We start from the raw sequence: 121,896 nt of genomic DNA, 5'->3' as shown, positions 1-121,896 counted from the left end.
ACTTCAGAGGGATTTGCTGTTATTCTGATAATTGTTTTTAGGTATTTGTATTTCACCTTTATTACGGAACTCTCAAAGAAATGGGGGTACAATGCGTAACTGTGGGCATCATCATTGTCACAACAATATTGTTTCTGACAGTTTCCGTGCAAGCCAGATAGGCTTGTGCTTCACGTTTCCATTGCCTATATAAATGTAATAGATCGTTTGTTGTTATTTCTCTTAAACGAACATAATTCTCTGTACGTAATTATTCTATTTGGTCATTTAGGCTATAATGATTCGATTTTTGCATTTATGTCAATGTCTTTTCATGGAATACCAGTGTACATGTAAAAATACAGTCGTCATAAGAGGCACCAATGAAACAAAAGATCCTATTCCACCAGCACGCTCCAGTCGAGGGTTTATAGCTCCTCCCTGTGTGTAGCGGGTGACAGCTGGGATCGCTGTGCACTAGTAAGAAGGCTTCATCTCCAAATAGGATGACCAGCAGCTTTTGTTAGGGGACTGAGTTCGGTTGCCACGAATGGTTCGGGAACGCTCCATTGTTAATTCTTGAACGCCAGGTTGGTCCTGCTCAGCTTTCTCAAATGAGTTTTTAAAACCGCTGGGTTTCAAGTGAATTTCCGATGGATATTCCGATTTGAAGAGGTGCGTAGCCTACAAGAGCGGCATGTAACAAAAAAGCCCAAGAGGTTTAGAAAAGTAGCGTTCGCATAGTTTTTTTTATCTCTCGAAATGAACACTGTCTGAACTGCTTTTTGAGCATTCGTTTTAATGGATTAAAGGACGAGCAATACATTTACCCCAAGGCATATCCATTCATGAGCTGAAGGTATTGTATTATGATTTTTAACCTTGGATGTGCATAATAGTAGCCTATTTCCATAGAGCCTATAAACTATAGCCTGTTTTCCAAATCACTGTAGGCTATTACAAGTGCACAACGCGTGTATAACAAGGTAGTCTAGGTCACTTCAGTAACTTTATGAAATATCTGTCTGTTGCAGTTAATCAATAACCATTCATTGGGAAAGTGTAGGATTATCTCGTAAAGATAATATGTATTTTGGCAATTTAAATATAGAATGTTTGTGCGTAAATAAGCATTTACACGTAGCCTATTATCCAAGCTGTCACGGGTCCATTCAATATCATTTGGAAGAATTTCGACGTGCCTGTAAAGCTTCAGAAATTATAGATTATTATTGACAACTCTCCGACAATTTTCCCCAGGTGGTGAAATCGTCTATAATTACAACGCCCCTCAATTATGGAGACAAACTCTCCCTTGCTTTTACTGTGCTGTGAACTTAGGCTAGCAGGACTCAACATTATAGTCTACTTAAATCATCTGAGCTCTCCTTCGTTGTTGGGCTCTCCATGGCTGCGCAATGAGATACAATTGTCATGTGTGAGAAGACAGACGGGCATTTAGATTGTCAGTGTTGGCTAAACGAATATCACCTGTGTCTTTTCAAGTGGAAAATAAGGTATTTTATCGCAGCAGGTTATTTCAATGTATTGGCCTTTATCATTCTTCAACACATCATACATTATTTATTGATGTGGATTTAAATATACAGTAGCTATTTCATAAATGTATTTTCACTTTTATTTTTCCACAATTGGGTCCAACTGATTTCTGACTGACATTTCTTTAACTGATGTACTGTAGATGGTTGTAGTTACACCACTTGTCTCTCTGTCTCTCTCTGCCTTTCTCTGCCTTTCTCCTCTCTCTCTCTCTCACACACACGCACGCGCACGCACACGCACACACACACACACACACACACACACACACACACACACACACACACACACACACACACACACACACACACACATAGAGAGAGATTAGTAGTGAAGCGTTGTCCACACAGGGTGTGTTTAGTGACTACAGGATTAAGGGCCATTTCAGGGATGGTCATTGTTGTAATTCCTCCATTCGGCATCAAATATGTGTTACATGTATGTAATGTATTTCCTTTAGAAAGAGATAAAACTGGTATGAGCAGCCATATATACTGGATGCTGAGTTTACCCATTATCTTTTACTAGGTGGGCAGGGAGGCCGCATGCAACATGCTAACACCTCAGCTCTCTCAGCCAGTTTGAATATGTCTGGGGTTGCTGTATTTACAATGGGAATCTAGTCAAGGATAAGGGATGTTTCTCAATATGTTGAAACCTCCCATTTCCTGTGTGTTTATAACAACACAATGCTAACACATTTCCTGTGTGTTTATATAAATGCTAACACATTTCCTGTGTGTTTATAACAACACAAATGCTAAATGGCTGTGATATTTTGGGGGAATTATTTGTAAGATGGGATGGTCTTGTAAAAACATTGATAGGAAAAAGAATAGTCTATGATCCATTATTTCATGAAATCACTGGAAAAAACAATTGATGCGTTCCCATTCTCGGCACTTCCGCATGGATATATAGTGTAACAGTAAAGTTGAGATGAGATACTGTAGAGGATATGTACTATGGGTATCTCTGTGAGATATACACTACAGCATTCTTACGGTGATGGGCAATAGTCCTGGAGCCATTTTGAAACACCTGCCATGATACATTGTTTACAAGACATACTCTGAAAGCAGATCATCCTGCCATTGATGTATGTGTACATGTGTGTCTGCCACTGTGTGGCTGAGTACATTTGGAGAAAGCATTGTTTTTTCTTCAAAGCAGACAAGAGGAGAAACCAAAACACCAGCATGCATTGTGGCGCCTCTATTTGGAGCAATGCTCTGTGGGACATTTGATCTGCAGCTTCCCAACAATAGCAATGAGGTTGGCATTGTGTGTGACTGATGTGGATTTGTCACACTTGTGTGCTTGGATCCGCTGTGCAGGGGTGTAGGTTGGTATTTACATTTGTCAGTCAAGGACAGATAGACGTGCTTGGTCTTGAATAATTGATCAATGGCATGCCTATGTGTAATGAATTGAACTCAATTACTCAAAGCGAGGCCTTGTTAATCATTGTGTTCTAATTTAGTGACAATACTATAGGTCCAACAGAGTTGTCTATTTCTGCATCTTTTATGATTGTATGTTTTATTAATGTGCAGCCAGTGTATTTTTTGTTGTTTAAACAATTTGTGTATGAGAGCATCATTAAAATCCTCACACTCGTCAACATGTGATTTATTTATGATTAACCCTTTATTTATTTATTATTTTTATTGCAGTTCTCTTTATACTTTAATCATTTAAAATTAGGCTTTCATCGCATTTTAGATGGGCTACCATAGTAGTCCACAGATAGCAAAATAATATACATTTTAATACCATAATCCTTTGGGGAAATTATATCCCATGTAGCCCATATTTAACTAGGCAAGTCAGTTAAGAACAAAATCTTATTTACAATGGTGGCCTATCCCGGAAGACGCTGGGCAATAGGACAGCGCACAATGAAAGCCGGAAGTGATTCAGTCTGGATTCGAACCAGGAACTGTAGTGACACCTCTTGCACTGAGATGCAGTGCCTTAGATCACTGTGCCACTCAGGGGTCCAGTGGCAGGATATAGGCTAAGTTTCAATGTGACATGAACTGTCTTTCACTGTAGCAACTTTCACCTTCTTGCCAAATGGAAAATTATTATTTTTTGTGTGTCTGTGGGGATATTTTCCAATAACTCTATTTCCATGAGCAGCTCTTTGTGTGCCTCCTACTGATAGAAAATGTTAAACACCTTGCATCCTCCATCCACCCCCACAATAGAATGATGTCAAGCTCAGATGAAATAAATAGCATGCTGGTGTTCAGAAGCTGCATGACATTCAGAGAAAGTTTTTTTTCACACACATTATTCCTCATATTGCAAATAACATGACATTGGCATCATATTTAGTGGTAAACCTCCACTCAAAGGTGAAATAGCAAAACCCATCCCATAGTATCAAACACTTGACCATTGCTCTGACAATAATATATTCAGTGAAATCCAACCCCCCCCCCCCCCTAGAATCTCAATGCACTATTTATTTTTCTTGAAGTAATAGGCCTTGTAAAATTCCCTTGCCTTAGGCTTGTTAAATTAACATAATGGAGGTCCTTATTAGTGTCAGAGTAGCCAAGGATGTACAGTATGGAGCTGATTTTTGACAGAACCTCTTAAGCCAATGGCTGAATTGGCAGAGTGCCTTTTGACATGCTCACTGTTGCTCTTAAGCAATACTTTGTTCATAGAAATGAACACAATTAAATTGTGATTGGCAATCCTAGCTGGAGAGTTGATGTAGCCGACCTGCCTGTGTTTCATAGATGTTATCAGAGATGATCCACCTCTCTGGGATATGTGTTTGCAAACACAGTATAAACTGGCTGAGATAGACAAGTGTTGATAAAGCACCTAATCTGATGCCAGACAACACAGTTTATAGTATGTACAGTTGAAGACGGAAGTTTACATACACCTTAACATTTAAACTCATTTTTTCATAATCCTGACATTTAATCCTTTTAAATATTCCCTGTCTTTGGTCAGTTAGGATCAACACTTTATTTTAGGAATGTGAAATGTCAGAATAACAGTAGAGAGAAAGATTTCTTTCTTTCATCACATTCACAGTGGGTCAGAAGTTTACATACACTCAATTAGTATTTGGTAGCATTGCCTTTAAATTGTTTAACTTGGGTCAAACGTTTCGGGTAGCCTTCTACAATCTTCCCACAATAAGTTTGGTCAAATTTGGCCCATTCGTCTTCACAGAGCTGGTGTAACTGAGGCTGGTTTGTAGGCCTCCTTGCTAACACACGCTTTTTCAGTTCAGCCCACAAATTTTCTATGGGATTGAGGTCAGGGCTTTGTTGTCCTTAAGCCATTTTGCCACAACTTTGGAAGTATGTTTGGGATCATTGTCCATTTGGAAGACCCATTTGTGACCAAGCTTTAACTGATGTCTTGAGATGTTGCTTCAATATATCCACACATACTTTTCCTATATCTTGCTGTTGTTCTGGGATTGATTTGCACTTTTCCTACCAAAGTACGTTCATCTCTAGGAGACAGAAAGCGTCTCCTTCCTGAGCGGTATGATGGCTGCGTGGTCCCATGGTGTTTATACTTGCGTACTATTGTTTGTACAGAATAACGTGGTATCTTCAGACATTTGGAAATTGCTCCCAAGGATGAACCAGACCTGTGGCTGTCTACAATTTGTTTTCTGAGGTCTTGGCATATTTATTTTGATTTTCCCATGATGTCACGCAAAGAGGCACTGAGTTTGAAGGTAGGCCTACAGATACACCTCCAATTGACTCAAATTATGTCAATTTGCCTATTAAAAGCTTCTAAAGCCATGACATAATTTTGGGGAATTTTCCAAGCTGTTTAAAGGCAGTCAACTTAGTGTATGTAAACTTCTGACCCACTGGAATTGTGATACAGTGAATTATAAGTGAAATAATCTGTCTGTAAACAATTGTTGGAAAAATTACTCTTGTCATGCACAAAGTAGATGTCCTAACTGACTTGCCAAAACTATAGATAGCTAATAAGAAATGTGTGGAGTGGTTGAAAAATGACTTTTAATGACTCCAACCTAAGTGTATGTAAACTTCCGACTTCAACTGTAAATAGTTACATTTGTACTGTACTTATACAGGTGAGTGACCATGATTCACAAACGGCACTTGCTGTGAACACTCATTATGAACAACGGTGGCTTCCGGTTGTGTTTAGCTCATTGGGTGCTCATGAGGTATGCATCGATGCTTGCATAGGACTACATGGATGCTCTACAGCAGCTTGTCCTGGGAGAGTTCCATGACACTGTGTTGATGGGGTGCTTGTTGTGTGCTTTGCAGGCCCTCCTTCCACCTTCTGTGCCTCGGTGTGTGGCAGTGTATCACAGAGAGGAGTGTGCATCTATCCCCCTCCCATCTATCCCCCTCCCATCTCGATTGGCACTGCATTTCTCATTTATTAATCATTGAGGCTGCTCTCTTATTCGGTTGCCATAGTTTCAAGGCCTGATACGGTGTTGGGGTGCCCAGAGAAGGCCAGGAGAGATTTCAGGGCAGCACTCGGATCAGCACTCTCCATGGGTGTCTGCTTGAAAAGGCTAAATGGTTTCCACTTTCATCTCACAGCGGTGCGCTCCCTCTATAGAAAGAGGAAGAAAATGTAAGGAGGCGTTCACAGGAGGCCCTATCCCTGGAATCATGTGTCTTTCACTGAAGAGGCTGATGCTACTGTATGTTTACTGGCGACAATATGGGTCTTATTGTCCTCCTGGGTTTGCAATGGGTGATCTCAGAGATATAATTGGCCTCCCTTATTACACAGAATGTGTTTGGAGAGATTCATTTTGTTGTCTGGTTTAAGAAAACAAACCATAGAGAATTTGTAGAAGATTGCATCACTCTCCACCAAGAAAGATATCAGTATGTTGAGGCTACCCGTGTGTTGAGCATTTGTTTTTCATTCCTCTAAGATGGTCTTTCTTGGCCGTGTTGTACCTCCCAAATGAGTCTGTAATCTATGTTTACTCTTGTAATGGTTTAATGTAGCCATATTGTTGCTGTATCATATTAAACTTTGCCTGTGGTATTTTCAGGGGAGCTGGTGGGCAAAGCCCTCTAATCATGGGACTTTCTTCTTGGCCTTTCATGTGGGCCACATTAAGAAGAAAGAACCTTGTCATTGTTAGTGCCATTGGGATGTAATCCAAGCCTGGGTGATTTAGACACTGCAATTCTCTCATCTGGGTGACCTTTCTGGAGGGAATCCTACCATGGGGTTATAATGGAGAATTGGCCTGTTTGCTCAATTTACCCATGCATACGTTTTATGACATTAAAGTGATATGATTGTAGACTCAGTGACATAATTTTTTTAGGTGCAGGTGACTGGCGAGGGTGCAGGGCTTGTGGACTATTGTCTGTCTGTTATTTATGTGGGGAAATGCACTGTGTAAAGTGCTATGTGAGGGATGCTGCTCTGAGGCAAGGTCTATCTCGAAAGTACACCCGTGGTTAGTAAGTGTTATTTAATAGAGCAAATGTCATTTGTAATGCCCACCCAAGTCATGTAACCTTTCAGACGATGACAGATTATTTGCAATTTATTTGATTATTTGCAATTTCCACATTCCTTATTTTACCTATAAGAAAGCAATCTCATCAATTGATGGCTTTTACACGTTAGTTTATTTAAAGATAAATCAAATTGACATATATTTTTCATTAGCTCTAAGTAAGGGATGTTACAACAGACATACAAGAAAGAAGGATCAGTCACAGTTGCTGGCTACAAATTTAAAAAACGAGAGTCTTTTTCCATTTCTGAATCCAATCAGGACAAGAAAGTGAACAATAATAATACCTCTGTGTGTACATTTATGACATACCTAATGAACAAATTACAGTCAATGTTGCGTGGTCGTGTGGCTGGTAGGAGACGCACACGACCACAGGGCCCCCAGTGTTTCAGCACTCCTGCCTATCCATCAGCTCAGGTGGACCGGTGGGCTGGGAACACTTATCATCACTCTCATAAAGGCCACACAATGTCCCCCTTGCTCACATTTCACTCAACCCTGATTAAATGTATGGCAGCGGATGCTGCATTGTTCCATGCATAGTGATGTGTTCATTATCTAAATGCTCATCTTATTAGGCAAGCAGCACAAGGTTAGTGTGTGCAGGCGGAGGAATACGCTGTTATTATGAGGCATGTTGCTGTGATTGAGCTGTACATTTTATTGAGAAGTGCACAAACAGTATTCACAACACTGTTGACGACTACCATACTTTTACTATGCATTTCAGATGAATGTTGAATGCTCTGGCTGCACTAGCCATTTGATGTGTTTAAATGGTAGTATTTCGATCAACGTCACTTGTTTACATCCTGTGTACAACCATCAACTTGGCTCTTTATTGATTATGCTGCTAAGGTAATTGAACACTTGATTATTTCATTGCGATTGGAGACCGTATTAAGATGCATGGCCCTGTTCTCAGGCGCAGCAGTCGCTGAGAATATGGTTTGACTTCACAAATGCAGGTTTTTCATGAATCTTGTTCTGGAGGCAGCTCTGCAGAACGGTCACTAGCTGGCACAGTCACAAAGTCATAAAATCTGATTTAAACCTAACCTTAACCCTAACCTTAACCGCACTGCTAACCCTGATGCCTAACCCTAACTTTAAATTAAATTAAATTAATTAATTACCTAAAAGCACATTTTTATTGCCATGAATTTTTACAATTTAGCCAATTTTGACATTGCAGTTGGCCTAAGGATAAATCACTCAGTTCTGCCTCCAGGACAAGACTCGTGACAATAAGCATCAGTACGCTTCACAAACAGTCTGAGAATCTGTTACAGCATCCTCCCATTTGTTTTCTTCCGCGTGCCATTTTTTTATGAGTTCAAACAGGTTCCTCAACGACTGTCCATTTTAAGTAGGTAGTTAATTATGAAAAATTACCATCAGCAATTCATTAGTCACCCCCTCTTAGGTTTCGGTTGGCTCCCCTGTCAGTCGGTTAGTGCACGTGAGCTAATGCAAGGTAACCAGAGAGGAAGGGAGGAGACAATCTACAGGCAACACAGCACAGCTCCTGTTCATCATCTGACCTACATAAGAGAAGGATCCTCTGGTACTGTTGTTTCTGGAACAGTATTTCTTTCTAACTGACTTTGATCTCCACTCCTCTCAGGGTGATGCTGTGTGGATTTATTTCCCTCTGTAGGCCCATTGAGATGCAGCATTACTACCTGCGTCCATACTGGTCCTATGTCCACCCTGCATGGTGTATGTAGACACTATCTAAAGCAAACACTATTTAATGTGGCCTCGGTAGATAAGATGGGTCATTGCTGTTAAATGGTGGCGCCGTTGTGTAATCACTCAATTCTCACACTAACAGGTGAATGGCTTAATGTGGCCTTGTGTTTTACAGGCTGGCTGCTCCTGACTGTGTCAGGAGCTGTAGAAAAGGTTATGTTGTTGAATCAGGGTTTCAGTTTCAATATATTGTTTGTGCAAGAATGACTATAGAAGTAATTAGCCAATGATTGGTGTAAGAGTCACTTCATGACATTCGATGAAAGCGGAGATCAATTGAGTCAGTGATTTCAACACATTTTTCAAAAAATCATCTGCTTAACAACTACCTCAAGAACTACCTCAGGAAAATCAGAACTCATGGTAGTGCCAACTACAGTATCTCTTAGGGATGGCTGTGATTGTTCCAGAGTAACAGACAACCAGAATGAAATACCCAAGGACCCCATATTTCTCAGCTCCACCATGAGTGTAGTAATAAGGCGTGATTTTTCTATCCAAAGTGCTCATTGCTTTCCCTTAAGGCAATGTCGACAGTTATTACTGCATCACGGTAATTTCCATGGCTATAATGCTGGACTAATTGATAGAGTAAATACTACAGCTGCATCGCTCTAAAATATTTCCTGAATGGAAGTATGAATGGAGTGTGGCTCTATTCTTTCCCCACTGTACAATTCCCCACACAGTTTTAGTTCCTAATTCTTCACGCCACCATATTGAAATTGAAGAGAGGTTGCGGTTGGAGGAATATTGATTTTAGCCAATCGAATGTTAGCAGAATCTTGGGTGTTATTTATAGCCATTAGTAATGATTATTTATTCACGTGGATGCATTGTATTACATCTTGGAGGTTATTGAGCGGACACAGAGATACTAATCAATGAAAGCATTAATACTCCTGTTTGTCCTGTACTCTCAAACAACTGCCTCCTCCCTCCCCCAGAGTCAAAAGTTTTGACAAAGAACTCATGTTGTTCAAATGGGCCAATGTGTTTTGTCATCGTCATGTGGGTTGGACATAAGAACGGCCTTGCCCTAGTTGCCAATAAGATTGGCAAGAAGAAATCGGCCCAAGAGGAGGTTATTATTCAGAAGGCATGAGTCGAGAAAAAAGGGCCTAACATAGAATAATTAAGGTGGAGTCACATTTTACTTGAAAACATTCGCAAACTACCCGGGGAATAGATATACTGTACTTGTGTCTTCGTATTGGATAACATGGATATAGAACTGAATCCTCAGTCTCTAGAGTTGGGCCCTGATGTTTGACTAGATACCAGAGAATGCTAGTGATAACATAAGCCTTTTATGGCATTGTGACGGTTGAAACTCAAGATGGCAAACCCAGTTATAAAACAGTTGTTGTGGCTGTTTTGCTTTAAGTGCCCTTTGGGTGGGTTATGGCATGGTCTGGGTATGTGAGCCACTCTGGTGTCTAATGGGCAGGGCATGGCGTATAAAGTATCTGTTGGACATATACTGTGGGTCAGATATCCTAGTGGTCAGATGAGTGGCTGTTCCTGTGGAAGACAGAGTGATTAGGTTTCCTTCGTGTTGTTGGGGTCCGATGTCTGCTAGAACTCCTCAATCGGTGCCATGTTTGACAATCACATGTATGCGGTATATGAAATGGTGTATCCTACATGTGATATGATGAACAATGGAACTAAAACTTGATTAAAGTTCTCAATTTCAGGTTATGTTTCCACCCACCCCATAGGTGAGAATGTAAACTAGAAGTTGATCATAATAACCTATTCACCAACCCCCCTCCCAAACAAAAAACAGATCAAATGAATAGATAAGACAAATAGGCCCATGTTGTCTATAGGGTCAACAACATGATATTTCCTGTGTTCAGGATATGGATGCTGTTGGATGTGGTGGATTATTGTGTTAGAGGATTGATATGATAGAGAATCAGAACAGGGTGGTGGTATTGCATTCACCTTTACATTCTCAAGTGTGGATAAGGAATGGCATCGTTACGTAAAGAGATCTCCATGATTATGCCTGGCCTCTCAGTGCACAGTATGGTAGGTAGTTCTTTGGGTGTGTGTGTGTGTGTGTGTGTGTGTGTGTGTGTGTGTGTGTGTGTGTGTGTGTGTGTGTGTGTGTGTGTGTGTGTGCCCCCTGTGAACCAACAGTGCTTGCATCCTGTGCATACAGCAGCAGGGCACACAAGCGCTCATTGTACACTTCAAATAGCAGTGCTTGAGTACAGACAGTTTTGTCCCAGTGGAGATCTGTCAAGGTTATACGTTATTCCACAGTTTTCATATGGTAATCATTTCTGGACTTTTCAAATGGAGTTGTTTTAATGAAAGTAGTCGTTCATTGTATGCTCCTTAATGGAATGTGACAGCCTGTACTGTTTAGGTGGCTTAATTGGCCCTCCGTAGAGATTGAAGGGTAGAAAGGTGAAAGGAAGAGGAGCCTTCCTTATAACACAGCCAACACGCTTCACTGGCATTTCTAGTTAGTATAAAACCCATTGTTTTATTGGCAAACACAGAACAATAGACAGATGCCCTGAACTTCCCTCTTTTAATGAGGACATTGTCAAGAACTATCATCATTATAATGACATTTCTGTTGATTTCCTATTTACTGTATACAGTAGCCATTACAATGACGGGGTTGAGGAATATTTCTGAATTAGTTGTTTTTTTTGCCAGTTACAAATGTGTGTCTGTGTGCTTCATCCAGTGAGACATCAGCTGTTTATGTGAGGTTTTCGAATCATTGTTATTAAGTCTTATTTTCCTGGAACCGAGAACACTGATTGACCCCGGTAGGTTTTTGTTTATGACACCAAGTCCTAAGTGGATGTGGTTATTGTCGTTGCATGTGTATGCCAGATTAAAGCTATCTTGGCTGCAGAGACCAAGTTAAAAGGCGAGGTGCAAGGCCACAGTAAGCGAGACCTTCCCAGACCTTGCTGAATAGAAAGGTTTTCCTTTATTTGACTTAGTGGCACCAAATCTCTGTAGCTATTTTAAAGTGATGCTCTGGAACTTTTGTTTAATTTCAACCAGTAGTTTTGGAATTGGTCCCCGTTTTTTAGTGTACTACATCATTCAATTGTGAACTATGTCATCCATTTCGTATGTTACCTCCTGCAAATGTACATTTTCTGGGCAATTTGATTAATATGTTATGAATCCAATTCGTACAATACTGTATGTTACAAATGTGTTGTGCTTAAGATCTCCGACTTCGTTTTTAAGGCACCCTGAACTTCCCATGCTGTGGGAACATTGAGGCATTGATCTATTGCAGCCCGCTCTGACTGTGGCGATCGACAAAGTGGTGGCTTCACCTTCATATTTCAGGTCAATATGAAAGTACATCATGGGAAAAACTTTTAAATTACACCCTTAACCAGGAGTGAAAGTGGATTTAATTTCTTACCGGTACGGGATACCCAAGTTTGAGCACACATTTGTTTTTAATACTACATAACGTACACGGTAGCCTACTCTGCTGACACTGACAAACAGATCAATAAAAACGATGTTGTCCATATAATTGGTCTTCGAAAAGGGCACACAAAAAATAAAATACGACGTCTATCTAACCTGGAGGAGGAAAGTATTATCCAAAAACAAAGAAAAGTGACACTGACCCAATAATAAAGTCTGCATATGCACACTCATCAGAATATGGCCAATGTTCTCCGCTGGTGCCAGTAAGATAGGCTACTGTTTGCTCAATTAAGATTGGAGTCTTTTCATTGTTATCTCTTTAAAGCAATAGCCAATTGCTTACCAAACAGTTTTTTTCCCCCAGTTGTATTTTGAAATATTGCGATATGCCTGGCTGGGTCTCTCTGCTTTTCACTGACAGTCGCAACTCAACAATCATCTATTTGGTGTTTGCAGCGCGTGCTGCCCAAATTGCGGGCCCTTTCCGACAGTAGGCTATGCGATTTTAAAACAATCCACAGCTTTATTTTTAAGAAGTTAGTGATCCTCTGTGCCGAATCATGCTTTCTGATGTAGTGGCCTATTTTGAATAATTGTATTTATTTATTGTATATACGGGAGTAAGCTAATTAGGATATCTCATTTTGGCAATTTAGTTCAAATTACTTTAGGGAAAGCTTAGCTTCCCCTAGCCTTATGGACACGCCACCTCCCCTCCCACCTCCCCCAGTCATGATGTTTTCATCTGATTGTCAAACAATCACTTAACAAAGGCGCTCCTTTAGGCTACCCGTCCACTCACAAAATCATTTCAGCATCCAAACCACAACAGTGCACTGTGCACCCGCATTTTGATTAAAGGAAAGAGACATCTGTTAACAAACACCAACGTGTATTGTAATTATATTATGTGATTGTCATTAGGCTTACACTTGTAGCCTGAGTTGATGCATGCATGTTGTCCACTTGCGCCTCGATCTCGGTCTTGTCATCTCCGCCTTGTCCGTGAGCATCTCCGCCACTCATCTCTGCCTTGACAAAATGTAAGTGTTTTTCTCAAACCACAATGCAATTTTGAGAGTATACCACTCGGTGTCCAGTCAATTCGCAAATGTTTCATATGGCTGACATAGAGAAATATTAAATAATGGTCTAATAGCCTATAGTTTATTGGGCGTGTTGTATTAATTATGATAGGCTCACGTTTTACTGGCGTACCCCCACTATTTATTTTGCCGGGACGCCATTACGGACCGTACCGCCTTACTTTCACCCCTGCCCTTAACTTCACGCAGCCCTGTCAACCTTTTCACTCAAGAACTCGCTAATCTCCACATGAGAAGATCATGTTGAGTTAGGCACTCTGAATCTGCATAACTCCTTTGGCTTATATTGTTGCAAAATTCAGTTCGGTATTTCTCTGGCGTGTTGACTAAAAGAAGGATAAAATTCTCACTGACTGACCAGTGGTGCATTAAATAGCCTGCCTGAGCACGTTTCGGACCGAAATGCACCGTGTAGGTTACTCATGTTTATTAGAGAAACAAAACAAACGAACTATACAAGAATAACTAATAAATACAAAACAACAAACGGAACGTGAAACCTATTACAGCCTGACTGGTTTTATAAAAAATAATTTATTATCATCAGTACCATTCATTCTTTACAAATCATAATTTACATACATACACAAAAAGATATTTTTAATTAAACTAATTAAATGAAACTAAACATAAACCCCAAACAAAACCTCAGGGGAGCATCTTCCCTCCCCGTCACCCTACAAAACACCTTTCCCTATCTCCCGTCCCTAATCTAACCTCTTACAAATCTAAATGACACCCAGCCCTAAACCCCCTTCCACCTCTCCCGAGCAGCATGCTGCCCCCACTTCCTCTCCTCCCTCTTCATCCTCCCCTCAAATCTCCTTCCACTCTCCTCACTATCCCTTCCACCCCCCAATCTCTCCCTGTCTTCACCATGTTCTGCCTGGCTTCCCACAGCCCCCGTTTAAAGAGACTCATGAGAAGCCAGAGCAGAAACCTGTCCCTATCCGTCCCTCTCACTCTCCCTACACCCCTCTCTAACCTGGCCCACGTCAATACAAAATCCCCCTTTACCAAACCTAACAACACCCGTGCCCTAGCCCATACTACTCCGGCAAAGGCACAGTCCCAAAAGACATGACGCACAGTCTCCTCCCTGCCACAAGAGGATCTTGGACAGGTGGGGGATTGCACTAAACTAAACCGGTACAAGATGGAACGTACCGGCAAACGCTATGAAGGCTCAACCAATTCAGGTCCTTGAGCCTGTTGTCCAGACCCCGCACCTGCACTCCCTCCCAGACCGCTTCCGAGATACCTACTACAGGCGCCCGACTCTCTGCCTTTCTGGCCTCCTCGTACAAGTGCCTATGATCTAAACCTACTCGGGCAACTTCAACCTCAGGGTGCGCACGCAGCCACTTGGCCGCATGACCAAAGTGCCACGGCAGCTGTTCCGCCCGAGGACCCGTGTTAGACCACACCATTATGCTTCTCGCCTGATACGAGAAAAACACCCGCAGGAAGTAACCGGACGGGTGTATCACTGGCTGAGCAAGCTCCGTTAACAAGAAAGAAACAAAAATTGTGTCCAGCTTGAGGGGGAAATGTGGTACCCCCCTACCTCCCTCCCTGATGGGACAGATCATACGTGCCCTGGCGACCCACTCATACCTGCCACTCCACATAAACTGAAACACAAGCTTCACTAGAGGCCTTCTCAGACAAACCGGCAATGGGTAGATGTATGCCAAATACAAAAGCGACGGCAACACATCCACCTTTAGGACCAGGACCTTGCCCATAAAAGACAAAAACCTAGCTTTCCACATTGCTAGCTTCCTCTGTACCACTGCAATACACATGTTCCAGTTTAGCGTCGCAGAGCCGGAGGTCTCAAAATGGACCCCGAGAATCCTCAGGGCCCCCTTACAGAGAGATAACCCCCAGGCACATCCGTTCTACCGCGCCATCTTCCGAAAAACTTGACGGAAGACTTTGCATGATTCAGAACTGCTCCCGACGCCGAGTGAAATCCCCAAAGATGGCAAGGGACCTTGTCAGGCACGAGTCCTTGCACAACAACAAGGAAGTGTCGTCGGCGTACTGCGTCATCTTAACACGCAGTCCACCACTTCCAGGGATCAGCAGACCTTCCACCCCTGTGTCTGCCCTAATGGCAGCCCCCAGAGGCTCCATGTACAGAACGAAGAGGAGAGCCGAGAGTGGGCACCCCTGCCTGACCCCAGACGAGAGGTCAAAAACGTCACCCAAGTGACTATTTACACTAACTCGGCACCCCGCTCCGACATATAATGTACGAATCCATCCTATAAACTTCTCCCCAAATCCTAATCGACCTAACACTCTGAATAAAAAGGATCTATTCACGCGATCAAAGGCTTTCGCCTGATCTAGCGCTGCTACCATAAAAGGCAGTCCTCTATCTTCAACCCAAGCGATGGAGTCCCTGATTAACTGTAGGTTCCATCTAATAGAGCGGCCCTCTACCCCGCACGTCTGATCCTCATGAACGACGTAGGGAAGGGCTGTGCGCAACCGGTCTGCTAAAACCTTTGCAAGTAGCTTGTAATCTACACACAGCATGGTCAACGGCCGCCAGTTGCCAAGGTCAGTTACTTCCCCCTTCTTATATAAAAGTGACAGCACACCAACAGCCATTGATCCCCCGGGACCCCGTCTCAAGGATGGCCTTCAAGACTTCGAGGACCACTGGTCCAAGTATACCCCAAAACTTGAGATAAAACTCAGCCGGCAGCCCATCCATCCCAGGCACCTTCCCTTTTCCCATCCTCCTAAGAGCGCTCTCAACCTCTTCTAGTGAAATCTGGGCCTCCATCACTTCTCTAATGTCCTCCGGCAACCGCCTGGACAAGTGTTCTAAAAACACATTTCCCTGCTCTACATCTATTTCCTTTCCTTAAATAAACCTTGGAAATGATCAGTTGTCACCCTGACCATATCCTCTGGTTCTCTAACTATACTACCATTTTCTTCCCTAACACCAAGCATTACCTTCCTACTCTGTCTTGCCCTAACCGACTTAAAGAACATAGCAGAACAAGTCTCATTATGTTCTAGAAAGCCGCTATGCGCACGCTCCAGGAAAACTCGAGCCTTCCGCTCCTGCAACTCCCTGAGCTGCGCCTTTAGGGTTGAGGATCTCTCCCAGTCAAACGACCCGCCGAGGTTGCCTGCCTCGTATTCGAGATCAATTAACCTTTGGATACGATCCACCTCCCTCCTCTCCTCCCTTTTTTTCCTCTTGCAATACCCTATTATAAAAGCCCTAATCCTCACCTTAACTAATTCCCACCACTCTAACACCCCTCGCACATGGACCGGAGACCCTCAAGCCTCCTAAAGAAAACATAAAACCCGTCAACAAAAGCCTGCTCCTCCAGCACGTCCCGATCTAGCTTCCAGTACCCCTTACCAAAGAGGCAGACCGACGACCCCACCTGCAGGAGCACCCCGTCGTGATCCGAAAAGAAAACAGGCAACAGCCGCCCAGACAACTTTCCCAAAGACCTGGGTACAAAAATATAATCGAGCCTCCGCTCAACCCCCTGGAGTTACGCCATGTAGGACCGTCCATTTTCGGAGTAGTGTGCATACCACCATCTACCAGACCATGGCAAGCCATTAGCCTAGCAATGGCGCCTGCACTGTTATCCCCCTCTTCCTAAATCTGTATTAAAATCCCCCCTATCACTAATTTCCTATTTGTAACACACAGGGGCGTCAGACAGTCCACCATCTCCTTCCTGTCTGCCACCCCCTGTGGCCCATACACCACCACTAATCTAAATTTACACTCCCTTATCGTGACATCCACCCCTATAACTCTCCCCTGCATTACAACAAAGGAATCTTCTACTTTTACCTCCCTGTGTCCACACAAAATCCCTACCCCAGATGAGTGCACCCCCTACACCCCAAACCGACTCTCCCTTGTCCCACTCCCTCTTAAATCTACTAACATCCCCTCCATCCCTCAGGTGAACCTCCTGTAAAAAACAAAAATCAAAACCCACACCCTCCAAATAACTAAAAACCGCCCTCCTCTTAACAACATCTCTTAAAACCCCTTACATTTAAACTAACAAAAGTAAAATTAGACTCCATGAAGAAAATAAAATACAACATGTAATATACTCAAATACTAAACCCAGACAGAAAAAAAAAAAAAAACAGGAGACTCACCCGATGCTCCCCTGCTCCATATCTACCGGTGAGAACACCATCTGTAATCCCGACATCCCCCCTCTTCCTCCATCACACCATCCCAGGATGCAGGAATAGTGTTTGGCTTCGGGGTACCCTGCACCCTGGGTCTACCCCCACAATCCTCCCCCTCCCCAGTGTTGCAGCTGGTTTGGAAGAAAATTGGGGAGGCTGAGTCCCCAAACAAAAAACCCCCCACCTCCTCCTGTACCCAGTCCTGAGTCTTGTTAGGTGTGTCACCACCCAAATGAAGTTGAGAGTCTTGGGAAACCAGCAGCAACCCAGAGGTTTCTCCCACCCCCATTACTCTCTTGGCCATCCCCACCCCCTCACTGTCGGCCAATCGCACCCTCCTCTTCATTCTCTTCTTTGGTGATGGCGGCAGTGGAGAGATACCACCCCCTCCCCCGCCAGCTCCTCCACCATACCCCTCATCTCTTCCACCATGTCACTTTCCCCCAGTCCACTTGCTCTTCCACCGTCTTCTTCTCTAACATTCCTCCCTCACTTTCTTCTCTCTCATTCTCCTCCACTCGGTTACCTTCTTCCACCGCTTTTCCTGGTTCTCCTACTCTCGTGCCTTCCGTTTCCTTCTCTCTTCCATCCACCGCTTCTTGCTCCTCCTCCTTCCTTGTAGCCTTCCCCTCTGGACTTGTAGTCTTATCATGAGGCATGTTTCCTTCCCCTCCTCTTCTTCCCCCATCCCCAGCTCCTGCCCCCCCCCAGCCGCAGACGCATATGACCTCTGACGGGCCGGGCACTCGCGCCACAGGTGTGCTGACGAGCCACACCCATGGCATGTCTTAGGCTTGTCACAATCCCTCGCCTCGTGATCCTCAGATCCACAAAATCTGCATTTTCTCATGCTGCACGAGGCAAAAATGTGTCCATAGGCCATACAGCGCCTGCAAAATGGGGGCTGACGTGCATAAAACAAAGTCCCCCTGTCAGCCCCAAGGGAGAACATAGCAGGAGGATGAAGGTATCCACCATGTCCCTTTGGGTCCTCCCTGAGGAGGGCCTGGAAACCTCTCCTCCCATTCCAAAACCCAAGGGAGTCTTTGAGGTGCCTAGCTGAGGAAACGTTATCCATGTATCTCCCCAGAAAAGCCCTCACCTCTTCATCCTTAACGTAAGGGTTATACATGTTAACAGTCACAACCCTAAAGTTATTCTTCGCCAGACTTGATATTTCGTAGTGGCACATCGGCCTCTCTCCTCCCACTGCTCTTGCCCTTCTAAGGATATCATCATGCTTTTCTTCAGAATATAGCGCGACGTCGTATGCTCCCTCCAACGAGTTGCCTTGGAAACAAAACACGTCCTTCACCGTCAGCTTTAGAATCCCCATCAATATAATTCTTCCAAAAGATTCTCGTCCTAACGGCTCCAACTCCTTTTCCTTCCAAGCAAAACGAATCGTGTTAGCCAGCCCAATCCCAGGGATCGACCGTGATGATGTATTTAGCACCATCTCCGCAAGGAGAATGGCGCTCGTTCTTTTCTCTTCCGATACAAGAAAAAACGAAAATCCAAAAGTGACCGCAACTGTCCGGTGAAAACTAGCACAGAGACAGGAACAATCACCCACGAAATGCAAAGCGAAAACCAGGCTACCTAAATACGGTTCCCAATCAGAGACAACAAGAATCACCTGCCTCTGATTGAGAACCGCCTCAGGCAGCCAAACCTATTAAACACACACACCCCTAATCAGCTACAATCCCAAATACTACAAACCCCGATACGAAAATACAATACATAATAAACCCATGTCACACCCTGGTCTGACTAACTAATAAACTAAAACACAAAATACTAAGACCAAGGCGTGACAGCACGGTTGATTATGAATAACAAAACTGTATGTGTGTCACTCACCATGAAGATAATTCTTTTTCACCAAGTGTTTTTGCATCGCTGAGATTTAAAAGGGAGAGGAGAACGTTTTTGTAATGACTTTTGCCAATGTTTATTTTCCTCAGAGTGGTGCACACAGGTCTAGAGTGTGGTATAGTTTGGGATGATGTTACTGGTGTGAGTTAGTACCAGCGACAGTTCCACAGTGGGAAGCCAGCTCTGGTGGGGAGAACTCATGTCCAGATTTGGCCTACATTCCAGACACTCAGTGGTCCGTCTGAATTCTATGGCCTGAGGTGAAAGAACCGGGGGAAGGAATCGAGGTTAGTCCTGGGGTCAGTTTGTATGTGGCTGTGGGTGTGTGTGCATATGCCTGTGTAGAGGTAATTTATTCAAGATATATGTACCAAAAATTAAAGGATAAGCCTGTGGTGCTGTCGGTATTGCTGTTGTGGATATCCAGGTGTATTGAAGCAATTCTCTGAAGTATGATGGAGAGCAAATTAGCTATTTTGGATGTTGTAGGAGGACTGTTTGGAAAATCTACAAATGAAGTTGCTGCATTGTAATTAAAGGATGTCTAAAATGTACAATACTATTAGGATGGATGTGGCACCACAGCAAATATGGTTGTAGGTTGAATTCAGAGTAATGACTACTAAAACCTTCTCTTTCTCTGAAAAGGTTTGGCCATAAACGCTGTCAACACATTTGATTCTATGGCTTGTCCATCTGCAGGTTACGTCACCAGCATGCTGCCTTGTTTATTTAGATAATGGATGTTAAGCACTGTTGTTGTTAGCGTCACTTGGTGATTGATGGGGAAAAATCCAACTCAACTGACCTGGAAAGCCAGCATGCACTGCTGTTTACCTTGTGAGACATACCGAGACAAACAAGGTATTGAATTTCATAACAACGTGTAACTGTGGTATCCAGACGTACAGTATACTGATTTAAAAAAATAGAAGCATTACACTGCACTGTTAACAGTTAAGGCTTCATAGGCATAACTGAGGTTATATGCATGGACTGTTTGGAGGTCCCTCTATTCATTGGTCATGTCCCCCCCCCCCATAGTGGTTGGCTAATTGGTCGTCCCGGCTAGATCCTTTTTGTCCTGGGCTCTTAAAAAGGTGTGTGGATGGAGTTATAGAAGGCACACATGGGAGAAGAGGGAAGCAGAGTTCCTATACAAAGCTGTGCTGGGAAGAGCTGAGCCGAAGGGGGTCTCACCGGTTTGGGGGAACAGATCCTGCCAGTTGTTGGCCTCCACAAGTTAGCCTTGACCCACATAGCCACCCATGTGTGAGACGTTTCTTTATAGAGCTCCTCTCACTTGAAACATTGAAATATGGGTGTTCCTGAATCTCCCTGCTTGTTTTCTCCACTGGGACCGAGAGGAGGCCCCATGTGGGCTGACATTGTTCCCCCCGACCCAAGGACAATAAGCCAGTTGGCTCTGCCAAGCAGAAGAGTGCTTCAATGTCTTCAGCTGCGCTAGGATACAGGGAGAGGTCGTTATTGCTCCTGAATCATGGAATCATAGACGTTAGTGGGTCTTTAACATACTCCATGTTGATTACGCTGGTAGAAGAATTATATGTTTTTTGAGGATAATGTATTCTGTGTAATTAGCACCTGGCCTCTAAAAGCACATTCAGAGACATTACACTGGCTGTGTAAGGGCTGCAAAGCTATGTGATTCAAGAAGGGATATGCTGAATGAGAAAATGGCTAATTTCTCTACTGTTGATTTTATTGTCTCTTAGGCTTTTTACCCATTTAGGAGTCAGTGCTTTATTTGTGTGAAGAAGCCAATGACCTAATCTTGATACTTTATCTTAAAGGCATAAAGACTATGAATCAGTGAATTGTGAGCGATGAGTAGGTCTTGGATCATTATAATTTTCCCCCTTTCCATTTGGCCATGATTAGTGTTCCACCTGTACGGTCTGAGAACATATAATTGAAGTAAGTCAAGTGATTGTGATGATAACTTAGGCAACATATAACCCCTCACCCGTTTTACCACCAATAAACCACACACACACACACAGAGGGTTGGGTAGGTTACTTTCTAAATGTAATCAGTTACAGTTAGTAGTTATCTTTTTGGATTACTCTGATTACTTTCAGTTACTTTGAAATGACTTTCCCCTTAAGATGCATTAGGAGAAGACAAAAAATGTACATTACCAATTGAACAACATCTATTGAAGCATAAATCAATGTTAGAGTTTACATAGCTGGCCATAAATGGATGTTGTATTTGACTTTATGGGTTATGTGGGATTCTTCTGACCCATTGCTTTCTACCTCAATACAGAATATAATAATAATAGTCTATATCTTTACATTAAAAAACAAAGTCTGTGTAACGGGTTTCTTCCAACTCCTACTCTGACGAAGAGGTGGAACAAGGATCGGACCAAAATGCAACGTGTTTCGTTCGATACATCTTTAATGATGAAGAACAAATACAAAACAACAAACGTCGAAAACCGAAACAGCCCTGACTGGTGCAACAAACACAGAGACAGGAACAATCACCCACAAACACACAGTGAACCCCAGGCTACCTAAATATGGTTCCCAATCAGAGACAACGATAATCACCTGACTCTGATTGAGAACCGCCTCAGGCAGCCATAGACTAATCTATACACCCCACACAACCCCAAGACGAAACACACTACAAATAAACCCATGTCACACCCTGGCCTGATTCAATAAATGAAGATAACATAATAAATATAGACCAGGGCGTGACAAACCCCCCCCCCCCTAAGGTGCGGACTCCAGGACGCACATCAAAACAATAGGGAGGGTCCGGGTGGGCGTCTGTCCATGGTGGCGGCTCCGGCTCGGGACGTGGAACCCACTCTATGAATGTCTTAGTCCCCCCTCCTCGCGTCCTAGGATTGTCCACCCTCGCCGCCGACCATGGCCTAGTAGTCCTCACCCAGAACCCCACTGGACTGAGGGGCAGCTCGGGACAGAGGGGCAGCTCGGGACAGAGGGGCAGCTCGGGACAGAGAGGCAGCTCGGGACAGAGAGGCAGCTCGGGACAGAGGGGCAGCTCGGGACAGAGGGGCAGCTCGGGACAGAGGAAGCCCAGCACTGAGAGGAAGCCCAGCCAGGTAGTTGAATCCGGCAGATTCTGGCTGGCTGGCAGTTCTGGCAGATCCTGGCTGACTGGCGGATCTGGAAGAGTCTGGTTGACTAGCGGATCTGGAAGAGTCTGGTTGACTGGCAGATCTGGAAGAGTCTGGTTGACTGGCAGATCTGGAAGAGTCTGGTTGACTGGAAGAGTCTGGCTGACTGGCAGATCTGGAAGAGTCTGGCTGACTGGCAGATCAGGAAGAGTCTGGCTGACTGGCGGATCCTGGCAGACTGACGGCTCTGGCTGCTCCACGCTGACTGGCGGCTCTGGCTGCTTCACGCTGACTGGCGGCTCTGGCTGCTCCATGCTGACTGGCGGCTCTGGCTGCTCCATGCTGACTGGCGGCTCTGGCTGCTCCATGCTGACTGGCGGCTCTGGCTGCTCCATGCTGACTGGCGGCTCTGGCTGCTCCATGCTGACTGGCCGCTCTGGCTGCTCCATGCAGATGGACGGCTCTGGCGGCTTCTTGCAGACTGACAGCTCTGACTGCTCCATGCAGACTAACAGCTCTGGCAGCTCCATGCAGACTAACAGCTCTGGCAGCTCCTTGCAGACTGGCAGCTCCTTGCAGACTGGCAGCTCCTTGCAGACTGGCATCTCTGGCTGCTCCAAGCAGACTGACAGCTCTGGCTGCTCCATGCAGACTGACAGCTCTGGCTGCTCCATGCAGACTGACAGCTCTGGCTGCTCCATGCAGACTGGCAGCTCTGGCTGCGCTAAACGGGCAGGAGACTCCGGCATCGCTGTAGAAGTGAAAGGCTGTGGCAGCGCTAAACATGCGGGAGGCTCCAGCAGCACAGGAGAGGAGGAAGGCTCCGGCAGCGCTGGAGAGGCGAGGCGCACAGTAGGTCTGATGCGTGGTGCTGGCACTGGCGGTACTGGGGACACGCACAGGAAGCCTGGTGTGGGGAGCTGCCACCGGAGGGCTGGGGTGTGGAGGTGGTACTGGGTAGACCGGACCATGCAGGTGCACTGGAGCTCTTGAGCACCGAGCCTGCCCAACCTTACCTGGTTGAATACTCCCGGTCGCTCTGCCAGTGCGGCATGGTGGAATAGCCCGCACTGGGTTATGCAGGCGAAACGGGGATACCGAGCGTAAGGCTGGTGCCATGTAAGCTGGCCCAAGGAGACGCACTGGGGACCAGATGCGTAGAGCCGGCTTCATGGCATTTAGCTCGACGCTCAATCTAGCCCGGCCGATACGCGGAGCTGGAATAGAACGCACCGGGCTATGCACCCGCACTGGAGACACCGTGCGCACCACAGCATAACACGGTGCCTGCCCGGTCTCTCTAGCCCCCCGGTAAGCACAGGGAGTTTGCGCAGGTCTCCTACCTGGCGTAGCCATACTCCCTGTTAGCCACCCCCCAAGAAATTTTTGGGGCTGACTCTCGGGCTTCCAACCGCGTCGCCGAACTGCCTCTTCATACCAGCGCCTCTCCGCTATCACCGCCTCCAGTTCTTCCTTGGGACGGCGAAATTCTCCAGGCTGTGCCCAGGGTCCTTTTCCGTCCAATATCTCCTCCCAAGTCCAGAAGTCCTGTGATCGCTGTTGCTGCCTTTGTTGCTTCTCCTGTGGCTCCTGCCTGTTGACACATTGCTTGGTCCGTTTGTGGTGGGTGATTCTGTAACGGGTTTCTTCCAACTCCTCCTCTGACGAAGAGGTGGAACAAGGATCGGACCAAAATGCAACGTGTTTCGTTCGATACATCTTTAATGATGAAGAACAAATACAAAACAACAAACGTCGAAAACCGAAACAGCCCTGACTGGTGCAACAAACACAGAGACAGGAACAATCACCCACAAACACACAGTGAAACCCAGGCTACCTAAATATGGTTCCCAATCAGAGACAACGATAATCACCCGACTCTGACTGAGAACCGCCTCAGGCAGCCATAGACCAATCTGTACACCCCACACAACCCCAAGACGAAACACACTACAAATAAGCCCATGTCACACCCTGGCCTGACTCAACAAATGAAGATAACATAATTAATATAGACCAGGGCGTGACAGTCTGTCAGATTTCCAGTGATATTGAAATATAAATTAGCCAAATTGTTTTACCTGAGCATAACCCAAAAACTAAGGATTTATTAGCCTACTCTGTTGATTATGATTCTGTTTTCATGAAGGACTGATTGCTTCGTGTTGAAAAATAAATTCTGCTCTCATGGAATGGCATACTTTGAGCACTATGGGGAAAGTGCTATTTAGATGTGAAAAATGAATGCCATATGATCCATTTGCTATAGGCCTATTGTTTATGTATTTATTGGTGACACTGAAATCTTGACAATTTGCAGATGTTTAAGTCTATCAAAAGTGTGTGAGTTTGCGCATGTGTCCATTAGGCCTATGGATTTAAAAAATAATAATCATCACAAATTAGAACGAGCAATAAAAGCCCCACTCAGGGGTCTTCTTAAATGAAACTTGTTTTTGACAGTATGGAGCACAATACCACAGAGTTTAGAAGGGAGGAACTGTTGCAAGAGCAAATTTTTTGCTTACTGCCCACCGGTCGCAAAAACAGTGATTGAAAGGCAGCTTTAACTTCCCCAATTCCACCATTATTGGGTTAAAATACACCTATACATTCATGAACAGCCATCCACAACAACCACAAATAGCTAAATGAGAGAGCAGTAGTGTGATTCACATCATTGGGCTCAATAATAAGTGATATAAAATAAAGGTAAATAAATAAAATATCCGTATGGCCAGTAGGCCACACCACTGGTGTCATCCTAACCTCCAAGCGTTTATTCAAATTGGATGTATAATCTTTGGATGTCGACAGCAGTCGCACCATTGGAAGACATTGCTTGGACTGTAGCCTACAAAAGCCTATTCTTGCTCTTTTCCCGTGATCCATCAAAACACATTTGGTGTGTCATCATAGTAGTCTCTGATTGTGGTCAGACTGCAGATTCTTGTCAGCTGCCATGTCTTTGGGGTGACAGTGAAGATCCAACCATTTTCAACGGAGAGTAGTTGGGTACCACTTTTACAGCATAGAAGCTTAGAAGGACCTTTAAAATCTTTTTACAATGGAGATTAAAGACAGCGGTAGGGTACTACTCTTACAGCATAGAAGCTTAGAAGGTCCTTCAAAAGCGTTTTGCTTTGAAAAATATGTTCCTCACATTGGTTTTCAGTTTTTTTTAAATAGGGGGGGGTATAAAAACAGGCTTGCAGCTAACACTTTTTTTTTTATCTAGGATGATGGGGCTCTAGTTTTCTTTTCCCAAAACACACTCATATATAGCACACATATTCAAACACACGCGAGTTTGTACACACGCGACACACACGCACACACACACACACACACACACACACACACACACACACACACACACACACACACACACACACACACACACACACACACACACACACACACACACACACACGCACTAGCATGGAATCAAAAGCTCAGAATTAAGCTGTGTGTATGCTGCTTCCCCTTCACTGAAGCCCATTTTGTGGGAGGAAACCACATGAAACAGCCTGAGCCCTCCCACTCCCACTCAGCAGCCATTAAAGGATTAGACAACTTTACTGGATCTTATAATCAGTGATGAAATGCCCAACAAAATGCATTTTGATATCTCAACAAGAAGCCAGAGCCATATGCAGGTCATTACAGACTCTCAAAGCCAGCTGTTGTTTCTAGACCTGACTGAAACTCAAGCATAAATTTAAAGTAATTACCATGTCAGAGATCAAAACTGGTCTGACACCACTTTTTCAATTACTCAGAAAGGTTGTTAAAATGCAAATTCAACTAAATGGCTAAACCCCCTGAGAGGGATATAGTTTCTAACATTTCCTTATCTCGTCTTTAAGGGTGAGGGCTGCAGACTAGAGGAATTGACTGTGCTATTCCTTTTTACCCTGTATGAAAGCTGGCTGAGCTTCAGAATCTTGTAATTACAAGGCTGGTACTGGAAATGTCCTTCCCCACACAATTTAGTGAAGATTCCGGAGTCTGCCCTTTTTGTGGAGAAGGAGCCATCTGAGATGTATTGTATAAAATGATATAATGTTATTCTTAAAGATGAATGCTGTATTCTTATAATCTACCTCTTTATGGATAACCAGCACAGCTCTCTCTGTTTATTTAAAAGTTTGTTTTCAATGTTCTAGTATTTGATTTATATTGATTATGTCTTGTAATGTCTATGAATTATGCACCTTTCTCTATGTCTCTTGGCAAATTGATATTACGTAATGATGTTATTTTGCCTTGAGCACTTACTCAGACATGCTATACAAGTTAGTCAGTGCTATTTCTCCAGCCTTAACACCCAGGTGTTTGACTCCACAACAAGATGCCCTCAGATATTGCCACCACAGTGGCACCGCAGTGACAGTGACATCATCACTCATGGACAGATCCTGGAAAGGTTCACTGGCAGGGCTAATCAGGGCTACTGTATATCCTGGCAGGAGAAAGCCAACTTGGAATCAAGCAGGGAGGCGGGGGAGGTGGGAGAGGGAGGAACGCAATGCTGACTGGAGCAGGGAATGCTCTGAGGTCATGCCATAGGGGCCAATCCCGTGGGGCCCACCCTGAATCCAATGGCAGCTATCCTCACCACTCTGGGGGGAATGCCAGATAGCTGGGTCCTGGAGACTCCACAAGCCTTGCACAATGAATGGCTGTATATTAGCTTCCCTCTCTCCCTCTGTCTCACCAGTCACCACAGCCTCGAAGGGCATGACGGGGGTAGTATAACTCTCAGGGAGTTCTTGTGTCATGTAGAAGAGTGTAGCAGGATGTAAGGAATCTGTCCCCTCAATAGGGAGTTTAGAAGGGTTTTATTTACAGTTTAGAAAGTAAAGGTTTGGTTAACACTTTCTATGAGCCTCCTGTGTATAATGCATTATGAATACGTTTATTTTGTCTTCTATCACAGACACTATCCTCCTTTAATCTGAGTGAATGACAGCATATGCACAACGCTGCATGTCCTTGTGTTAATTGAACTCAGACTTTGCTGGCATTTATTTGCACTTCCAAGCTTCCATGTTTCAGTGTCTCTCCTTTGTGTTACGTTAAGTAAACATGAGTGTATATCCCATGTGTCCTGTCCCCCTTCTTCTCTCGTTCATTCATGCCATTGGAGCAGTATAATGAGTTGTAATCAGCAGCAGCCCTGCTGGCCGTATTTCATTACACTTTTGGCATGGTTGTGCGGGCGTTTTTATTGCAGCGCCGAGCTGCTCTCAATGAGCTTATGGCAGACCTTGATTAGATGGAGAGATTGCCGAGCAGCGATGGACGTCACCTTTTTTTAAATAGTTAATCTGTTCCCAAAAGGACAATGACTCCTTTAACCCCCCTCCTCACCGCCCCCATCTTCCCCTGGCCTGGAGTAGCTCATGGCTGAGGCACGCCGTGGATTAAACTCTGTTATCCACTCCCCTTCTGCCTCATATCACACATAGGGAATACTGTTGCCATTTATTTTGATAGAGCCATCTTATAGGGCCAAAAGCAATAACCATATGTTCCAAAGCAGTCCAAGACAGGAGTACTTCTCCCCCATAGCTACTTTCTCTGAGCCACCACACGATGCAATTAGAATGCACAATGTTCCACGGGCGATTTTACAGCGGCATCATTTCAGAGGCCTGTAGGAATTAAATGTTTAAGATCGCTGCCCTGAATGAATTCGTATATAAAACAGACAAATATCAACTAGAGAGTAGCAGAGTGTTAGTTCTAAATGGAAAATGTTAATTCATTCAGGCATTATGGAGGTGGCTTAATCTTGTACAGTTGAATAGAGAGGAGCTACTTTGATTTGTAGTGCTGGGGGGAGGGGGAGGGGGGTCTGTTCCCACCAGATAGAGCCGTATCTTGCAGCCTCTAGAGTAAAGCTTTCACTAATCCCCTCAATGAGCCACTCCAAGGAGGATTCACCTGAAATTCTCGATACTGAAATGTGGCCCTGCATTGTTTAACAATTTCATGCAGTAATATTGATTTCTCCCCCCAATTTCTCAATTTCTCCCTTATTTTTATTTGTCAGGCCCACTTTCTTTCAACAGTACTTTCTTGAATAGGAAAGTAATCCCTAGATTCTTTGTACTTATTAATGTTGTATACTGTCCTACAGTGAATAAAATGGCCTTAACGCAGTCATAATATTTGCATAGTACAGGAATAATGTGTTTCTAAAGCTGACACCTTTTAATAAAATAAGTCATGTTGACGTATGTACCACTATGCAAATACCACACTATTATTGCTGTGTATTCAAAGGCCCAGGAAATAATAAGTCGCCTGGTAACTTCAGAAGAGTACTCCAAGCCAGCGTGAGTAAAGGACTTGGACAAGGTATTAGGCCTAAGAAATGTCTGGCAGGATGGCTGCTTGTCCATTGTTTCCCCCCAAATTCGCATGTCTCCAGTATTAAATGCACAAACAGTTAAATGTTTTAAGGCAGAGGATGAGCAGGCTTATCTTCTTAAGTCTTAGGGCCTGACACTGCCAGTAAAGCAGACACAGGTTTCATTGTTACTGCTAGCAGACAGTAATTGCTTATCTGCCCTCCTGGATGCAAGGCTTGTCTTTGGATTAAGCATGTTGGTGGTATGGTGGGGGCGGTTGTTGCATAGGCTGGTTATTACCTCATTGGGGGGAAGAAAGAATGCCGTCTCTCCAAGGACAGTATGGCAGGAGATAGCAACGGATAGCAGAGGATAGCAGGGTAGAGCAGCAGAGGCACAGTTGCTGTTGCCATTAGTTGAGTGGATATTTTGAAACTAATCTGTCTCAACGAGATAGTCACTGTGTGTCTTCAATTCCATTAAGTTGATTTACATTATTTACCTTAGGCTTAGGCGGTACACTCTTGGAAAATTAGGTGATATCTAGAACCTTAAATAGTACTTCGGCTGACACCACAGAGGAACCCTTTGCAGAACCCTTTTTGTTTGCAGGTAGAACTGTTTTGGGTTCCATGTGGAACCCTTTTCACAGAGGGTTCTACATGGAACCGAAAAAGGTTCTACCTGTAACTAAAAAGGGTTAAACTTGGAACCAAAAAGGGTTCTATCTGTAACCAAAAAGTGTTCTCCTATGGGGACAGCCAAAGAAACCTTCCGGAACCCTTTTTTCTAAGAGTTTATATTGTATATTGGGTATGATTTCCAATACCGTCCCAACAAATAAAATAAATACATTATACTTTTTTTTTTATTATAATTTTTTTTTATTGAACCAGTCACAGGGCATGTTTGTTTACGAAGAGCAAATGGCGAAATGATGATCCACTGTTGAGAACCACAAGATTGGTGATGAAGTTACACTTCAAATTTACTACTAATGTTTGCCAGCTAAATACTTTATAACTATATATGAGCTATCTAATATGTGCCAAATACATTTTCTCCAGCTCAGGGCTCCAGCTACAGTATGCATTTGGTTTGCTAACTTGCTAGCTATAACATTGGGTGGCTAGTTTGCATTATCAAGCTTCTTGATTACAGCAGAGACAAGTGTGAGTAGCCTTTTGAGATATAACTTAATGCGCTGGGTTGTCTGTTCTTGCATTTAGTTTATGTTCACTTGCGCTTGTTAGCATTTAGCTAGTGACCGCTATGGGAATTCGCTAGTACTCTATTAGAAAAAAAATAAAAATAGAGCTCCTTGTGTGCACTGCAGATATTACCGTATACAGCAACGGTATGACGGTATGAAAATCTGGATACTGCCCAACCCAAATGTTCCCCCTGATTTAAGTTGCCTGTCAACCAGAAACATGCAAAATGAAGGGAGCGAGAGAGCGAGCGAGAGAGACAGACGGACAGACGGACAGACAGACAGACAGACAGGCAGGCAGGCAGAGGCAGGCAGACAGACAGACAGACAGACAGACAGACAGACAGACAGACAGACAGACAGACAGACAGACAGACAGACAGACAGACAGACAGACAGACAGACAGACAGACAGACAGACAGACAGACAGACAGATGGAAACTATTCTGTCAGAGTGCCTTAGACAAAATAGCCTTAGTTGGTGCAGTTCACTGAGATTGTGCTCATCCTTGTGGATATTGTGTCTGCATGAACAAACCCAGTGTGTTTATCTCAAGGCCCAGACAGGGAAGCCAGCATCCAGCCAGCGATGATGAATCACATTGACAGAGGGAATCAGGATGAAATGTTAATGGAAGTCTACTCGTGAACGTAGCTCCCTATGGAATAAGATGAGGATGTATTCCACGGGGAAAACAATTTATGCAGAAATTGGAATTCATATTGTAGTTGTTGGCTGTCGGTTCATGGTGGGGATTTATATTGGTTCATTATATGCAACAGCAAGCTGTGAAGTGTATTTTGTATATATGTTGTCAAGGAAACAGCTATATGTTAACCCTTACACAAAAATATGTGATATTTACAGCATTATTGACATGATACTATACACAGCATTTCCGTTGTCTGGCATCTTTCTTACAAATTAGCTGAATGCTGGTGTGATGACCAACACATGCCTCATCTCATTCATGCACCATTATGAACTGATACTGTGTTCCTGACATCTATTGAGGTAGTTTAACCACTGAGCTTTCCCCTATGTAGTGTACCTAAACTCTTGAGAAAAGCGCTCGGCCACACTGTCTATCTTCTAAATAAATACTTTTTACGTATTCGTCTGGTATACATAAGGGGATTCTTTTTAAAGTTTCGCTCCCTCTTTTTCTCTCTGCGATATCAAAGTACAGTTTACAGAAGTTGGTTTAAGCTGCTCCATGCCTGGTGTTTATTTGCTGGCAGGCTGGGTTTCTGGCTGAAAGGAGCGGTAATCCTGGCATTAGGCAAACATCACAGAGTGAGGCTGACAGGTTCAGTCTCCTCCGCGTCTCCAGACTTAGGGCTGGGAGCTGCAGGTAGAACGCTGACACTGATACTCCCCACATGCAGGAACGGTCTCTTTATCCAAGAAGGATCTCCATCCTTCATCTTCACTCACTTAGACTGGTGTGAACCCACAGCACAGAACTTCTCTCTCGCTCTTTCTCTCTCTCTCTTTCTTGCTTCACTTTTATCTTCCATACAGTCTGGTCAGACAGGAACTCGTAAACGGGATGTCTTTAGATCTAACGCGAGAAGGAGGTAATGGAGAAGGTTAAAAGGTCAACATGAAAGCAACAGGAAGTTGTTGAATTCGGAGGTGGAGCTTGTAGGTTTACAAGGAGGATACCAACAGCTAAAATATTTTTTTTTGGGGGGGGAATAATAGTTTTTTTCAGTGAACGCATCTGTTAACAGGAACAACGTCACTATTCAATGATACCACGATCATTTTTGTTATGGTGTCATGAGGATGTCATTGCCAATTATGCATAGTGATTGTAAACTACAATCAATTGTTTTTCTGTCAGTTTACCGATCTTCCCCCCTGCATATTATTTCTTTACTGTTCCAGTTATGTACATGTTACTGCCTGCCTTGGGTGTTCCTTGAAAGCAAGGCTAAGGCAACACACCCTCCTCAGGCCCTCTAGGGAAATGTATGGCCATGATCTATTGCCCCGGTGACTGAATTAATGAAAGATTTCCATTAGAAAATTTTTATGACACGGCCGATATAAGAAGTTATCAATCAAAAATGTCCTGTGACACAGAAAGGAAAATTACTTATTGAAGAACCGTCATTTGTGCTTCGGTAACACCTGTGATGGGAGGGAGATAAAGTGTATCAGTTCATCCCATCGGGCCATCCGTGTGATTGAGATGCTGCAAGGGAAGCTTGTATACCCTGCAGTATTCACTGGTTCCTACTAGTAGGGGGCTCTTACTCTGGTGGGTTGCTGCTGTTTATTTTATGTGATAAAACTGTTCACATCACAAGATTCACATTCTGGCCAGGGGCCACGGTCCGAGATGGGTTGCTGTAGTGTAACTTCAGTCAACAGCATGCATTACTAGTGTCACACACTGTTACATTTAGAATTAGCTGGTGTCGTTAGTAGTGGGATAAGCAGCCAAGCATGCAATTAGGCTATGTGCCCATGGACTTGCACTTGCATTACATCAGTTTGTCTACAATCCTGTAGAATATCTGAAGGATGTTCTTGTTTTTGAAAATGTCACTTTATCTGCTTTTCTCCTCTGACTTTTGTAGTGTAACACACAGTACATGTACGTTGGTGAAACTTCGATCGGTTGCTCTTTGTGGACCTTTCACTCATTTAGAGGAAGCATACACCAGCATCAGTAATCTGCTTATTTCCCAAGAAAATGCATGCCAAGCTGCTCCCAGTTCCTGTATTTGCCTCAACAACATGATGCAGGGTATATTATCATATTGGGAATGACTGAAATCATATAGCTTAAACAAGTGTTGACTGTAACAATGAAATGGTCTTAACCAATATGAACCAATAATTTTAGCCCCATTGCTAATGGCTAATGGTACAGTACAATTACATCTGCAAATGTTGACATTCAGTGAGCTCTGTGCCCTGATTGGTTTGGCTTGGGCCTAATCAGTCAAGGTTTAGTTCAGTAGTAGAGACACTGGTCTCTAAAGCACAATATCCAATTAGGTGGAGCAAGGCTAAGTCACAGAGCAGGTGAGGGGGTTTGTCTCGTCAGTGCTCTCTCCCCTCCCACCTTAGCAGTCTCTTCACGTACAGACGTACTACTAGAATAGGCTAGGCTGCACCATTCCCACGGTACACTTTTAGAAAAAAAGGTGCTAGATAGAACCTAAAAAGGTTATTCGGCTGTCCCCATAGTAAAACCCTTTGAAGAACCCTTATTGGTTCCAGGTAGAACCCTTTTGGGTTCCATGTAGACCCCGTTCTACATGGAGTCCAAAAGGGTTCTACCTGAAACAAAAAATAGTTCTATCTTGAACCAAAAAGGCTTCTCCTATGGGGACAGCCAAAGAAACCTTTTGTAAACCTTTTTTTTCTCAAATTCCATTAGGTTCTGTTGTTTTCATGGCAAAGATTGGATGTCCAGTTGTCCAGAGTGACTTCTAGCTGCCACGCTATCTCATTTCCCCTGGCCTGCCTATTAGCTTGAGGAGATTAGCATCGTACTTGTTCAGATCAGATTGCTCTGCTAGAGCAGCCAGCCATTTGCCAAGTCTGTGGGAGTGCTCATGTAGAAAGGGAATAATCCAGGGTTGAGAATCCTAGACAAAAGTCAATATCACACCCATTATAACCACGAGGGAGTGGGCAAAATGTGTGGTCCCCGGTCTTCACACACACAGATGGATGCAACAACTGCTCGTTCGCACATCCCTCTTGAATACTGTGACAACCTGTTTGTTAGCAAGACAAGTGAATGGAACCATGTGAAAAACATGGCATTGAGCTTGTGGAAGTGTAGTTGTGCAGATGTGTTTGTAAACATGGACACATGGTTGGGTTAAAGTTGTTTGCTTGAATCACTCTGATGAGGTTTCTCTCCCCTTGCAGGAATGTTGTAAATGTTGATGGAGCTGTTTTCAGGTTGGAAACGTTGCACACCACACCAGTATATTTCCTCTCTAACTCTATTACTTTGTGGTCAAGGGCTGAGGATGGGTGGCATAACATCACACCTTTCCACTCCACAAATCCCTCATGCATTTATACCAGTCAAATTGATAAATGTGATCTCGCAACTTTATTGATGTGAAGACTTTTCTCATTCAGGCTTTTGCTTCTGAGGGGAAAAGGCCTGTGAATATATAATTCCCACTGAAAATGAATGTCATTGTTTTATTGTTTTCTCATTTATCTACTGTGAGAGCTCCCTCCAGAACTGACCCATCCCTCAGACTCCTCTCTGTACTCAAACTCATTTTGGGATTCATACCTCGTAGAGTCAACACTTTCAATGAGACCCACAGCAGTGCTTATTTATTTTGCACTAAACCACACAGCTTGTCTCAGTTACTCGATTGATTCCTTGTGCATGTTTACTCACAGGAAGCAGCCGTTCTTGTGCATGTTTACTCGCATAAAGCAGCCGTTCATGTGTTGTGGGGTTTTATTCATTACACAAATTCTGTTGCAAAACGTTTTGGAACAGAAACCGTTTACTCCAAACGGAAAATGTTTTGCAATGAAAACGAGTTTCTTGGACATATTCAGGTAGGTCCGTCCCCGTTATTTTTTTCTGTTTTCTTCTGAATGATTCTTAAACGGTAAACGATTTATGTTGCATTACGTAATGAATACACCCCTGCTTGATATTGTGAGGTGATGTCGTAGCCCTAGTTTGTTTCCGTCCCCTTTGTATTTTTTGGGGACATAGATTTGAGTGTGTTGTGAAAAAATCTACTCTCAGTGCTCAGGTTTAGTCACAGACACACAACAGTTAGCATCAAATGGTTTGCCAGCAAATTGGAATTATTCAACGTGACAATTCAGAGCCCTATCACATTTTCACAGTGTGCTAGGCTGTCATGGTGTCATCTTTTTAGGTAATTTGACATTTAGCTTTTGTGAATATTTTTGCCATTGTGCCGCGGCTCAGTAAGAGGCTATATTTTCACCCTGCCCTTCTGAGTGGTGCATTTGTTTGGTCAAACAGAGAGGGCTGATGATCTTGGTTGTGCCGCCAAATTTATCTCACTCTCCAGATCCAGTTCCTTAAAAAGGAATGGAAATACATGGGTTAACAGCATGATTACAAGAATGGCATACATCAGAGAAGAAGACGGAGCTCTATCAGAGGAGGTAGATAATTGGATCAGAAGGGAAAAGTCGTCTGGTACCAAGCCACCTTATCTGTAATCATTTTCCCTTCTGCCCGCCGTCTCAGTATCAACCCGCTCCAGATTGATTAAGTTGTGTGGCCTGTATCATCTTGCGTGATTGGCAGCACTGGGAAAGGTTCTGATATTTAAATGTGTAACCTCGTTCTTTTTGGGGCCAATCTTTAAAGCACCAGCCTTCATAAATGATTTTCCAGGCAGAGTGAAGAAGCATCTTGCACCGCGGACCACATTTTGCCGCTCCGCATCGGGAGATGAAGAGAGCAGGAGACATGAGAGTGTGTTATATGACACATGGTATTCAATACTGTTTGCTGTGCAGTGCTGAAGCTCCCTGGACAGTAGCTGACCCTGTGTTGTCAGTGACCGTCTTGGTTATGTTTACTTTGGCGACGCTCCTGTGGAAAACGCCAAGCCTGCCCTGTTTGGTTCAGTTCAAGACATCCACCTCAGGATGTATTGAAAGGCCTCAGTGGTACAGTACTGTCAGATCAGGAAAAAAATCATTGTTTCAGTTTGCTAGAAATTCTCCTCATCTGTAATGTGCAGATCAGTGCTATTGGACTTGAAAGAGAGCCTACAAAGTGTTTACTCAGCCAAGGATCGCCTAATTGTTGTTTTCGATCATCTTTAGAATTAATTTCCCCTTGTTGGACAACAGTGAGCAGCAGTGCCAGTCATTATAATGTGTCTTGATCAAGAGGTATACTGTACACTACAAACCAGGCTAATGAGAGGCGGAATGAATTGTGCAAGAGGCTGCAGTTTTACGGGCTCCTAACCAATTGTGCTATTTTGTGTGTTTTTTGTTGTTGCGTTGTTTGTAATTTATTTTGTACATAATGTTTCTGCCATGGTCTCTTAGCTTCTGGATATCAGAACAGCGATTAATCACCTCAAACTGGATGAAAATTGTTTTCTTAACGAGGCGGACGTGAAGGATTTACTCCAGATACCGGATCAGACCCAAATCCCTGTCATTCACATGAAGAGAAGCTGCCGATACACGGGAATGCAGGTCTGTGTGCCTTGTGAGAATTTGTTGGCGAGTGTGTAACCCGCCTCTTTCATCAGTCCTATTGGCCAACCTGCAATCATTGGAGAATAAACTGGATGAGCTCCGTTCAAGACTATCCTACAAACATGACATTCAAAACTGCAACATCTTATATTTCACGGAGTCGTGGCTGAACGACCACATAGATGATATGCAGTTGGCTGGTTTTTCCGTGCATTGGCAAGGCAGAACAGCTGCCTCCGGTAAGACAAGGGTTGGCGATCTGTGTCTATTTGTCAATAATAGCTGGTGCGCGAAATCAAATATTAAGGAAGTCTCAAGGTTTTGCTCCCCTTAGGTAGAGTAACTCATGATGATGAGCTGTAGACCACACTATTTTTTCACACTATTTTTTCATCTATATTTTTCATAGCTGTCTATTTACCACCACAAACCGATGCTGGCACTAAGACTGTACTCAACCAGCTGTATAAAGCCATAAACAAACAATTAAATGCTCATCCAGAGGTGGCGCTCCGAGTGGCTGGGAACTTTAATGCAGGGAAACTTAAATATGTTTGACCTCATTTCTACCAGCTTGTTTCATGTGCAACAAGAGGAAAACAACTCTAGACCACCTTTACTCCACACACAGAGACACGTACAAAGCTCTCCCTCACCCTCCATTTGGCAAATCTGACCATAATTCTATCCTCCTCATTCCTGGTTACAAGCAAAAACTAAAGGAGGAAGTACCAGTGACTCGCTCAATACGGAAGTGGTCAGATGATGCAGATTCTCAGCTGCAGGACTGTTTTGCTAGCACAGACAGGAATATGTTTCGGGACTCATTCGATGGCATTGTAGCCTAGTGGCGGCAGGGTAGCCTAGTGGTTAGAGTGTTGGACTAGTAACCAAAAGGTTGCAAGTTCAATTCCCTGAGCTGACAAGGTACAAATCTGTCATTCTGCCCCTGAACAGGCAGTTAACCCACTGTTCCTAGGCCATCATTGAAAATAAGAATTTGTTCTTAACTGACTTGTCTAGTAAAGGTTAAAATTAAATTGAGGAGTATAACACTTCAGTCACCGGCTTCAAGAATGACGAAATTTGGCTTGCCACCTAAAGCACACGCCGCCTGGTACAGCAACTGCACCACCCACAACTGGTGCGGTCTGCACAACGTATCACCGGGTGCAAACTACCTGCCCTCCAGGTCACCTACAGCACCCGATGACACAGGAAGGCTAAACAGATCATCTAGGACAACAACCACCCGAGCTACTGCCTGTTCACACCGCTACCATCCAGAAGCTGGACTGAGAGACTAAAAAAATTGCTTGTATGTCAAGGGTATCGGACTGTTAAACAGCCATCACTAACACAGAGAGACTGCTGCCTTCATACAGACTTAAAGTTATTGGCCATTAATAACAAATGGATCACTAGTCACTTTATTAATGCCACTGTAATAGTGATGTTTACATATCTTGCATTACTCATCCCATATTTATATACTGCATTTTATACCATCTATTGCATTTTGCCTATGTCGCTCGGTCATTGCACATCCATATACTGTATTTATATGTACATATTCTTATTCCATCCCTTTACTTAGATTTGTGTGTATTAGGTAGTTGTTGTGGAATTGTTAGATTACTTATTGATATTGCTCCACTGTCTGAACTACAAGCACAAGCATTTTGCTACACTCGCTATAACATCTGCTATAACATCTGCTAACCATGTGTATATAACCAAGAAAATGTGATTTGTTTTAAGTGCATCGATGACGTTGTCTCCCAGTGACCGTACGTACATACCCCAACCAGAAACCATGGATTACAGGCAACATCTGCACTGAGCTAAAGGGTAGAGCTGAAGCTTATAAGAAATCCCACTATGCCCTCAGACTAACCATCAAACAGGCAAAACATAAATACAGGACTACTGAATCCTACTACACCCGCTTCGACACTCGTCAGATGTGGCAGGGCTCAATGCTGTTCATTGACTACAGCTCAGCGTTCAACACCATAGTGCCCTCAAAGTTCATCACTAAGCTAAGGATCCTGGGACCTCTGCAACTGGAGCCTGTACTTCCTGACAAGCAGCACCAAGGTGGTAAGGGCAGGCATCAATACATCTGCCTCGCTTGCGTGGCCAAGCACGACTCCAACACCATCATTAAGTTTCCCAACGGTGGTAGACCTGATCACCAACAACGATGAGACAGCCTATAGGGAGGAGGTGAGAGACCTGGAAGTGTGGTGCTAGGACAACCTTTCCCTCAACATGCTATTTGATTTTTTACTTTAGTTCATGTAGTAAATATTTGTCTTAACTCAATACCCCATAATGACAAAGCAAAAACTGGTTTGTATAAATACATTTTTGCAAATGTATTACAAATAAACATGGAAATATCACATTTACATAGATATTCAGACCCGATTACAGCATCGAGTCTTCTTGGGAATGATGCTACAAGCTTGTACTTGGCAGGTTTCTCCCATTCTTCTCTGCAGATCCTCTCAAGCTCTGTCAAGTTGGATGCCGAGCGTTGCTGCATAGCTATTTTCAGGTGCTGCCACCACCATGTTTCATCGTAGGGATGGTGCCAGGTTTCCTCCAGACGTGATGCTTGTCATTCAGGCCACAGAGTTCAATCTTGGTTTCATTAAACCAGATAATCTTGTTTCTTGAGAGTCTTTTGGTGCCTTTTGGCAAACTCCAAGTGTACTGTCATGTGCATTTTACTGAGGATCGGCTTCCGTCTGGCCACTACAATAAATACCTGATTGGTGGAGTGCTGCAGAGATGGTTGTCCTTCTGGAAGTCTCTCCAATCTCCACAGAGGAACTCTCTGTCAGAGTGACTATTGGGTTCTTGATCACCTCCCTGAAGGCCCTTCTCCCCCTGATTGCTCAGTTTGGCCAGGTGGCCAGCTCTAGGAAGAGTCTTGGTGGTTCCAAACTTCTTTCTTCTTTTAAGAAAATTGGAGGCCACTGTGTTCTTGGGGACCTTCAAAGCTGCAGACATTTTGGTACCCTTTCCCAGATCTGTGCCTCGACACAATCTGTGTCGGAGTTCTATGGACAATTCATTCAAACTCATGGCTCGGTTTTTCCTCTGACGTGCACTGTCAACGGTTGGACCTTATCACCTTATCACAGGTTTGTGCCTTTCCAAATCATGTCCAATCAATTGAATTTAGCACAAGTGGACTCCAATCAAGTTGTAGAAACATCTCAAAGATGATCAATGGAGAGAGGATGCACTTGAGCTCAATGCCAATTCTCATAGCATAAAGTCTGAATACTTATTTAAATGAGGTATTTCTGTTGTTGTTTTTTTATACATCTGCAAACAATTTGAATAACCTTTTTTCGCTTTGTCATTAATGGGGTATCGTGTGTAGATTGCTGTGGAATTGTTTTTATTAATCCATTTCAGAATAAGGCTGTAACGTTAAAAAAAATGTGGACAAAGTCAAGGGGTCTGAATACTTTTCGAAGGCACTGTAGGGTTACCGTAGGGTGTATAGTAAGGTGTCAAATTATTATTGTGTTTATTATACTCTACTAATCAAGCATTGATTGACTGAATAAGCAGCAGTTCGTGGAAACTGGCTGATCATTAGCTTCCACTGCTTTGGCATCCACCCTGAGGTCTCCCTCCATAGGATATTGGAACACAACACTTTATTTGCCCCATCATCAGATAATAGATGCCTTCAGTGGATCCTTCTCACCCTGGGTGGAGCTGTTCAGTCCAGAAGCCTCTCTCTCTCTTCACTACTTTACTCAGTGCTGGGTGTTGTTAGTGTGGTGTGTTCCTGTGTTCACACCACTGTGTACAGTCCATGTCTGGTCTTGCCAGGCTGATGTCAGGGCTATTCCCACCCTGCGAGAGCTGCAGAGGCTAGTGTAAATGACCTAACTGTCAGTCAGTCACCACTGAACTGTTTATCTGTTGGACTCTCATTGGGGCTTCAACCACTACCACTGCTGCACATCTGCAGTTATTTTGTTAAATCCCAGCCTCCTCCTTGCCCATTAGACAACTCGATGGGTAGTGTAGGGTATGCTGAATGAGTAGGTGTTTAATGGTAGACATGCCACATCTCAGGACTCTGAACAAGATAAACACGCGCAGGAGCTGTATTTTCATGGGGCCCTCTCGTGAACGTTGTAGATGAAATACATGTCTGTTATTGTTCATGGTCGCCGCATGTCCCTTGCTGACATGTTGACAGCAAAGATAATATTGTTGGTAATAAGGCTGGTAATGTATTTATGGACGAACTTCTGGGTGTTTGGGACTATGGGCCTAAACCTGGATTGGGTGTGTATCACTCACAGTGGAGCGGTAGTAATTCCTAGCTATGGCTAGAGCATGGCAACATTTCTTCACTCTGAGAGGGTTCTCTTGTTGTTTAGTATTTGCTGCTGGCTCTCTGCCAGTGTTGGTCTTGATTAGCCCGCCATTATGTTCCACAAAAACAAGAGACACGTTATAATTTAAAGTGTGTGTATAGGGTGTAAGCTTTCAGAATGTCCACATGTATTAGTACTTACAGTAAGAAAAATACCAGACACCTCTGTGCTTTGTTTGTGGTCGTTTTCAGCAGGGATTTTGAGGGATTCTATACTTCAACCCCCCCATTTGGTTCGGAGGCAAAATAATAATTCACTCTGAAAGTTTGCACATGTGTAATCATTCATCTCAGTCAGTAGTCAGAAGCAGAGAGATGTCATCAAAAGAGCATTTGACACCAAGACTGAACAGACTGAAACAATTTAGTTGCCACAGTGACTGCAATTCAGCAAAGACCACATTTCCCTGGGTTTAGTCGTGTGTGTCGGAAGGTAATGAAAGGGCTTTGAAGAGCACGCTGTAGTTAAATAATTTTGTGCTCAATTTCTTTTCGCTATTATATGATGCCCTGTTGGTTGGTTTTGATGTGACGAAGAGATTGGTTGTGAATTGAGCTCCTCTGTCCTGTGACATGATTTATGACGACTAAGATTAACTATCAAACATTAATTTGTCAGAAAGAACTGTCTGCAGTTAGGAGGCACAACAATGCCGCATTGTGCCCTGTAGTGTCTAAATTAGAAATGATAAAGCTGTTTTCTGGAACATCATAATCGATTCAGCTCCCATGTATCATTTCATAGTATATTATTCAGTTAGCAATTCTGTGTTACTTTTCTATGTTTGTTGGCTCTGTCGACTCCATTTGTCATTTACAATAGACAGTTCCATAGGAACACTGGCATGTCTCCTGCCCCATCCTGCTTATCAATCAATTATTGCTCGACTTCCTGGTCAAGGTTCATTAAACAAAACAGCCCCCATAGTGGTATATGTACAGAATCTCATATTGGTTTGAAAAAGGAAAATGCACAGGGCTAACAGAGATTCCAAGGGCTTATACCCAGGCCTTCTGTCTATTGTTGTGCCAGCATGTCTATAAAGTAGGTGAGGTGAGGGAAAAAATAGCCTAAGCGAGAAGGAAATTCAACAACCAAGGTCGTTCCCTTGGTTTTATTTGTATTCTCCTCGCTGTTAAAGTGAATCTCCCAGTGAATAATGTTTTCACTCTCTTTCTGAATGAGATCCACAGGAGCATGGAGAGAACCCCCCCCCCCCCTCTATCCCCCCTCTCTCTCTCTCTCTCTCTCTCTCTCTCTCTCTCTCTTTCCCTCTTTTTCTACTCCAACGAACAATACAGAGCCAGTGAACAAATGTGCTGGGGATAAACAACTTTTATCATACAACCCCCCAAAAACATCTACCATTTGACTCAGGATAAAAGGTCTCTGAATTAAATGCTTATACTCGATTAGATTAACGCTGCAGTAATTGTCAGGGTTGATTTATTGAGGTAATTTGTTGCCACAACACACAAGAAACATCAGCATGTTCACGGGCTGATGTAAATACAGTTAGCAATCAGGGGCCAACTCTTAGATGCTGATAATTATGTACAAAAAAATGGTGCTGCCCTATTAAGTCTGCCCCGACACCAGGATCCAATCATAGAAGCTCTCCTATTAATTCAGCATATTGGCCAGGATGCAGTCCAGTAGAACTACCACTCCTGATGCTGATCAGTTAATCACAACAGGTCTACTTCAATAAGACCCAGCCTGCCATCGTTCTTTGAAGCATATTACCCTGCTAATCCAATTGTTGTTTGATTACTTGCAATGCAGCTCTCTTGATGTATATATATATATATATATATATATATATATATATATATATCTGACAGATTGCATCGTCTATGAAAATCAGATGCTTTAATTGTTTCATAATCTTTTTTCTTCTCTGTCTTCTCTTTGCAGGCTAAAGTAAAGAAGTTATCGAGGAAGGAACCAGCAGTGCTACAATGAGGTCTGAGGCCTTGTTGCTGTATTTCATGCTACTGAAGATTGCAAGGGCTGGCTTCCCAGAAGACTCTGAGCCAATCAGTATTTCACATGGCAACTGTGAGTACCCCGAGCTGTTTCCAACTCCCCCCAAACACCCTGCTATCCAACCACCACCACCCTCTACCCCCCCTCCCCTTTCACTCTGAGTGCTTTTGGAAGGTAGAATGTAGTTTGGTGCCCAGGGAATAAAAAAAAATAGGAGTTAAAGCAGAATCTGAAACTGAGCCCACCCTACATCAAAGGATAATCCTGTATTTTCCTGTTGGGGCTTTCATGCAGTGTGTGATAGTGTAAATACCATATGAGGCTAAGATAGGTTTATTGAGCTTCCTCTCTGTTTGGGTAGACTCTATATTCCTCCCAGCCATGCATCCTCCAGCAATCTCCATCAACCTTTCTTTCTATCAGGATTTTTTTAAACATATTGCCTTGCGTGGGGGGGGTTGCTTCTGATATTTATTGTTTTTGTTCCCCCGTCTCACAGATACAAAGCAGTATCCGGCTTTCTTTGGACACAAACCTGGAAGAAACAATACACAACGGCACAAACTGGATATCCAGCTCATCATAATAATGAACCGAACGTTGTATATCGCCGCCAGGTCAGTTCCTGCCCCTTTTCTCGCAGACCACTAGCTCTCATATCGGTTCGAGTTTTTGATATTCCCCACAAAGTCATATCAGATGAGATTACAATGAATTGGGAATATGTGATGCTATTTTAATCCAATAATGTGAGGCCGTTCCTTGTGTAATGTCAGGTAATTTCATTGTACTCTATGTGAATGTTATTTTGATTTCATTATTGAATTGTATTTGGGTGGAGCAGGGTGAAGTAGCATTATTAATAATAATAATGATTTTGTACATCCCATTTCTGTTTAAGTGGATACGCACACAAAGAAATGGTATAAAATGTAAAGTTAAATTAAAGTTAAAATGTTCAGTTAAATTAAAATCAACTAGATTCAAATCCACGGAATACAATTCCATTGATTTAATGTAAATCAATAAAAAAATTTTTTTTAATGTGTGTGTCGAAGAGACTTAAAAAAAGACACAGACTGGTATCTTTCGGCAGACATGGGTGCACAGCGGATAAACTATATTCTCTTTTAAGTATGATACTGTTTGTGGCTATTTCTCTTTGTATTATTATTGTATCTTATTATTATAGTCCATCAGTCTTGCTGTAAAAGTTCTTCCAAGCACCTCAAAGAACTTTCTTGCAACCTTGTGGCCCCACTGAACAAAGGATATAAATAAAGGGTCTAGGGCTGAAACTGAGGTTGTCTGACGGAGATGCCAGAGTCTGCATCAATAGTTTTCTCCATGGGGAAAGGATATTGATTTAATTTCATTGTGTATCATTCTTTTTCTGAAACTCAAATGTACTAATCAAATCAAATCAAAGTTATTTATATAGCCCTTCGTACATCAGCTGATATCTCAAAGTGCTGTACAGAAACCCAGCCTAAAACCCCAAACAGCAAGCAGTGCAGGTGTAGAAGCACGAGCTTGCTTGGACATGGAAAAAATATAATAATAGACCTTACATGTTACAATGTGAACAAAGCCACAGCATTCTCCACTGCATTGGAGGATACAGATGATACGGATCTGTGTCTTTTTTTGTATCAGCCCAATTACATAGTAGATTGATTGGATGCTTTTGAAAGCAACAATGGGTTGCGTTGTTTTCTGAAAGCGCAACAAAATAAGTGGCCATTGAAGCCTGGTTTCTAAGTAGCAGGACTGTTTAACACATCTGTGGTCATTAAGGAGGTGTTGGGCGCTTTGGAGTCCTAGCCTTTGGTCTGACTGCTGCCTCCCACCTGCTCCATACCAGGCCTGGGAGAAATGAGAAAGGGAGGGTTTTATTAGTGGGGGTGGCTTGAGGACAACAAGGTGTGTCTCTCAGTAGCGTATTTAAAGGAGACAGGAATTCCAACGGACACATGGCGAGGGGGGAATGTGACACAGGGATTGTTGGAATTGCTGTCGTTGAGAAGAGTAGATGGATTATAACTGGGAGAAATGTTTGAATCGATAGAATTATGTCACTGAAGCAAAGTGGACACCGAGATTGCTGAGCACAAACAGATATTAACAACTAGATGACCAACAGTATAAAGCAAATAGTTGGATGGTCATTGCAAGAACAGAATTCAGAGTAAGTCAACAGGCCAACCGTACAAACCATACAATGAAAACTTGACCTAATCAGATCTCAGTTGAGGCCCATAAACTGCCTTTACACAGGCAGACCAATTCAGATTATTTTTCCACTAATTGTGACTCACCACCTTCGGTCTTATGTAGCAAAATTGTTAATGTTTTTTTGTTTTTTTACATTGGACAAAAGTAGAGACTCAGAGCTACAAAATGGTATATCATACATAGCATTTTTGAAGAGCAAAGGGAAAGCATTTCTACTTTGAAAGTTGATACACTCACTTTTTGAGAAAAGGGCCTTTGAATGTTTTGGTACCTACTAGAGAGCTCTCCTTTGTCTACACCCATTCAGCATTGTCTACACCCATTCAGCATTGTTCACGCGCTCTTAAGCCAGCCCCACCCATCTCTTTAAGGATTCACATGAGGTCATGTGCTAAACAGTGAGTAGTGTAGTAAAGATCAAGACTAAAAGTGGCATTAGGCTCCAAAAATGAAAAATTAAAGAAAAAATATTAGATGATGATTATCCAGACACACTTGTCTAAATTGACGTGAAAGAAATGCTTTAACCACCAGCCGCATCCAGTGGTGAAAAAGTACTAAATTGTCATACTTGAGTAAAAGTATAAAATGTCATATTCCTTATATTAAATCAGACGGCACAATTGTATTTTTGTATTTTTTTTATTGACGGAAAGCCAGGGGCACAATGTCCTTCAGTATCAAAAGTAAAAATATAAACCATTTCAAATTGCTTTACATTAAGCAAACCAGACGGCACAACTTTATTATTTTTAGTTGATGGAGTGCCAGGGGCACGCAATTGTGTTTAGTGAGTCTGCCAGATCAGAGGCAGTAGGGATGATCAGGGATGTTCTCTTGATACGTGTGAATTGGACAATTTTCCTGTCAAAATGTTACAAGTACTTTTGGGCGTCAAGTGTATGGAGTAAAACATGCAGAATTTTCTTTAGGAATGTAGTGAAGTAAAAGTTGCCAAAATTATTAATAGTAACGGAATGTACTAATTCAACAATAAAATACTTAAGTAGTACTTTCAAGTATTTACTTAAGTGCCTTCATACCAGTACATTAGCATACTTTATATACTGTTACACATGCACTTATCACATATTATTCCATACATAAGTTAAGGCCATGCAAACTGAATTGAAACCTGAGTGAGGTGCACATGTACAGTACATAAACAGGGGCATGCGCCACATATTTATGTGCTGGACACTTGATACGATCACATGATATTGTTGTGGTATGTCACAAAATCATGTTATGACCACACATATCAATATTCAGTTTATATATCAATATTTTGCTGTCTGGCTATGTGGATTGTCTCTACAGAAGGTGTAAACGGTACAGCCAAATGGTTACTTGCATAGTAGCAATATCAGAAATAGATAGTGTCAACACAAATACAATATACAGTATGTACAAGAACAATATCAATAACGATATCAGTGATAGACGAGGTAGTTATATGCATGCAATCAGGGATAAAGTGGCTGAGAAGCAGGATTTCAAAAAAATAGTAGCAGCAGTGTATGGCGTGTGTGGTAGGAGAGTGTCATGTGAATAGAGGCACTGCAGATAGTGCCGATGACTGGTCCAACCACACATGAAGGGAATCTATATTCGGAGAGCCTGTTTCTGTCCTGTCATTGACGTTGGTGCAGGGCATGTGATGTCCATAGCCTCTTCGTTGCAAAACTCCCTGATCTTCTCAAAATGATAGTTTGTCTAGCTGTGTCCAGTCCAGGTGGTGATTTTACAGGCAGACCATCTATGAGAGGAAGGATGTCAGCATTGCACAGCAGCTGAAACCTGGTCCTGACAGTCCAAACGCTCCTTGTGGATAACACCAGGCTCCAGAGTGTTGAATCTGTAAAACAGGGAATAACAAAAACATTCTGAAGATATTACAACCTTGCACAACATTAATTCACCTCCCAAGCTTAGATAAGAATAACCTCATACAATGAAAATTATTTTTTACCTGAAGTACTGGTACTGCTTGATCTGTGGCAGCGGCCTGATGTACGGAGTCAGGTGTTGTTGCCAGCCATAGCTTTCCACCAGCACCGTACCATCCTCCAGTTCAACCAGCTGTGGGATGTTGACCCCTGCCACAGTGCCGTCCTTCACAACACCAGCAATCTCAGACAAAGTGTTCACACTGGTCTTTCTGAAGCGCTGCTTGATGAGGCCGAAGCACCACTGCCGTTATCACAATTCAGGTCCACACATGTTTTCCCAACTCCGTAGTTGGTGAAGAAATGGTGCATGTAATTGATGACTGCGCTGGTGCCTTTGGTTGTGCCAGCTCTCTTATTGTGGACTGTATGACTGGTGGATTCGAGTCAGGCGTGTTCTACTGATTGATGCTGAAAGACAAATTCCAGATCCAAATATATTAGCATTAATATACACTGCTCAAAAAAATAAAGGGAACACTAAAATAACACATCCTAGATCTGAATGAATGAAATATTAAATACTTATTAAATACTTTTTTCTTTACAGAGTTGAATGTGCTGACAACAAAATCACACAAAAATGATCAATGGAAATCAAATTTATCAACCCATGGAGGGTCTGGATTTGGAGTCACACTCAAAATTAAAGTGGAAAACCACACTACAGGCTGATCCAACTTTGATGTAATGTCCTTAAAACCAGTCAAAATGAGGCTCAGTAGTGTGTGTGGCCTCCACGTGCCTGTATGACCTCCCTACAACGCCTGGGCATGCTCCTGATGAGGTGGCGGGTGGTCTTCTGAGGGATCTCCTCCCAGACCTGGACTAAAGCATCCGCCAACTCCTGGACAGTCTGTGGTGTAACCTGGCGTTGGTGGATGGAGTGAGACATGATGCCCCAGATGTGCTCAATTGGATTCAGGTCTGGGGAACGGGCGGGCCAGTCCATAGCATCAATGCCTTCCTCTTGCAGGAACTGCTGACACACTCCAGCCACATGAGGTCTAGCATTGTCTTGCATTAGGAGGTACCCAGGGCCAACCGCACCAGCATATGGTCTCACAAGGGGTCTGAGGATCTCATCTTGGTACCTAATGGCAGTCAGGCTACCTCTGGCGAGCACATGTAGGGCTGTGCGGCCCCCCAAAGAAATGCCACCCCACACCATGACTGACCCACCGCAAAACCGGTCATACTGGAGGATGTTGCAGGCAGCAGAACGTTCTCCACGGCGTCTCCAGACTGTCACGTATGTCACATGTGCTCAGCGTGAACCTGCTTTCATCTGTGAAGAGCACAGGGTCTGGTAAATGAAAAACGTCCTGCACGGTGTTGGGCTGTAAGCACAACCCCCACCTGTGGACGTCGGGCCCTCATATCACCCTCACGGAGTTTGTTTCAGAACGTTTGAGCAGACACATGCACATTTGTGGACTGCTGGAGGTCATTTTGCAGGGCTCTGGCAGTGCTCCTCCTGCTCCTCCTTGCACAAAGGCGGAGGTAGCGGTCCTGCTGCTGGGTTGTTGTCCTCCTACGGCCTCCTCCACATCTCCTGATGTACTGGCCTGTCTCCTGGTAGTGCCTCCATGCTCCGCACACTACGCTGACAGACACAGCAAACCTTCTTGCCACAGCTCGCATTGATGTGCCATCCTGGATGAGCTGCACTACCTGAGCCACTTGTGTGGGTTGTAGACTCCGTCTCATGCTACCACTAGAGTGAAAGCACTGCCAGCATTCAAAAGTGACCAAAACATCAGCCAGGAAGCATAGGAACTGAGAAGTGGTCTGTGGTCCCCACCTGCAGAACCAGTCCTTTATTGGGGGTGTCTTGCTAATTGCCTATAATTTCCACCTGTTGTCTATTCCATTTGCACAACAGCATGTGCAATTTATTGTCAATCAGTGTTGCTTCCTAAGTGGACAGTTTGATTTCACAGAAGTGTGATTGACTTGGAGTTTCATTGTGTTGTTTAAGTGTTCCCTTTATTTTTTTGAGCAGTGTACAATAGATGTGAAATGACGTTCTGAGATATCACAACACACAGTTCACACAGGTAATGTTAGCTACTGTAGCTAGCCAGACATCTAACATCAGCTGGCTCACTAACAGCAAGCTTTAACTAGTAATAGAAAACAGATTGTCATAGCTAGCTAAAGTTAACCAATAGGTTCAATGTTAGCTAGCAAACATTAGGCTAAATCCAGCGATGCAAAATGGCATTCTGAGAAAACATCACTAACGTTACATACCCCTCATACACATAAGTTAATGTTAGCTAGCAAGCCAGCCACCAAACCTCAGCTAACGTTAGCTAGCTAACAGCAAGTTTTAACTTGGGATCTGTCGTTTAGACATGTTACGTTAACGTTAGCTAGCTAAAAAATTAACTATAATCCCAATCCATAGAGTAACGTTACTAGCAATACAAACCGATTGTCATAGCAAGCTAAAGTTAAACAAATAATGTTAGGTTTAATGTTAGTTAGCAATCCAGCCAGCCATCGAACTCCAGCTGGCTAGCTAACAGCAAGCTTGCAATGAAAATAACTTTCTGACAAAATTAGAAACGTATAACGTTAATATCTGAATACTTAACTAGATTCCTACCGGTATACATGGATGAACGCTTTACAAAACACAGTTTTTTACATTTAAAAAAATACGTTCAAAAGGCTCTCATGTGAAGTCGTGATGCGTAGTTTCCTGAATCGGGTCACAATTGGTCTTTTGACCAATCAGATCCGCTCTTTTGCCAGAATTGGGCTGCCGGTGTATAGTCATAACCCAGTGAAATGTGTCTGTTGTGGGACAGTGTTGAGGGCCCAATGCTGTGGGTCCAGTGTTATGGCCATTATGCCATGCCTGAAGACCAAAAATCTCAGTGTGCAGCCTGCAGATGGTCAGTGGAAACCGTGTCCAAAACCAAACTCCGTTTCAGGCCATTTTGTGAATGGTATAAATCCTTTTGGTTCTTGTTTTACGATAGCAATAACACCACAAGCTCTTTTAGCAGCAGGACATGCATACGTATCCACTGCCAAAATTATAAATAGACGAAAGTGTCTTAATCTGGAGAAAAAATGTAATCTTTGGCAATGCTGGAGCTCCAACATATGCTGTAATTGACATTATTTGGTCTTTTTGGGAGTAGTTTTAAACAGTTATCTTGATTAGGTCATTCTCTTTAGTCATTTGTGGCTTGTAATATGTTAATTCTTCCATAGTTATGCATTCAGTTCATGTCTGTTGTGGATTGGTTTAATATTCTGTATAATTTTCTCAATTCCTTTTTATTAAAGACATAATCCACATGCCAGGATATTACACGTTTATCTCCTTTGAATCAGTCATGTTCTTTGACTAGCTGTTAGTCTAATATCTTAATGGGAAGAAAACCAAATTGTTTACTTTTGAGTAATATCTTTTTAGTCTATTTTATTTTGATTTATGTAACCTTTATTTAACTAGGCAAGTCAGTTAAGAACAATTTGTGTCATAGGCCTATCTAGTAATTCTCATGGTGATGAGCAATGACATTATGAGATAGCTGTAATATTTGTCTACTTTAATTTACCATATTTCTAAGCTAAAGTATGCATACATCAATGTTGTCATAAATTCTAATAAAACTGGGAATTCATGTCACCACCCAGTGTGCACAAGATGTTGAAAATACATATTTCCACGTCTTTTCAACCAAAAATATTTATGTTCAACGTGTGTTCATAGGGCAGTCTGGCTCCTTCTGTGCACTGCCCATTCTCAGCCTGGCATCGGTTGTCAGAGGCCTACTCCCTGCTGTATGTTGAGTGTGTTCTTGTGGTGCTGCTGTGTGGGTGTGTGTTTGCTAGCCCTGTCCAGGGCCGACTCTGTGATCAGATGAAGAGCAGACACTGAGGCTTAGCCCAGACTTAAGCTCTGTTCTGATGTCTGCCCGCAGAGACGATCAACCGGCCACTGCTAGCCTGCCAATAACAGCCAGCAGGTACCCCAAGACCCAGGTCATGCCGCATGCTGGGCATAGTCACCATTCCCTGCCCTCAACTCCCGCTAACCATGGCAACGGCACCCACCCTCTGTTTACGCCCCTCAATAAGGGTGGGAATGGTAAAGTCTGCCTGCGTGCATGTGAAAGCATGTCCCCGGTCCTCATGAAAACCCTGGGTATCTTTGGGCTGCCCCACTGGAGGCGCATGGGTCTAAATTATTCTAGTCGCCATCAAATCCTGTTAAAGCCTGTTAATGATGCGGATTACACTTCCTCTGCCTCTCAGAATCAGGCCGTAATTTTTTCCACTGCAGTGTTCTGCCTGTACAAAATGTAAATAAGACTCGGCCAGAAGGACAGCCAGAAAATACTCAATGAGGCTCCTCTTTAAGCCACTCCTGAGTGTAATCGTGCCCATTTTTCTCTCTCCCCTCCCATACACTTGTGTTGGGATGTGAGCGAAACAATGTACAATGCCCCCCTACCACACATAATCTAGTTATGAAGAGGGTGGAATATGGGGAGGGGGGTGTTCCATTTGGAGGCGATAGGTGTGGGATGCATACTAATCAGGGCCCCCTTTCTGCCGTCCGAGCGCGAGATTGTTTCACAAAGGGTCACCAGATGGACCGCACTGGCCTGCAGTTCCCCCCAGAAGAAACGGGGTGTTATGAAAACGACATTCCCTAGCACAAAGCCCCTCTGTTCTCATGGTTGGATGTCCAAGTCCTCCTCTTTCCCCCTCGACACACCAAAGCGTTACTTTCAACTTTCAATGTTTAGAGCCGTGCAGATATTTACATACCTTCCATCCAACTCACATTTTTACGCCCCTATTTTCGGGAAGTACAGAGCCCACTCCGCAGTGATTAATATCACATAAAAAAACAGGTTGTGCGAGCCCTGAATGCTGATTGGCTGAAAGCCGTATTACTGTATATCACACCGTATACCATGGGTATGACAAACAATGGTTATATATTTGAATAAGGCACCTTGGGTGTTTGTGATATATGGCCAATATACCACAGCTAATAAACTGTACCATGGAAATTTAGAAGATGTATTTTAGAAGTTACACTACCACATAGAGCGCAGTGGAGATGAGAGGTGATCTGGCCTGCTGTATATTTAAGAGCTCAACCATATATTTAGTGGAGGAAATGAATGGGGACTTGATCTGACATGAGCCCAGGTGCAGACAGTGTTTGACTGCTGGTGTTGACACAGAGACAGCTCCAGCATTGTCCTGCCAGGATGTTTGCATGACGCTTGGCTTGGCTCTGTCTTATCTCTGCTGGAGCTCTGCTCTGATTCGACTGCTAGAATCACTAGGCTCTGAAACACTGGCCACATCACCAGGAGGGAGCAAATGATTGTAAATATGGACTTTTTGGAACAATGTCTCCAATTTGGATCAATTAGGCAAAGCATGTGGTGGAGAGAGAATCCAGAGAATCTTAATGAAGAACATTTTGAGGAGGATGTCTGTGGCCTGAGCTTGAATCAGATTTTTGTCGCAGCTGTGCAGTGCAATTATTTGCCAGTGCAGATAAGAGTGAACTTTCTCCCAGAAAGAAGATACTTTTGTATATATAGTGTATGTGGACACCCCTTCATATTAGTGGATTTGTCTATTTCTGCCACACCTGTTGCTGACAGGTGTATAAAATCGAGCACACAGCCATGCAATCTCCGTAGACAAAAATGAAGAGCTCAGTGACTTTCTAGTGACACAGTCATAGGATGCCACCTTTCCAGCAAGTCGGCCCTGCTAGAGCTGCCCCGGTCAACTGTAAGTTGTCTAGGAGCAACAATGGCTCAGCCGCGGTGGTAAGCTATACAAGCTCACACAACGGGATTGCCGAGTGCAGAGAGAGAGAGAGAGAGAGAGAGAGAGAGATAGAGAGAGAGAGAGAGAGTGGAGCTTCTCCAAATGCTACGCTCTCAAGATTAACGATTTAATTTACGACGTAGCGCTGATAACATAACTTAGTCAGGTTTTATCCTCTTGGACAGGTATTCCCAAACCAAGGACACGTGCAATGCCGTCGGGGGTACGCCAAATAAAAATATATATACATTTGGGTGAGTTTTTTTTCTTGACTGAGTAGCCTCGTTTCACTGCAAAATTCAAATTAAACCATATAGTGTTCAGCGAATTTACAACACAATGTCAAATATAGATAGCCGAGTCAAATAATTAACATCCAATCACATTAACCTAGTTTCTCACACGACTGACCTATCTGGGTGATGTTTTTCTCGCCTGGTTGATCTGAGTTTACGATTACAGGGACTCTCCGCAACTATATTCATTGTGCGGGACAAAATTGAGGCTATGATTAAGAAGTTGAAGCTCTACTCTGTCTGCATTGTCAAGGACAACACACAGGTCTTTCCATCATTGTACAATTTTTTTGTGTGCAAATTAACTCAAGCTTACAGACAATGTCAAATGTGATAAACCGAAGCACCTGAGTGAGTTGGGTGCGCAATTACACAGGTACTTTCCCAAAACAGATGACACAAACAACTGGATTCGTTATCCCTTTCATGCCCTGTCTCTAGTCTCCAGTCCACACACCGATATCTGAACAAGAAAGCTTCATCGAAATTGCAACAAGCGGTTCTGTGAACATTTTATCAGAAGCCACTGCCAGATTTCTGGATTGGGCTGCGCTCAGAGTATCCTGCCTTGGCAAATCGCGCTGTTAGACACTGATGCCCTTTGCAACCACATACCTACGTATGTGAGAGTGGATTGTTGGCCCTCACTAGCATGAAAACTAGATGCAGGCACAGACTGTGTGGAAAATTATTTAAGACTGAGATTCTCTCCAATACAACCCAACATTGCAGAGTTATGTGCATCCTTTCAAGCACACACTTCTCATTAACCTGTGGTGAGTTATTCACAATTTTTGAAAAACAAATAAGGTTTTATATGTAAGATGGTTAAATAAAGAGCAAATTATTGATTATTATTATATTATTATTTGTGCCCCGGTCCTATAAGAGCTCTTTATCACTTCCCACGAGCCGGGTTGTGACAAAAACTCACACTCAATCTTATGTTTAATAAATGTATCGTATAGTGTGTGTGTGGCAGGCTTACAATGATGGCAAAAAAACGACATTTGAGAGTGCGCTGACCCTGGTGCTAGAGGTGGTACGTGGCTGGAGGTTGAACATTTGAAGCGGTACGGGGCTATTAAAAATTTGGGAACCACTGCTCTAGGAGATGCCGGAGTCTCAGGAAACTCATTGAAGTGGATTAATTTCAGAATTGCTGTTCCTCCAGACTCCAGCAAACTTCTGTGCAGGTTGAGAGTCATAATCAAAGCCCAAGTCAGACAGCGTCTGTTACAGACTTTGATTAAAACTACATTCACACATTCGTCTCTAAAAAATGAATCTCAAAAGTGGTTGCAGCGTTGAGCACGGTCACCTTTCCCTCCGCAAACAAGCCTGTCAATCACTCTCAGAGCCTTTCTTCACGGTCAGTAAACACAGTCTGGCAGAAAGGTAGTTAACTCCTGAGTTTATGTGTTCCATATGCGGGTAGGAAAGTCTGGATTACCAGTGAAACGCATAGGTCTTGTCTGCGCTTTAATGAGTGTTAGTATAGATTTCCTATGGCTGAACATAATGCTTAATTGACCTGAACAGCATCGAATGACTTGGCAAAACCCCCACCCCCCACAAACCTTTCCCATGAACAAAGAGGCTTTTGTCTGGGCGGCAGCAGCACTGTAAACTTTTGTTGACTGCTTCTGTCTGACAGAGTAAATAGCCCCTTTGTATATTTTTATTTTTTGCCAGTTTGAACAAAGTTTAGACAAATATGAACTGTTTAAGATTTACTGGTGTAGAAATGGTTGAAATGTTGTTGTTGAGTGCCTCTCTTATTTCCTCTCTTTCAGGGATCACATATACACGCTGGATACAGACACCGCCAACTCCGAGGAGATCTTTTTCAACAAGGTGAGTATTTTTGGGGGGGAAGACGTGTTGTTCTGCGCCGTCCTCCGGGTGACCATACCGAACACTCGCCTAATTACCTGGCGGACCGTCCTGTCCAGTCCCTCCCCAGCGGCTTGCCTGGCTTGAGACACGGCAACGCCGTGACCCCACTAAGCACGTTATCCTATCAGGCACCAACCCACATGCGTCATTGCTGGTCAGCAGGACGGGGCCAAGAGAGAAACCTGAGATGTATGGACATATGTAACAACCTCCAACCTCAGTGTCTCCTCAGTGTCTGTGTGATCCACCTAGTTGGGGCAAATAATAAGAGCAAGCCGCAAAGAGACTGAGACAGAGAGATTGATCACTGAGAGCCTGTTTAGCAGTAGTCTTTAATCAGTGGCCAGGCTCCAAACACTAACACTGCACTGTAGCTGTAGTAGAGGCTACTCTGCTGTGGATTGGCAGCTCGCTGGCTTCAGAGCAGCCTTGAGAGGACCCACAGGGCACAAGCAGAGTGCAGCCAATCGTGCGAGGTGACTGCCTGGTGCTCCGGGCCGGGCTCTGGCTCTCTTGAGGAATGATGACCATGGTAACTAAGCAGAGATCTCAGTTGATTCCCCATCAATTTACTCTCCACAGAAACTGACATGGAAGTCCAGACAGGCAGATGTGGACACCTGCCGAATGAAGGGGAAGCACAAGGTACAGACTACTGATCTACTTATTCTCCCTCTCCTCGATGTACTGAAGGTCACAGAATACATAATATTAACTAGGGCCAGGAGGTTTTCTTGACCATGGGACCTTCCCAGGAAAATGCATGTGCATATTCATTTAAACCTACTTATGCCATCTCAGAATGCCTTGCTGTCTCAAATGCTTCTATATGAATACTCTATCGTGAAATGAATATTTACCTGTTGTTTTTTTATTATGGCATGGACAAATCCACCCATTTCCTTTATTGTGTAATTCATGTTATGTTTTCCGTGCATTTGACATTCTCATCAAATAATATACTGTACAGTTAATAGCATTCCAGGAACGTAAACTAGTCAGTTGCCATCATTCATTCCTTTGAACGTAGCTGTCAATGTCGTTTCGCTCTCGTTTCTATTCAGCACAAGAATGAGACAATTAACATTTTCTTCCCCTTTCTCCCCAAGGATGAATGTCACAATTTCATCAAGGTCCTCCTGCAGCAAAACGATGACACCTTGTTTGTGTGCGGAACAAATGCTTTCAACCCCTCCTGTCGAACTTACAAGGTACAGCTCCCATTGCTCCCTACTACCCATGCTCTAACTTCACCTGTTAAGAATATGCCACCAACACAGTGCTGTATTTCACCAATATGGGTACGACGTAAAGGAGAAGATGTGTGGAGAGATGGACAATGATGGATTACTTTCAAAAGCCCATGGTCAGATCTGTCCCTTTTTCTACGTGTAGTTTGCCATGTTTCATTTAAAAGCAGGTAAACCTATGTTGACATGGAGGCATAGCAGTTATATTGAAATAAGATGCTCTAATCAAGACAGGCGGCCACCTCAGTTGTCAATGCATTTTTGGAATAGTTTCAAGATTTGGCTTTGGCTTTGGCAGAATTATTAAGCCTTCTTTAGAGAGGAGCACCATCTGATTAAGGCAGCCCCCCGCAACTCTCTGAATCAGAGGGGTTGGGTTAAATGCGGAAGACACATTCAGTTGAATGCATTCAGTTGACTAGGTATCCTCCTTTCCCCTTATATGTCATCCTTAGGAAATATATCTCTAGAAGGCAGTTGTTGTTGGCATGTTGGGAAATAAATTGGTGCCACAGTAGACTTGATTTGAAGGTGTTGTTGAGAGACATCAGGGATTTGTTGTTTACTGCTGAACAAGACTCTTTGCTTCATTGGGTTTTTGGTTTCAACGAAGCACAGAAAAGGCTTGTGTTCTCACTTGAGCATTCTTTAGAGAATGCAGAATTTATGCCCAAATTTTATAGGCATGGTTAGTTTTACAGTTCCTCTGCTCCCATTTCAGACCCTTTTAATTGTTATTGCTGGTATATTGTCTGCGAAAAGCTGACATCCTCACTGACATACCGTAACACTTAACGAGTGGCGCTGTAAAATGTGTAAACGTTATGAGGAAGAGGTGAAATGAACAGGCTGTGCCTGTCGGCTGTGGGCCGTTGGCAGGCTCTCCCAGCTGACCGATTCCAGGCTTTTGAGGTGCATCCACTCCTCAATGCTCAGCCTGGTTTTGATTTAGGGGGAGAGAGTATGTGTGCGCATGCATCCACCTTGGCTACAGTTTGCCTCACCATCTCGATGACCTGACAGGCCTGAAAAGAGCTTCTGTTTCGGGGCCAACCTCATCCCACATTAATCAGAGCCACGGGGAGGGGGGAAGGCTATACAAATGTTGCTGTCAATGGCAGCTACATCCCATGCCCCCACACACCCCCCACACACACTCCTGAGGGCCGCTCAGACAGACACCTTGGCAGCCATGGGCCGCTCCCCTGAGCTAAGGCCCAGCTCGTGCAATAAAGCCTCCCTCCCTAGCTGCTTGATATTCTATGGGTGTCCATTACGTCACATGTTGCCGGGCGGAGCAGGGGAACAGTCCTGAGAGGGCCCAGGTGATATGGATCAGCCATGGTGTAAAGCCTCAGCCCTCGCCCGACGGGCAGCAGAGAAATAGAGTGTGACTGTCTCAGTGGGAGAGTCATTGCACTGAAATTGTGCACACTATGATTTCCCATAGCAGTGATAAATCCTATAGGATAGCAACATAAATATTCAAGGCCCCTTTCCACTGTGGAAGCAACCACCTGAAGGCCATGCTAGAGATGTCCTTATTTTCTATTTGTATTAATAATTTTCATATCGGGCCTTAATTATTGAGTTAATTAATTAATTAACATCCTCAAGGTTAGGTATAGCTTTCCATGTTTCTAATTGTTCATGGAAAAATAAAAGAATGTCTTCAGGAGCAAGAACATCATTGTGTATCCCCTTTCTCCTTGCTGTTTTATAGTGGATTGACCTCATATGTCTCCCAATTGCCTTGGAGTCTCTTCCTCCTATTCAAATGGCAGGAATATATCACTGACAGAGATCCAAGCCCACAGTAGACAGAGGTCATTGTCACTGTGAAATTAAACAGGCAGAAAGGGGGCCTCCCTCCCTCCACCAATGCTGCAGCAGAACCCAGTCCAAGTAACAGATAGTCCAAGAGACTCAGGCATAGTGCCTCAACACCCACAGTGACAGCATAGTGCATCAACACCCACAGTGATACAGTTGAAATGAGTGCCCTCAGACTAGCTACGCCATATCTTTAATAGAAAATAAATGTAATTGGAATTTCCTGTCTCAAAAAATGTGTATCCTTTAAAGGGTCTCTGTTTATACAATTATTCATATCTTGATAGCCGAGAGAAAAATCCACTGCTGGTGTTAGTTGTCTTAATAAAAGGTCATGAGTAATTTTCACTGCCAAAACAGCTTCGTCTATTTCTCTGGCAGGGTTTGCTGCACTTAGTGAGAGTGTGTGTGACCTTTTTAGTGGCCAGATGATAGCTGTTTCCACCGAGACAGGAATAGAAAATAAAATAACCTGTTTAGAGACCAAAAAGGGCAGTGTAAGCACTTCGCCTTTCTTGGCAAGCTGCAGTCTTTGTCAAGAGTATGCTAACTTTGTTAGCATACAGCGATCTTGACCTCAGCTTATGCCCCTTATGAAAGACCCATGCCTACTGGGGATGACACGGGTACCCATGTGGGAGGTAACTAACCTTTCACCCGGATATGATACTCAGCCACTGCCACTACTGCTGCAATGTTGTGTGAAATATGGTGCCATATTTAACACAATAACGTCATTTTCCAATGAGGATAGGGTTGGGTTGGGGTTTGGATGGGTTGGGTTGGGTTGGGTTGGGTTGGGATGGGATGGGGTGACTGGTAGCTTTTGGGTGGATTTTCCTCTGACCTTCTTCCCTTCCCCCACTGTAGATGGACACCATGGAACATCTAGGGGAGGAGATCAGTGGGATGGCACGGTGCCCATACGATGCCAAACACTCTAACATCGCCCTGTTTGCGGGTGAGAGACCATAACTAATTTGTTACTGGAATGTGGATGTGGCCTGGGAAAATATAGGGTACACTTTAGCCTAATGACGTAGCCTTTTAAAGCTCGTATTACCACAGTATATATATTATGTTGAGTGTGTAATGTACTGTGTTTATTTTGTATACAGCAGAACCATTGGCGATCAGTGCCGTTTAATATGAGGGAGAACGATTGTTTTTTCATGAGCATGGCCTTATTTCTATTACAGCATATCGGATGACTTTCATTCATACTCCATTCACCCAGTTCAATGTAACAGCGATAGGTTTAGGCTACTACATGATACTCAAATTTTCTCTATACCCATTATGAGGTTTCTACAACCTAGCCTTTGAATGAAAGTTTACAATGTAGACGCACACAGGTCGAGAGACAAATTTGAGTTCACAGACAGTGACACATGGACAGACATTGACATTCAATACCACCTTGCACACTCTTGCCTGCATCTAGCTGATATAGAGTGTAATCATTAGTCCAAGAGTTGCACACAGGAGTTTCTATTGGACAAATTCAGGTATGTTTATCCCCATTTTGTTCCATTTGCTTCCATTTAAGAAACGTTTTTCAACAGAATCGGTGGAATGAATACACCTCTGATCACGCGTTAACACAGTTCACTTTGATAGCAGCCACTTTGTATTTCTTGCCTCATCGATGCGCTATACTCCACTCACCTCTTCTCTTGCCATGCTTGTGTGACAAGGCGAAAAAACCTTTCCAAGCCAAATCTCTACACACAGCCTGCATCATTGTCACCATATTATCTAAAGTAACGTCATAGTCAGCATAGCTAATAGAACTAATGCGTTAGTAAACCCACGACAATCATGCAGTAACTTTACAATGTACAGTCAGTAAGCAGTTACACTGGCAGGCCCGGTGGCAATAAATTAGTAAAACCAAAAGCTTACCTTGACTTGGAAGAGTTCCAGTGTTGGAAAGTCATAGCCAGCTAGCTAACATCGTATCACTCTGTTTGAGCAGGGTGTTTCAGTAGGCTAAACTAACTAGCTGCATTTGCTAGCTAAGTACCTTCATTTTGGAAGATATGAATTTGTTAAAAACTGTTCAACTATTGTCTTTCTCTCTTTGAGTCAACTACTCACCACATTTTATACACTGCAGTGCTAGCTAGTTGTAGCTTATGCTTTCAGTACTAGATTCATTCTCTGATCCTTTGATTGGGTGGACAACATGTCAGTTCATACTGAAATAGCTCTGGTAGGTTGGAGGACGTCCTCTGGAAGTTGTCATAATTACTGTGTAAATCTATGGAAGGGAGTGAGAACCATGAGCCTCTTAGGTTTTGTATTGAAGTCAATGTATCCAGAAGAGGATGGAAGCTAGCTGTCCTCCGGCTACACAAGACTTTGCAAATAAATTATTTGGTGACGTGACAGGACAAGAGAGGTTTAGTATAGGTTTAGCTAAAAATGAGAACTTTTTAAATGTTTAGCCATTTTAAAATTTTATGAAATTCACTGAGGAGGATGGTCCTCCCCTTCCTCCTTTGAGGAGCCTCCACTGAGCAGTACTGTGTGTCTAAGACACTTTCCTCTTGGGGACATTAAAGTCCTTCATATTCTATCCAATACTAAGAGAAATTACACCACTTGTATGAATGCTATGTCAAGAATGTGTATTCATTTACAATGTATCAATATGGCTCACAGTAATTACTTAAATGTATTATGCAAATGTTCCTTTCCTCTTAGTCGTTAAACATTAGCTAGATAGGAGAATCTTTCTCTTTTTTAATGCAAGGTTGCATTAGGTATACTACCGTGCATTTAATACTTTGTGGCCCATTTTGATATCAATATACTAACAGTACAGTATGTCAGGAATAAGTGGCAGTCTGTTACATGCTGTTAAACAAATTGTTGAACTCTGGGAAGACTCTTTTTCTTGGCAGATGTAGATTGTGGGCAGCTTGTAAACACAATAAGTGGTTTTGCACCCCCAAAAAATGTAATCTTCTCCCGAATGTGGAGATTAAAAATGAATCAAAAAGACGAAACCCCAAATGAGTCAGATTTCCGTTGGTGGGTTTCAACTCCTCCAACAGAGGAGCTGTTAGTGATTCATTCCCATTGATATTCACTGTGAACCAATTTATGAGGTTTTTGTTCAATTCAACCTGGTCTCAGGGCATTTCATATTATTCTGTATGTAAATCCAAGACCCTCCACTTAGTATGATATGTTATGTTTTGTATGGTATGTATTAATTTGTGGATGTCCATCACTCATTTTGATATGTTTGAATTACAAGTCGTATGAAACATTGTATATAAACTCAGCAAAAAAAGAAAGTCCTCTCACTGTTAACTGCGTTTATTTTCAGCAAACTTAACATAACGTGTAAATATTTGTAGGAACATAACAAGATTCAACAGTTGAGACATAAACTGAACAAGTTCCACAGACATGTGACTAACAGAAATGAAATCATGTGTCCCTGAACAAAGGGGGAGGGGGGTATCTGGTGTAGCCACCAGCTGCATTAAGTACTGCAGTGCATCTCCTCCTCATGGACTACACCAGATTTGCCAGTTCTTGCTGTGAGTTGTTACCCCACTCTTGGTATTGTCCTTAGCCCTCACCCTCCGATCCAACAGGTCCCAGACGTTCTCAATGGGATTGAGATCCGGGCTCTTCGCTGGCCATGTCAGAACACTGACATTCCTGCATTGCAGGAAATCACTCACAGAACAAGCAGTATGGCTGGTGGCATTGTCATGCTGGAGGGTCAAGTCAGGATGGGCCTGCAGGAAGGGTACCACATGAGGGAGGATGTCTTCCCTGTAACACAGAGTCGAGATTGCCTGCAATGACATTCGACGATAAACGCGAATCCGACCATCACCCCTGGTGAGACAAAACTGCGACTCGTCAGTGAAGAGCACTTTTTGCCAGTACTGTCTGGTCCAGCGACGACAGTGGGTTTGTGTCTATAAGTGACGTTGTTGCCGGTGATGTCTAGTGAGAACCTGCCTTACAACAGGCCTACAAGCCCTCAGTCCAGCCTCTCTCAGCCTATTGCGGACAGTCTGAGCACTGATGGAGGGACTGTGCATTGCTGGTGTAACTCGGGCAGTTGTTGTTGCCATCCTGTACCTATCCCGCAGGTGTGATGTTTGGATGTACCAATCCTGTGCAGGTGTTGTTACACGTGGTCTGCCACTGTGAGGATGATCAGCTGTCCATCCTGTCTCCCTGTAGTGCTGTCTTAGGCGTCTCACAGTATGGACATTGCAATTTTTTGCCCTGGCCATTTCTGCAGTCCTCATGCCTCCTTGCATCATGCCTAAGGCACGTTCACGCAGATGAACAGGGATCCTGGGAATCTTTCTTTTGTGTTTTTCAGAGTCAGTAGAAAGGCCTCTTTAGTGTCCTAAGTTTTCATAACTGTGACCTTAATTGTCTACCGTCTGTAAGCTGTTAATGTCTTAACGACCGTTCCACAGGTGCATGTTCATTATTAGTTTATGATTCATTGAACAAGCATGGGAAACCATGTTTAAACACTATGCAATGAAGCTCTGTAAAGTTATTTCAATTTTTACGAATATTGTTTGAAAAACAGGGTCCTGAAAAAGGGACATGAGTATACAAAATTATGTGGAAACCCCTTGAAATTAGTGGATTTGGCTATTTCAGCCACACTCGTTGCCGGCAGGTGTATAAAATCGAGCACTCAGCCATGCAATCTCCATAGACAAACATTGGCAGAAGAATGGCCTCACGGAAGAGTGATGGCACCGTCATATGCTGCCACCTTTCCAACAAGTCAGTTCGTCAAATGTATGCCCTGCTAGAGCTGCCTCGGTCAACTGTAAGTGCTGCTATTGTGAGGTGGAAACATCAAGGAGCCGCGAAGTGGTAAGCCACACAAAGTCACAGAATGTATCGCCTGTCCTCGGTTGCAACACTCATTACAGAGTTCCAAACTGCCTCTGGAAGCAACGCCAGCACAATAACTTTTCATTGGGAGCTTCATGAAATGGGTTTCCACACACAAGCCTAAGATCACCATGCGCAATGACAAGCGTCGTCTGGAGTGGTGTAAAGCTTGCCGCCATTGGACTCTGGAGCAGTGGAAACGTGCTCTCTGAAGTGATGAATCTCGCTTCACCATCTGTTAGTCCGACGGACGAAACTGGGTTTGGCGGATGCCAGGATAATGCTACCTTCCTCAATGCATATTGCCAACTGTGAATTTTGGTTGAGGAGGAATAATGGTCTGGGGCTGGTTTTCATGGTTCGGGCTAGGCCACTTAGTTCCAGTGAAGGGAATCTTAACACTACAGCATACAGTGACATTCTAGACAATTGTGTGCTTCCTACTTTGGGGCAACAGTTTGGGGAAGGCCCTTTCCTGTTTCAACATGACAATGCCCCCGTGCACAAAGTGAGGTCCATACAGAAATGGTTTGTCGAGATCGGTGTGGAAGAACTTGACTGGCCTACACAGAGCCCTGACCTTACCCCCATTGAACACCTTTGGGACAAATTGGAATGCCAACTGTGAGCCAGGCCTAATCACCCAAGATCCGTGCCCGACCTCACAAATGCCCTTGTGGCTGAATGGATCCAGGTGCCCGCAGCAATGATCCAACATCTAGTGGAAACCATTCTCAGAAGAGTGGAGGTTGTTATAGTAGCAACGGCGGATCAAATCCATATTAATGCCCATTATTTTTCCTCTGACACTGACTGGTATAGAGGTCATGGATGGCAGGAAGCTTGGCCCCAGTGATGTACTGGGCCGTTCGCACTACCCTCTGTAGTGTCTTGCGGTCGGAGGCCGAGCAGCTGCCATAACAGGCAGTGATGCAACCAGCATGTAATCCATGCTCTCGTTGGTGCAGCTGTAGAACCTTTTGAGGATCTGAGGACCCATGCCAAATCTTTTCAGTCTCCTGAGGGGGAATAGGTTTTGTCGTGCCCTCTTCACGACTGTCTTGGTGTGCTTGGACCATGTTAGTTTGTTGGGGATGTGGACACCAAGGAACTTGAAGCTCTCGTCCTGCTCCACTACAGCCCCATCGATGAGAATGGGGGCGTGCTCGGTCCTCTGTTTCCTGTAGTCCACAGGAGTTGTGCCTGGCCGTGCAGTGATGAGTGAACAGGGAGCACAGGAGGGGACTGAGCACGAAGCCCTGAGGGGCCCCTGCGTTGAGGATCAGCGTGCCGGATGTGTTGTTACCTACCCTTCCCACCTGAGGGCGGCCCGACAGGAAGTCCAGGATCCAGTTGCAGAGGGAGGTGTTTAGTCTCAGGGTCTGTAGCTCATTGATGAGCTTTGACGGCACTATGGTATTGAACGCTGAGATGTAGTCATTGAATAGCATTTTCACATAGGTGTTCCTTTTGTCCAGGTGGGAAAGGGCAGTGTGGAGTGCAATTGAGATTGCATCATCTGTGGATCTGTTGGTGGGACATGCAAATTGGAGTGGGTTTAGGGTTCCAAATCAAATCAAATCAAATTGCATACACATGGTTAGCAGATATTAATGCGAGTGTAGCAAAATGCTTGTGACAAAATGTTCCGACAATGCAGTAATAACCAACATGTATCTAACAATTTCACAACATCTACCTTATACACACAAGTGTAAAGGGATGAAGAATATGTACATAAAGATATATGAATGAGTGATGGTACAGAACGGCATAGGCAAGATGCAGTAGATGGTATCGAGTACAGTATATACATATGAGATGAGTAATGTAGGGTATGTAAACATTATATTAAGTGGCATTGTTAAAGTGGCTCGTGATACATGTTTCTGATATAATGGTATTGATGTGAGCTATGACTAGCCTTTCAAGGAACTTCATGGCTACAGACGTGAGTGCTATGGGTTGGTAGTCATTTAGGCTGGTTACCTTAGTGTTCTTGGGCACAGGGACTATGGTGGTCTGCTTAAACATGTTGGTATTACGGACTCAGATAGGGAGAGGTTGAAAATGTCAGTGAAGACACTTTCCAGTTGGTCAGCGCATGCTCGCAGTACACACCTTGGTAATCAGTCTGCGGCCTTGTGAATGTTGACATGTTTAAAGATCTTACTTACATTGGCTGCGCAGAGCGTGTTCACACAGTTTTCCGGAACAGCTGGTGCTCTCATGCATGTTTCAGTGTTATTTGCCTCGACGCGAGCATAGAAGTAGTTTAGCTCATCTGGCAGCTCTCGGCTGTGCTTCCCTATGTAGCCTGTAATGGTTTGCAAACCCTGCCCCATCCGACGAGCATTAGACCCGTTGTAGCATGATTCGATCTTAGTCCTGTATTGATGCTTTGCCTGTTTGATGGTTCGTAGGAGAGCATAGCGGGATTTCTTATAAGCGTCCGTGTTAGAGTCCCGCTCCTTGAAAACGGCAGCTGTAGCCGTTAGCTCAGTGAGATGTTGCCTTTAATCCATGGCTTCTGGTTGGGGTATGTACATCATGGGGACAACATCATCGATACACTTATTGATGAAGCCAATGACAGATGTGGTGTACTCCTCAATGCCATTGGAGGAATCCTGGAACATATTCCAGTCTGTTCTTGCAAAACAGTCCTGTAGCTTAGCATCTGCTTCATCTGACCACTTTTCTATTGTCACTGGTGCTTTCTGCTTTAATGTTTGCTTGTAAGCAGGAATCAGAAGGATAGAATTATGTTCAGATTTGCCAAATGGAGTGCGATGGAGAGCTGTGTATGTATCTCTGTGTGTGGAGTAAAGGTGGTCCAGAGTTTTTTTTCCCCTCTGGTTGCACATTTAACATGCTGATAGAAATTTGGTAAAACAGATTTAAGTGTCCCTGCATTAAAGTCCCATGCTACTAGGAGCACCACCTTTGGGTGAGCGTGTTCTTGTTTGCTTATGGCGGAATACAACTCATTCAATGCGGTCTTAGTGCCAGCCTTAGTCTGTGGTGGTATGTAAAACAGCTATGAAAAATACCTCAGGTGAGCAATAGCTCAAGACTTCCTTAGATATCATGCACCAGCTGTTATTTACAAAAATACATAGTTCGTCGCCCCTTATCTTAACCAGACGCCCCTGTTATATCCTGCTGGTACAGCATATAACCAGTATGTTGATAGTGTTTACAGTTTTGAATGTCCCGTTGGTAGTTTAATCTTCCGCGTAGGTCATCTATTTTATTTTCCAAAGATTGCACGTTTACTAGCAGAATGGAAGGAAGTGGGGGTTTATTCAATCGCCTACAAATTCTCAGAAGGCTTCACGCAAATCACGGGGATCTGGGCCTGTTCCCGGGAGAGCAGTATATCATTCTCATCGGGCTCGTCAGACTCGTCAAGGGAAAAAAAGGTTTCTGCCAGTTTGTGGTGAGTAATCGCAGTCCTGAAGTCCAGAAGTTATTTTCGGTCATAAGAGACGGTAGCGGCAACATTATGTACAAAATAAGTACAAAAATAAGTATTAACAATGCAAAGAAACAAACAAAAAACAATTGGTTGGGGACACGTAAAACGTCACCCTTCTTCTCCGGTGCCATCTTAATATGCCTTCTAAACACAAATGCATCTTTTGTAAATCATGTCTGAGTGTTGGAGTGTGCCCCTGACTATCCATACATTTTTAAAACAAGAAAATTATGCCCCCTGCTTTGCATAATAGAAGGAATTTGAAATTATTTATACCTTTATGTTTGATACTTTATATTTTAGCAATTACATTTACTTTTGATACTTAAGTATATTTAGAACCCAATACTTTGACTTTTACTCAAGTAATATTTTACTCGGTGACTTTTACTTTTACTTGAGTAACTTTCTATTAAGGTATCTATATACTTTTACTTAGTATGGCAATTTGGTACTTTTTCCACCACTGCTCTGAGACCATGTTGTTCAATTATGTAGTTAAAGTTTCCAATGCAGCCATCCATTTGAACCTGAGGAGCTGAGTTCATCCTCGCTGCGGATACTGTTCGCATCGAGGAGCATGTGTGTGTGTTTGTTTGTTTTCTGTCAATGAGCCTGAGGTTTCTGTGTGTATCCATTTCTCTCGTCTTGGTTTCTCTACATGTTTGTGCATCCAGTGATCAACATCAGCATCTTTGAGTGTTTGTTTGTGTGTTTGGCCCATGACTGGTATGGCGGTTGACTTCTTATCCCTCTCCCTCTCTCTTCTCCCTCCAGATGGAAAGCTCTACTCCGCAACAGTAACAGATTTCCTAGCGATTGATGCTGTCATTTATCGTAGCCTTGGCGATAGCCCAACTTTGCGGACTGTCAAACATGACTCCAAGTGTCTCAAAGGTGAGGAGAGCCATCGGATATATAGACCTGAGGGTTGAAAGAGGTGATAACATGGACAATGAATGACGGGTTGGAAAACAAATCAGAGTTAGAGTGAAAGGGGGGTGATTTGAGGGATGATTTGCTATTGCAACACACTTTATTTGATGCTGTCACTCTCACAAACCAGTCCCATAGCAGTTATGTTCTCAAGAAATTGGCTGCCCCTTGGGAACGAAAAGAACATGACCCGGTTGTCAAAACTGAATGGGGAGAACCCTCATTCCCCCCAACATGTAAATAGCCCCCTAATAGAGATGATGGATTGAGCTACTCCCTGTGCTGTACCTGGGCTGTGCCTCACTGCACACTGTGATTGATACTTTAGGTATTGGGTGTAAAATGGGGTGTCTGATCTGTTTTGTGATGATATGCCTTCTTTTTTTTCAGAGCCGTATTTTGTACAGGCAGTTAACTACGGTGACTTCATCTACTTCTTCTATCGAGAAATTGCCATGGAGTACAACACAATGGGAAAGGTAAGCTGATTGGGGTTGTCTGTCCCTTTTCATATGCTCGGATCGGGGCTACTTCCTGCTGAACAGGAGAGAAAGGAAGCGCTTTGGGAAGTAAACAGGAAGTGAGTGTATCAAGTATCTGGAAGGGCGTTCAGCAAGACCAAAATGGTCAACCTTTTTCGATACAGAAAAACATTTGCAGGATGTAGGCCTAAAAATAGTTGAAAAACAAAACCGTCTGGAAAGTCATTTTGAAGTCTAAATATATTCTCTGACTTGCATGTCCGTGCTACTGTTTGACCTGTTGCTCACTTGTGCTGTTTCCTCAAAGCGTTTCGAAGTTTTTCTCCGAAATGAGACAGACAGGAAAAAAGAGAGGAAATTAAAAAGAGAGGAATTACTTTATTCTTCATTCAAGGTTTTAAACCAGAGGGATATGAAAGATGTTTGGATTATTACTTTCATTTCAGTTTGCATGGAGAAGGTTTAATTGGGTACCTACAAGGAAATTATATAATTATATAAACATTATGTATTTTACATTAAATGGCGGCGGGGGGGGGTGTATTCACCCAATTTCGACTGACATATTGTACTGCACATGAATACTGAGTGAAATTCTCTGGTTATTTTGAAAGGGATATCAATATAACGAAGCATGTGGAGTTGAGCGCAAAGTGGTTTGGTTGATAATTTGTGGTAGAGGTATGGTACTTTTTGATTGATTAACTGGAGTTTCTTTTGACAATCTGAAATGTAAGAAGTTCCACAGTCATTAATAATGTGTGCTATTGTATATCTATGCATGATTCATATTTACAAGACAATGGCTCTGGTCTATGAGATTTGCCTAGTTATGGAGACCGAATAGTAATAAGCTGTACCTTCTGTGAGTGAGCTGGTTGGGGAATAAGGAGAACAGACAGACAACAGGTATGTGGTGTAAATGTCAGCAAAACATAGGAGTTGATTATTGACTTCAGGAACCAGAGGAAGGAGCATGTCCCGATCCACATCAACAGGACTGCAGTGGAGTGAGCCAGCAGTTTTAAGGTCCTCGGTGTCCACATCACCGAGGACATGTCATGGACCACTCTGGTCAAGAGGGAGCAACAGCGTCTCTACTTCCTAAGGCGGCTGAAGAAATTGAGCATGCCACCCCGGGTCCTCTCTAAATACTACTGCTGCACCATCAACAGCGTCCTGACCAGTTGCATCACGGCCTGTTACGTGACCACAAGGCCCTTACTGGAACCGTGCTCCCACCTATCCAAACGGTGCCTGAGGAAGGCCAACAGGATCATCAAGGACCCCACACACCCCAGCCACGAGCTGTTCACTCCCTTGCCATCCCTTACCATGAGGTCTGATACCAACAGGCTCAGAGACAGTTTCTATCTACAAGCCATCAGACTTCTGAACACTTGAACTGGACTGACCACCTGCTCTGATTCTCCATTCCATAGCACACATGCACTCACTGCACAATTTAAAACTTGCCCCCAATCCCCCCTTCCCCAAAACATGTGTAAATGTTGGACTATAAATTGTCCCTTCCTGTATTATGCTTATGCTAAAATGTTTATTCTATTCTACTGAGCCATTTACTTTATGTTCATTTTCTAACCTTTTATTATTTCTTGATGTTGTCGCATTGTTGACAGGAAACTGCAAGTAAGCATTTTGTTGGACGGTGTATGCCACGTGTATCCCGTGCATAAGACAACTAAAACTTAAAACTTGAAACTGGGTGTGTCTGAAATATCCACTGAGTGTGTGTGCGTTGTGCAGGTGGTGTTCCCCCGTGTGGCCAGGGTGTGTAAGAACGACCGGGGCGGCTCCCAGAGAGTTCTGGAGAAACAGTGGACGTCCTTCCTCAAGACCCGTCTCAACTGCTCCATCCCAGGGGACTCCCACTTCTACTTCAACATTCTGCAGGCCGTCACCGACGTCATCCACATCAACGGACGCGACATTGTCATGGCAACCTTCTCCACACCTTACAACAGGTACGAGGGCCGGCAGACACACAGACGGAAATCAATTTCCCAGGCCACCCTAGCGCGTAATTCACTGTCACAATAGTTGTGTGCCCTTTGGTCAGGTGCGTAATGTCATTCCTGCGTTATTCATATTGGGTGTGGGTTTTTATCTAAATTGAAATTACAAATGAGCAGTAGAGCTGCTACATATTGTAATTCCCATTTTATGGTGGTTTTTAGGCAATAAGACAATTGCTTGTGACAATGCAATTGAGCATGGTTTAATGGGCATTAAAAGTCAATGAAGCGGCTTGGAATTTCTATAAGCGAATTTGATCCGGGCATGAATCGCAGTTAGCGAGCGAAATGAGAGGGAACAGATTTTGACGAGAGGTAGCATTCAGGATTTATTAGCCATTCATTTAACCAAGTTCCTTGGCAGCATGGCTTGCCTCTCGCTCTGTACATAGCCAATGCTGGCTGATTACTAAGATGTACAGCCTTGGCCACGAGGTTAACAGAATAACAGCTCTGTAACCGTCACAATCCTGTCCTTGTACATGCTGTCTCTTAATGCCAAGGCAGCTGAAATGCCCATAAGAAATGACTGGGAAATAGTGATTCAGAGCTATGCTATGCACAGTTTGCACAGAGTGGCCCTAACAATCAGACTGAGGATTTTTTGTTTTTGTTTGGGGGGTGGAATGTTTATACAGCATTCCTGGGTCGGCCGTCTGCGCCTATGACATGGCTGAGGTGGCCAATGCGTTCATGGGACGTTTCAAAGAGCAGAAGTCCCCTGATTCCACCTGGACACCTGTTCCTGAGGATAAAGTTCCAAAACCAAGGTATGCCCCCCCCCATCTCCCACACACAGACAAAGCCACACCCGCAGCATGAAAGACGCTCGATATCAGCAAACAAAGCATGAGATCATATTCCAGATGGCTGCCTACTTCTACAAATGCACCAGCTTGATAAATCTCCATCTCTGCGTTCCTAATTACCCAGCAAAGAGCAGCTCTTTTCCTCTAAAAACCGAGATCTGTGGAGGGGGATCGTAAGTGGTGTATATCCCCATATGGCTGATGATGTGGAGAGCAACAGGATACCACCCCTGGTGATTAGCATAAAATGATGTGTTTGTGTAAAACAAGGTCAGGTGTTAATGAGATCGGAAATCCACATCTCGTTTATTCAATTTCATTTCTGTCAACGTTATCAGCAGACAAACAGAAGGGAGTTTTCACAATGTTGCCCTTTTTTTTTCAACTGTCTCCTCTGTAGCAGCAGACATGCCATGTGTCATCGTCTCCCCGACTGATCTGCCTCTGGTGCTCTCTTTATGTACTGTAGACCTTATTGCATTCTGCAGCGTCTACCATGGAAAAGAGATTGAATTCAGTGTGGATAACCTGGTGGAATCTTTGGCCTGGGTGTCGCGTAGTACAGTAAAACCCTTTTTTTATGGCTGTCGAGAGGTGAGATGTCTTTGAGCGGATCTCCTATCAAAGGCAGCTTCACTTTTACAGGGCCCCTCTCCTCTGCTCCTCTGCCCTTATAAAGAGATCAAATGGCTGCTCTCGGACTCTCACCTGTTTGATTCCCTGCTGCTTTCATCCACTTCAGGCCCGGGTGCTGTGCTGGCACGCCGTCCTTAGAGAAGTACAAGGTGTCCAACGAGTTCCCTGACGACACTCTGAACTTCATCAAGCAGCACCCTCTCATGGATGAAGCTGTGCCCTCTATCGCTAACAGGCCCTGGTTTCTCAAGACCATGGTGCGGTGAGTATAGCATCACGAGCTAGGATGGTACGCTAGCTAGCTTGGTCTGGGTTGTGGGTTGTGGATGGAGTTCATCAACATCATGCGTGCATTATGCATTACTATTTGTAATAACCGATGGAATCTTTACATAAATACATCGCCGTAACATTTGTGATTTAAACGGCAGGGCACATAGCAAAGTGTTATGTTACATGCAATGTCAGCAGTTAAAAGCATTATACAAGTCTAAAGCAGTCACTTTTATGAGGGCATATGGTGGAGAGGCGGTTTTGGTATCTATGTCACAGCCTCTGTGTGTAGTATGACTCTGACACAGGAAGTCAACTGCACACTGACTCTGTAATAGGACTTTATCTCATCTATTCCCCAAGGGACATCTATGAATTCAAGTTTTTGTTACAAATTGGAGTGGACTATCAAATCCTATCAACTATGAAAACCTATTCCGTTCCCTGATGTACAGTAGGTTCCAGCACCTAGCCAGTCACAATCTGTAGATTGTCCCTCTTAAGATTTCCCATTATGGGACAAAATCATGGGCATAGTTCTTGAGGTTGTTGTTATTCTTAATAGGACAGAACCATATAATACTTGATGTTATTGTTTATGGTACAAAAGCATGGGCATAGTGAACTCAGACATTCAATGTCATTTCAAACCAAACAGTCTGAGTGGGAGAGAAGGCCTCTTCTCATTAATTTGATTGTGATGTGCGCATTTACTCCGGTAAATGTAAAATCATCTTGGGCTCTCATTCCAGCGTTCAGGCATTATTTTCTATCTTCCAGTGTTCAGGCATCTGTTTTATATCTTGTGACCCTTTCTAAAGAAGAGATGTCTTTAAACAGCCAGATGGAGAGGATGTGGAGTCCTTAAATTACTGAATAATGTCTTTAATCATTTCCATCTCACTGAATGAATAGCTATGAAAATGTATTTGCATATGGATCTGCAAATTATACATCCTTGTGATAACACAAGGAGCTCCATGGTCAAAATGTAATTGGATATTTTTCTAGATAACACTCAGTGGAGTTCAGCCCCAAAAATTAAATCAGGAAATCCATAAATGTGTTATTCACGGTACTTCATATCCCTTCCAGATACCGGCTCACCCGGATCTCCGTGGACAACGCTGCGGGACCCTATCGGAATCACACTGTCGTTTTCCTGGGCTCGGAGAAGGGGATCATTCTGAAATTCCTGGCCAAGATGAACAGCGGTTTGCTGAATGACAGTCTCTTTCTGGAGGAGCTCAACGTGTATAACCCGGAGAAGTGTGTATTCCATTAGCCAGCCATGCTAACTAAACCAGCAGCACTACCCCAGCCCACCACATGGCTACTCTATCATTTAAAGCGTTTCATCAGGTTACACTGCACTGACCACAGCTCCTTAAATTAAAGAGCCGGCCCTGGAGCTTCAGTAACGGGGGCTCAGACCGCAAGGCTTTACTCTTACAAATGCAGGATGATTAAAGAAAACAGAGAGGGACTGTGTTAGTCTTTAAAGCCAGACTGAGATCTCTCCTTAATATATTATGAAGGGGCTTTTGAAATATTTGGAATGGAAGTAAATGAGGGAAAAATATGCCTGGGCCTTGCCAATGCAAATATTTACTTGACAGGCCTGATGATGGGGTAGAGTTAGTGAGCGGGGATGAGAGGCAGGGCTTTCAAGGCAACGGGCGTTTGTTATCCAACATCATAGCGTCACGTGACATGGGTGGGTCTGGAATAAAGTACGAGCCCCCTCTTTCCCTCTCCCCCTGTCCTCGTAGCATGGTCTGAGTGGATAGCGCTGACTTGCTGGGTTGGATCAGGATCTGGGTTTGCCCACCGCTCATTACATAGTGTAGATGGACTATAAGCTCTAATTGAGGGCTCTAATGCAGGGCTGGAGGTAAATCCCTCCTCTGGGGTAGATGGATGCTCTGCACAGGGGGATTAGTATGGGGCTCTCTTATACCCCGCAGACAAAGAGGCTTGGGTGGGGCTTTGAGCTCCTATCAACAAAGACTGGAGCTGTTTTAAGAGCTCTGTTTGTGTTGACAACTCATGCCATTCATCTGTCTGTCTGTCTCTCTCTCTGCCTTGTCGCTAACTCTAACTCCTCATCCAGGTGCAGCATCGATGGTGTGGACGACAAACGTATTGTCAGCATGCAGATCGACAACCAGGGCCACTCTCTGTTTGTGGCCTTCACCTCCTGTGTGGTCAAGGTGCCGCTCTCTCGCTGTGAGAGGCATGGCAAATGCAAGAAGTAGGTTCAGAAATAAAACCCTGCATCCATCCTCTTAGAGTCAGGGCTTTTGTAATGCATTTGTAATGTCATAACTAATCAGTCATCAGGAAAGTAAAAGAAAGGCTGTTAAGATACACACTGTGATGACAGCTGTGTGTGTCTGTGGTGTGTTTCCTCCAGATCATGTATTGCCTCCAGGGATCCCTACTGCGGCTGGGTGTCCGAAGGAGCATGCAGACAGGTGGTGCTCGACCCAAAGTATGTTCCTGCTCATTCCACTATCATATACAGTAGCCATAATACGGTCTGTGCCATTTGTTGACTGGTGACCTCAATGACTTCACTCTATCTATACAGTTGCAATTTCTATGATTAGTCAAAAAATGTTGTGGTGCTCTATATTTTCTTCTAGCTGAAATGGCCATTGGAAAGGCTGATGGAAGGAAAGGGATATTTGCTCTGGCACTGAGGCTGGGACTGGGACTGGATCATGGGTTTGCGAGGAGGGGGTTGATGGTCACCATAATTTGTAGCTATGTTTATGACACAGAATGAGATGCATTTTGAACAAACAGCATGTGAGGTTTCTGTGGGTGGAAACCAATTTTACAGATGAAGTCATAATAAAGGAACAGCTTTTGATGTTAAATGAATTTAATCCCAGCCAAATGATTGGTCTCGCATGCTACATTACGATATCCTATTATAATTTCTAAAGCCCGGGCCTCTCGACTGTTCTGATTGAGTTTCCACTTTGGAAATTGAGTAGACAGAGGCATTAGGAGGTTAGATGACCTCACTTTTTACTGTACAATATTTCGAAGTGAGTGAGTGGGGATTCGAGAGCTATTATCTGTTGGTTTTGTGGCGAGTTTTGGACGGACACGTCCCAGTGTTTAACAAAAGGCCTTAATACAAACAGGCCCTGGAGAGAGTTTCTCTCTCTCTCTCTCTCTCTCTCTCTCTCTCTCTCTCTCTCTCTCTCTCTCTCTTACCCCCCCTCTCTTATCACCCTCTCTTTTACCCCCCCTCTCTCTTACCCCCCTTCTCACACCCCCCTGTCACGCGCTTACTCTCTCTCTTTCCCCCTCTCTCTCTCTCTCTCTCTCCCTCTCTCTCTCTCTTACCCCCTCTCTTTCCCCCCTCTCTCTCTCTCTCTCTCTCTCTCTCTCTCTCTCTCTCTCTCTTACCCCCCTCTCTTATCACCCTCTCTTTTACCCCCTCTCTCTTACCCCCCTTCTCACACCCCCTGTCACGCGCTTACTCTCTCTCTTTCCCCCTCTCTCTCTCTCTCTCTCTCTCCCTCTCTCTCTCTTACCCCCTCTCTTTCCCCCTCTCTCTCTCTCTCTCTCTCTCTCTCCCCCCCCCCCTCTTATCACCCTCTCTTTTACCCCCCCCCCTACCCCTCTCACCCCCCTGTCACGTGCTTACTCTCTCTCTCTCTCTCTCTCTCTCTCTCTCTCTCTCTCTCTCTCTCTCTCTCTCTCTCTCTCTCTCTCTCCACAACCATCTGGACTTGGGGGATGATTTTCCAGCTCTTTCATGTCAAGATGCCTCTTTTAATGGCTGAAAACAGATTGGTCCCTCGCATATTCCCCCTGACCAGCTTGCATATGATGTGGTTCTGCTGTTGACTATTCCTCCCCATGCTAACACCTGTACTATAGTATAATAACAGGTTCCCACTTGCATCTCCCTCATGCTAGATAAATCGAGATCAGATTAAAAACTATGCAGAATGTGTGTGGAAAGGTTTTAAGGTTTTGTTCATACAACTGTGCGTCTGGTTCGTGCCTATGTGTCTATGATAGGCAAATCAGATTAGCAGATTAGGAGATACCAAGAGATGGATTTTGTTGTGCATTTCAAAATTATTTGATTAAGATCCTTCTTCTGGTTTGAAGCCTTGTAGACTGGCCTGTGTAGAGCATGATCCACGTTCTGATTGTGAGCAGTGATTTACGGAGTGTGGGCTGTCATCCGTGACTGTAATCTCTCTGACAGTTGGCTGCTCTGTTTCACTGCATGGTTGGTGGTCCTTCAGGAAAGTCGGCTCTGAGCTGAGCATGGCTGGGAGAAAATGGCATCTCTTTCACTAGAGCTTCCGCTGCCCTAGTGTCCACCTTCCTTCCTCCTCATTGGCCTGGCCGCTGGTCCCGATGTGTGTGATTTGATGATTGGACCGTAGACCTTTATCGATAGTGATGGTATACAGTAGGGTTGTCCTCCTGGCTGATTGTGCCTGTGTGAGTCTAGATCTGTCCAGGCCTGTGCTCAGTATTTCACCATGATGTCTCTGTTAATTATGCAGATCGGCCTTCGAGCAGGACGTGGAGCATGGCAACACAGATGGACTGGGAGACTGCCAAAGTAAGCAGGCCTCTTCCCTCTGTTGATCTGGGCTCAATGTGCCTCTGTCCTACAGGATAGGGACAGGTCTTTCACCCCACCACAAACAGCATAAAATACACACACGCACACACACACACACACACACACACACACACACACACACACACACACACACACACACACACACACACACACACACACACACACACACACACACACACACACACACACAGCTCCATGCCTAGTTAAATAAAGGTTAAATAAAATAAAAATACATCACTGAAGAGGCTTACACAACAATTGTTTGTATAGACTAGAGTAGAGCACATAGCTCTGTGTTAGTTTCTGGTTAATAGCAATTAATTACAAGAAAACAAGCACTTCACAATCCTTTAACCAGAGAAGCACTATAGATCACAATGGATAATAATGCCTATCTTCAGTTACGATCTTCAATTACTTTAAAGAGACAAATGAAAAGCTATTGAATGATCATGCCAATGTATCATTCATCTTGCAGGTTTAGCTTTTGCTCTTTGAAAACATTGACACATCTTTCCTTTGACTTTTTAGATACGTTTGTGGCCCTCAACGGTAAGTAACCACACTAAATTAACAAGATGATACCTACCCTCAACCTTATTTATTTTCAGCTCTTCACTTCTATCAATTCTTTGCTCTCACCCCGAAATTAAGCCCTGCCCACTATTTCACAGGTGACTAAACGAACTGAGCTTTAATTGAATTCATTCCTTTTCTTTCTGTAGATGTTCAGTCCAGTCCTCATGGTCATGAAAGGGCTCGCCATGGTCAGTTTACTTTTGTTTTCCCCCAGTCTGTTTTAACGTGTAGTACTTTAGCTTCTAGCACCCTCCGTAAATCCACTCCATAGTGTTCAGAGTCCAGACCTTCTCTCCCCTCCACCCTCCTCCTGCCCTGGCCTGCTCTACTGTGAAAGATCCCTAGACTGCAATGCAATAGTATTGATTTGTCCTGACCTTTTTTTCCCTAATTGGATGGATCTTGTTGTTAATAGAAAAGGCCTCCGAGGTTCACTGTGGTCGACTAGACTCATCAGGGCACATGGAAAAGATGGAGGGTTGTTGACAAAGGCTAACATAAGAAGCGGCAACATTTTTCATACAAACCCACAGCCGTGCTGCACAATACCACTAGTTTAGGCTACAGCATGAATACACACGCAGACAGACTGCACAATTAAATTCCACACTTACACGATCGAGTGTGTTTATGCTTGATTCTTGGTGCTGGTTGATTGAAACCATTTACCCCCCAGGCTTATGAAGAAAAATGATAAACAGTCTTGGTTAGCCTGCAGTATGTCACAGTCTTCCATTGCACCTCACACATCACACTTGAGCTGTACAAGATTCACACTCCCATAAGGAATGACAAGAATAGCATTTTTTTTGAAAGTCATTCCAGAAATACCCCTCCACACTCCTTCTTTTCGACCCCATGTGTTTCTCCCCCATTTCCCCCATTTCTTCCTGTCAGATTTCGGGTCAAATACAAATTCTATTTCAATGCAGCTCAACAGTAGTGTGTTTATTCACCCCAAGGTCTGACTGTGTTTTTGAGGCAGTCAAACCCAAGCATTTCAGGTTCCGACACAGACTGTTGATATAATATTTAAATGTAACTACAAATGCCCCCCCAGACAAGCCACTGCCTCTAATTAATTTATAAAAAAGGTATCTGCACAATTCGGCAGTTTAGGATTTTCTTTTCCAAGGAGCTGATCCTCCGACTCCGTATGTGTGTCATCTGCCTGAATTGCACTTCTCCTGGCCGTGAAAAATGAATTATAAAATAGTCCTGTCACACTAATCTCTTAGCCCACGGTGTATTGTTAAATAAATCATTTTAATGATTGCCACGCGGAGGCTGCGGGGCTGTTGTGCATGGAAGACCAACAGCAACAATCCCGGCCCCCTACCACTGCTCCCCCTCCCCCACCAGCCTCTCTATCCGCAACCACCACTCGTGAGAAAGCGTGTTAAAATGGTTTACTGTGAGCTGGCCTGATTAACATACGAGCTGTTGATTACAGTATGGCCGCTCACCGCCTGGGAGTAGCCTCAAATTATTGCTCTAAACAGGAGCGACGTGGGGATGGTAATGTGATAATGTGATTTATATGGTTTTATTGTCAGAGGCGCCACCGAAATATACAGACTGGAACTTAAGGCGGAGGTGGAACGAATATTGATGTTGATACAACATAGAAAAATAACGGAGTATGGTAGGGTCTAATTTTAGTCCTGTTTAAACTGTGGCCAGCGATAGGCCAGCAGTGCAGGGTTTCATTAAGGAGTGTAATCTGAAGGGTAATTTAGGTTAGAGGACATTAATATCTTACCCCTCGTAATTAATTTGGTCTTGAAGTTGGGCTTTTTACAAAGCGCTCTACTAAATATAGCTGATAGATTGACATTGAAACGTAACGGGTAGAGGAGAGCCTGGGACGTGAAGAGAAGGGAGGATGGTTAGGGAGGGATAGGGCTTTTTCTTGCTCTTCATATCAAAGGTATGCTTCCCTGAGGTGATTGTGTGAGAGGTGGTTCAGTTCTTGCCAGCGGCAGTATGACATGTGAGTGAGGAAAGGAAAGGTTCTCCTCTCCTCAGAGACTCTCTATCTCTCCCTTCCTGCAAGGCCACAGCTCCCTGGAGATACAGAGTCCAGTAATCAGTTGTCCAGGGTCGCCTCACTAGGCAGGCACACTGTCTTGTAGCTTCGCACAGCCCATCTGCTCCTCGAGTGTGTGTGGGTGTGTGTGCGTATGCACATGTGTGTGTGAGAGAGTGTGAGGAGAGTTTAACATGTGTTGTGCCCGGCAGACCATCCCACCCTCCCATTCCCCACCACGGCCCATCCCCCTGCAGGAGGACCACTGGGTCGGGGCGGCATGGTGGAGCAGGCGGACACCCCCATGCCCTCAGATAACAGGGACCCCTATATGGCAGTACCCTCTCAGACCCAGCAGGATGCCAATGGTAAGCCTTGGAATAGAAAAGTCCATTTCTCCTGTGGCAGGGATGAGATTTACTGTGTCTGCTTCCAGCTGACTAGCCCAGAACTGAAACAGTGTCAGGAGAGAACAAATTGCCACACCCCGGAGAGAGAGATTTATTAAACAAAGACTCTAATGTCCCTGAGGAGATGTAATATACAGACCATTACGCTTCAGGAAAAAAAGGAAGATTTCACTGTATTTATTTCCACAAGAAGATGGCCCCAGTTTTATCTTGTGCAGGGACATGACATTGAATGCCCTTTTTTTTTTTAACATCCCAGCTGATCAAGGTCACTTTAAACCCAGACACATAAAGATGCCTGGAGAAAACACAGCCATGATTACACTGGCATGATCAATGTAATGTACCGTAATAGAGCAGGAAAACCATTAGAAGTTCCATTACCTGAGTCATCTTATTAGATGAGTGGTTACCATGAGTAGATATTGATAATCAATAAGGATGATTAGAGGTGACCGGTGGCCTCATAGATATCCACAAAACACACACACACCAATGAGGAGTACAGCTAGAGGACTGTGTGTGTTAGGGCGAGGTCATCAGGGAGGAGGAGTCTATCTCTCTCTCTCTTTGGTACGTGGCAGTGTGTGAGGTCTCTGGGGTTGTACTGTAGGGATGGGTCACAATTCTCTACCCTTCTCCTGAAGTGAGCACTTCCGATCACAAATTTGAAAGCATTGGTGAAAATATTGACTGGAGGGAGTTTCCTCCATTATCATTGTCACCATCCATGATGGAAATTGTGAGAAAAGACTGGAAGGGTGGAGAATGGTGATGCAGTCTAGATGAAGCTCAGTGAGCTAGCTGTCTCTCTCCTGTTGCTTTCCTCTCTGGAAGCTGGAAGCAGACACCTGTATAGGCAGACCAGACAGACACAATGGTGGCAGAGAATACGACATGCTTAAACAGCATCATCGTGGTGTTGCTACCCTCGTTGCTGTTACCTGGGTCCTGGCTGGCCCCGTCCATCATGGCGACCGGGTTAACAGCAACAAGGACACACATTTAAACTCAAGCTTCTCACAGTATTTTTCTCTATTTTCTTTTCAACGTCACTTTTGCAGCTTGTCTCTCTGTATTATGAGTTCAGTTTCAGCTCTAGCTGCTTTTTTTTTTGCTATGAAAGTGAGCTCTGATGATATTGTCTGTTTTGCTTCTGTGACTGTTTTCATGGCTTGGTTTTTAAACTCTGGCTTGACTATTTATGTTCTTGCTAGGATTACTTTGATGTATTAAGCTCCATTTTGCCTTCATGCAGCTTAAACCATCGCTGCATGGCAATTGAGCACCCCTTTCAACAGTACTCATCTCCTTATGTCCTTATCCCTCTTTCCCATGTGCAGGTGCACTTCTCTTCTCATTCCTAGCTCCAGGTGCCAAATGTACTGTGAAAACATAGTGCTGAGTGCCAATCTAACACATTAAGGTTATAGGGTATGACAGCCACTGTCTCAAAGCATAACCATAGAGTCATCAAACCTCCATCTTAGCCAAATGAACATGAATACTGTACATACAGTACAGGGAAATCTGAATTCTTCATCACCAGATGTTTTGAACAAATGTAGTTGCATTGACATTAATTAAACAAATTAAACTATAAATATTGCAGATGTTATAACTCCCCAAATTCTGAGCCCCCAGATTAATCCTTGCTTGCAATTAAAATGATATAAAATTCCAACTTTCTATTTTGAAGCTCACTCATTTGTGGGATCTGTCAATGAATATTACAGTACCAATATGTATTCGGGCAACACATTGGAATGATTAGAATGGTAAAATAATGAGTATCCGCACTGTGGATATTTAATAGTTCACCCTCTGCCAGAAAAGAGCACCAATGTTGCTTGGTTTGCTGTCCCAGTACATTTGAGCACCGTTGTGTCTGGGCTCATCTATCCGTGTGATATCCCACCTCTCTCTCCTGCGACCCTCCCTCCCCCTCTACCTCCCCCCGCACCACCATCTGCTACCATTGTGAACAGTCTCCCTTCCACAGGACCTTTCATCTGTCGAGATGGAATGTTCCAAGGCTGTACCTTATGTAGTGCAAATGTATTACTAACCATATTTATAGACCATCCTACCCTCTACCAACTGAAGTCATATCTATCTATCTATCTATCTATCTATCTATCTATCTATCTATCTATCTATCTATCTATCTATCTATCTATCTATCTATCTATCTATCTATCTATCTATCTATCTATCTATTTATCCAACTATCTATCCCTTGCCCTGCCCTGCCCTGCCCTGCCCTGCCCTGCCCTGCCCTGCCCTGCCCTGCCCTGCCCTGCCCTGCCCTGCCCTGCCCTGCCCTGTCTGAGGCAATGAGTCCCGTCCTCCCCCTCTCTCCCTCCGACCTGTGGCCATTTCTGTGTGTCTCTCCAATTTATGGGTTCATTACAAAAGCTATCCAGACAGGGCGAGGGGGAAGGTGGGAAGGGGAGGGAGGGAGGGAGGTAGGGAGGGAGGGAGGGAGGGAGGGGGAATTCTCTCCCGTCGCTCTGTGGCCTTGGTCGTCTGTTGCACAGTCACTGTTCTAATCCCTCCATGGATACATATTTTGTGTTGCATTGTTTAACCCCATGAAGTTACACAGGAACATCATTGGATATGTTTAGACAGGCAGCCCAATTCTGATGTTGTTTCACTACCTTCAGTGTTGGCAATTTACACTTGGAATAGACAGACAGTTAGCAACTTGCATCTGTGATCGGTTATTTTCAGCTTCAGTTGACTGGCACCTGTGTACCAAGGAGAGTGGCATGATAGGGGCGCAACCTTGGATTGGTGCCAATTACTGTGCCAAAATGTAATTTCAGTTTGAACACTCACCAGTATCAGGCTGGAAAGTCTACTAGGAAATTCTGAATAAAGGAAATAATAGAAATTAGGTCCTCACTGCTCAGCGATCTAATTTACTGTATTGTAATATCTAAATAACAGAATTACTCAGGAAGCCTCTGATTGCATATACTGCAATGTAATATTTAGGTGAACTGGGAGAAACAATGGTATGCCTATTGAGTCTATATACAGTACGAGTCAAAGTTTGGACGCACCTACTTATTCAAGGGTTTTTCTATATTTTACTATTTTCTACATGTTAGAATAATAGTGAAGATATCAAAACTATGAAATAACACATACTGAATCATGTAGTAACCAAAAAAGTGTTAAATAAATCAAAATATATTTTATATTTGAGATTTTTCAAAGTAGCCACCCTTTGCCTTGATGACAGCATTGCAAATTCTTGGCATTCTCTCAACCACCTTCAACGGGTAGTCACCTGGAATGCATTTCAATTAGCAGGTGTGCCCTGTTAAAAGTTCATTTGTGGGCCTCCCGGGTGGCGCAGTGGTCTAGGGCACTGCATCACAGCACAGGCTCTGTCGCAGCCGGCCGTGACCGGGAGGTCCGTGGGGCGACGCACAATTGGCCTAGCATCATCTGGGTTTAGGGAGGGTTGGAGGAGGAGGTGTGATGGTGTGGGGGTGCTTTTCTGGTGATGCAGTCTGTGATTTATTTAGACTTCAAGGCACACTTAACCAGCATGGCTACCACAGCATTCAGCAGTGATACACCATCCCATCTGGTTTGTGCTTAGTGGGACTCTCATTTGTTTTTCATCAGGACAATGACCCAAAACACCGCCAGGCTGTGTAAAGGCTATTTGATCAATAAGGAGAGTGATGGAGTGCTGCATCAGATGACATGGCCTCCACAATCACATGACAACCCAATTGAGATGGTTTGGGATGAGTTTGACTGCAGAGTGAAGGAAAGCAGTCAACAAGTGCTCAGCATATGTGGGAACTCCTTCAAGACTGTTGGAAATGCATTCCAGGTGAAGCTGTTTGAGAGAAGAGTGTGCAAAGATTTCATCAAGGCAAAGGTTGTCTACTTTGATGAATCTAAAATCTAAAATATATTTTGATTTGTTTAACACATTTTTGGTTACTACATGATTCCATATGTGTTATTTCATGGTTTTGATGTTTTCACTATTATCCTACAATGTAGAAAATAATAAAAATCAAGAAAATCCCTTGAATGTGTCATGATAGTCGTAATGATGAGACGAAGGTGCATAGGTGAATAGAGTTCCACATATTTTGAATGAACTGAAACTCACCAAAACAAAACAAACGACCGACCGACCGACCGACCGAAACGTGACGCTACTAGTGTGCACACAGGCACCTAACTGGAGACAAGATCCCACAACAGAAAGTGAGAAAAGGGGCTGCCTAAATATGATCCCCAATCAGAGACAATGATTGGGAACTATATCAGGCCAACATAGACATACAAAAACCCAGATTACCCAACCTAGTCACACCCTGACCTAACCAAAATATATAGAAAACAGAGATATCTAAGGTCATGGCGTGACGGAATGAGTTGATGTGTCCAAAATTTTGACTGGTACTATATGTTTCATTTCTTTAGACTTCTCAGAAATATTGATTGCAGAAGTCTGAAAAAATAATCTGACCTGTTACTTTTACATTTGCGCACTTCCGCCTTTTATGTCAAGCTTCAAGCCACGGGTTTCCTTTCTCCCAATTAGCTTGCATTATGTTGCCCCGGTAGGTTGTCCTTTTCCTTTGTGTCAGAGACCACACACAGTACAGTGCCTCTGCAGCCTCTTTGTCTTTTTCTAAGGTGGTCTTACATTTAAACCCAAGTCTCTCTCTTTAAATTATTCACTGTAAATTGCACTGCAATTAAATTTATTAATAATTTCCGCAGCATAAGTTTGATCTGAATAGATCTTCACATGCTTAGCTTGAGCACAATGTTCTTGATCATAAATCGGTGGTCTTTCATTTGTAATTGTTTGACAAATTTTGTCGTTATAGGTGCATATGTGCATGTAGCCATGACTCCAAGGCTGATGTGAAAAGGTATGATGTGATTGGTCAAAAGACCAATTAGTTGGAAAAAATAAACGCAGCCAACAGAGAAGGATATATGCCCATTCAACTAGAGCACGTGTCAAACTCAAGGCCCATTCAATGCGGCCCGCGAGGGGTTAAAAAAATTATAATTGGGACAAAAACAAATGGAAACTGAAGAAATTTGATTGGACTTACATCACTTCACTCTTTCCAGGTTGCTAAGAATCCCGAAACAAAAGCTGGATAGTCAGGGAGCATCGATTATCTTTTTTTTAATAGATTACTATTGTTTTGCTAATTTTGACAGCAAAAAAATGTAAAGAATTTTCAGTGCGGCCCTCCGGACCTCTGTGAAGACCGAATACTGCTCACGGGCAAAATGAGTTTGACACCCCTGAACTAGAGAGATAGCCTTTCCGAGCTTCCGACTAAAAAGTTACATATATTGTGTAGCTTAGCAGAGAGAATATATAAATACAGTCATATTTGACTGTATATAGGTGTACAGTAATTGTGTATGCATTCAGTGAAGTATCCAATATGCCCATAACAACTCCTATCATGAATCGGTTTATGGTCAAGTGTTCCCTCTTACATTGGCTCTTGGTGGACAAAGCTTGTCTTCAGGGTATGCTTGGATGTCGAAAGGGTTGGTATACCAGAAGGCCAGCATCCTGGAGTCGCCTCTTCACTGTTGACGTTGAGACTGGTGTTTTGCTGGGACTATTTAATGAAGCTGCCAGTTGAGGACTTGTGAGGTGTCTGTTTCTCAAACTAGTACTTGTCCTCTTGCTCAGTTGTGCACCAGGTCCTTCCACTCCTCTTTCTATTCTGGTTAGGGCCAGTTTGTGCTGTTCTGTGAAGGGAGTAGTACACAGCTTTGTACAAGATCTTCAGTTTCTTAGCAATTTCTCACATGGAATAGCCTTCATTTCTCTGAACAAGAATAGACTTATACGAGTTCAGAAGAAAGTTCTTTGTTTCTGGCCATTTTGAGCGTGCAATCAAACCCACAAATGCTGATGCTCCAGATACTCAATGAGTCTAAAGAAGGCCAGTTTTATTGCTTCTTTAATCAGAACAACAGTATTCAGCTGTTCTAACATAATTGCAAAAGGGGTTTTTAATGATAAATTTAGCCTTTTAAATGATAAACTAGGATTAGCTAACACAACGTGCCATTGGAACACAGGAGTGATGGTTGTTGATAATGGGCCTTTGTACGCCTATGTAGATATTCCATTAAAAATCAGTCGTTTCCAGCTACAATAGTCATTTACAACATTAACAATGACCACACTGCGTTTCTGATCAATTTGATGTTATTTTTATGGACAAAAAATGTGCTTTTCTTTCAAAAACAAGGACATTTCTAAGTGACCCCAAACTTTTGAATGGTAGTGTATCTGCATAGAGGAAAAAGTCACATGTACAGGCAGATTTCATGTTGTCAAGGCCAATTCCTTTGGAATGGTCAAGTTCTTTCAGCTTCTTTAGCACAGCTGACTCAGACACTTTTTCGATTAAAACTCGAAACTGCTAGAATTGACTCTCCCCATCCAGGCTGTACCACATCCTGCCATGATTGGGAGTCCCATAGGGCGGCGCACAGTTGGCCCAGCGGCGCCCGTGTTTGACCGGGGTAGGCCATCATTGTAAATAAGAATTTGTTCTTAGTTAAATAAAGGTTAAATATATATATTTTAAATAACAACCTGATTGACAAGGTAACTTAGCTATAGTTGTTAGGTAGCTTTTCAGACTGTCTGCAACCATGGTCTTGTCTGATGTAACCTTTCCTCCAACGTCCAGGCTAAGATTTCAAGCTTTGTTCTTTAATCTGTTAGTGTAACCTAACAGCTTCAGACACATCCATATTTTACTCAGATTGTTCCTGTTCTCACCTATTTTGTCATTAAAACAATCTTTCTTGGCCTTATCTATCATCCTGTTAGCCTCATTTCATAATTTCTTATAGTCTATAAAAACGTACTCTGCCTTGTATTTCCTGAACTCCAGAAAGAGTTCATTTCTTAGCTTAATTGCCTTTAAAATATTATTGTTTATTAACCATGGTTCTGTTCTTTGCTTAATTCAAAAAATGTTTATCTGGAGCCAGCTTGTCAACAGCATCTAAAAACAATTATTTAAAATTTCCCCAGGCATTTTCCACCTCATTGCATTTTCAATACAGTAAACCAGTCCAATTTGCTCAAACAATTAACAAAAGCATCTGCACTATAGTTCTTCATAGACCACATTTTTATTGAGTTATGACAATTAAAAAACTGTTTTCTGAACCGTCCTACTACAAAAAAGGATGGAATGATCACTGAGCCCATATTTTACATCCCCACTGTTTGACATCGTTGATCTATCCGACACCAACACAAGTTCAATGATGGTTTGGGTAGAAGGGCAGACCCTGGTGGGCTCATTAATCAGCTGGTGTAAGGCAAACAGATTCAAACCATTCTTAAAAGCTTTAAAAGTAACATTGTCCTTTTTAAGCATGTCTGTATTAAAATCACCAGTAACAATAACCTCTGATTTACCAAAATCTGTACAGTTGGAGCAAGTCTCCTCCAACAATTCATAAACTGGTCTTGCTGTCTGTAACGGGTTCTGACTATAATGGGTTTGCATTTTGGTAATAGAATGTCCAGCAACACAGCTTCAGTCTCATCATGGCTTAAATCTAAATCTGTAGTTGAACCCAATCTCTGATCTTACATAAGTACAAACTCCCCTGCCTTTGCGATTGCGGTCTATTCTAATTACTATATCATTTTTATCTTCAATCTCAGCGTTTTTTATTGAACCATCTTGCCATGTTTCAGTAAAGCAAAGCCCTCCCACCTTACAGTTACTGGAGAGTAGGTGAATTTCCTTGATCTTGGGAGGTTAATACATTGGTAGTGCCTGAGTTGTGTGGTGAGATAATAGCATTAACTCGTTTTTGCTGATTCATCCATATAATACTAGCAGATGCGGAATAGATCCAAATGGTGTGAACATAGTTAGCTGGATGTGATGGTCTGCCTCTTCCTCCAAGTTGAAAAGACAACCATGACCACAACCGTAATCTTTGAACACAGAAATGGGTTCTCTCCAAGGCATGGTAGATGTACTGTAACCTCAAAGCATTTCCTTTCATCCTCTCTTCCAGTCAACGGGGTATGTACTGTGTTTTGTGTTCGCACCGTTTAGTCTTTCAGCGAGTGGCAGTTACACATCAATGAACACATTTCAAAACTTTTATCATTTTCAGACAATGCCTGTGTATGTAGAGGTTACAGCTCTGGACAGCCATGCTATGAAGTACAAGTGGCTTTGAAGTCTGCCCAGACAAAGCAGGCAGTATAAGCAACAACTGGGTTCCACTAGCTACACAGATTAAAAGACTGTCTATGAGAATGTTCACACATCTCTGTCAGACTAGATGACAATGTTTCTCATTTTACATGGAAGTGCTGGGTTGTTTTGACACGTAGGAATGCATATTAAATATCTGTGTCAAGGCTTTTGGAGGTATGAAATTCAAATTAGATTGTTGGACAGGAAATGTATTCTCCTGGTGGCTATTCACACTGCAATCTGACAATGAGAGTCAAAACTGGATGATATTAGTCACCTTGGATAAGAAAACATTTTTAGGCAATGAATAATTAAAATTGCTTTACAGAGCCTTCATAAAGTTTTCACACCCCTTGACTTTTTCCACATTTTGTTGTGTCACAGCCTGAATTTAAAATGTATTACATTGATATTTTGTGTCACTGGCCTACACACACTACCCCATAATGTCAAAGTGGATTATATATTTTTTAATATTTACAAATGAATGAAAAGTTAAATAGGTTTTAAACCCCTGTGTTATGGCAAGCCTAAATACGTTCAGGAGTAAAAATGGGCTTAACAAGTTACATAATAAGTTGCATGGATATAAAGGAAACCACTCAGGGATTTCACCATGAGGCCAACGGTGACTTTAAAATGGTTACAGAGTTTAATGGCTATGATAGAAGAAAATTGAAGATGGATTAACAATGTTGTAGTTACTCCGTTTCTAACCTAAATGACAGTGTGGGAAGATGGAAGCCTGTACAGAATACAAATATTTCAAAACATGCATCCTGTTAGCAAAAATATACTGAAGTAAAACTACAAAGAATGTGGCAAAGAAATTAACTTTATGTCCTGAATACGAAGTGTTATGTTTGGGGCAAACACAACACATCACCAAGGTACCACTCATCATATTTCCAAGCATGATGGCTGCATCATGATATGAGTATGCTTGTCATCTGCAAGGACTAGGGAGTTTTTTAGGATAAAAAGAAACAGAATAGAGCTAAGCACAGGCAAAATTCTAGAGGAAACCCTGGTTCACAATGCTTTCCAACAGACACTGGGAGACAAATTCAATTTTCAGCAGGACAATAACCTAAAACACAAGGCCAAATGTACACTGGAGTTGTACATTTTAATGTTTGTGAGTGTTGCTGAGTGGTCTGGTTAAAGTTTTGACTTGAAAATCTATGGCTAGACTTGAAAATGACTAGCAATGATCAACAACCAACTTGACAGAACATGAAGAATTTTTAAAACAACAATGTGAAAATGTTGTACAATCCAGGTGTGCTGTAATCACTGCCAAATGTGACTCAGCTGTTTTTATGTTAGATTTTTTTCTCCCACTTTGACATTAAATAGTATTTTGTGTAGATCGTTGTAAAAAAAAGACAATTAAATCCCTTTTAATCCCACTTTGTAACACACCAACATGTGGAAAAAGTTATGGGTTTTGAAGTTACTGTAAATGTCGAGCCTCAACACTGTCCTTGATACTCTGGGGCTCAAGGTCATCCAAGAACATTCTAGTAGTAAAAAGTTGATTGTCAGTTTCCTTGATGAATGAGCCCTTCAAATGAGTAAAGCCATCTTGATTTAAAAGACTGCCATCTTCTGATATGTCTGAGGCCTAGTGTCCTTTATGATTGCGCCCTCTTTGTAGTTAAGATGAGAAACAATTGACTTCATACATGAAAGATATAAATCTTCAAAGGTCTCGGGAGGCCTTGGGGTTGTTTTTAAATCCCCCCTAGTTGCTCTAGGCAGGGGAGCTATGTTTGATGGAGACCAAGTCACTGCTGGTTGAGGAATGCCTTAACCCTCCTCCTACACTGTGAGAAGACGAACTGCCAGCTCCATACCACTCCTCTCTCAACAATGGATGCTTAGGTCTGGCATTCTCAGCCCTCTGACTGTGTTGTTCTCAAGTCAAGTCCAACTTTTTGAACTGCACAATTGTGGACGATTAATATGCTTCAATTCAATGTAACTAAAGTTTTCTAACAAAGTTTTCCATGCCCTTCCAAATGTAAGCAAGTGAGGCAGAGACATATGTATTTATGTTTTAGAAGGATTATAATGGAATGAGCCAGTACTGCCAGAAAACGGCACATGTTTTTGTACAAAATATTTATCTATAAGTCAAACGTTTCAGTCCAACACTTCTCAAATATAACAACATCTCCAGATGTAATTTCAGTCACAAGACAATAACTTAGAGACCACAAGCCTAAATTGGAGTGGAATGATGTTTTTAGAATTTTTTACAAATTAATCAAAAATGAAAAAATGAAATGTCTTGAGTCAATAAGTATTCAGCCCCTTTGTTATGCCAAGCTTAAATAAGTTCAGGAGTAAAAATGTGCTTAACAAGTCTCATAAGTTGCATGGACTCACTCAATGTGCAATAATAGTGTTTGAAATGATTTTTGAATGACTATCGCATCTCCGTACCCCACACATACAATTATCTGTAAGGTCCCTCAGTCGAGCGGTGAATTTCAAATACATTTTCAACCACAAAGATCAGGGAGGTTATCCAATGCCTCGCAAAGAAGGGCTCCCATTGGTAGAAAGGTACAAATAAAAGAAGCAGACATTGAATATCTCTTTGAGCATGGTTATTAATTACACTTTGGATGGTGTATCAATACACCCAGTCACTACAAAGATACAGGTGTCTTTCTTAACTCAGTTGCCGGAGAGGAAGGAAACCGCTCAGTGATTTCACCATGATGCCAATGGTGACTTTAAACAGTTACAGAGTTTAATGGCTGTGATAGGAGAAAACTGAGAATGGCTCAACAACAACATTGTAGTTACTCCACAATACTAACCTAATTGACAGAGTGAAAAGAAGGAAGCCTGTACAGAATTAAAACATGTGGCAAAGCAATTCACTTTTTGTCTTGAATACAAATTGTTATGTTTGAGGCAAATCCAATACAACACATTACTGAGTACTACTCTCCATATTTTAAAACATTGTGGTTACTGTATCATGTTATGGGTATGCTTGTAATCGTTAAGGACTGAGGAGTTTTTTATTTTATTTCATTTATTATTATAATATTTTTTTCAGGTAAGCACAGGCAAAATTCTAGAGGAAAACCTGGTTCAGTCTAGTTTCCACCAGACACTGGGAGATGAATTCACCTTTCAGCAGGACAATAACCTAAAACATAAGGCCAAATATACACTGGAGTTGCTTACCAAGAAGACAGTGAAAGTTCTTGAGTTGCTGAGTTACAGTTTTGGCGTAAATCTACTTGAAAATATTTGGCAAGTCCTGAAAATGGTTGTCTAGCAATGATCAACAAACAATTTGACAGAGCTTGAAGCATTTTTTTATGAATAATGGGAAAATGTTGCACAATCCAGGTGTGGAAAGCTTACCCAGAAAGACTCTCAGCTGTAATCATGCCAAAAGTGCTTGTACAAAGTATTGACTCGGGGTGTGAATACTTATGTAAATATGAGATTTTTGTATTTAATTTTCGATAAATCTGTTTTCACTTTGTCATTATGGGGTATTGTGTGTAGATGGGTGAAAAAAATCAATCCAAAAATGTATTTTGAATTCAGGCTGTAACACAACAAAATGTGGAATATAAGTCAAGTCAAATCAAACTTTATTGGTCACATACACATTGTTAGCAGATGTTAATGCGAATGTAGCGAAACGCTTGTGCTTCTAGTTCCAACAGTGCAGTCATATCTAACAAGTAGTCTAACAATTTCCCAACAACTACCTTATACACACAGATCTAAAGGGGTGAATGAGAATATGTGCATATAAATATATGTATGATTTGATGGCCGAGCGGCATAGGCAAGGTGTAATAGGTATAAAATACAGTATATACATATGATGTGAGTAATTCTGGTAGTGGTAGTTCTGAAGGCTCTGTAACTCTAGAAGCATGGATGGGCATTGGGTAACACTTTCATCAAGGAGTTGGAGGTTATCATTTCGCTCTCCATGTTTATAGTGAAGAGGACTTCTAATGGAGCTGGCCCATTTTTATTAAAAACAACCCACTGCCGTTTCACTTGATGCAGTATCTTCTCCCTCCCTTTCTTTGCCAAGATGCTTGTCATCTCTTCTGCTGCACTTTTATTGAATCATCACTTTAGTAGCCCATAACCGCCTGTCTTTTTTTCTCTCCTCTTTTTAAAAAAAAAATGATTGTCGTGGAAAGTGACCTCTAAGAAATGTATGACACAGCTCCTTTGATTTGGAGGTCTAATCATAAATGCAATATATTCTCTGATATATGAGATTGTATCATAGCCATATAAAACGAGTCCCATTTGCATCAAAGAAAATAAGCTTTCCCTTTGAACGTTCATTTATCTAATATATTTTTTTCATTTCAGCTGCCGATGTTTAATCTTTTAATTCTTTGTAGAAGCCATAACATCATTTTTGCCAAGTGTAAGACTGGATTTAAGCGGATAACATTTTCTCAAAAACAAGAGTCTACAGTCCTGCTGCAAATAGGACAAATTAGATAGGACAAATGCTTCGTTATTATTTGTGCTTTATTCGTCAATTAATTTAACCATTTGATTTTCACCTATATCATTGATCACTAATTAATTTGCTGATATATTTGAAATAATTTCATCCTTGTCTTTGCAGGAGTTATCCGTGAGAGTTACCAGAAGGGGCGTGGCCAGCTGGTCCCTGTCACACTGCTGGCCATTGCTGTCATCATGGCTTTCGCCATGGGTGCCATCTTCTCTGGTATCCTCGTCTACTGTGTGTGTGACCACCGGCGACGAGACATTGAGCTGTCTGGGCGTAAGGACAAAGACCACGACAGGAGGGGCTCCATGAACAGCGTGACCAAGTTGACAGGCCTGTTTGAGACCGGGGCCAAGGACAGTCGCCCTGAGGCCATCCTCACCCCGCTCATGCACAATGGCCGCATCACCAATGGTAAGATTCTGATCAAAGCCGACCAGCACCACCTGGACCTGGCTGGCATGCCCACCCCAGAGTCCACCCCCATGCAGCCCCGACGCAAGCCCAGCCGGGGAAGCCGCGAGTGGGAGAGGAACCAGAATCTGATCAATGCCTGCACCAAAGACCTGCAAACCATGGGCTCTCCAGTCATCCCCACTGACCTGCCCCTGAGGGCCTCTCCAGGCCACATCCCCAGTGTGGTAGTGCTTCCCCTGCCACAGCACCAGCATCAGCAGCCCTACCAGCATGAGTATGTAGAGCAGCCCCACCGCAGCGACCTCAGCCAGATGAGCCTGGGTGACCAGGGTGCCACACTGGAGTACAAGTCCCTAAAGAGCCCCTGCCACAACCTCAACCTGGTGGAGAGCGACGGACTGCCGCCCCGAGTGCCCCAAAGGGAGGCCTCCCTCACCATCCCCCCTGCCGTTCCCCAGATGGGCAAGCGGCTCGAGGTGCACTCCTCCGTCTATGGCCATGAGTACAAGCGGGGCTACCCGATGAGTGCCCAGAAAGGCTCTGCCCTCAAAAAGCACAACACCAACTCGTCCAACTCCTCTCACCTGTCCAGACACCAAAGTTTTAACCACGTGGAGTCGCCGCCCCCCGCCCCACAGAGGGTGGACTCCATGCACATGAATTCCCAGGCGATGTCCCACTCCCGACAGCCCAGCATGAGCTCTTATGGTTCATTGCCCCGGACCGGGGTCAAACACCTCAAGCCTGACGTACCGCCCAAACCCTCTTTAGTGTCCCTCTCAACGAAAGTCAATTCCAATGACTCCTGCACATAGTCAGCACGCTCAGAATGCAGAACAGGAAACACAATTGCATCTCCTTTTGTCCTTGTACAGCAAGGACAAAAGTGTACAGCAAACACAACACACTTTTTAAAAGTTTTTTGTTTCTTTTATATATGTGTAAATATTCCACAAATGGTTGATGTTGAGCTCAGGCTGCTGACTCCCAGTTCCTCAGAAACACGGAACACTTGCTACTGAGAAGAAAATTACTTTCATGAATATTTAATTGACAAGCAACATGTCACCCGTGTAGCATTCAAGACGGTGACTGTGTTGGACTTTTGAACACTATGACTTGACTGATGTTTTGTTTTCTTAACTGACTGCTAAATGCACATAGACAGTGAGAGTAAAGGGGAGCAATTATATAGTGAGGACTGGGGTGTTCTCCCAGCAAGCACTTGGGCACAGCGAGCTCTGACTGGAATGACAGCTTCAGTTTACGTGGAAAACTGTGAAATGCCTCTCAGTGTTACAGCTTCTGGACACAGCAATCAAGTTCTGCGTTGGTTGAAAAAAGCCTTGGTCTGAGAATCTTCTACTGCATTGGTTACTGAATAACACATGACTGTTAATAGTAATAGCTTGTTGTATTTATTTTTAATAAGTGCTTTTGAAGAAAATACTGACATTTTAGGCTCATAGAGAAGAGTTATTTAAATATGAATTAATCAAGAATGAAATTATTTAAAGTCAATCAACTGGAGCCAGTACAACTTTCTTGACACAAAAGGTCCACCAGGTCTTCTCGCGCCTTGGGTTTTTGAAGCTTGGGATATATGTGACCTCTGTATGGAGGATATATTTATTTAACTGTGCCAGATGGGACCTACATGATGGAGCAGAACCTCCCATGTTAAAGAAGTCAGAAAAATACAAAAAACAGAACTCCTGAAACTCACTCCCTCGATCACTCCTCCATGGGCATCTACATACGTTTGGCACTGTGGTTTTGCAGTCAGTCTCTCTCTCCCGGTTGGCTTCTGGCTCACTGTGTATTAACAAGGTTCACTCTTGCATATAAAAGTGCAAAGGGAATAAAACGTGGAATTCCACACATGAAAAAGAGAAGCGTGAGGATGTTGGGCGCTCTGCCAGGTGTGGAGAGCGGCCATTTTGGCAGGTACTGAAATGTCTTGTTTTCTCTTGGCGCGTCACGCAGTCCTCTGATTGAATTACATCTGTTGATAGCCTGCTTCTCTTCCACATGTAAAGTTGTGCCTTACACCCTGAGTAGTGACATTTTCTTTAGCTGGTAACTATGTCTCCTCTTTGTATTTTCTTATGTCGTCTTTCACTGGTTTGATAAAGGCAAATAAAGAATGTGATCTTGTTGTAATTCTGTTCCCTAGAAATATACAGACATATTCTTCTTTGTGGTTCATTTCAGATAGTGCCAATGATGCGCTTAAAGCAACCCTTTTTGTTGTGCTGGCAGTGTCGATGATGTTGTTGTGTGTTGAATTTTTTACTTTGCTGTTTGATTGGAGGGATTAATGTTTGTTCTTGAAATGGCCTCTTAGGGTCTTGCTGGTGCACAGCAATAATCAAACACTAACATATGAAAAACACACCAGTATACTGTACAGACATGGCACCAGGTTCCTAGTGTACATGACCACACTTCAATTTCTAGGCAGTGAAAAGCAGGCTGGTTCCTGTGATAGAAAAGAGTAAAAAAAATATTAGGAGATGTTTTTTAAAAACACATGTTCCAGGACGATTAGAGTAATTTAATTTGTACTAACTCTCTTTATCAAGGTCTTATGAATGACACCATTTTATTGATCACATCAACAGAGCACTCCTTTAGTATTGTGTGTAGATAGGTGAGTTTCTTGATCTCAAGCAGATTTCCATTTACAATGGAGGAAAGCCAACTATTTCTCATCCACAGCCAATGCAAGAAGAACGAGTAGGATATTTCCACTTTTGAGGCATATACAGTATGTGTTAATTGAACTAACGTGTACATAGATGCTTATAGGGTTCGATTGCAGCGACTGCGACATGCATCATGATCAGATTAGGTTTAGTAAAGGGAAGGTCATTTGAACTTTCCACCCCAATAGTGCAGATTGCATCTCTAGCCACGGTCTACATGGCTACTGTGGACAGTGTGTCTCTTTGGTGTGCGTGCCTTTGTCTTTCACCCTTGCTATACACTGCTAGATGCAACTGAGACAGACTCAACTCGTTTTGAACTTTGTAAGCTTGTAAAGATATTGTGATGTCACAAGGTTTTTTGCCCTACTCCATTTAACATCTGATTCACAGCTTAATGTATGTTGTAAAAAACATTCTCTTTAATAAATGCAAAATGTAATAAAAAAAAATATATATTGTCATGAAGATGGTTGTATTTCCATGATTTGAGAGCAAAACATGCTGTAAAAAAGATGCTTGCTCTGATAGTACAGAACAGATAAAAGATAAATCCTTTTAACTTATGGGAAAATACAGCTAACTTCCGTGATATGGTTCTTATTTATGCTTAGAGTACAAGAGGTTGCACTTTAAAACCTACGTTATGTTGATCCAAGATATTTTGGAGAATTGTTGGCAGTATTTCAGTGTGAATAAACAGGCTGATAAGAATCAGTCTGGAGCCATTAACTGGTTTCCAGGTTGGAGTCATTCATTCAACAACACCTTCATGATATGAAGGTGAGTCACTAATGCGTAGAGATTAGATTACAAGGATGTAATGTTAACAATAAGGGTCCTTGTTCTCTCACAATCTTGTATTGTTCATTCACCTTTTTATTACCTTTGAGTCACATTTTCACCACTAATGTAGCAATACAGTCAGTGGTAGAGAGCACAATAAGTACACAAACACAAACAACTCTTTTCCGTAGTAAGTTTTTTAAAAAGGACACTAGAACTGGTCTGTATCATCACAAATTCAAAGCAAACATTATGTTATGCATCTACCATATGTCTTTGTGTTTGTTAAACCAGTTAAACAGATAGGTTCAGGAACGACAAAGCTTTCGGAAAAAATACAGATAGGTTCAGGAACGACAAAGCTTTCGGAAAAAATACAGAGAGAGATCAGGGGCCTGCTAATCAACAGACAAAGTGCTCACAGGCCATTGCTGGTAATAAAATTACAATGTATCCAAACGTAATGTAAGATCATGTATATGTACACTACATGACCAAAATTATGTGGACACCTGCTCGTTGAACATCTCATTCCAAAATCATGGGCATTAATATGGAGTTAGTCCCCACTTTGCTGGTATAACAGCCTCCACTCTTCTGGGACGGCTTTCCACTAGATGTTGGAACATTGCTGCAGGGACTTGCTTCCATTCAACCACAAGAACATTTGTGAGATCAGGCACTGATGTTGGGTAATTAGACCTGGCTCGCAGTCGACATTCCAATTCATCCCAAAGGTGTTCGATGGGGTTGAGGTCAGGTATCTGTGCAGGCCAGTCAAGTTCTTCCACACCAATCTAGACAAACCATTTCTGTATGGACTTCACTTTGTGCACAGGGACATTGTCATGCTGAAACAGGAAAGGGGCTTCCAAAAACTGTTCCCACAAAGTTGGAAACACAGAATCGTCTAGAATGTCATTGTATGCTGTAGCATTAAGATTTCCCTTCACTAGAACTAAGGGGCCTAGCCCAAACCATGAAAAACAACCCCAGAACATTATTCCTCCTCCACCAAACATTTGGCACTATGTATTCGGGCAGGTAGCGAAACCCAGATCCATTCATCGGACTGCCAGATGGTGAAGCGAGATTCATCACTCCAGCAAACAGGTTTCCACTGCTCCACAGTCCAATGACGACGATCTTTACGTCACTCCAGCCGATGCTTGGCATTGTGCATGGTGATCTTAGGCTAGTGTGCGGCTGTTTGGCTATGGAAACCCATTTCATGAAGCTCCTGACGAACAGTTATTGTGCTGACGTTGCTTCCAGAGGCAGTATGGAAGTCGGTAGTGAGTGTTGCAACCGAGGACAGACGATTTTTACTCCCTACGAGATCCAGCACTCGAAGGTCCCATTCTGTGAGCTAGTGTGGCCTACCACTTCGCGGCTCAGCCGTTGTTGCTCCTAGACATTTCCACTTCACAATAACAGCACTTACAGTTGACCGGGGCAGCTATAGCAGGTCAGAAACTTTACAAACTGACTTGATGGAAAGGTTGCATCCTATGATGGTGTCATGTTGAAAGTCACTGAGCTCTTCAGTAAGGCCATTCTTCTGCCAATGTTTGTCTATGGAGATTGCATGTGTGTGTGGTCAATTGTATGTTATGCCTGTCAGCAAAGTGGATAAATTTGAAGGGGTGTCCACATTCTTTTGTATATATAGTGCATCTGATAATGGACAAAGAAAAATAGGCATGTAATAACATTTGCTGCATGTTATAAATACTCTCCTGGAAGAAGAAAAAATCTATGGGAATTCTGTTTGGATTGTGATCTACTGTGACACAACGTTGGGACTACTCGATAGCTTCAGTGTTTGCCAGTAAACGCACAAGCGCAGACATAACAACCCACCTTCCACCACCACGTCTCCAATTCCTGCTGGCAGGGCTCTGTGCTCATTTTGAGTGCTGCTGCCCCACAATCTGTGGTCACAACAAGCTTAGTGGAGTAATCCTTGACCTCTCATCCAGCTATCAGTTCCCCCTCTGAAACATCTTTTAATGCCCTACATCCCCTTAGTATGTGTGACATTCCCTGCCACTGGTCCACTGTTTCAGCCAAAAGAGTAACCATCACAGAGACTATACAGTACAACAATGTCCCTCTTAATGTCCCTTTGAATTAATACAGTTCAACAAGTCATTAACCACCAATGACCCCTTTAATGATAATTATCACTGGTTTGTTGTGGTTTATTTCTCATAATGGTATTGTGTGTCTATTTTACAGTGTATGATTGTGAAGCACGGTCTCTAAGTCCTCTACCCTGTTCTACCTTCTGCTAGCCCAAACCACAGGAGGAAAACCTAACAAAGCAAACCTGAGAATGGAATGTAAAAAATAATCTATGATCTTGGTGGCTGGCACATAATGATTGTTTATATGAATTCCTATGTCATGCGTACTCAAGACACAACATCCCTGAGAAATCTCTATCAGAATCACACAAAAGAAGAAGAGCATGCCCCTTGACAATTAGGTACTACTACTGTGGCATTGAGATTTTAAAACAAATAAAAAGAGGGAAGGTTGATGTGACATGTGCAGGACAGGGCTGTTCCATGGTTTAATTTGAGGGCTTCATGGTGGTGGTGGGAAGAGTGGAATGAACTATGGGAATGAGGAGAGAAGAGGCATTCAGTGCAAATCTTGAGCACACATGTGGCTTAGCATAATGGTTGGCGGGGGGATCAAAACAATGCCCACGGGTGACGTGAGGGAGTAGAGCAGAGCAGAGCAGGGGGACTTGGACATGGTCCTCCCCCTCACTCAGAAGCCACTGCCTAGGACTGGGAGTGACTGACTGACTCTATCTAACAGGAGCAGGGGGTAATCCTCGGAATAGGTTTATACGTAACTGAAAATTGGTTGTGAAAATTACATTTCCTACACTGGATTTATCACATTGTTTCCTTTTCTCTGATTTCAAGATGTATGTTGTTCTATGGCTTTGTCGTTCCATTATTTATTTATTTTATATAAAGGATCATTTCATATTTATTTGTTATAATTTTTTTGCCCTACACTTTTCAGAGAACTGCGTCAGCTTCAGCAGTAAAGTACACTGACAGTCACGGAAATTATTAATGAGCATGTCACCAGCACGGTGGCTGTGCGTGCCTTCAAGGCTATGGTGAAATGGATGGCAATGACAAAGAACTATGAACACATTATCTGGCATAGCATATTAAAGTCAAGAAGAACTGGCACCAGAATCATTCATCCACCTGTCTTGTCCGAAAGTCTACCAACATGGCCGTTCATCGAAGGATGCCAAATACCATTTGAGATACAGACACATAGTTGGAGCTGGTATGATTGTTAGGACACAAACACATGCAGGGAAACATCTCACCTAACTTCAGATAGGGCCACAAAAAAATACTCACGACTGCCTAGGGAAAAACTTTTGTCTGCAAACAAAATTGACACAAAGAACTCCACAATGGTCAGACACATGTGGTTTGCACTTCCATGCCATTATCTCAAACTGACAAAACAAACAAAATTATACAAACCAGACACTTGAACAACCAATTACAGAGTCCTGAATGAACAGAGCTAATCCACCAACATTCCACTAATAGGAATCAATAACTGCACACATATTTTTTTAACCTTTATTTAACTAGGCAAGTCAGTTAAGATCAAATTCTTATTTTCATTGATAGCCTTGGAACAGTGGGTTAACTGCCTTGTTCAGGGGTATAACAACAGATTTTTACCTTGTCAGCTGAGGAATTTGATCTTGCAACCTTTCGGTTACTAGTCCAACGCTCTAACCACTAGGCTACCTGCCGCCACAGTGACATCCCCCCTGCTATCAGGCCTTGTCTGATGTCGCTGTACCCAGACTTGCTGTGTGTGTGTGTGTGTGTGTGTGTTTATCTTCCAGGTGTATAGTGGAAAGATATCATTGACCTTGGATTCAATCACCTTGTGTTGATTTCTCTTCAATTCTCAGACTAAAAAAGTGAGATGAAACGTGTGGTGTGAAGAGGTCTAACAACACCAAATTGCAAAAATCCGAGCTACTTGTCAAGATGTATTGTTCTTCAAATCGAATCAAATCAAATTTTATTTGTCACATACACATGGTTAGCAGATGTTAATGCGAGTGTAGCAAAATGCTTGTGCTTCTAGTTCCAACAATGCAGTAATAACCAACAAGTAATCTAACTAACAATTCCAAAACTACAGTCTTATACACAGTGTAAGGGGATAAAGAATATGTACATAAAGATATATGAATGAGTGATGGTACAGAGCAGCATAGGCAAGATACAGTAGATGGTATCGAGTACAGTATATACATATGAGATGAGTATGTAAACAAAGTGGCATAGTTAAAGTGGCTAGTGATACATGTATTACATAAGGATGCAGTCGATGATATAGAGTACAGTATATACGTATACATATGAGATGAATAATGTAGGGTATGTAAACATTATATTAGGTAGCATTGTTTAAAGTGGCTAGTGATATATTTTACATCATTTCCAATCAATTCCCATTATTAAAGTGGCTGAAGTTGAGGCAGTGTGTTGGCAGCAGCCACTCAATGTTAGTGGTGGCTGTTTAACAGTCTGATGGCCTTGAGATAGAAGCTGTTTTTCAGTCTCTCGGTCCCAGCTTTGATGCACCTGTACGTACTGACCTCGCCTTCTGGATGATAGCGGGGTGAACAGGCAGTGGCTCGGGTGGTTGTTGTCCTTGATGATCTTTATGGCCTTCCTGTAACATCGGGTGGTGTAGGTGTCCTGGAGGGCAGGTAGTTTGACCCCGGTGATGCGTTGTGCAGACCTCACTACCCTCTGGAGAGCCTTACGGTTGTGGGCGGAGCAGTTGCCGTACCAGGCGGTGATACAGCCCGCCAGGATGCTCTCGATTGTGCATTTGTAGAAGTTTGTGAGTGCTTTTGGTGACAAGCCGAATTTCTTCAGCCTCCTGAGGTTGAAGAGGCGCTGCTGCGCCTTCTTCACGATGCTGTCTGTGTGAGTGGACCAATTCAGTTTGTCTGTGAGGTGTATGCCGAGGAACTTAAAACTTACTACCCTCTCCACTACTGTTCCATCGATGTGGATAGGGGGGTGTTCCCTCTGCTGTATCCTGAAGTCCACAATCATCTCCTTAGTTTTGTTGACGTTGAGTGTGAGGTTATTTTCCTGACACCACACTCCGAGGGCCCTCACCTCCTCCCTGTAGGCCGTCTCGTCATTGTTGGTAATCAAGCCTACCACTGTTGTGTCGTCCGCAAACTTGATGATTGAGTTGGAGGCGTGCGTGGCCACGCAGTCGTGGGTGAACAGGGAGTACAGGAGAGGGCTCAGAACGCACCCTTGTGGGGCCCAAGTGTTGAGGATCAGCGGGGTGGAGATGTTGTTGCCTACCCTCACCACATGGGGGCGGCCCGTCAGGAAGTCCAGTACCCAGTTGCACAGGGCGGGGTCGAGACCCAGGGTCTCGAGCTTGATGACGAGCTTGGAGGGTACTATGGTGTTAAATGCCGAGCTGTAGTCGATGAACAGCATTCTCACATTGGTATTCCTCTTGTCCAGATGGGTTAGGGCAGTGTGCAGTGTGGTTGAGATTGCATCGTCTGTGGACCTATTTGGGCGGTAAGCAAATTGGAGTGGGTCTAGGGTGTCAGGTAGGGTGGAGGTGATATGGTCCTTGACTAGTCTCTCAAAGCACTTCATGATGACGGAAGTGAGTGCTGGTTTTCTTTTTGTAGTCCGTGATTGATTGTAGACCCTGCCCTGTTGTGAAATGATTTTCAACTTGGCATCTGTTCCAAACCTGAGATTACCCTCGCTAGCTACACCATGTACCTGCCTTACCTTGCCCCGTGCCACTGCCTGCCGTGCTGCTATGATGCTCTGCTATATTTACTACACATTACAACTCATTGTTAATAATCATTCCTTGGATTACCTGGAAGTAGTCACATGATGTGTGACGAGCAAAAACTAAACTATCTGGCCAGGCCTGCACCCTGATGGAATACAGCCCCACTGGACACGCAGACAGACATGGTGCATAATGGCCCATCGTGCATCACCCCTCCCCCTTCATTCTCTGCCTGCCACCACCCCTGTCACCTGATCCTGGCGGTATGGGGAATGGCTGTCATGTCTGTCCCCTCCCCGCACACACCCATCCACACAGATACAGACAGACTCTCTCTCTCTCTCTCTATGTCTCTATGTCTCTGCTATAATCAGGGGGGCACAGCTGTGGCCAGGGTCACCCAGGGCTGAGGAGATCACTCGTGGAGGATGGCTGAGGAGCTGGAGGTCACCAGTGTCGTAATTATACGCCAGAGGTGGCCCGGCATGGAGCACTCCCATTGATTTTTATGTCACACAGGATGGAAATTCATGGATGAGATTTATTTCCGGAACCGATGAAGTACAAGGTACAAGGTTAGGTATCAATGTTATGATTTTGGCACGACTATGTTTTTATGTGTGGAAATTAATTAATTCAGAGATTTTGATAGACTGTCAAGTGTGTTTGGGAGGATTTCGATTCCCAAATATAGAGACATGACTGAAGTTCAAGTCATCACAGCCCCAAATTCAAGAGCTTACAATCAAAATCACTGAATCTGAAATAATTTACTGTAGCACATGCATGACTAAAGGATTTAATGAATAAATCAACTCTTTAGACTCATTTGTGATTATCTGACCGCAAACCAATTGTCTTATAATAAAGAGCTTATACCACACTAAGTCCTTATTGTAATTTCTGTGTCAAACCTATTTCATGTCATTACAAGGGAGTTCAAAGGGTCAGACAGATTCTAGGTAGATCATCAGTCACTTTTGACATTTAATATTGAGCCCTATGTGCATGGGTCAAAAATAGTGCTTTACATAGGGAATAGTGTGCTATTTGGGACACAACCCTGGTCTGAGGCACATTAGGGAGCGCAGAGTGAGTGCCTGAGACAACTCATCCTCATGACAATATGATCGGAACCAAACCCATTGGAAAAGTTTATCCCATCACTTATTGCTATTTTTTTCTTGTAATTATTATGGAGATTACTGTTAAGGGTTGTTCATTGTTTGCTCACAACCATTAAAGTGACAGATCATTGATAGATACAGGGGAGAATGATTTATTACGGCAATTCCATTGATTTAATACACAATGTATTGTTGAAGATTTTTGTATGCAATCATGCTATCTAATAATATGACGAGTTCCTATCTAACTCTGAAATATCAATCTGAGCAAAAATGAACAGAAATTAGCTCATATTTCTTACACATTGATGTTGCATATCTACATTAATTCTGCACAATTTTTTCCAGAATCGATTTACTATTTTTTCCAAATATGTCACACATCTCCCTCTCCATGCACTAATGCAGGTCCATGTGAATCATAATGTGTGAGTTCTCAGATGTGTTGCTGTGCTGATGATGTGTGATGTGTGAGATAGTAGGGCTGAATACCATGACCAGGGCATGCGTTGGTTGGTTCCCAGCTGTGAGCTAGCTAGGGTTCTGTCTCATCCTCCGTCCCCATCTCTTCTTCATCCATAATAGATGAGTGGGTTAAACCTCCCAGGGGTCTGTCCTCTCCCTCCCCATCTCCCCAGCTGTTCTCAGCCAGGGCCCCATTTGCATGCATGCTTGTCCACTTGCATTCATTATGCTGACAATGCAGCTGATCCACTACGGCAAAGCACACATCACAGCCGCTCTCACCAGGCTTCTATGGTACATATAGGCTAGTAGCACAAGGCCTGAACTGACTCCCTTCAGGAAGTGAAGTAGTGTACCTTTAGACAGCTTTGCACAGTACAGCGAAGATCACCTTCTAATGGGCCATCTCTTAACGCCTCTGGAGATCAACTGCTATCCGCACACATCTACAGATACATGATAAGGCCGGGCAGGCTGGCTGTACATCTCCTACTACACCCAGATAATGTTATGTATGTCCTCCGCCCTGACTAAATGGAACAGTCAGAGGGGTGCTTTTTTTTATTTGACATTTTTTAGACCCTTTTTCTTCCCAATTTTGTAGTATCCAATTCTTAGTAGTTACTATCTTGTCTCATCGCTACAACTCCCATACGGGCTCGGGAGAGACGAAGGTCGATAGTCATGCGTCCTCGAAAACGCAACCCAAACAAGCCGCACAGTGCGCATCCAACGTGTCATAGGGAACAGTGTGCACCTGGCGACCTTGGTTAGTGTGCACTGCGCCCAGCCCGCCAACAGGGGTCACTGGTGCGCGATGAGACAAGGATATCCCTACCGACCAAACCCTCCCTAACCCGGATGACGCTAAGCCAATTGTGCGTCGCCCCACGGACCTTCTAGTCGCCGATGCTGCGACAGAGCCTGGGCGCGAACCCAGAGTCTCTGGTGGCACAGCTAGCGATGCAGTGCCCTAGACCGCTGCGCCACCTGGGAGGCCCAGAGGGGTGCTTTTTAATGGGGCTGGCTAGTGAGCTTTACAGCCGTGCATAATGAAGTAACAAATACAGCTAGGATTATAGTGCATCCAGGGATACCGTTGTCTCGGCTGGTGGACTGGAGATAGAAACCCTTGTGTCTTCATCTAGACTGATCTAGAGTGGCCATGGATGATGTCTGGTGGGGGGCCTCGGAGGCAGCCCTTCAGCCCAGACTGAGTCAATGTTCCCTGGGGTCAATCTGCCCTCCTCCCCCCCTGTGGTGGAGTCCTGGAGCTTTTCCCTGAAAACAACTAAATAAATGAAAACTTCCCTGAATTAATAAAAAATGTGACTCTTGGTTGACTCCATGTTAATGTGCATCAGAAAACATGTCTCCATTCATAAAGTTAACCTCTCTAAGCAGTCTGAGAATATCTATGGCATTTCTGTAGTGCCTCCACTTTTTATATATATATATATATATATATAATGCTTGTCTATTAATATATTTCTTCTCAGTACAGTGAATTACTGGGGTCATAAACTTCTTATCATAATCAATACATGTTTTGCCCTCAGAACAGGCTCAATTCGTAAGGGAATGGACTCTACAAGGTGTCGAAAGCGTTCCACAGGGACGCTGGCCCATGTTGACTCCAATGCTTCCTACAGTTGTGTCAAGTTGGCTGGATGTCCTTTGGGTGGTGAACCATTCTTGACACACATGGGAAACTGTTGAGCATGAAAAACCCAGCAGCGTTGCAGTTCTTGACAAACTCAAACCAGTGCGCCAGGCACTTACTACCTACCATACACAATACATGTCTTAATTGTCTCAAGGCTTAAAAAACCTTCTGTAACTGGTCTCCTCATCTTCATCTTTTTATTTAACCTTAATTTAACTGGGCAAGTCAGTTAAGAACAAATTCTTTGTACGCTCAGTGTATATTGCAATCTAGTTCTCTGTATCTCTATTTCAATACTTCAAACTGCTTCTCTGGATCTCTATTTCAATTATACATTTCAGAATACAAATCTGTACTAAGCAGATGAAATCCTCCCAGTGTTTTTTTCACACGATTGGAAAAAACATGTGGTCTTTAACATGAGGGGCACGCTGAAGAATGTTCCCTTGCTAGGGATAGGGGAAAAGTACGACACCAATCAGGCCCCCGAGGACTGGAATTGCCCAGGCCAGTTCTAGACGATTCTGTGCTTCCAACTTTGCGGCAACCGTTTTGGGGAAGGCCCCTTTACCTGTTTCAGCATAGCAATGCCTCCGGGCACAAAGTAGAGGTTCATACACTTTGACATGTTGAGTTGATATTTTTGTTCAGTGTAGATTCACAGTTGCCATCGAAGTCATTGCAAAGGGTAGGTTTACCAGAGCAAATTAAAGTTAACCATAAGCCATATATCCTAATGATACTACTTAGCCCTACATAGCATTTGCAAATGTTAATACGATATCCGAATGAGAGTGAATAACAAAATCAATGAGGGCCCCCAGGAAGTCTGGGCCCCTGGGCACGTGCCCCGCATGCCCGGTCGGTAATTCGGCCATGATTACTACAAGTTTATATAGCTGGCTAGACTAACTACACTAATTTGCCAATCTTAAAACTGCCGTGGGCTCATTAAGTGACTGTCAGTGAGTGACATATAAGATGTAAACTGCTGATGCACAACCAAGTTTTGAAATTGCACCTTACGTATTCTAATATTCTAACTCTCAAAGGTAAGTTTAGACCCCGACTGAGTCCCTACATTTTATTTTATTATTGTTATTTGGTGTCCTCATACTCTATGTAGCTAGGGCCCTGCTTGCACTACGTACCTTTGATGTAATCTCAACTGCATTCCAGGTCATTTGGTTGTTACTAGATGAAGCACAGTGAGAACACTAAGTTATTGTGCAGATATAACATATCTGACATTCTATTCCCATTTGAACTTTGTTGCACAGTGATAACACATTTAGATGACAACTAAACCAAAAATCAGAAAAAATGTGTTTTTTCCACTGGAATTTTTGGATGATTTTAGATGGTTGAAAGTATAGTGATAACACATTGGGGAATTCAACAAACTTCTGGCCGTCGCAACCAAATATTACCCACATTTCCATGTCGAAATTAAGTGGTGTTCCCAGTGGAATGGTAATTCACATTGGCTGAATGGGTAGTAATCATGCTCGCTGGAAAGCGTTCTCCATCATGCACGTTAAGTTACTCACACCTCACGCAGCTGCCGACCCTGCAGTGCCTCAGCCAAGCACATTATGGCATTATGTAGAGTAGACTGTAAGCACTGCAGAGTTTATGTGTTGTCAGACTTGTCAGACTCGTTTAGCAGAGAACTGTGGGTCTTGTCTCACACACATGCTTCAAACCTGTTAATATTGTGACATGTCCATGAGGCGATCATAGCACAATAGCATCACAGAAATAGGAATTAACTCTTCTGCAGTAAATGGATGATCCTTTTACTGGTGCACAGTAATATTTAACCATAATCGCCACTGCAGCATTGAGAGCACGCTGAGCTATAACTTGCTTTAGCTTGACAGCAACAAAGCTCTTATATCCACTGTGTCAACATGTTACCGGAAAATGTTCATCAGACAATATAGCCTACTTTATTAGCAATTTATTTACCATAATTCAGTCTTTTATTAGTAGTGTAGGCAAAATGTGCAATTTGCATGATCTTATTGTGACGACCCTCCCACTCTGTCTGCCGTATTCTTTCTCGCTGCTCTTGTTTTCCTTATTAGGATGTCAGTGGGCGGAGCTGGAAGGGTTGTCAGCGAAATGGGTGTGTCCCGGGGATAAATATACTTTTCCCCCATACATTGAGGAGACTCTCCACACAGACACACTTTTTTGTTGTGACATTTTAGGGCTTCTTTGTGTTCAACTGTTTTGGCACCTCATTATCACCCCTCATTATCATCATCTATGCACTCATCCACTCACTTACACTACTGACTACACACACCATTGTCACTTGTATATAGCTTATACATATTAATAAATATATTTTTGATATTTCTTCATCTCCGCTTTGTCTCACTCATTATTACGGGCTACGAGCTGGTTCGTAACATTATGCAACTTATTAACTCAAAGTCGATGAGTTGTGTCGCATCTATAACATCAGTGAAATACTGTAAAAGACCATGACCGTAACAGTTAAAGATCATGACCATTAGAGACCATGCCAAAAACAGTCATCAAATTCTAGGACTACTAATTTGAAGACTAATATTTTCTTTGCATGGTCTAACATTCAAGTCTACAGAAGTGTAATGAGATGAATACAGTTCTAATTGCCTGTTTCTGAGAAAGTCCCAGTAAAATAAGGTTATAAGGGGGATGAGAGTAGGGGTTAGTGAGGGGGAGGGCTTGGCTGAGCTGAGCTGCGCTGAGGGAGGTAGTGTGTCATGTGTGTGAGCACAGCAAGCGGCATGGCTCCTAACCAGCATTGTCAATCTCATTAGCACACTCATGCACATGCACACTTCCCTGCCTAGAAGCAATGACACACCTCCTTAATCTGCTCTTCATCCCACAATATCCTCCCACATACGTACAAACACACACGCAAACACAAACAAGGAAGCATGCAATCGAATGAGAGCTACAGTACAGGCAAGCAAATACGCAAGCACAAACAGGGCCAAAGGCAGAAAGAATGACTGGCGCACACAGGCACAATTACAGGCACACACGCATGCACGTACGCACACTACTTAATAAATTGCGTTTGGCACAGCAGTCCTGTAACAGCTGTCCTTCCACTTTGGGTGAAGACGGCATCATCTGGCTATTGAAAGATTTGTTCATTTCCAAATTAGGAGAGACACACATATTACACAGGACAGAATAAAGACCCATAAATACTTAATTCCTGCATAAATAAATGAACAGAATAATAAATAAACAAGCAAGTGAGTTACAGCAAACAGCATAACACACAGACTCAAGCAAAGACTATGTATGTGGGTGTGCAAGGCAGGCACTGAACAACAGGCCAAAATAACAAGTAGTAAAGTTGGACAACATTTTCATTTAACCTTCATTTAACTAGGTAAGTCAGTTAAGAACAAATTCTTATTTACAATGACAGCCTACCGCTGCCAAACTCGGACGACGGGACTCCCAATCACAGCCGGTTGTGATACAGTCTGGGATTAAACCAGGGTCTGTAGTGATGCCTCTAGCACTGAGTTGCTGTACCTTAGACCGCAGCGCCACTCGGGAGACCATGGTATGGGGTAGATTTCAGTATTAGGAAGCTGCAGAAAGACAAAGATTCTGGAGTGAAGGATTCTTTTATGGTAAACAGGTGGAAAAAATGTGAGGATTTGGCAATAGGATTTTCTCTCTGGAACCATAGGTACTTGGATTTGTGAAACAGGATTAGCTGGTGTGTAATAATATGGATGCTGTGGGGGTAGACTAAACTCTGGTGTGTGTGAGTGAGAGTGAGAGAGTGAGAGAGTGAGAGTGAAAGTGAGAGAGAGAGAGAGAGAGAGAGAGTTGAGGATGTTGTTTCAACGTAACGTGGCGACAATGTGATTTGGAAAAAACATTGGATTTGGAGAAAATAAATGTCTACATAAACTGTTGTTTTGAGGGTGAAATTTCTACCACAGGATTATGTCATCATGGTAACTAGTACGTCGAACTGGCCTCACAACCACAGACCACGTGTATGGCGTTGTGTGGGCAAGCGGTTGGCCGATGTTAACATTGTGAACAGAGTGCCCTATGGTGACGGTGGGGGTATGGTATGGACAGGCGTAAGCTTACGGGCAACAAACTATTTGAATATACAGAGATACCGCGGCAAGGAGATATAAGAAAGCTCTGGAAATATTGTAGTTTTTTGGACACATATTTAACCCCTTTTTTTGTTTGAACAAAACTACCTCCATACTTCCATTATATTTTTTTTTAACCTGTACCGGGTTACCTTTAGACGAGTCCCGTGACACTATTGTGTTCATGAGAGTCTAACGTTTCCATATAGTCTTCACATTAGTTAGCATAGGCTTTTCGGATGCTACAGCCGTTTTCATGAGAAGACCAAATGTTTTTTTTGTCTCCTGGTCTGACAAATAGCAGTGTAGCTCTGCCACTTCCACCACTGATGCGAAATATTGATATAGGCAGTTGTGGTGGATTGAGATACAGCCCATGCAAAAAAACAAATATCTCTAGCTTAATTTGATGGATTTTGATGTGGATTTTTTTATTACCTTCATTCAATTGACGCAGGGATGGGTAAATAACCTCTTACAGGAAAAATCCACCCTAAACCATAATTCCTTTAATTTACAGTGTTAAATAACACTAACATGTGTGAACAATATTTTTTGTGAACACATTTTTATTTTGTTCTTATAATAAAGTTGGATAGCAACATGGAAAATCATTGTGGACATTTTTGCAGCTCAAGTTGACTACAACATCCACAGTGCAATGCTCTCTCTAATGGCTGGCTGGTTTGCTCGGTAGCAAATGTAGCTACACACAATAATACAAAAGACAATATCAGCATGTAACGTAGCTCGTTAGCTGTAAAAACAAAATGCACTATGAATTTAGGAGACTACAATCTCACCATGTTCAACCTGCAGATCGCTGTGGCTCACATAGTGAAGTCTAACATTCGTATTGGCAGATCTACTTTTGAGGAGATGGGAAACATTGCCCTTGCTACATCAAGCTCTGAGAGCTCTCCTTCAAGGAGTGAATGGAAGTCTATTGGGCATAGCTCAAAAACACAATATTAGAACAAATTTCATCAACAAGAAGTACAACATTACACATCTTTTCAAAGATATGAGATAATTAACTTATCTGTAGTATCATATAGCATTGGAATCGTGACATTACATACTTTGACTTTGAGAAGGGTTTGCTGTGACGATAAGCTTAGCAACCGCGTGTCACAGCATGACAACATGAACGCCATTGGTCACCAGTCTGCTGGGTGGGGCGTTACACGTTCCTTCATTAATTGTATTCCTACTTCCTTTCTATAATATCTGTGGCAACTGCACCATGCAATGCACCCTGGAGTAAAGGAAAAATGTGCTAGACCCTCCATTAAATTACACATTTCTCGAGGCAGGAAAATCTCCAAAATATTATCAATGGCTCATTCGAAGGAATGCATCCTGACATCGGCAAGTATTGAAATCTTACATGTATGATAGTGAAAATGTCTATCTAAAAATCGTATTCTTATTAACCTCCAGTGTAGTGAGAGCGACTTCATCACAGCGCTACGTAATACCGGCGGGATTTCTGCCTGCTTGAACGCCAATAACTCAGATACACATGAAAACATGGAATGACCTAGGGAACCGATAGAACATCACTCAGAAATGCATAAAATCAATATAGCATTCAAAATGGGTGAACTGTATTTAAAGTGCTTTGCATGTTTGTCCAGTCTGGCTCAGTTGGTAGAGCATGGCACCTGCAATGCCAGGGTTGTGGATTCAATACCAACAAGGGACCAATACTAAAAAGTTTTAAAAAATAACATATTTTTTCTTTATTATTCCCCGCAAATTTAATAAACTATTAAACAACAACACTTAGGCTTCTACTTTCAGCTTATACATACTATATACAGTTGAAGTCGGAAGTTAACATAAACTGAGTATAAATGTATTTGGTAAGGTGTTTCACAATTCCTGACATTTAATCATAGTAAACAATACCCTGTCTTAGGTCAGTTAGGATCACCACTTTATTTTAAGAATGTGAAATGTCAGAATAATAGCAGAGAGAATTATTTATTTCAGCTTTAATTTTGTTCATCACATTCCCAGTGGGAATTGAGGTCAGGGGTTTGTGATGGCCACTCCAATACCTTGACTGTGTTGTCCTTAAGCCATTTTACTACAACTTTGGAAGTATGCTTGGGGTCATTGTCCATTTGGAAGACCCATTTGCGACCAAGCTTTAACTTCCTGACTTATGTCTTGAGATATTACTTCAATATATCCACATAATTTTCCTGCCTCATGAAGCCATCTATTTTGTGAAGGGCACAAGACCCTCCTGCAGCAAAGCACCCCACAACATGATGCTGCCACCCCCATGCTTCACTGTTGGGATGGTGCTCTTCGGCTTGCAAGCATCCCCCTTTTTCCTCCAAACATAACGATGGTCATTATGACCAAACAGTTCTATTTATGTTTCATCAGACCAGAGGACATGTCTCCAAAAAGTACGATCTTTGTCCCCATGTGCAGTTGCAAACCGTAGTCTGGCTTTTTTATGGCGGTTTAGGAGCAGTGGCTTCTTCTTTGCTGAGCGGCCTTTCAGGTTATGTCGATATAGGACTCGTTTTACTGTGGATATAGGCACTTTTGTACCTGTTTCCTCCAGCGACTTCTCAAGGTCCTTTGCTGTTGTTCTGTGATTGATTTGCATTTTTCACACCAAAGTACGTTGATCTCTAAGAGACAGAACGCGTCTCCTTCCTGAGCGGTATGACGGCTGCATGGTCCCATGGTGTTTATACTTGCGTACTATTGTTTGTACAGATGAACGTGGTACCTTCAGGTTTTTGGAAATTGCTCCCAAGGATGAACCAGACTTGTGGCTGTCTACAACTTTTTTCTGAAGTCTTAGCTGATTTCTTTGATTTTCCTATGATGTCAAGCAAAGACGCACTGCGTTTGAAGGTAGGCCTTGAAATACATCCACAGCTACACCTCCAATTGACTGAAGCTGTTTAAAGGCACAGTCAACTTAGTGCATGTAAACCTCTGACCCACTGGAATTGTGATACAGTGAATTATAAGTGAAATAATCTTTCTGTAAACAATTGTTGGAAAAATGACTTGTGTCATGCACAAAGTAGATGTCCTAACCGACTTGGCAAAACTATAGTTTGTTAACAAGAAATTTGTGGAGTGGTTGAAAAAATGAGTTTTAATGACTCCAACCTAAGTGTATGTAAACATTCGACTTCAACTGTACATTTTACGGACACAAAATATTTTCAATAGTTATATTTTGTTTGTTTTTAGTCCTCGCCTTCTCATATGTTTGATTTCTATTTGCCATGTATTTGTAACTGTGCTATTTCACAAAATTTCTGAACCAAAATACATTTTACAGACCCCGTATGTTATACATTTGTTACAGTATCTTGTGGATTTTGTTCCTGGTGACCAATGGCGTTCAAGCAGTGGATACATCTCCATTACATTTTTATAGTTCTGTATTTATATTTATTTGTATATAACTAGGCAAGTCAGTTACGAACAAATTCTTATTTACAATGACCACCTACCAAAAGGCAAAAGGCCTCCTGCAGGAACGGGGACTGGGATTAAAAATTCTAAATAAAATAAAATATAGAGCAACACACACATCACGACAAGAGAGACACCACAACACTACATAAAGAGAGACCTAAGACAACAACATAGCAACACATGAAAACACAGCATGGTAGCAGCACAACATGGCAGCAGCACAACATGGTAGCAGCAGTACAAATATTATTGGACACAGACAACATCACTATGGGCAAGAAGGTAGAGGCATCAATACATCACACGTAAAAGCCACAACTGTCAGTAAGTGTCCACGATTGAGTCTTTGAACGAAAAGGGGGAGATAAAACTGTCCAGTTTGAGTGTTTTTTGCAGCTCGTTCCAGTCGCTAGCTGCAGCAAACTGAAAAAAAGGAATGACCCAGGGATGTATGTGCTTTGGGGACCTTTAACAGAATGTGACAGGAAGAAAGGGTGTGGAAGATGAGGGCTGCAGTAGGTATCTTAGATTGGGAGGGAGGCCTAAGAGGGTTTTATAAATAAGCATAAACCAGTGGGTCTTGCGATGAGTATACAGAGATGACCAGTTTACAGAGGAGTATAGAGTGCAGTTATGTGTCCTATAAAGATCATTGGTGGCAAATCCGATGACCGAATGTTGAAGAACATCTAGCCGCTCGAGAGCACCCTTACATGCCGATCTATAAATTGTCTCCGTAATCTAGCATGGGTAGGATGGTCATCTGAATCAGGGTTAGTTTGTCAGCCGGGGTGAAAGAAGAGTGATTATGATAGAGGAAACCACATCTAGATTTCACCTTAGCCTGCAGCTTTGATATGTGCTGAGAGAAGGCTGCGTTGTCAACCAAACACAATTCAATACTACTTTTGCAAGACAGTAAATAAATAGCCCTGTTAAGGCTATCTTACAAACTAATATAACAGTATTTATTCAACCTTAAAATGACTAACACATCCATGGCCACATATTTTGTATGTCTTCTTGTGTAATCATAGAAAGCGTCCATGCTCTGGGTCGCAGGGCTGCTGAAATCTTCATAATTCCTATAATAATCTGCACTGTTTCTCAAACGGCATTGATCACTTGCACCATGTACTCTCCTTGAATGTAACTGCAATCCAGGTCATTTGTTTGTGCTATTAGATCAAGCACAGTGATAACAAATTAAGTTGTATAAATAAACAAAATATCTGCCAAAATATCTGTTATCCCATTTGAACTTTGGTGTGCTTTTAAGTGGTTGAAATCGCAGTGATAACACATTTAGGTGACAACATTGCCAAAAATCAGACAGTGATTTTCTATTGGAATTTGGTTGTGCTTTTATGGTTGAAAGCATACTGGTAACACATAGAGAACTCAACAAACTCATGGCTTTCTTTTTGAGTTGGTGAAAATAGGTTGGAAACTCGTTGATCAACGTATCTACCAAGTATTACCCAATTCTCCATGCTGAAATGGCATGGTGTGCCCAGTGGGTGGTAAAGATTAGAAGATCTCAAGGATTAAATGGATTTTAAGAATTTATTTGACTCTCCTAATTTTAGGACTTTGGCTGTGGTAAAATATGAATGAGCAGGTTATTTTTGTACGGCCCTCTCACACAGCATTGACACTGTACTGAAAAGCAAAAAAACTATGTCCCCAGACAACGACAGCTACAAATTACACAGGAAGATCATGGCAGGCGGTCATCCCTCTCTCATGTCTCTCATGGCAGCTTTGCTCGTAACTCCACAAGTGCTATCTAGACAAACATTATTTTGCAGTGATTAAACAGTCTTGTTTTTCGCCACTCGGACACAGCCTGGTCCCATTTACAAGCTATCTTTTAAATGTGTTAGCTTTCAATACATGGCTCACAGCATGATCACAAAAACAAATTAATATAAAAATAAATCAATTAGAAAATGAAAATAAAGCGAGGACTGGTTGTTTGATGGAGTGCCTGCGGGCTGAGCAGTATGTTTGCGCTGACGGCCACCACTCATTGTGTTAGCAGAGGGCGGAGAGGGCTCTTCTCTCTCTGAACCTGCCATGTGTACCACCACCGCCTCCCATCTGTGCCTCAAACTATTTACCCAATGTACTGCAACAAAACGGAGCGCCACCACACTTTATGCAACACAAAAACAAGGACATCTGCAGCAAATCAAGAGAGAGAGAGAAAGCAAACGACTTAAAGCAATGATCTAACAGAGTGGAAGAGAAAAGACAACGGTTGAAGAAACAGGTGAGGAGAAAGAAGAAGCTACTATGTAGTGACACTACTGTCATGGAGCGGCGCTGCCAAGAAGACTGGAGACATCCTCAGCAGACACTGGCCTCCACTCAGACAGCAGCAATGCAGCTGCAACAATGGCGCTTGTTTTCCAGACCCTTGGGATGATTCGGCCCCTTCTGCTGATTTCAGGCATGAACGTGTGTGATAAGGGAGCACTGGGTCTGATATGAGGAGGCATTGTTGGCGAGGCTCAGGGCTCGGGCTGAGGCTGAGAAGACCCTGCGGGCCCTACAGTACAGTAAGTGGGCTGATGAGTCTGGCTTCATTGGAGGGGTGGATGGTGCGGTTATGGGGCTGTGTGCATCCTCAGGGCTGGTGATGCCCCCGGTCCCGGCTGGCTGTGGATCCACAGCACCCCACCCCATCCTGGCCCGCCGTACCATTACATCACATCTTCCATCACAGTGGAGACACCATATAGATAGAACACTTGTTGTATTGTCTATGGGAAACAACTGTCTCTCAGCACGCACTAGCTCATTGTTAGCCACGCAACTCACACAGACGAGGCCTAATACAGATTGCATAACTCCACACAGAGATCTGTATCAAAAATGTAAAAAAAGAGCAAATTGTGTCCTATTATCTGCCACTAAAAGCAAGATTTGACTTTAATATAGTTGCAATGATTGTTCTGTGAAGCATTAGCCTGGCGCCCCAAAGACTTTTCCGTGAAATCTACAGTTCCTTCGACACACTACAGATTTTTCCCTATTCTGTTCTCCATGTTATTGTCCATGTTTATGGTTGATGTGGTGATCGTGTACAGATCATTGAGGTTTTTTGTCATTGTCAGTTTGTGATTGGGTTCAATTGTCTGTCTGCGTCTTCTTGGCCCATTTGTACCAGAGCTGCCATTATCTCTGCCTATTATTTCAGGGCCAGCATTCTTTGCACAGTAGTCGACCAGTCTTATCCAGGATTAGTGCATTATCCACTTATTTGAGTTAGTTGGTTCAGGCCACCCCTGACACTTGCCCATAAAAACCTGAATGCTTCGTGTTTACAATAAGGTTAAATAAAAATACAAATAAAATAAATACTGTTCAACAGGCCTCCGCGGTGTCACAACATGCACATGCACAGACACTCGAGAAGGACTCTCTGTTCTGTGTTTTGCTTTCTCTCAGTTGGAGACTTTTAGCACCAATACTTTTTTCCATGGCAGGCTGCGATATGCCATCTGTTCCTCGTGCTGTGCAACACACAGCTCCCTCAGGCAGTGACTTTGGTGTTTTTTTCACATGGTGGCAAAACTGTAAATTGGGTAAAATAACAGCCATTACAGAACACTAGAGAGGTTTTCTAAAGAGAGGTGACTGCCCAGGTAGCAACAAATGTTACCAAAACTTTAGAGAACGTTCTCTTAAGTGTCTCATTAGGTCATTAACGTTTTTTTCATAGGAATGTTCCCATGATGTGCAAGGAATGTTTCCAAGAGACCATTCCCTTAATGCAAGGATGGGTAACTCCAGTCCTCGAGAAACCATGTTCTATGTATGTTTGATGTGACGTTGATGGAATATTCTCCCAACCCTCAGAAAACTGGACACATGAATGTTCTTGCAATGTCCCATAAAATGTGTCTTGAACATGAATGTTGTATATTCTGAAAACATTGTAACCACGTTCTCGGTGAGTTCTGCTTGACATTAATTAAGGTAATGTTCTCCTTAGTTTAATTAACACCAAAACATGCTAAACATCTACTCAGAAGGTTTTTGCTAACATATTTCCAGTAAGTAACAGGACACTGGACACTCAAACATTAGGGGAACATTTCGGCTAACACTGCAAAAATGTTCTCTCTCCCAAGAATTGTTAACTAGGTGGAGCCTTTTTTGCATTTCAACATTGGGTTCAGAGTGTTTACCGCCTAGCATCTTCACTTCAGAGTTCATTCAAAGAGGACCAATGTACGCAAGAGTAAAAAAATAAAAATCTCCAACATGTCCTGCCTGTGGCAGAAGAAGCATGGATCAGCTGTCAGAACCTACTCTTCAGTGAGTGACTAACTCATCCATTTTACAACAGCTATAGATCCCATTCTACATGCTTATTATCCCATTAACACAAATGCTGCCTGCTATGTTTGATACAAAAAACAACAATCAACAACCAAAGGCTACATATTTCTTAAGTAGGAAAGAGCTAATTGAAATGGTAACTTCTCTCAATAAAAATCAACTTCATAAATGTGAAACGAGGCCATAAAGTGTTTTATTGGCTCTCTAAAGAAGGTGGGGAATACAGTTTCACTCGTCTTTTGTTCGGGGTGCTGTCAACTTGACAGGAGAGTAATTTGGGACTTAGGGAGAAGAACCTGTAGCTATCTGTTATGGTGAAACCTTGACCATTGGACAATTCAGATCATTGAATGGCACATTTGAAACTGCTCCATTTTGTAACGCTTATTGAAAAGAATATACTGTATCTGGGAACCTCTCTTCTGCAAACAGTGGAGACGAGGATTTGTATAGTGCCTCTGTATCCCTATCTGGTGAAACCAAAGGTGGGGTAGGATGAGAAATAATGAGGGAACGTCTTTTTAGATTACAAAATGGTTGTATTCATCTACTGCTAAAGATTACATATACCTAATTTCTTGACACATTTGTACATTAGTAAAATTTCATACAGAAATATTCCTAAGTACACATTACCTACATTCCACAATTAAAAAACATTTGTGTCGCGAATCAAAAGACACAGGTAGAAAAAGACAACTCAATTGAACGACAAAGTGAAGTTGGATATGCACATCCTTCCCACTCTAAAAACAGGGGGAAAAAAGAGATATCTCCCATTATACCAGAACATTATCAGGACAGGGGTCTTGTCAGTGGGAATGTTTACGACGACACGTCTTCTTGCAAAGCCGTCCTCACACAAACATGTAAAAATAGAATGGGACCCGCATCAAAAGTGAGGGAGTCCAACTGTTGCCATCTCTAGCTGCAGGGAGACAGAGAATGTTTGTTTGACAATTAGGAGAAAGGCAACATGGATGAGGGTGTTAGGCAGTCAGTCATGTGGAACTTGCAGCACTGACCTTGTTGTAGAACTCAAGCAGCTCCTGGTGGCTAAATTCCAAAAACACTATCTCCACACTCTGGAAGACAAGAGGAGAAAGGCTCACCATGAGTCAAGGGACGTCACGGCCGACAACACTCCCTCAGCTTTCTATAAAAACATCACTCATCAATTATTTGTGCACTTCTGTCCAGTGAAAGTAAGTACGCAGTCATAGAGATGGTAAAAGTACTGTCTAGTACATGTCCCCCACCATTCTCTCTGAAATGATTTTCACCCAAAATAGCCATGCTCCAACTATCATGATTCACCAAAACGTAAAACCACAATTTCAGTATCAGAGGGTTAGTTGGTATTCACATTTTCAATGAAATGTGGACACTTCTTTAGCTCATAAAAGGGCACTTACAGTATAAGACAAGACATATCTTGTGATCGGAAATAAACATACATTAGAATGAATAATAATATACCGTTAAGGATTAAGAGGAAAGCAAGACATTGCTGTGAGAGTTATCCCAGTGTTGGTCTGTGCACCAACCAACACTTCTAGCTGGTGCTGTGGGGCTGAAGGCACAATGAAGGAGGGAATATGTCAGAGCACATTAATGACAGGGATATTAATTAGAGCCAACATTATCATCCATAATTAAGAGGAAAATGGGAAATGTTATCTCTTGCCAAAGCCCACTTGGCATGTGCAAACATGAAATCTAGGGCACACACACCCATCCACCCACACTTGAATTGAGATTTGACAAGGTAACAGCTTTGTGCAACCATATTTGCACATTACAAATATAATAAGACACAGAGCAAATATGATAAAGTGGCAAATTAATAATTGGAATGAATCAGAAAGATAAACATCCACATGAATCGTAAAAGATGACAAAATGCCAGAGCGTATTGACTTTATAATTGTCCAATCAATCTTAATCTGTTAAAGGGATAATTTGCGATTTTGTCAACGAAGCCCTTTATCTACACTGAACAAAAGTATAAACGCAATTTAAAAAAATCCTTTGACAAGATAATCCAGCCACCTGACAGGTGGGGCATATCAAGAAGCTGATTAAACAGCAGGATCATTACACAGGTGCACCTTGTGCTGGGGACAATAAAAGGTCACTCTAAAATGTGTCACACAACCCAATAACACAGATGTCTCAAGTTTTCATTGAGAGTGCAATTGGCATGCTGAATGCAGGAATGTCCACCAGAGCTGTTGCCAGAGAATGTAATGGTAATTTATCTACCATAAGCTACCTCCAACGTGATTTGAGAGAATTTGGCAGTACGTCCAACCGGCCTCACAACCGCAGACCACATGCATGGCGTCATGTTGGGGAGCGGTTTGCTGATATCAACATTGTGAACAGAGTGTCCAATGGTGGCGGTGAGGTTATGGTATGGGCAGGGCAGGGCAGTACACAATTGCATTTTATCCATGGCAATTTGAATGCACAGAGATACCGTGACGAGATCCTGAGGCCCATTGTCGTGCTATTAATCTGGCACCATCATCTCTTGTTTCAGCATGATAATGCACAGCCCCATGTCTCAAGGATTTGTACACAGTTCCTAGAAGCTGTAAATGTCCAAGTTCTTCCATGGCCTGCATACTCACCAGACATGTCACCCATTGGCATGTTTAGGATGCTCTGGATTGGAGTGAACGACAGCACGTCCAGTTCCCGCCAATATCCAACAACTTCACACAGCCATTGAAGAGGAGTGGGACAGCATTCCACAGGCCACAATCAACAGTATGATCAACTCTATGCAAAGGAGATGCGTTGCCCTGCATGAGGCAAATGGTGGTCATGCCAGATACTAACTGGTTTTATGATCCACACCCCTACCATTTTAAGCTATCTGTGACCAACAATTTAATTCAATTGACTGATTTCCTTATATAAACTGTAACTCTTTGAAATTGTTGCATGCTGCGTTTATGTTTTTGTTCAGTATACTTCCCCAGAGTCAGATGAACTGATGGCTACCATGTTTTGCAAATTATCCCATGTTTAATGAGAGTTCACTGTCAAAGTGGCAAAGTGCCTATCCAAGATTGCACCCATGTCACCTGACAGCTCACCTGTCAGGTGAGTCAGGTGACATGGGTGTCAGGTGATCACGAGTCAGGTGATCACCAAATGACTGAAACGCATTCACCACACCAAACAATTCATTGTCTGGCAGTCATCATCCCATGATACTCCAGTATAGTGAGTTCTCTACTTGAATATCTGATGTATTATGTTACTATGTACTGTGGTGGAAATTCAAAACCAGGGACACCTGAAGTCAATATTAACCTAGGGGGTAGCATTTAGAATTTTGGATGAAAAGTGTGCCCAATATCAACTTCCTGATACTCATCCCCAGAATATAAATCTGGATATTATTAGTATATTTGGATAGAAAACACTTTCTAAAACTGTTTCTAAAAGTTTCTAAAACTGTTTGAATCATGTCTGTGAGTATAACAAAACTTAAGTAACAGGCAAAACCCAGAGGACTAACCATTCAGATTTTTTGAGGTCACTGTCTATTCAATGTGTTTTCATTGGGCAACTAGATTTCTATGGGACTTGTTTGCAGTTCCAACCACTTCCACTGGATGTCACCAGTCTTTAGAAATTGGTTGAGGTTATTCCTTTGTGTCATGAAGAAGTATGGCCATCTTGAATCTGTGTCACGTTATGTGTACTGTTTGAGAATTGCGCAAGACCAGAAAAGTAGCGTTAGTTTGTTGTCGTCCTGTATTGAAAACAGATAGACCCGTCTTCAATTTGATCGATTAATAACGTTTAAAAATACCTAAAGTTGTATTACAAAAGTAGTTTGAAATGTTTTGGCAAAGTTTACAGGTAACTTTTGAGATATTTTGTAGTGACGTTGGGCAAATTGAAAGCTGTTTTTTTCTGGATCAAACGCGCCAAATAAATGGGCATTTTGGATATATATCGACGTAATTAATCGAACAAAAGGACCATTTCTGATGTTTATGGGACATATTGGAGTGCCAACAAAAGAAGCTTGTCAAAGGTAAGACATGATTTATATTTTATTTCTGCGTTTTGTGTTGCGCCTGCAGGGTTGAAATATGCTACTCTCTCTTTGTTTACTGTTGTGCTATCATCAGATAATAGCATCTTATGCTTTCGCCGAAAAGCCTTTTTGAAATCTGACAAGTTGACTGGATTCACAACGAGTGTAGCTTTAATTTGGTATCTTACATGTGTGATTTAATGACAGTTTGATTTTTATATAATTTTATTTGAATTTGGCGCTCTGCATTTTCCCCTGGGACACGACTGTCCCGCCTATCCCAGAGAGGGTATTAAACAGCTTGGAAAAATCCAGAAAATGATGTCATGGATTTAGAAGCTTCTGATAGGCTAATTGACATCATTTGAGTCAATTGGAGGTGTACCTGTGGATGTATTTCAAGGCCTACCTTCAAACTCAGTGCCTCTTTGATTGACATTAAAGGCAATGCTACCAAATACTAATTGAGCGTATGTAAACTTATGACCCACTGGGAATGTGATGGAAGAAATAAAAGCTGAAATAAATGATTCTATCTACTATTATTCTGACATTTCACATTCTTAAAATAAAGTAGTGATCCTAACTGACCTATGACAGGAAATTGTTACTAGGATTAAATGTCAGGAATTGTGAAAAACTGAGTTTAAATGTATTTGGCTAAGGTATATGTAAACGTCTGACTTCAGCTGTACCTGCGTTTTCTGTTGTCAGTTTGTCTTGTCAAGTCCTACCAGCATTTTCCTGTGTTTCCTGTGCTCTAGTTTTTGTTTTTC

At 42.9% G+C, this 121,896-nt stretch overlaps 1 protein-coding gene across 4 annotated transcripts; it reads left to right on the top strand.

The window, feature by feature from the left end:
• The first annotated feature begins 438 nt into the window (after nucleotides 1-438).
• Nucleotides 439-95,663, top strand: LOC135514422 (semaphorin-6A-like). 4 transcript variants are annotated; one of them, XM_064937906.1, is made up of 20 exons: nucleotides 439-569; nucleotides 42,700-42,843; nucleotides 43,271-43,388; nucleotides 54,877-54,937; nucleotides 55,562-55,624; nucleotides 56,089-56,190; nucleotides 58,933-59,023; nucleotides 67,220-67,339; nucleotides 67,769-67,857; nucleotides 69,628-69,845; nucleotides 70,535-70,666; nucleotides 71,448-71,603; nucleotides 72,710-72,883; nucleotides 73,728-73,868; nucleotides 74,031-74,108; nucleotides 76,162-76,220; nucleotides 76,776-76,796; nucleotides 76,970-77,011; nucleotides 79,065-79,220; nucleotides 92,178-95,663. In XM_064937906.1, the coding sequence occupies exons 2-20, from the start codon at nucleotides 42,744-42,746 to the stop codon at nucleotides 93,293-93,295; spliced, it is 3,039 nt and encodes a 1,012-aa protein (XP_064793978.1). In that variant the 5' UTR covers nucleotides 439-569; nucleotides 42,700-42,743; the 3' UTR covers nucleotides 93,296-95,663. The 4 variants fall into 4 exon arrangements, with proteins under 4 accessions (XP_064793978.1, XP_064793977.1, XP_064793979.1 ...); XM_064937905.1 differs by having other exon boundaries at nucleotides 439-838; XM_064937907.1 differs by lacking the exon at nucleotides 76,970-77,011 and having other exon boundaries at nucleotides 439-838.
• Nucleotides 95,664-121,896: the final 26,233 nt, after the last annotated feature.

Source organism: Oncorhynchus masou, chromosome 25, assembly GCF_036934945.1.
Source record: "Oncorhynchus masou masou isolate Uvic2021 chromosome 25, UVic_Omas_1.1, whole genome shotgun sequence".
In the NCBI taxonomy this organism is placed as follows: Eukaryota; Metazoa; Chordata; class Actinopteri; order Salmoniformes; family Salmonidae; genus Oncorhynchus; species Oncorhynchus masou.
Note: the sequence above shows the minus strand (reverse complement) of the source record. Positions and strands in the feature narration are given on the sequence as shown.

What these genes read in the sequence shown, in the direction of transcription:
- LOC135514422 (XM_064937906.1), top strand. Translation starts at nt 42,744, where the DNA reads ATGAGGTCTGAGGCCTTGTTGCTGTATTTCATGCTACTGAAGATTGCA. An exon ending in TGACTCCAAGTGTCTCAAAG is followed by an intron (nt 67,340 to 67,768) that starts GTGAGGAGAGCC and finishes CTTTTTTTTCAG; the next exon opens with AGCCGTATTTTGTACAGGCA. An exon ending in TTCTCCACACCTTACAACAG is followed by an intron (nt 69,846 to 70,534) that starts GTACGAGGGCCG and finishes ATGTTTATACAG; the next exon opens with CATTCCTGGGTCGGCCGTCT.